The sequence below is a fragment of the Vulpes vulpes genome, chromosome 4 (assembly GCF_048418805.1).
Source record: "Vulpes vulpes isolate BD-2025 chromosome 4, VulVul3, whole genome shotgun sequence".
NCBI classification, from domain to species: domain Eukaryota; kingdom Metazoa; phylum Chordata; class Mammalia; order Carnivora; family Canidae; genus Vulpes; species Vulpes vulpes.
The window spans coordinates 81290583-81431787 of NC_132783.1; the positions used below are offsets into that span (position 1 = coordinate 81290583).

The 141205-nt window shown below is 50.6% G+C and overlaps 3 protein-coding genes across 6 annotated transcripts in view; 1 reads left to right on the forward strand and 2 right to left on the reverse strand.

The window, feature by feature from the left end:
* The window catches only part of TBATA (thymus, brain and testes associated), a 13824-nt gene extending 13789 nt beyond the window's left edge, over positions 1-35 (reverse strand). Inside the window, exon 1 of the mRNA XM_026010003.2 lies at positions 1-35. This exon is cut by the window's left edge and continues 38 nt beyond it. Coding sequence (XP_025865788.1) covers positions 1-9 — 9 coding nt within the window. The 5' untranslated portion in view covers positions 10-35.
* A 12741-nt stretch (positions 36-12776) lies between these two features.
* SGPL1 (sphingosine-1-phosphate lyase 1) lies at positions 12777-69977 on the forward strand. 2 transcript variants are annotated; one of them, XM_072756233.1, is made up of 15 exons: positions 12777-12889; positions 19541-19602; positions 39877-40042; positions 45301-45368; positions 48521-48668; positions 50992-51068; positions 52492-52620; positions 58719-58807; positions 60215-60320; positions 61709-61807; positions 62441-62590; positions 64195-64433; positions 65567-65713; positions 66783-66903; positions 67392-69977. In XM_072756233.1, exons 2-15 carry the CDS (start codon positions 19576-19578, stop codon positions 67530-67532), a joined length of 1707 nt encoding a protein of 568 aa, XP_072612334.1. In that variant the 5' UTR covers positions 12777-12889; positions 19541-19575; the 3' UTR covers positions 67533-69977. The 2 variants fall into 2 exon arrangements, with proteins under 2 accessions (XP_072612334.1, XP_072612333.1); XM_072756232.1 differs by lacking the exon at positions 12777-12889 and adding an exon at positions 16744-16873.
* A 2373-nt stretch (positions 69978-72350) lies between these two features.
* On the reverse strand, positions 72351-76849 carry PCBD1 (pterin-4 alpha-carbinolamine dehydratase 1). 3 transcript variants are annotated; one of them, XM_072756234.1, is made up of 4 exons: positions 76759-76849; positions 73959-74090; positions 73407-73487; positions 72351-72865 (listed from the first exon to the last, which is right to left on the reverse strand). In XM_072756234.1, exons 1-4 carry the CDS (start codon positions 76759-76761, stop codon positions 72767-72769), a joined length of 315 nt encoding a protein of 104 aa, XP_072612335.1. In that variant the 5' UTR covers positions 76762-76849; the 3' UTR covers positions 72351-72766. The 3 variants fall into 3 exon arrangements, with proteins under 3 accessions (XP_072612335.1, XP_072612336.1, XP_025859796.1); XM_072756235.1 differs by lacking the exon at positions 76759-76849 and adding an exon at positions 74476-74560; XM_026004011.2 differs by lacking the exon at positions 76759-76849 and adding an exon at positions 74460-74560.
* Between the last annotated feature and the right edge of the window lie 64356 nt (positions 76850-141205).

Sequence of the window (141205 nt, forward strand, 5' to 3'; positions counted from 1 at the left end):
TGTGGCCATCGTCGACTTTCTAGCAGAATAAGGACTAGTGCACTTAACACTGGTGTTGAAGATGGATAACAGGAAATCTCATACGCTGGCAGTGGGAATGTAAACCGGAACAGACACTTAAGGGGAAAAATTGGCAATGTGTGGTAAAATTGAACATTTGCAAGCTGTAGCGCTCAGCAATTCGTCTCCCAGACATATACCCAAGAGAAGCTCTTGCAATCGTATGACTGGGGCTGTTTGTAATATATTCAGACTAACATTGTTCGAATTAGCAAACACCTGGCAACTTCCCAAGTGTCCAATGGCAGAAAGAAGGGGTGAGTGAGCGGTGCTACATGTGGGCAATTGAACATTGTATTGCAATGAAAATGAACCAGAGCTACCCAGAACCACATAGATGAACCTTACAAATATTATGTGAGGTCAAGTAAAGCAAGGCCCAGAGGGCCACATAGCCTGAGATTCCTTCTTAAAAGTGAAGCTCAAAGGAAAGCAAAATTATCATAAATGTGATAAGGGAGGGGGAAAAAAAGGCAAGAAAATGCTAAACACAAAATTCAGCTAGTGGCTCTTTTTGAGGGAAGTCAGGGATGGGGGATGGGAGGGAGGGGAGCACAAGTGTTAGTGGTGCTATTCTAACTCTTGGTTTGAGAGGCGCGTTTGCTGGTGCTCATTATAATATGAAATAGTTCTGATTCAGTGAAGTGGATGCAAACTGATAGGTGTTAAAGTCAAGAATTGTGATTGGTCTGAATCGATGGACCTGAAAGTAGCTGGATATATAGATACGCATAAACAGACACATATACATACACATGCATATATAGATCTATCAATCTACCCGTCTATATCTCTCCAAAGTGCAGGGCTTGCAGGTGCTAGGGATGGGTTTGGGACCGGGAGTCAGTGCATTCTGAAAATGAACCCTTGAGTTTACAAAATCTGCAAAGGACCCCAGACATGCCCAGGGTCAGCTGCTGTCAGGTTCAGGTGGAAGTGAGAGGCAGCACTCCTTGAGATGGGGGAAGGGGAGACCTGAGGTCACACGAGGACCCCAGGCATCCTGATTCCAAGTCTCCCCCGATCTTTTCCTTAAAGAGAAAAACAGTTGGTAGAACTTCCTTTGAAGGAAGCTTTGGACATCCTGGATGACGGGGGCTGGGCTCTAGAGCACTTACATGCTGCAGGCTTGCGGACAGGCCATTTGGAAGCCCAAACCCATCTGCCTACAGGAAAAAGTACTTGTTAGAACACAGACTTTCAAATGCTTTTGACTGTGATCATCCTAAGAGACTCATTCGTGGATCAGATCATGATCTACACACGTGTGTGCACACACCGGTGTGTATGTGAAACTGGGGCAGGAACATCCTAAAGCAATACCTATCCTATGATGCACAGTGCTATTTTCATCCTACTTTTGGTTTTCATTTTGTAAATCTTAGATATGACCCATTAAATTGATTTTATAAGCCACAACTGGGTCACAACCCGTAGCTGCAGTAGAGGTCAACAAGGACTGGGTCAGGCCAGCCTTTTCCAGAGTGGGCCAGGCTGGGCTCCACTGTGTCCACCTCTGTCCTCACTTCCCTCTCTGCCTGGTCCCCAACCAGCTGGACAGAAGGGGTCTGAACGCTCACATCAATCCTGAGACAGAACTTTCCTTGCCCCATCTTGACCTCTGTAGGTGCCTCCCAGCCCCCAGTCCAGCTCTAGTGTCCGTTTCCCTCCACAGGAGATTGATGTCTCCATGGATCTCGACTCACCGAGGCAAATGCCTGCTACAGTCTGTGTGTGAGAAGTCCCTGCTGCCTGAGCAGAGGAGCAAGGGGAGCTACATCAACAGGAAGGCTCGCTGGTTCTGTGGGCAAGCCTGCTGGCTTTGTGACCATGTAAGCCAGTGGTTGCTAGGTTACCCCTTCCCCACAACTCCAGAACCGCTCTCCAGCACCCCTCTCCTCACCCCCACGCAGCTCCTCTGATCCCTCCAGGTTTCTTCCAAGTTCCCACTCCACCTGGCAGTCAGCATTTTCAGTGGGGGCCAAGGGAGACGATGAGAGTCCGGGGCCGATTTGGGCCACAAGCAGCGTGCAGGGAGACAAAAACTGGCAAAGAGGGTTGATGGAGCTGGGTCCCAGCTCTGTCAGCCTGCCTGGGCCTGATGCCACCATAGAGGGCTCTTGCCCCCACACATCCTGTTTCTGGGGATGGATTTGCAGACAGCTGTCCCTTAGCTGGGGAGGAGGGAGGCTGCCCAAGTGACCCAGACCGTCCAGCCCTACTCTAGGCAGGATAGTTGGGTGGGAAGACCCTGGTTTTCAGTTGGGCAGAGGTTTCAATCTGATTCTGACACTTCCTAGATGTGCCACCTTGTGCTAAGCCACTCGTCCTGCCAGAGACACAGAACAGTGGTAAGAAGGCTCGGTTTGAATACCAGTGCTGCCACTTCTGAGCTGTGTGGCCTCCAGTGGATTACCTGATGTCTCTGACCTTCAGTTCCCATATCTCTGAAACAGATGTGTGACTTACACTTACTCTCACGGGACTGCTGGGAAGACTGAGTGACTTCGTGCATATTGAAGTGTTTAGGACAGTGCCAGGTGCTAAGTAGGAGTGCCTACCATTCTTGCCTTCTCAGAGCCTGTAAGACAGGGCAGCCGCCCCTACTCCTGGTGTCCTTCTGAAGGACAAGTGAGCTCAGGGAAGCCAGGTACCTGGCTTTTACCTGGCACCCCCGAGATGCTCAAAAATGGTAATAATAATGCTCATTAATATTGGTGTCTTGGGGGATCCCTGGGTGGCTCAGCGGTTTAGCACCTGCCTTTGGCCCAGGGCATGACCCTGGAGTCCCGGGATCGAGTCCCACATTGGGCTCCCTGTATGGAGCCTGCTTCTCCCTCTGCCTGTGTCTCTGCCTCTGTGTGTGTGTGTCTCATGAATAAATAAATAAAATCTTAAAAAATATATTGGTGTCTTGATGGAGTAGGATTTTATACTATATATAGGTATATAGGTGGGATGAGTCCTTAGTCCGAGAACTGCCTTGGGTAATTCACCTGATGGCTCTGAGACTCCACTGGGACACCAGTAAAATGAAGTGAGGATATCCCTCAGCCATGGTGTGTGATGAGATCAGGTGCTGTGAGGGGTGTAAACAGGTTCTGTAAACTAAGGGAAAGTGCTTGATGCATTGTCTTCTGCTAGGAAGGAAGAACAGGAAGGAGGAAAGCTAGAGGCAAACCTACCTCCTTCAAAAGTTCTGCTTCTCCCAGCTGAGGGTGGGGATTCAAAGGACGGTGGCGTCCTATTGTGGGGTCGTCCCTGATCTTGGCCTTGGCCCAGATGTCCCTCCATCCGTGCAGGTCAGAATGGTCTCTTTGTAAGTGTAGCTTTTCCTGGGCCTGTCTCTGCAAGAATGAGGTGACCCCGTTGAAACCATTCTGCAAGCCCCCTCTTCCTTGCTTCTGGGAATCCTGGCTGCTATTATGGTAAACAATACCGTGTTTGAAAGAAGAGAAAGCTTTCTTTCTTTCTGCCCTGTCCCTTCCTGCTGCTTCCAGCAAACTCTTGGGGGGTTTCCCATCATGTGAGCTGTTGCCACTGAAACTAAAGTCCATCTTACCCTTCTGATTGTACCTCTTATCCCTTCCATTGTATTCTTCAGAACCCAGCATGGGCACTGCATACAGGTTGCAGCTGTGAGGGTGAAGGGAGTACCTTAGGGAATGTCTTCAATACTGGTTTGTAAGGTTGATAACCTAATTGCTAAGCAAACCCTTCTGACATCTTCCTTACGGAGTGTCCAAGGCAGGAGGGTCTGTCTGCCTGGAAATGCATCAGAGTTTGGTCCTCCTGCTTGGATGCCTCTGTTACAAGAGCAGCAATATAAAATTTTATGGAGCACTTGCTATGTGGCAGGCACTGTGCCAATCCTTTTAGATATGTTATCTCATTTAACCCTAGAGACAGGGAAATTAATGATCAGAGAAATCCTAAATTACAAGTGTTGCAAATATTTCTAAAATTTCCATTTTGTTCTTTTTAGTTTCTATATCTTTGCTAAAGCTTTCTATTTTTTCCCTCACTTATCTCAAGTGTGTTCCTAATTGCTCATTGAAACATTTTTTTTTATCATGACTGCTATAAAATCTTCATCAGATAATTCTAACATTACTGTCATTTTGGTGTTGGAATCTATGGTGTTTTTAGAGGAATTTCTCCAGAACATTGACATTTTCAAGTTTATAGTGTGGGTCGTATCTTTGTATTGTCTCTGGGAACTATGGTGATACTCTCGTTTCATTCCAGAGATTGGACTGGATTTGTTCTCTCTCTCTCTCTTCCTTGATCAATCCTGTCAAGGGTTATTATTTTTATCAGTTTTTTTTTCTCAAAGAACAAATTTTTTAGATTTGGCCCTCTTTAATTTCTTCTACTTTCTTTGGGTCTAATTTGTGTTCTTTTTATAATTTCTTGATAGGGTACTTAAGTCATTGACTTTCTGTTTCCTTCTTTTCAAATATATTCTACCTTTAAGGCCATAATAGCTGCATCCCACACGTTCTTCAAGTTTGTGGGAGACCCATGCTACCTTCATTTGGCTTTAATTTGCATTTCTTTTTTTAAAAATATTTTACTTATTTATTCACGAGAGACACACAGAGGCAGAGACGTCGGCAGAGGGAGAAGCAGGCTCCCTATGTGATCCCAGGACCCCAGGATCACGACCTGAGCTGAAGGCAGCTGCTCAACCACTGAGCCACCCAGGTACCCCAATTTGCATTTCTTCAGTCAGGTGGAGCATCTTTTCCTATGCTTAAGTGCAATTTGAGTATGTTTCTTGCAATTCCTGTTCATATCTTTTATCCACGTTTCCTGTTTGTTAATTCTTCTTAATTGAATATATGCATTTACATATTAGAGAGGTTATCCCTTTGTAACATGAGTAAGAAGACCTTTTCTTCTGGTTTGTTATTTTTCTTTGACTTTGTATATGCTGTGAACTCAGTTTTAGATCTTTCTTCTGCTAAACTTCTACTCTGCTGAGGGCTTACTCACCTACTTTTGGACTTCAAACAAGAGAGCTCATTTTGATCCATTCTGCTTTGTTGGGCTTTCATTTATCTCCACGCAAGGTCAACACAACAGAGGCCAGAAGCATAGGCTCTGTAGACCCTTGGACCTGCCATTCCCTAGCTATGTGATCTCAGATAAGTTTTAACAACTTCTTGGCCTCAGTTTCCTCTTCTGTAAAGTAAAGATAATAATAATTCTGCCCCTTATGGGGCTGTCTGATGCTTAAGTAAGATAATACGTATATAATCACCCAGCAGGGTGCCTGGCCCATTGCATAGCTTGAGGCATGATATTTTTATTACTATTATTATTTGCCCAAATCATGTGAACATTTCATGAATAGCTGCTATGTTATCCTAGTGCTATCCCCCAATAGTGCAGGAGAAAATCCTGTGATCACATGCCTCTTGGCTCACCTGCTATGTCTTTTCTTCTTTGTACACAGAGTTCAGGATTGTGGCCAGGACTACTGGGTGCTTTGATGGCTGCCCTGAAAGTGGAGAGCCTGCCAGGCTCCGGGGGTTCACCTGTCATGGCATGGCCAGTGCCTCTATTGTCCCAAAGTCTGTGTGCCTAGCTTTCTGGTGGTCTTTTAGAAAAGAGAGAACGAAAGAAAGGGCATGACTAAAGACCACACGTGGCTCCCCTGGGATGATCAAAGTTACCTGGTTACCTGTCAGCTGAGCAGAACTCTGAGCTCTGGAACTGACGGGTATAGACTGGTCTAAGCCAGCACTCAGGAAGGTCACCCAACTGGAAGAGCAGGCATCACAGAAGAGGGAAGAAGCCTGAGCTCTCTAGAAAAGTCTAAGGTCATGGAACCACACAAACTTCCTCCCATTCATCCTTGCTCAAGTTAAATATCTCTCTGACCCCCAGAGAGCCCCAGTTGTCCCCTCATGCTCTCTTTTGACACCCCATAATTCACACGATTGCGTGTCTCTCTTCTGCAAAGCTCTGACAGGTGAGAGGTGGAATCTGCCTTGTGCATCAGCTAGCATAGGCTCTGCTCTCACTCTGCATGGTGGTTATGTGGGTGTGTTTGTTCTGTGCTAATTCATTGAGCTCCTGGTGCAATGCCAGGTGCCCAGTAAATACTCATGAATGAATGGATGCATGAATCAGAGTATAAGGTAGTTATCCAGGCCATTCACTCACTACACACCCGAATCCTTACCTCAAAATTCCTACCAAGTATATACTAGTATCTGTCAACAAAACAGTCCTAGTGGCAGGGAACTCTCTACTGTTCAAAGCTGCCTGTTGATTTTGTGTAGGACTATTGGCTAGAAAGTTCTTCTTAATATTGAGCTGAAATATATTTCCTTGAGGCTGTCAGTATTCTTGTCCTTCCCTCATGGTCTCATAAGTCAAGTCTAGGTCCTCTTTGTAATCACAACCCTTTAGACAATTGAAGTTGGTGGACACATCAACCTCTCCTCCAGGCTTATTACAAAAATCATTGATTAGACACATATTGTGTACCTACAACATGGAATAGAAAACACAAAGGTGAAAATATATAATACCTGTCCTCAAGAGGCTACAGGTCTTGTGGGGAGCCAGGGAAAGAAAGACAGAATGTGATACATCCTGGGGACAGTGAAGACACAGGGGAAGGAGAGCCCAAGCCCACCTAGGAGTCTTGCAGAAGGCTCCGCAGAAGAGTGGGTTATGGAATGTGCTCCAAGTAGACCAGAAGAGGAGAGCATGTGCAAAACTCTGGGGATTCAAGAGTGCATGGCAGGTTACGGGAACTCTAGTTTCACGTGGCTAAGGAGACCAGAAGTCCGAGATGGGGTAAAACAGTCCAGTTTGTACCTATGTTTCAGAAAACTTAATATGTTGTCCATCTCAGAAGTATCTCATATTGGATAACAGACAATATGGTCACTCTATGCCTGGGAAATAAGGTCTCAGTGTGAGGCGGAAATGGGGGAGATGAAGGCAGAGAGAGGCAGAGGCTGATGATAATAAGGGACCCTTGTGGGGTCAAGTTGAAGAAAAGTATTCTGTTAACTGAACTTTGTATGGCGTCTTCCCTCGGAGGTCATCTTATCCAGATGTTATCTAATTCAAAGATACATCAGTACATCTATTGAAAGATGATTATTGCTATGGGTTGCCATTTATGGAAGACTTACCAGGTAAGTGGTTTCCACATGGTCTGGGATATAACCCAGGCAAACTCTGCTGACCCTTGTTCCTGCATATCCTTTAACTGATTCTCTGCCAGTAGGCTTCAGTGTTGACTTGTTTTTATGGTTTTAAGGTTGTGTCCTGAGACAACATTGGGCAATACCCTCAGGGCCTTCTGTTCCCAACTAGAAACTTTGTAAGGCTTCCCTGGAGGGGGACAGCTCAGGTGGGGAGTAGGTCTACTAGCTATAAATAACTTGCTTTAAGGGAGGGGGATGGTTTGTAGAGACTTGCAAGAATAGTCAAATGAAATGAGTTTAATTGGGTCTACGATGATGTGATAACCAAGGAGCCTTGAGTTAGATATTTGAATGTGCAGCCAACGGAAATAGTTTCAATATTTGCAATTCTAGAAATACATGAAAAAATGGATAGAAAGGGTGGGCATTTGAACTATGTCCCTGTGAGTGGTTTCCTTTTGTAGTGGCTCCTAAGGAAATGTATTCCAAAGTAGCAGGTATTGGTTTGTGCTCCAAAATTAAATATAGCAGTCACCTCAAGGATCAGCTTCAGGATTAGCCCTGGTCTCCAGGGCCACTGGGAGCTTCCCCACTCTAATCACTGCTTTGACACTTGGCTCAGAGGGGGCATGAGGCTACTAGGAATGGACAGGTAACCCTGCCCTTCCCATTCCTCCTGTGTCAACCTACTGAAGGTTAGAATGAGTTTGGGAATCTCAGTGTATTAATTTGCAGGGGCTGCTATAACAAAGGACCATAACCTGGGTGGCTTGTCAACAGAAATGTATTGTTTCACAGTCCTGGAGACTAGAAACCTGAGATCAAGCTGTCTGCAGGACTGACTCCTTCTGAATACTGTGAGGAAGAATCTGTCCCATGCCTCTCCCCTAGACTGGTACTTTGCTGGCAATCCCTGGCATTGTTTGGCTTGGAAAAGCATCATCTCAACCTCTGTCTTTATCTTCTAGGGCATTCTCCCCATACATGTCTGTGTCCAAACTCCGAAATCAGGAGTCACATACTTCATCGACTGAGGCAGCTATGCACCTCAGCAATGCTCTGTGTTTTAATATGAGTGCTGAACACTGATGTTCACTCCCTGAAGATTCATCAAAACTTAGTCTTTGATTTGTGGACTTATCTGTAGATAGGATATATTTCAATTAAGAGACAAAACTTCAAAACAATTGAATAAGTTGCTCAAAGTTCTGGAAGTTCCTTGGTCATATTCCCCTTTATGTCCTTTTAGGTCTCTTGACAATCACCGTACAACTGCAGATTTTTTTCTCTCTCTCTTGGGGGCATGGGGTTGGCGGAGATGGAATTAACACACAGCAGCCATTCAGAAGGTTACATCATGGTCACAAGATGAATTATGGAAATTGGTGTAAGAAAACAACATAGTCCTACAAGATTTTTGAGCTCTTTCTGTCCAGAATTCATGCTGGCTTGCTATTTCCTGTTCCTAACTGAGGATAAAGAGTGATCTAGTGAGACTGAGTTGCATTTGTCTCCTAGCACCTAGAGGAGATCAAGAGTGTGCTTGAGTGTTAGCACAGCACATCATTCCCCTCTGGATTGACAGTCTCCCCAACAGAGCTTGGGCAAGAGGCAGGCTGTGGGCACCTCCTGTGTCTTCCCTAAGAAACAGGGAGATCAGAATAGCTTGGGCATCTGAAAAAAAGGAAAAGCTCATGGGTAGTCTCTGAATGTTGCTTCTTTGGGGGCAGTGACAAGCCCTTTGAGTGGGCTCCATCTCTTGGGGCACTGAAACTATTTGCATTGTTTGACATAAAGCACTAAAGGAGTCCTAGCAAAGAGAAGAAAGTAATCACTGATTCCAGCAGGCCTTTAGGACATCACAATTTTAATATTGAGAGATTTTACCAAAAAGTCTGGATTTATAACTTTCCTTGAAAAATTGAAACGTTGGGCCTACTCTACCATTCTATCTACAATGTAACACCCATGACACCTTACCCCATGCCCCACACTTTCTGTTTCCCAGACTGCCTTTTTCCCTTAGTCCTTGGCACTTTCTAGTGTACATTGTAGTTTATTTATTGTGTTTGTTTGTCTGACTCCTTCTGCTAGAATGCAAGTTGTTTTAGGGAAGGGATCTTTGTTTTGTTCAATGCTACATCTCCCACGTGGGATATAGCAACCTAGTATTGAATGAATGAATGAATGAATGAATGATATAATGAATGAGCCTGAGGCAGTCACATCACCTACTTGGGCCCCTGAAGGCATATACATCTGTGCACCTGTGCTGCACAATGGTCCCTATGGACCTGCACCCCTTTCTGCTCGTGCCACTGGGCCTTGGCACATACAGCACCCTCAGCTAGAACACTCTCGGCCTGGTTAACTCCTCTGCACTCAGCTCAAGCTGTCCTTGATCCTTCAGCCAGCTCAACTCCCCTGACCATGGAGAATGACTGCCCTTGGTTTTTATAAAACCTCCTAGAGAAAAGTAATTCCATTTTTAAAGACCAAGGTTTTCATTTGCTTGTGGAGATGCGTGTTTTCTCTTCATCCCCTGACCCCTGAGCTCAGGATATATACAAAGCTCCCTGGAGTGAGTCAGCCTGGGAACTGGTTCTGCAGGGCCAGGCAAGAAGTAACCACAGGCCAAGGTTCATAATTACCCCCTTGGTCCTCTGTTTACACGGGACTTATATTACCTGGGCCTCTTCATTGCATTGCATCTGTGTCAACACTGGTGGGGGAGGCCTGGCCACCCTGGGCATTCTGGCCACACTGCTCACCCTCCATACAGGACTCAGATGAACACCCTCCCTAACCAAATAACTGCGTGATCGAGGGCCTTTCCTGGGAACCTGGGGAAAGAGAGGTGGAGTTTACAAAACAAAGGCCTCTGGGAAGTATCACCCAAATGAGGCATAGAGAATTCTAGACTGACAGAGTTGGAGAGCGGCTTCGCCTTCCTATCCAATTTTGAGGTGTGGATATTGAGACCCAGAGGGGGTAAATGGTTTACCTGAGGCCACACAGTGCGTGAGTAACAAAGTTGGCACAAGAACCCATAGATTTCACTATAATTCCTGAACCTGGGCTTCTGGAGCTGAGATGTCAGGAACTCTAGGTTCAGTCTCCACTAGCTGTGGGACCAATGCATAGAAACTGATGAGAATGGATAGAACTTGGCAACTCTTACCTGTGTTTGAAATACAGATATCTGGGCCCCACCCCTCATCCACTGGGTCTGCAGGAAAGCCCTGACATGCAGATTCTGCAAAGGTTCTTGGAGATGCTGATATGCAGGGCTACCTGGGAAGGCTGGGCCTGGTTGGTGCTCAGATCCCTTCCAGTTTGCAGATACTCAGCTGTAGATACTAAAATGAGGCCCACACTCATGTGCATTCTTGTTATCAAGCCACAGCAGCAGGTCTTAGTGGGATGGCTCCGCTCCCAAGGGCGCATCCCAAAAATTTTTTTAAAATTTTGGTTTTCACATGATGAGGTTAATTCCCCTGGCATTTGCCAATCTTGCCCTGCAGACATTGCAAGGCCAGCCCCTCACAGTGAAGAATTGCCCCTGAGTCCTGCACAACTTTTTAATAACATCTTGCTAGAACATTCATGTAGGTAGAAAACCAGATCATGGTCACATGAGCCAAAATTTTGACTGACTTTCTTTCTTTCTTTCTTTCTTTCTTTCTTTCTTTCTTTCTTTCTTTCTTTCTTTCCTCTTTCTTTCTTTCTTTCTTTCTTTCTTTTTTTTAAGACGTATTGATTTATTTGAGAGAGTGGGAAGGGGAGGGGTAGAGGGAGAGAGAGAGAGTCTCAAGCAGACTCCATGCTGAGTGTGGAGCCTGCTGTGGGTCACCATCTCATGACACTGAGATCACAACCCTGAGATCATGACCTGAGCCAAAACCAAGTAGATACTTACCCAACTGTATCAGTCAGGCACCCCTCAATTTGACTTTCCTTTTTTAAAAAGATTTTATTTATTTATTCATGAGAGACACAGAGAGAGAGGCAGAAGGAGAAGCAGGCTCCTTGTGGGGAGCCCAATGTGGGACTTGATCCCAGGACCCCAGGATCATGCCCTGAGCCAAGGCAGATGTTCAACCACTGAGCTAGCCAGGCATCCCTCAAGTTGACTTTCATATAACAAGTTCATTTCTTTAAAAACATGGTTTTATTATACATGCTTCCTGGAGTGCAATCACCATATGGAAAGTTGCATGTAAGTTGACTTACTTTGTTTGAAACTTTACAACTCTTACTCTACCATTGCGGAAAAATCATATAACCAGGACAATGCTGCTTACGTAGTAATTGAGTCACCAAGGTGACACCTCCATACTGGTCTGCGTTTGTAACTTTTCAGTTTGTAATGATTGTACATAATTATATCAAGATCCTAATTTAGCCCCCCCTTTTTTTTCAAATGTCAGTTAGAAAAAAAGTGACAGCAATATTCAAATAATTATCGTTTCCTCTTAAAAACATAGTTACCCATTGTAAGTTCATGCATCTTCCGACGTCTGTATGATTTTATTGCCCTGGATTTCACTTTTAAGGTTAGAACACTGTGCTGTTTTGCAAAAGAATTATATGTACAGGTAGGTATATCCCCTGTTTATAACAAATACATTTTGTAACTCCCATAAATAGGGAGTCTTGGGTCTGGTTGGTTTGGAATGTACTGATCTATAAACAACAAAACCTGCAGGAGGACCATAGTAGATCTGAGGTTCTTGGACAAGCCTTGAAAAGGCTCAGAGTGCCCTATGGGGCAAGGGACATGTTAGAAAGACTGACCAACTGTCAGGATCAGGTCCTGATGAGGAATGAAGCCAGACCAAGGCAGGAGGCTGGGCTTGGTTGAGCCAGTCACAGAGCGCTGATTGGAAACTTCCCTGAACTCATCCTAGACATGCGTGGAACACATTAGACTCATGTTCTGGAGTGCCTCCTGTAGGCCTGGCCCTGTGCTGGGTACATGTGTCTGCCTCCTGAGGGACACCGCAGCCCTACGGTAGATGCTAGCCACCTTTGTTTTATAACCAAGGAAGCCCAGGCTCAGGCCATCAGGCTGACTTGTCCAGAGCCATGCAGTGACCTCTGAGTAGAGGCCAGTGGGTCTGTCTGCCTTCAAAGTTGTTCTGGTCACCACAGGCCGCAGCTGGTTTCCTTCTGCAAGGAAGTGTGTATTTATTTGGCTTCTGCTAAGCAGTCACTCTGGTTTTGATGCTTTGCTAGCAGTGATTGTGCTGTCTGGCCTGCAATGGGTGGCTTCCTCAGGAAAAAGTGGGCTTCCTTAGGAAATGACCCTTGTTTCTCAGAGTTCGGCCACTCTGACTTTTGGCTGAATTGGCACCTGGGACACATACCTCACTGAGCCAGTGCACCTTGCTGTCTATCCTGGGTGGCAATCTCTGGGCACATGCTCCCTGGCTCAGGTGCTCCCACGTCTGGCTGGCCCTTAGCTCGCCTTATCAAGGCCAGTCCTGTTGCGTCATCCCAACCTGCTGCTGTTGGCTGGTTTCCTGCCTCTCCGTGGGGAAGGCATTTTAGGCTCTATGAACAGAGTTCCTGCAGGGGGCTTTCCTGTGGGCCTTTCCATTCCAGGAGGGGCTCAGAGCTGCAAGAACATCTGCCCACAGCCCTGTCTCGAGGTGAGATTCCACAGACAGTCCTCAGTTGGGTGGGGAGGGGTCAGAGACAGGAAAGGAGGTGTGGGTAGCACGTTCCTGATTTTAGAGTGGGGCGTGTATGCTCGTGGATGGAGGGAGGGGTGTTGCTGACTTGGCCATGGACAGCTGCCATTTTAAGCAGAACCAGATTTGCTGGCATGAATTGTAAAAGAAATCATGTAGGGATAAAAAAAATCCCGGACCATATTCCTTCTCACCCTGCCCCCTGCCACCCCAAGCCCTCTGTCATCAGCGCAAATTGCAGTCCCTCACCGGTTCCCTATAGATATTTCCAGTCCTTCCCAGTGTTTTGTTATCCTGGAAGGCAGCAGAGGCCAACCTGGGGAACATTAGTTTTCTTCACCTCCCCAAAGAGTCATCAACCTCCCTAAACCATCCCAAGCAAACACATAATCCTAATAAAAACACTGTGTTCTCTCTGTAAGCAGGGTGTCCAGGGAAGCACTTCTCAAACTTTATCACACACGTACATCACCCGGGGACCTTGTGGAAATGTAGATTCAGATTCATCATCTGGAGTGGGGCTCCAAGAACCTGCATTTCTAGCAAGCTTCTGGGTGATGCCAGTGCTGCCCCTGGGGAGGCCACACTCTGGGTATGGAAGCCCCAGGCAACCCCACCTCGACCTCCCACCAGCCAGCTCAGCCCCTCCTTTTTTTTTTTTTTTAATTTTATTTATTTATTCATGAGAGACACACAGAGAGAGGCAGAGACATAGGCAGAGGGAGAAGCAGGCTCCCCATGGGGAGCCCGACACTGAACCCCAGAATCACGACCTGAGCCAAAGGCAGATGCTCAACCACTGAGCCACCCAGGTGCCCTCAGCCTCTCCTTCTGAAGCCCCTACTGCGGGAGTGTCTGAGGTGGGGAGAGGGGAAGGAGGTTGGCTTATGTCCCCTCCTTAGCCAATGCTTCTTGCTTTTTCATATCTCTCTTCCCTCTGCAGTATAATTCTTTTATTTCTAGCTCCTTTGTTCTCAGCTCTAGCTTTCTCCCAAGGGACCACCAATATAGCTATAGGACTCCTAAGACCAAGAGGCTATGGGGATTTTGTTCCATGTTGGTAAAATGTGATTCCCCTGTGAAGGCTGAAATTATCTCCCTGAATCCCCATCCATCTTTTATCACTGTCCACTTTCTACTTGATGCTTCTCATGTAAATTCCTGATCTTACTCTGTCGTTAGGGAGGGGGGAGTGGGCCAAGAAGCAGGGGGCCTGAAGTGTCTCTCTGTCTTTCTGTATCTCTCTTTCTCTCTCTCTCTCTCTCTCTCTCTCTCACACACACACACACACACACACACACACACACACACACACACACACAACCTCTGGGCTTTGCCAGGAACTGCCAAGAATCATGTTCCTTTCTGGGCCTCAATTTCTTTATGCATATACTATGGGGTTCAGCTGGCAAATAATAGAAGCCTTCTCTACCTCTAACATTCTTTGAGTTTAATAAATCAACCAGCATACTTTAGGTTCTCCCTACAAAATCTGAAGCCTTCACTTTTTAAAAAAGATTATTCATTTGAGAGAGAGAGAGAGAGAGAGTGTGCTCAAGAGTGAGCATGAGCACGGACGAGAGGGAGAAAAAGTCTCCCTGCTGAGCAGGGAGCCCGATGTGGGGCTGGATCCCAAGACCCCTGGATCATGACCTGAGCTGAAGGCAGATGTCTAGCTGACCAAGCCACCCAGGTGTCCCAAACCTTAATTTTCTATTCAAACTCCACCTCAATCTTCTGTGCGTCTTTAGAATGATCTTCACTTTCTCTGGGCCTTGGTGCCCTGATTTATAAGTTAGGGGGTAATGAGAATCACCTGATCTGGGCAAGTTAGGACCTAAAGAGAGCTTTGGATGTAAAGGTACCTCGTGTCGTTCTTGGCAAAGAAAGTTTCTTAGTCAGCTTGGGCTGTTATAACAAAACACAAGATAAAGCTGCTGGCAGGTTCAGGTTTTAAGGAAGATTCTTCTTTCCAGCTTGCAAACTGTTGCCACTTCATGGTGTGCTCACATGACCTCCTCTTTGTGTGTGAGTGGAGAGAGAGAGAGAGCAAGCGAGCTCTGGTCTCTTCCTTTTCTTAAAAAGACACTTATCCTATTATGGGATCTCTGTCCTCATGCTCTCATCTAAACCTAATGACTTTCCAGAGGCCCTACCATCACACTGGGGGGTAGGGCTTCAACATACAAATTTGGCGGGGGTGAGGGGGGGACACACATTTAGTCCACTGCAATAAGGATTAGTCAATATAGTTGAATTGGTCGGTCCACCTGGGAAAAATGAACAGACTGCCTGGTGAGCATGAGGAGCAGTGAAGTTGTACCACAGAAGTGTAGGCAAGAATCAGAGATGGACCCTGTCCTGCGATCAGCTGGCACAGAGATTTAACTTGAAAGGATGGGAGGTGGTAGCTAAGAACGAGACGTCAGACCCTAGGATCTGAAGAAGAAATAAAGCAGAGGGGGTGGAAGTGGGAAGAGCAGAGTGGAGGAGATCATTCCTGGAATTCTGAAGTAACTCTTGATGAGTGGACATTGGCTGGAAGCCCGAGAACATCTTCTGACCCTTCAACACTGAGAATGGATGCCTGCTGGGGGATAGGCGCAAGAGGGGTCAGGGTCTGGGGGTGTCCGCGCCTGATTCAGGAGCTCTGAGTGGCAGAGATGTCTGGGGCCAGTGGGGTGGGGCTGAGGGTGGGGAAGCCCAGACACAACCTGCTTGACTCTTTCAGGGTCTTTGCCATCCTGGCTGGGAGGTCAGGAAGTGCTGAGGGGGTGTGCAGAGGAGGGCCATTGTGCTTACAAGGGATTTCATCCTGAAAGCACTGGTTGGGGGTAATGATGGCAGCGATGACACTCTGAGTTAGTGTCCTGACAACGTTTGCAAGGGGATGGAACTGGGTACCGTCATTAGGGTCATTTTTGTTAAGATTTCAAGATTCCATCTGGGTGTCATTTTTAAATCTGTTGAAAAAAAGAATACCGTGTGCTGATCACTGATCAGTTCCGTGTAACTATGCTCCGGGGAACTTTGCTTCTGCTGAATTAGTATCCCGGGCAAGTCATGAAAAACGTTATTTGAGGTTTAACTATTTCATCTGGAAATAAAGGGTGACATCTGTGGTCCTGGTGGGCATTTTCCCTCGAATATTAGATGCTTCCCAACATTGCTCATGAGAATAAAGTAATATGGGTAACAATTTTTTTTTGCCCAACACCTGGGTCCTGTTCATCATGTTGGAGGGGGGAAGGGGAGGATGGGGAGGGTGAATTCCATTTAGGGGGTTTTCATGTAGATTTTCTTTGGCATTATTGACCTCGAGGAAATCTCCAGGAAAGGGAGAAGGGGCAAGTCTCGAGTCACCTGTTAAAATCTCAAAGGTCTCTCTAGAGAAGACCCGTCTTGAGCGGCCACTTTGGCTCAGTGTGTGCGGTGCTCCGCAGCCTGACTCCCTCAAGGACTCCAAGGGACCGAATGTGACCCTAAGTTGGTTTTTATAAAGTGCAAACCTGAAGGAGAAGCTAGGGACTACCTGACAGGGAGGGGGCGGTTCCACCTTCCCAGGAGGGCTGCCCAGGTGCCGGCCCCCGCCCGGCCAGCAGGCGGCGCGCACGCGCGGTGGGGCCCGGAGGGAAGGCCCCGCCCCCTCCCCGCCCCGCCTCGCCTCGGGCCGGAGCGTGCGCGCGCTCGACGCCGGGGCCGCGCACGCCGGGGCCGGGGAGCCATTTCCGGGAGGGGCGGGGCGGGGCGGGCCCGGGCGGTGGGACCTCCAATCTCGGCGGCGGCGGCTGCAGGGGGAGCCCGCGCTCCGCCGCCCGCGAGTCGGTCTCGTGGAGAGGAGGAGCCGGGCCGGCGACGGGGAGAGGCTGCGGGAGAAGGAGCGGGGCGGCGGACTCGGGGCCGGGCAGTGGCGGGGGCCGCCGCGGCTCCGGAAGGGGGAAGGTCGGGCTGGGGCGGAGGGCTCCGGGGTGGGCAGGGGAGCGGGGCGGGCGGGCGGCGGGGGGCGCGGCTGGGGTGGGCGCGGGAGGGGAGGGCGGCGCGGGGGAGGGGCGGGAGCCCGCGACCGGTGCGGGAGGGCGCCGGGGCCACTCCGCGCGGTGGGAGCGGACGGGGGCCGCCGGGATCCGCGGATGCCTGCGGAGGGAGGAAGGGCTGCGGGGTGGGGGCGATGGGGCGGGCCCGGGCCGCCCGGGGCGTCAGGTCCTCCTTCCGGCTGCGCTGCGGGGCCGGGCTCCTCGGGGCGTCGGATGCTCCGCCGGGCTGCGCTGCGGGGCCGGGCTCCCGGGGCGTCGGATGCGGGGCCGGGCTCCCGGGGCGTCGGATGCTCCGCGGGGCTGCGCTGCTGCGGGGCCGGGCTCCCGGGGCGTCGGATGCTCCGCGGGGCTGCGCTGCTGCGGGGCCGGGCTCCCGGGGCGTCGGATGCTCCGCGGGGCTGCGCTGCGGGGCCGGGCTCCTTAGGGCGTCGGATGCTCCGCCGGGCTGCGCTGCGGGGCCGGGCTCCTTAGGGCGTCGGATGCTCCGCCGGGCTGCGCTGCGGGGCCGGGCTCCTCGGGGCGTCGGATGCTCCGCCGGGCTGCGCTGCGGGGCCGGGCTCCCGGGGCGTCGGATGCGGGGCCGGGCTGCGTTGCGGGGCCGGGCTCCTTAGGGCGTCGGATGCTCCGCCGGGCTGCGCTGCGGGGCCGGGCTCCCGGGGCGTCGGATGCTCCGCCGGGCTGCGCTGCGGGGCCGGGCTCCTTAGGGCGTCGGATGCTCCGCCGGGCTGCGCTGCGGGGCCGGGCTCCTCGGGGCGTCGGATGCTCCGCCGGGCTGCGCTGCGGGGCCGGGCTCCCGGGGCGTCGGATGCGGGGCCGGGCTCCCGGGGCGTCGGATGCTCCGCGGGGCTGCGCTGCTGCGGGGCCGGGCTCCCGGGGCGTCGGATGCTCCGCGGGGCTGCGCTGCTGCGGGGCCGGGCTCCCGGGGCGTCGGATGCTCCGCGGGGCTGCGCTGCGGGGCCGGGCTCCTTAGGGCGTCGGATGCTCCGCCGGGCTGCGCTGCGGGGCCGGGCTCCTCGGGGCGTCGGATGCTCCGCCGGGCTGCGCTGCGGGGCCGGGCTCCCGGGGCGTCGGATGCGGGGCCGGGCTGCGTTGCGGGGCCGGGCTCCTTAGGGCGTCGGATGCTCCGCCGGGCTGCGCTGCGGGGCCGGGCTCCCGGGGCGTCGGATGCTCCGCCGGGCTGCGCTGCGGGGCCGGGCTCCTTAGGGCGTCGGATGCTCCGCCGGGCTGCGCTGCGGGGCCGGGCTCCCGGGGCGTCGGATGCTCCGCCGGGCTGCGCTGCGGGGCCGGGCTCCTCGGGGCGTCGGATGCTCCGCCGGGCTGCGCTGCGGGGCCGGGCTCCTTAGGGCGTCGGATGCTCCGCGGGGCTGCGCTGCGGGGCCGGGCTCCTCGGGGCGTCGGATGCTCCGCCGGGCTGCGCTGCGGGGCCGGGCTCCCGGGGCGTCGGATGCGGGGCCGGGCTGCGTTGCGGGGCCGGGCTCCTTAGGGCGTCGGATGCTCCGCCGGGCTGCGCTGCGGGGCCGGGCTCCTTAGGGCGTCGGATGCTCCGCGGGGCTGCGCTGCGGGGCCGGGCTCCTCGGGGCGTCGGATGCTCCGCCGGGCTGCGCTGCGGGGCCGGGCTCCCGGGGCGTCGGATGCGGGGCCGGGCTGCGTTGCGGGGCCGGGCTCCTTAGGGCGTCGGATGCTCCGCCGGGCTGCGCTGCGGGGCCGGGCTCCTTAGGGCGTCGGATGCTCCGCCGGGCTGCGCTGCGGGGCCGGGCTCCTTAGGGCGTCGGATGCTCCGCCGGGCTGCGCTGCGGGGCCGGGCTCCTCGGGGCGTCGGATGCTCCGCCGGGCTGCGCTGCGGGGCCGGGCTCCTTAGGGCGTCGGATGCTCCGCCGGGCTGCGCTGCGGGGCCGGGCTCCTTAGGGCGTCGGATGCTCCGCGGGGCTGCGCTGCTGCGGGGCCGGGCTCCTCGGGGCGTCGGATGCTCCGCCGGGCTGCGCTGCTGCGGGGCCGGGCTCCTCGGGGCGTCGGATGCTCCGCCGGGCTGCGCTGCGGGGCCGGGCTCCTCGGGGGTCGGATGCTCCGCCGGGCTGCGCTGCGGGGCCGGGCTCCCGGGGCGTCGGATGCTCCGCCGGGCTGCGCTGCGGGGCCGGGCTCCTCGGGGCGTCGGATGCTCCGCCGGGCTGCGCTGCGGGGCCGGGCTCCTCGGGGCGTCGGATGCTCCGCGGGGCTGCGCTGCGGGGCCGGGCTCCTTAGGGCGTCGGATGCTCCGCCGGGCTGCGCTGCGGGGCCGGGCTCCCGGGCTGCGGGCGGAGGTGGCGGCGGGCGGGGCGCTTCCCCGGGCGTCCACCTGGGGGGCTCGCTCGGCGGGAGGCTGGGTCCGGATTCGTCGGGTCAGCCGTGGGAGGGGAGCAGGGTGCAGCAGGGCCCTGATTGGCCGGCTCGGGCGCTGGGGGCGGGGCGCCCTAGCTGGGAGTGAAATCGGAGCTCTCAAAGGAGGAGAGAACCATTTCTAGACCGCTGCCGGGACTCCAGGCGGGCCGGGAGACGGTTTAAAGCTTTGGAAGTAAACAAACCCGGTTCCCTTTTGCAGAGGGGAGGCGCCGCGAGCACGGCCGAGGGAGGACGATGCCCGGTACGGACCTTCTGATGTTGGTGAGTCTTTCCCAAACAACCCCCCCCCCCCCCAAGATGAGGAGCTCGTCTCTTGAGTTTTATTTTTAGTTCAAAGGATCTGAGCTTGTAGATCTCACTTCTGATGCTTGCTTCTGGTCGCTGAGCATTTCTGCTGCCTTTTAATTTCGGGGTTACTGGTTGGGATGGCTAAATGACTGTACTAAATACATGAGTGTATTTATATTGAATGGATATGAAGAACCTTTTACAGAATTCTTGCAGTTGATTTTAGTCTTTCCCTTCCCATACTTCCAGAACAGTTTAAAAACTTCTATTAAATTTTGCCTGGGGCTGCCATTTATTCGTTTATAAGTGTTTGCCTCCCAGACTAGAGTTACGATTCCTCAGAAAGCAGTCATCATGTCCTCATTTGTTGAAAGATGAATAAACAACTGTCATGGTGCTCTGTGTATAGTAAGTGCTTAGCAAATGCTTGTGGAGTTAAATTCATTTGAATTTAAGTTCTTTGGTTACGCTGAAGAATACGCCTGCTTTGGAAGACACTGTTTTTCCTCTCCAGATCTTTTTGTGCAGTTTATTATTATTATTATTATTATTATTATTATTATTATTATCTGAGCAAGGAGAATAGCATTGCCAAATGAGTGTTTACCAAAATGAGGTTTTATTCTTGGAGCATTTATGATTCCATAGAGGCTCTTTATTGTGAGTGTTGCAGGGAGCTCATGGCTTTCCAATAGCTATCTTGAAAAAGAGCATTTTGTTTTTAATAAGCTGATTCTGAGTCTCATGTCTCTTTGTACAAAAACATTGATTTCAGAACAGTTTTTGTCCCTCTCTTTATCTCACTACCCCAGAGAGCTGGTAGTGGTCACTGGGAAACTGAAAAACAAAACAAAACAAAACCCAAAAAACCAACCTAGTAAAAAAAAAAACCTGGGGGTTTCTTATACCCAGTGCTGACTTTCTGTGGTGGCAAAACCTATAAGGTGTGTGGGAGGGATAAAGAAGGAAACTAAGTTGTGATTAGTTCTGTTCCGAGGCAGAGAGCAAGGATGACTTTAGAGACTTAGGTAAATTCTTAGCTTATTCACAGATCCTGATAAAGAGTTCGCTTAAAATAGCCTCTTGCCTCAAATTTCATGGATTGTCAGTAGAGATGATAAATAGCCTTATGTGATTTTAAATTCTTATTTCAGGAACCATGTGTTAGAAAAATTGGGAACTATACATAAGCAAAAGGAAACAACCCCCAATAATTACACTACTCAGAAATAACCACCTAAGTGGGCCAATGCAGAATGATTTGTAACAATTGGCAATTTGTTTTTGCTCTTACAGATCAGTATGTTTATGTAAGTTAAGGTTTCCGTCTTGTGTGTAAGTAGGCTACACCTTCATGCCCAGAGATGTGCTTGGGACTTCTTGGGCCTGTGGGCTCTCTTGAACAGTCTGACCAGTCAGTGCTTTTTTTTATTCAGAATATTACCTTGGGTATCCGTTTTGTTTTGAAGTATTTCTGTAGCCACTACCATTACTTTTCATTTCTTCATTTGATGATCTAGAATATTTAGGGTGTTGATTTGCTTGTTGGTGTAAGGAATTAATTCACAGATAATGACTGGCTCTCAAGAATACTCAGGATCTGAGGATACTGCACATATTTCTTGAGGAGCTTTTCTGGAGAAGTTGTCATCCCTTCTGTGCCCGTGCTGTGCTCTTTGAGGCCAAATGGTAAAGAACTAGTGGCCAGGCCCAGGTTGTCTCCGGGGTGGGCGGGCAGTAAACCATAATTATCTGCATTCTTTAGCTACTTTGTATGAAGTGTGAGACATATTCTGGGCCCTCTAACTGGGAAGAAAGGACTTCAGTTAATAAAAACTATCTCCATGCAAGGCAGTGTATTGTAGAGCCTCAGAAGTAGAAGCAATCTTAGCGGCTGTATGATGCAACTTCTTACTTGTGTTGTATGTGAATCCTTTTTAGAGCATCTCTGATGAGTGGATATTCTGTCATCCATCCTTTCTGCTGGGGGAATACAATGGGCATAAGCTAGGACACAATCCAAGGTGGATCCAAGAATAATAATATAAGTCTAATAGCTAACATTCATTGAGCAGATTTCACATGTTAGGTGCAAGAAATAGATATGCTACATGTTCATTTAATTTTCACAAAAACCCTTTGAAAAATATGCTGGCATCCTCCTTTTGTGGGTGAAAAACCAGGCTTAGGGAGGGTACCACAGCTATGAGGTGGTGGAGCCGAGTTTTTACTATGACTGTTCTGACTTCAAATCCCTCCTTCTTACCTGCTCTGTGATGCTGTCTCTGGGCCACATTGTCCTTAAGAGACAGAGGTTGCTGAGCTTTGTGACTGATGGGAGAGGGTTTGTGTGGAGTGGGGCGGTGGGGGTAGGGGGTGGAATAGTTCTGCCCTCTGAGGGGCCACTTTGGAAGCACGGCTGTGGGGGTGCTTTTGTTTTCTAGTATGGTCTTGCCTGAAAATATGTTTTATTTTCCGGTCTTTTCATTTATTTTCTCTTACTTAGAAATTAGGGCATCATATTTAAATTTTAAAAATTATGCTCATAGAGGTAGTCTTTGAGTTCTGTTTCAGAATGATAAAGGGGTATATAAAATATTTGTTCTAAAAAGAGGTCATTGAGTTTGATAGGGTTGGAAACTACTTGTGTGGACAGGGTACTGTGACACTAATGCATGAAGATGAACTGGAGTCTGTACATAACAAGCCTCAAATTCCAGACCACAGAGCTTGGGCTCTCTGTCTTCAGTGCCATCCAGCCCTTAGCTTTGCCCTCGTTTGATAAGGGTGGTTTGCCTGGCTTTTTCCATTTGCTCACTCATGTCATGAACTGTAATACTGTCCACCTGTGTCTCGAGAATAAAAAAGGTAAGAGTGTTAGTTGGAGACTTGCGATGCTTTCAGAAGGATTTCAAGTCTGAAAATTTTTTTTTAGCAGTTACTCTCCACTTTGGCAACCATTCACTTTGCTAGGGAATGGTGTCACTTTGCAAGTTGTCAAAGACAGCTTTTAAGAGCAGAGTACTTTATAAAGCTAAGTCTACTGCTTTGGGTGGCTTTTCTCTTTTCCCACCTGGTGAATCATACACTCCATGGTAGTGCTGGGTGGGGTTTGAGTGATAGTTTATCTAGGGTCAAGGTTCTCAACTGTGATTTTGCTCCCCAGGAACATTTGGTAATGTCTGGAGACATTTTTGGTTGTCATACTTGAGTGCTAGAGGTCAGGAATGCTGCAACTCAGTGTCCTACTATGCACACAGCCCTCCACCACCAAGAATTATGTGGCCTAAAAGTCAGTAGTGCTTGGGTTGAGAAACCCTGGTCTAGGATTCCTTAAAATAGGTCATAGCATCTGGGTAGCCCTTGCTTTCATATGGGTGGGAGAATGAGCCTTTTTTTTTTTTTTTTTTAGTTTAGTGGGTCTGTTACAGTATTACTTGGGGTTATTTTGCCCATGGATCAAGTCCTGCTGCTTTGGAATGTATATATTGGACGGTATGCAGCATAATCTTCTGTAACACAGTAGAAGCTTAAGAAGTGCTTTCCTTTGCAATATTTCTGCAGCACTCTTGATTTGGAAACAGTAAGCCTGTCTCAGTTTTGTCTTTTAGGTTCAAAATGGAATCTTTCCAGATCTTAGAGCTTTATCTTTGAGCCTCAAATCTTTATCAGGCATGCTTTCTTTCTGAATGTCAGCTGGGATTTGAGCAATAAACCAAAAGATGGACACTAAAAGCTCATTTCTAGTATTTGAATCTGGTGTCTTATTTGTAAGATTGTCTAGAAGGAAGGGAAAATTCATGGGAACTGGTAGGACCTTTAAAATTTTATTGACCATTTGAATGGCCCTTGTGAGATGAGCACTATATTTGGCACTGTTCCAGTCTTACTAGTAAAACAAAATGATAATAACCAGTTTAATAATTTCTCTAGCCATCAGTCTAAAGGAAGGAGGGGTTATAAATAGATAAACCTCAAATCCCAGTATTTGGCTTGGCTTTGTAGTCTGTGTGTCAGGAAATTTTTAGTAACATTTGCTTTCTTAATTAGGCTTTGCCCAATATACTGTTATATACACTTTGTACACATTGGTGGCAGAACTGGGAATCGTTTTGGGATTAAGAATTTTCCTTAGGGAATTGATTTTTAGTGAATCAGTCTGTATATAGAAACATACAGAACACAATTACTGAGAGAAAAACCATGCTAGGGGGTGAGGGGAAATAGGCATCTGGGAAGATGGAATAGTGCAGGCTGAAGAGTTGGTTGGACCTATCAGATATCTCCTGGCACCCACCAGTAGTGTGATTGAGAAGATAAAAGACTATTTACAAAGCTGGGCAGAGTTAAGAGACCTGTAAGGGTGGTGAGACACCTCAGGGCTAAGAGCTATTATCATTCTTAGGCCTGAAGGGGCAAAGAGTGAGTAGCTTATGGAACCTTGGAAGTTTAGCTGGAGGAGAGAGTAACCTATAGAAATGCTGCCACTGCTAACTGGAAGCCTAGCAGGAAGGGAATCAAGGGGAATACATAGCTCAGACTCTTTCTTTTCCCACCCTCTGATCTAATGCTGGAGCCTTTCATCCGCCAAACCCGACTGGAAACCAGAGGATAAGTAAGGGCCTGGGTGATTTAATTCATAGAACGCAGGCCTGTGAGGCACAGAGAAGTGGAGAAGGTTGGGTGGAGGATCTGGAGGAGCCAAGGGAGCATAGCCAGCATGCTAAAGTTGAGGTCAGGTTGGTTCTGAAAGGCACAAAGGAAAAGGTAGCTTGTTAGCAGAATCTTGAAGAACAGATAGAACATGGAATGTTCTAGAAAAGGAATGTTCTCACTGATAACAGAAGGATAGATTCAGAGGCAAAGTGTTGCCACTGCTTTGGCAAGGCTGGATGGAGCTGCTTTTTTCCAGGAGTAGCCTTAGAATCTTAATTGCCTGAAGGGCTTTTAGAAATCCTGCAGCCCAACTTCCCTTGCTGTGTGGAAATCCTTTCCACCGTGCTCTGCCAGGGGTGGGTGCAGAATGCTTTCTCAGGGAGTTCTTTCCATTGTTGGACAGCTTTAATTGTAGGAAGTGTTTCATTTGTCCAGATCACCGAACATATCCAATAGGGTTAGGTTTGGCTGTAAAGAAGAGAAAAACTAAAGTAATAGAGACTTTTAAAAGGTAGAAATGAATTTCTCTAAAGTAAGAGAAACCCAGAGTAGACCCTTCCTGGCTGATATGGCCATTCCTAGGCTCCACACACATGGTGCATCCCCTTCTGGTCCAGGGATAGCTGCTCTGAGCTTGAGCTGTTAGGTTCATAGTTTTATTTGGTAGGAAGAGGAAAAGCAAGGAGAAGGAATTGTCCTCCTTTGTAATTAATAATGTTTTCATATGAAATTCATTAATACCTATAGAGAGCTATTATAAGGCACATACCTACATTTTTAAGAATAACAATAAAACAGTCATACATCTATCCCCCAGGTTAAGAAATAGAATATTTACCCCTAGTCTCATGTGCCTCACCCTGATTATATCTCCTTTCCTCCCCTCTAGGTGTAACGGTTCTGATTTTTGGAACGCTCTCTTGCTGTGTTAAAAAAAAGTGTTACCATCTATGTATATGCCCTTAAGTTTAATTTTGTTCATTTTTTAGCTTCTTCTAAATCAGTTTCTATGTATTTTTTGTGAGTTTGCTATATTGCTCAATATTTGTGAGATTCATCCATGTTATGTGTAGTTCATGAATTTTAGCTCATTCATTTTCATTGTTGCATAATATTTTACTGTATTACTAACACAATTATCCAATCCATGGTGATGGACACTTGGGTGGTTTCCAGTTCGAGGCTTTTTTGAACATTACTGTAATGAACTTTCTTGTATATGACATGTGATCAAAAGTCAGTTTTTCTGGGATTTATTCCTGGGAATACAATTGCTGCATTGTGACTTCACTAAATAATGCCAGACTTTTCAGAAGAAGTTGATACAGTTTATACTCATAGCAACAGTGTTGTATAAGACTTCTTGTTCCTACACAGTTTGACAAACTTGGTATATACAAGGCTTTTTATTTTTTTGCCTATCCAGTAGAGTGAGAGCTAATTGATTCCCATATCCATTTCCCTGATTACTGATGAAGTTAAGTGTCCTTTTCATTGTATATTGACTATTTGGATTTCCTGTTTTGTGGATGCCTCTTCTAGTCCTACGCTTTCTCAATTATGTATTTCTGTGTAGCTCTATTAGATCTTATTGTACGTATTTTGAGATTTTGTTGCTAGGTGCATACAGACTTAAAATTGTTACATCTTACCTAGTAAGTTGCACTTTTAATCTCAGTGCTTTTTGACTTAACATACCTATGTGAGCTTTTTGTCATGAAATGGGCAACCTGTAAATGTTTGATGAATGAATGACTTGCCTGTTGCACAGGGAGAAACTGCAGAACAGTCTTCCTCCTGGTCTGTTCTTCTGGCACACTATTATTTATGTGGCCTATTATCCCATAAAGTGGATAAATCACTTTTGAATTAAAAAAAAAGTAGAGTTTTCTTTTTTGAGGTATAACTTGCATTAACAGTAAAGGGCACAAGTCTTAATTGTATAGGCTGATAATATTTGCACGTGGATAAACTACTTGTTGCCCAGATACCAAAAATGTCCAGCATCTGGGCAAGTTCCTCCTATCCCTCCCATTTGGTACCCACAAAAGGTTATCCTTCTCACTACAGATTTGTTTTGCTGATTTTTGAACCTTATACAAATGGAAACATACAGTATATTTTCTTTTGCGAGCGTCCTTTTTGCCGAATCTGTGACATTCAGCCATGCTCTTATGTAGCAGTAGTTTTAAAAATTGGGGCTGTGTAGTTTTACCTGTATAAAATACCGCAGTTTATTCATTCTATAGTTGTTGAGCATTTGTGTTTCTAATTGTTGGCCGTTTTGAATAACACTGCTACATTCTTGGACATGCCTTTGGGTAAACATAACATTGCCAGGTCCTGAGTCCTACTGTCTGACAGGTTTCCCAAGTGGCTGTACCGATTTATACTCCCACAGGGTTTTCTTAATGCATAACTTGCGCTTTTAGCTTTTGGGGAGCAAACCTTGTATTTCTGTTATCTAGACGTGGGAGATAGCATTGAGAACTCTTTCCTGAAGGTAGGGTAGGCACTTTTAAAGTGTGGAGTGCCCTTCCTTTTTTTCTGTGATTTCCCTGGAGAGTGAATGCCTACCGAGTCCTTATTTATCACGTCTCTAACTATTAATAGACATTTGAGGGAAAGAGAGCAACCACGGTTCTCTATTAGGGGCAGAATTTAGATTTGTAAATCACCATTTGTAGCAGTTAATTCAAAGGTAAAACCATAGTCCTCTGGAACTCTTTGAGACCTATGCAGCTGTTGTGGTATATTTACACTTTGGACTCCTTATTACGGAGACCTTTTTTCCTGGAGGTTTTTCTGAAAGCATTTAAATGTATTCCTTTGAAATGCATTTTGGGAGATAGGACTGATGTATTCCCTCTTAGAATCATCTTGAATTCTAGTCTTACTAGTGCTGAGACAGTTGAGGCAAGTAGAAAATTCTCTTTTCAGACCCTAGTAGGAAGGTCTGGAGGATGAACACAAGCATGCTGTGGGGGGTGGGGGTGGGAGGACTGCTCCTTGTCTAGCTGCATTGCAACCAGGGCAGACAGCGGCCTAAGGGTATGTGTGCAACCCAGCCCTTTTTGATAAACTTATGATTTCAGATGCTTTCCCAAGAGTCATAACTATAGCAGTCAACAGCAGTCTATCCAGATGCCTGAAATCAGGCTTATGATCTGTAAACATGAGTAGGTAACCAATGTAATCCTGCTTTGTAGGTAAGAGAGCACTTGCAACCTTCTGATTGAATTAGCTAGTTGAAGGCTGAGAGTTGATTTAATATCTGTCTCATTAAACTGAGGAGCAGCTTGTGATGAGCATTACGATCATCTCTAAGAAAACACAAGTAGGCATGGGCAACAAACCACTTAAAGCCTCTTCAGGCTCTGCCTGTGGGACTTTGCTTGAGGTATTACAAAGCTTACTTTTCCTCGTTGCTTACTGAAGAGGAAAGGAAAAATGTTTATCATCAGAGATTCAGGTCATTAAATATTTAGTAGTTATTATCTGCAGTCGATCTGTTATTACCTTACTGCATTGGATATTCACAGCAAACCTGTAGGTTGATTGAAGGGAGTATCTCTTTTTTGCCTTATGAACTTTTTGTTGAATTATAACAATGGCATCTGTTTTTGCAGATGAGCAAAATCCAGCTGCACAGAGGCTCATGTGCCAGAGGTCACACAGAACTAAAATTAGAGTAGAAGCCTCTGATTACCAGTCCAGACTTTCGAGGGCACCACAGCTGCCTATAGAACACCAGTAACAGGATGCTCAGAGTCCACAGGAGTAGTGATGAGTGTCAGTTCAGAACAACACTCAGAGCTGGCTGTCCTTTTCTGATATCCTGTGTAGTGGCTGGAGTGGAGTGCATGTTTGTGAGCTGCCAAGGAAGTTTTTAAAAAATTTCATCATTTTAGCACTTAGTAATTCTGTTTATAGACTCTTAAAAATGTATACCTTAGACAATAATGACCTACATTGTCTAGTTTATATATAATTGCTCTACAATTTCTTAAGTTATTTTTAGATACTTAGGATTGCTTTCATTTGGAGTCCAAAGCTTTACTCTCTGTTCCTGGAATTGCAGAGTTTCTGCTGGTTTTGGCCCATATGGAAACTTTTTTCAGAAAGGCCTTTGGGTTTTGGTTTTTGGTTTTTTTTGTTTGTTTGTTTGTTTTTGGTTTTTTGGTTTTGTTTTCTTTAAAGAAAGCCAATGAATCTTGGTGGGTGGTTGGTCTTAGTTGAGAAAACATTTGGTAGACATAATGGAACTGCTGGGTCATAATGCCTTTTTTTTTTTTTTTTTTTTTTTTTTTTAAGCATACAGCTCATTGGTGTTTACTATGTTTGCAGAATTGTGCAACCATCACCACAGTTTTAGAACATTTTCAGAAGAGACCCCAAACCCTAGCAGTCCCTTCCTTGTGTCCTCCCGGTCCACTAGCTCTCGGTGACCCCCAAACTACTTTTGTCTGTAGATTTCCTTATTCAGAACACTTCAAATAAGTGGAATCCTATGATGTCTGGTCTTTTGTGATTAGCTTTTTTCACTTAGCATGATGTTTTGAAGGTTCATCCTTATTGTAGCTTGGATCAGAATTTCATTTTTTGTTATAGTCATAAGGCTCTTCCTGGAGAATTTTAAGTAATGGGTAATAGTTCTCATCTATAGGCAACATATTCCCTCTTAGAATCATCTTGAATTCTAGTCTAGAGGGCTTGGGTTTGCTCTACATATAATAGGATACTTTGTCATATTACAGCTACTTTATGATTCATTTTAAAGAGGGGGTATTGGGATGCCTGGGTGGCTCAGCGGTTGAGCATCTGCCTTTGGCTCAGGGCGTGATCCCGGGGTTCTGGGATCGAGTCCCGCATCAAGCTCTCTGCAAGGAGCCTGCTTCTCCCTCTGCCTGTGTCTCTGCCTTCTCTCTGTCTCTCATAAGTAAATAAATAAAAATCTTAAAAAAAATAAAGAGGGTGACATTAACCTGGGGAATATGGGCCCCAATGACTGGCCTTCAGGATGCCCTGAACCCTTTGTAATTATTTGCATGTTTCATGTTCCCATTTTTTTGGTGGGGGAGTTTGGGGACCTAGAGATTTTAGCTTTTATTAAAAGATGATTTTCAAAAAAAGGTAAAATCATGATGCTGATACAAATATAAAATGAACATGTGAAAATTTTTATCTTGCTTATAATGAGGAAACCAGGCAGATGTTGTAACCAGGTCAAAGGAAAAATGCAAAGAACAGACACATTTATAGATCAGGGATATTAAAATGAATATGAAAACAGTACCCAAACTGGTTTCTTCCCTCATGGAGAGGGAAGTCACTTGAACCTTTATCAGACTTGGCAGATTTTACATGTTTATAGATGAAGAATAGTTTGAATTGCTGTAATTATTTAGAACTTCCAGGGTTGTAAAATTACTTCCTTAGAATCAGGTAACTTAGGGGGACGGCCTCCATCATGTATAGTTTTCCATTGGAAGAACACATCTTCTGCACTTTCAACAGATTATCAAAAAAGTCAGAAACTTCCAAATGTTAATGTTAAATTTAGAGTCTTACTTCAGTTTTAAAAAGTAGCTCTTTTGTTACTAGATTTTGAAGGTAGATTTTCCAGAGGGTGTTTCTATCAGTTGAGGGCCAGTCGGAGGCCCAGGGATAGGTCTCTGGTTTGTGCTTTTGAATAAGATTACATGTTAGAAATCTCCAGGGAAATAGCCTTTGCAGCTTAATTTAGGTTACACTTCCCAGCATATACTCAGTGTGTCTTATCTCTGATAGCAGCATGACTGTTGAAATGGATATTTCTATAAATATAATTTGGAAAGTCTAGATGACAAAGGTAGAAATACTATTAGGAAGGAGAAAAACCCCATATGACTTCTTCCCCAGCTGCGGTATGCTCAGGGAAGCCAAGACTTCTCCTTTCTGTGTGAAGCCTATGGGATTATTTCTGTTGGTCCTTGCTTATAATCTAAGGAGTTCCCATTAACCGCCCATAGGATAGTGAACTCCTTTTGTACTTTGAAAGGTAACTTCTGTATATGCGCACAGTCATTTAGCTACTTACCGTAAGAGGCTCTGGGAGTGCAAGGCATCAAGTTTGAATAGACCTTTCCCCCCACATCTTCCCTCCCTGCCCCTGGGTGACAATGTATTTAGCAAGGAAACCTGTAATTGCTCTTATCTCAGCATCCCTCAGCCTGTTCCTCTGCTTACTGAGCTTGGTTTCCCGCATGTCAGCATTCTCTCCTAGCTGAAGCTCCCTTTCTCTCCAAGAAAGATGCCTTTCTTGATGCATTACAGGAGAAGGGCTCCAAGTCTTCAGTGACAGAATCAGCATCAGTTTTCACTTGATGCCTTGCCCTGCCCACAAGTAAATAAATACAGAATTTACAGACCCATTTGGCAATGTTTAGGGCTGTCAGTGTTTATGAGCTCAGAAGCTTTGATTTTTTTCCAAGAGTACACTTCTAATAACTTGAGAATCTTGAACGTCTGTCCCCTTTCTGAGGCCAAGATTGTGTCTCAGTGATGGGCAGGTGCTTTGCCTGAAGGCTCTGGTGCTAAGCATAGAGCAATCAGACTTTTTAAGTGTTTGTGGAGTAGTACTGAGTATGTACCTCGGACTCGAGACGTGGCTAGAAGGGGAAACGTGGCCTGTTAAGCTCATTGAGATGAACTTGATTCACATAGTGGAATTTTGGAGGAGGTACGTGGTTTGCTCTTTACCATCTAAGAAATGATGATTCAGGCCCTTTGAACATTTCTGTAATGCAGTCAGATGGCTGTTTGGTTTTGTTGCTCAGTTCTTAACTTCTTTAATGACCCAAGGGAGTTTTTCCTTTGGGCTTGTGATCTGGTTTTGCTGATAAACTTTAATGCCTTTTAAGGCTCTAAAAACAATAGTGTTTTCTTACCTTTTTACTTTGCACTTTGAAGTTCTCTGGAATGTGATATGAAAGAGAACCAGATTTAATTTGCTTCGTTTTTTTTGTGTTTTTAGGGCAGAAGTGAAGTAAGAAGGACTATATTAACTCTTTGGGGTCTTCTGTGTTTTTAACTCCACTCCTTAACCTGAGTCCTAGGCTTTAGATACCATCTGATCTTAAGACATTAAGGCAGTGGGTGAACTTGGGCGGGTTTTCTTTTCCTCACTAGCCCATTCCTGCTTTTAAGCTCGGATTTCTGGCTCTCCTGGAAAAACTGTTGCGTGGTAACATGTGTAGTTGTATTAGATGTCAAGTGAAAGGAAAACAAATTCCCTTTTCTCTGCAGCATTGGAGGGTGGGAGATTTTGATTTTCATAGTATTTGGCTTAGGAATAAATACTAGCCAGGAGCAGTGAGTTGGTCTTGTGGACTGACGTGGCTGGGCCCTCACTAACACTTTTCAGCATGTTTGGGAATGCCTTTACCACTCATCTAAAAGATGGATAGCCTCTAAGTTTGGTGATTGAATCTCAGCAATATGTTAAGTCAATTATTGGGTGATTCCTCTAAAAAAGAAGTGGATGGGGAAGCTGCGTGATCTTTGGACCTCAGTGTGTTCATCTGTGAGGGATGGAGAGTGGTCATGTACTGGTCTTTAACCTCCCTGTTGGCTCTGGTGACCAATGACATGATGTATCTTGTGAGTTCATCTAAACGGTGCCTGTGTGTGCAGTCTGGTTCCAAATACCAGCCCTTGTCCTCTGCGAGTTTGAGCCACTGCCACCAGGAGAGATGTGGGAGAGGTGAGGTGGACTCTTCCTGAGGATCCTACAAAGCAGTCCTAAGTGTATGCAGTATTATAATTATTTCACTGTAGTTGAATAAATAAATGTTGTGTTCCTGCCATGTTGAAGGTGGTGTAGGAGATTGAAAAATTACCCTTTGCTGTTGTTTGCATTCTTCTCAGCACTTGGTACCAGAAGAGAGATCAGGTATGGAACAATTATTTGGTTATTCTTCCCCAACCTGGGTTGAGTGCTTTGCCTCTGGGACGCATTAACTCACAGTGCTGCAGTTGGCTAATGCAGTTTGGCCCTGGTTGACTCTTGAGAAATAACCTGCAGTGAGGCATACTGGATATTTGGCATAGTAGAAATGCAAAGAAGTCATTGTGCTGTGATAGGGAGGTGAACCTTTTGTAGAAAAGTAACTTTCCCAGAATCCCAGTTTCACAGTGAATCTGTAGTGATATTGTTAGGAATCAGTGTTCTGAATCTTTCCTCCTGTGAATGACAGGCTTACACTTGAACCCAGGTCTGTGTTGTGGCCAGCAGTCCTCTCGGATGAGCAAGCATTTTGAGAAGCCCAAGTTATTGTTACTGGAGCCGAAGAGAACTAGGGAAGCTAGTCCATGGGCACTTTAGTTTTGCCCAGAAAACCTTAGTAGACTTTGTGCTGGGTAATAATCAACTGAGCAAAATTGCTACATTTTCTTTGGCGAGGAATCCATGTCTCTGTTCAGAAATTATTAGTATAGTCAATCATTCTGACAGTGGGAATGTTTTTCTTTGATCTTTAGCCTGATTTTCTTTGATGTGGGAGGATCAGGAAAGAGGACGCACATTGGAATAACTTGCTGGTTCCTCTGCTTGGCCTCACAGCATTTTGGTTTCTTTGAGTGTACTCTTCTTTGAGTTCATATTCCTCTGGTTAATGTTTAGATGTATATAATGTGGAACCCAGAGAGATGTTCTCAGACATCTTAGAATTCAACTCTGAGTGTGAAGTCCTGTGTTTTAGTCCTGACTTTGCTATAGAGCAAAGCTAATCTTTCTTGATTCCACTCTTTACTATACACGAAGTGAAACCATTCTATTTTTTTTTAAAGGTTTTACTTATTTATTACAGTGTGAGAGAGCACAAGCGGGGAGGGGCAGAGGGAGAAGCAGAGTCCCCGCTGAGCAGGGAGCCTGATGCAGGGCGCCATCCCAGGACCCTGAGATCATGACCTGAGCTGAAGGCAAATGCTTAACCTCCTGAGCCATCCAGGTGCCCCATGAAACTGTTCATTCTTCACCTGAGAACCTTGTGAGGTTATGAAGCACACAGAAAATAACATGAAAGCTAGTGAAGATTTTAAGTTATATAAATATCACTGTGTATTCTCTACAGATGAGTTAATGCTTTTAAGTGCTTCGCCCTTTCCTGTGCGTGTTTGTCATGGCACCTTTGGCCTTTTTTTCTTCGTTCTGTTCTCTCTGTGATCAGGTGTGATTAGGTGGTCACCTAATCTTTGAGTTTTGAAGGGAAGAGAAAGTTTTAAGTGAAATAAACTGGTGATCTCTGATTCCTATAAAATAGCACCATGTGTATAGTAGGTGCTCAGGAAATAATCTTGGCCTCACAAAAATGTTAAGAGAATAAATCATAAGTGTAAAAAGCATGGGTTGCGTGAAGTACAAAATACCTCCATATTAATACCCTTCATTGCATTACACAACTGCATTCTAAATTTAAAGAAGCCAGGAGTAGGATCACAGTAATGCACCACTTTAAACCTGAAGGTGGTGATCCATTTAGAGGGATGCAGAATCGGTTTAGTGTTTCAAACATTTTAAAAAAGAGGAAATAGGGGATCTCTGGGTGGCTCAGCAGTTTGGCGACAGCAGTTTGGCCCCTTTGGCCCGGGGCGTGATCCTCAAGTCTCGGGATTGAGTCCCGCGTCAGGCTTCCTGCATGGAGCATGCTTTTCCGTCTGCCTGTGTCTCTGGCTCTTTCTGTGTGTGTCTCTCATGAATAAATGAATAAAAATCTTAAAAAAAAAAAAAGAGGAAATAGAAAAAGATGAAAATGCATTACAAGTGATCTGGGATCCCTGGGTGGCGCAGCGGTTTGGCGCCTGCCTTTGGCCCAGGGCGCGATCCTGGAGACCCGGGATCGAATCCCACGTCGGGCTCCCGGGGCATGGAGCCTGCTTTTCCCTCTGCCTATGTCTCTGCCTCTCTCTCTCTCTCTGTGACTATCATAAATTAAAAAAAAACAAAAAAACAAAAAAACAAACAAAAAAAACAAGTGATCAGGTGTTAGTTTTTATTTTGGAAACCTTTGTTTTGGTTTCATATCTTTCTGTTACTGTGTGTACTAGATGATTAACATATACCTGTGGGCCTATATTAGAACAGTATGAAACCTCATGGTCTAAAAAGTTAACATGCAGGAATGCCTGAGTGGCTCAGTTGGTTAAGTGTCTGACTCTTGATTTTGGCTCAAGTCATGATCTCAGGGTTGTGAGATGAAGCCCCTGTCAGGCTCTACACTGGGTATGGAGCCTGCTTGGGATTTTCTCTCTCCCTCTCCCTCTGTGCCTTCCCAACTCCTCTAACCTCTCTAAAAAAATTTTTTTTAAATACATGAAAAAATAAAAAGTAAGATGCCCAAATTTACAAAATTTGTAGACCTCTGTTATTGTGTTACTTTTTTTTTTCCTTAAATATTTTCTTTTTATTTATTTGACAGAGAGAGCACAGTCAGGGGAATGGCAGAGGGAGAGGGAGAAGCAGACTCCCCACTGAGCAGGGACCCCCCAATGTGGGGCTCAGTCCCAGGACCCTGGGTTCATGACCTGAGCCAAAGACAGATGTTTAACCAACTGAGCCACCCAGGCACCCCTATTGCGTTACTTTTTTGAAAGTGTCTTGGTCCCTTGAAGTGATTCAGGAGTTGAAAGAGTTCAGTGTGATTGGGACTAGGAGGGCCATTAAATTCCCATAAATCCCAGCAGCTGCCTTTTGTCTGATAATGATTAGGATTATTGAGTACTATTTTGATGTCTTGTAGGCGTCAGCTAAACCCTAATCATTAGATGGGGAATGGAATAAGTAAGAAGAGAAAGGCCAGTTAGTTTACTCATCTTTATTTGACATAAGCTCCTTAAAGCACTTAACATTTTGAATCTTCATCCTACTGAGGTTTATCTTTTCCATTTTAATACTGTACTTTAAAAAGATTTATGATATCCTTTGTCATCATTTTATATACATTCAGTGGGCAAAATGTTTTGTTTTGGTTTTCCTCCAGAGGAATACATTTTCAGTCTGATAATAAACCCTAGAAGAAGGACTGCTTTACTTGTGGAAATTTTACCAAAACTGTTAAGGGTTGGAGATAGACACCCACACACACCCGCAGATACACATTTTACACAGACACAATTTATTTGTTCTGTGACAGTTATTCTGTGTCCCTTCTTCTAGATGCACAGATGCAGTCTAGAAGAGTGGATGCGCAGGTGGGGGAAATATTTGTCTGGAGGGGCACAACAAGCTAGTGGCCTTCATAGACGACTGTTCATGGTTCTTCTATTTCCTGAGACATTATGTAGATTAAATTGAAATAAATAAAAGCCTAAGTATTGTAACTATTAATACATATGCAGGTATATATAGACCAAAAAATGTATTTCTGTAAGTAAGAAAACATGGTGGGAAATAGCAATTATAATTATATTACGTTCTTGTGCTGTTTCTGTCTAGATGTGTTTATATCGGTAGTCACATAGTTTGTTAAAGTTTGTTCTGATCTGTACATGTATCCAGGACAGATTCTGCCAAGAACATAAATTGTGAGAAGGAAACTCAGGATGACACCGAATGGTGATGTGTTAAGTGATCCTCTAACTGTGGACACTTAGAATGAAGAATGGAAAAAACACGGAACCCTGGGTCTTGGCTGGGCTTAGGAGCACTGTCTCACCGTGGGCCTTTGTTTGTGAAGTGAGAATATGGACTTGATCTCTAGGGTTCCCTTCAGCATTGGGATCATATGCTTCTCTGGGGTTGCAGTGTTGCGTCAGGCTCCAGCCTGGGGCTCGTGCCCTGTGCAAGGCCCCAAGGAGCTGCCTCCTTCTTTTTTCCAAGGAGACAATGTGGATTAGCCCACAGAGCCCTATAAAGCAGTGAGTGTTAGTGCCGTGAGGTGCTTATTCATTGGGGACAGAGCCTAGGTTGTTTGTAGTAACCAGAAGGGCCTTGGGCTGAGGCCAGGACATGTAATTTCTGTGACCAGCTAGTTGTCTATTTAAACAGTTTGCTAGGACCTATCCAAGGACAACGTCATTCTGTCTTTGGAGAAGGAGAATACAGACATAGATCTCTTCCTAAGGAGATACACTTAAGGGCTTGGAATTTAAGGACTCCCATTATCATCTTAGAGCAATTACCAAGAAAATATATTCTTGCTGAAAGTAAATTTTATAAATGTTAGCAAGAAATGCCTTTATGTCATAATAGGCTGTGTAAAAATTGACATAGTTTGCATTTAGCTGATTCTTTGCTCTTTCCTGGATGCTAATTATATTACTTTTTATCCCGTGTACGAAAGGTTGATAATATTTACAGACATCTTTTGAACTAGGTAACCTTTATTTTCTGGGTGAATTAGGAATTAGTATCACCAGAGGAAAAGCTAATCTGCATGATTATTTCTTCTGTCATCCCATTCATATGCGCTATTTATTTATTTATTTATTTATTAATTATTTTTTTAAAGCAGGCTTCATTCCCAGTGTGGGGCTCGAACTCACTACCCTGAGATCAAGAGTCACATGCTCTGCTGACTGAGCCAGCCAGGCACCCTATATATGCAATTTAACCATTTGGTTTGATCATAGTCTTAACACTACAAGATTTTTTATAATGATGGCAATCATGATGTAACATGTCTGATGATGGGTAGACTCCTCTGGTCTTCCCTGGGTTCTGACCAGCACTGTCACTCCCATGCAGGATTGAGGTTGTTGGTAGCAACAGTGGGCTCTGGGGAATGGCCAAGAACCTTGAGGGGTGGCAATAAGCTGTGTTTCCATGGATAGCCCTCTAGGGAACCCAGTACTTGCCTGATGTTAATGACCTTATACTGCAGCCTAATTGCTAAAGTTAGAAAAGTATTTTCAGTAGACATTTGTTCAGTACCTGTCCTCCTAAGCTTTCACACTCCTGCTGGAACACCGCAGGTAGATATCTAACAGCAGCATAACTCAAACCAGTATCATCTATATCTCAAAATCTCCTTTACCTTCTTCAGCTTCCCTTTCTCTTCTAGTCTACCGTGGTTAGTGGTGACACCACTCACCCACTCTCTCAAATTTGAACTTGAACATTTGGAATTACCTATCCTCTTCCTACTCTATGCTTCCTGTATCTGAAGTTAGCAAACCCCGTTTGTGCTGCTTCCAAAAAGGGTTTTTAATCTGTACTGCTTTTCAGTCCCCATGTCATCCTGCCAAACCTAGTTTGTTTCTCCTCTGGACTGTTTCAGCAGTCCTCTTAACTGAAATTTATGTTTCTGACCTCTGTCTTCCTTCCCTTTATCTCCCATGTAGTTATCTTAAAAAAAGAAAAAAAAAGTACTCTCCTGATTAACAACTCATGCCTTTTGTTTGCTGCTGTTGTTTTTGCCTTTTCTTTTTCTTTCTTTTTTCTTTTCTTTCTTTTTTTTTTTTTTTTTTACACTCAACATTATGTTCTGGAAATTTGTCTATGTAGTTCATTTAGATTTATTTATTTATTTATTTATATTTTTAAATGCTACGTAGTATGAATACATAAAGCGGGTGTATTATAGACTAATCATTTCTCCATGAGTGGGCATTTATGATATTTATATTTCACTGTTACAAAGAATACTGAAGTGAATGTCCTTGAGCCTATACACATTGAAGCATGTAGATACCAAAAAGTGGAATATGTGGGTCCAAATGAATGTACATTTAAAAAATGTAATAGACACTGACAAATTGCTTTACAAAAAGTGCCTATCAATTTATATTCCCACTCTCCATGTTTTTTTTAAGACCATTTTTAATCTGGACCTAGTGTATTTCTGCCAGCCTCCGTTCTTTGACTTGTGTTCACACCTGCGCTTGGTCACGCTTGTACTGCTGGCCACGGTTCAAATGTTCATGGAGTGCTCTCTGTGTGCTGGGGATCTAGCACTGATGACATGGAAAGGTCCCAGTTGTCATCGCTGCTCTTAACTACACAGAACATTATTGCCATTTCTAGACTTTCTTATGCATTTGCAGCTACTTTTCTCTCTTCCTGGTATGACTTTTTTTTTCTTTTAACTTCTGCCAAGAGAATTTTCTTCAATAGTTCCTTTACCCTTTTAACTGTATCTTCCCTTTCTTCTGTCAGGTTAGAATTAAATAGGCCTCCCTTAGTGGTCTGTCAGCATTTTACTTAAATCCTTTTTTTTAAAGACTTTGAGAGAGAGAGAGAGAGCATGAGCAGGGGCCGGGGGTGGGGATGGAGGACAGAGGGAGAGGGATAAAGCAGGCTCCCCACAGAGCAGGGAACCTGATGCGGAACTTGATCCCAGGACCCTAAGGTAATGACCTGAGCCAAAGGCAGACCCTTAACTGAGCCACCCAGGTGTGCACATAGGCACACACACATACACACACACTCCTGCCCCTTTCCTATAAGATTGTAAGCTCAGTGAAGGCAAAAACTTGTGATGTTTATCGTAAGGCTCCCCCAGGCTAATGCCTTAACCACTGGTGACGCTTAGTAAACATTGAAGAAGTGAGTGAAGAACAGACTACCATCAGATGAACTTGTTTTGTACTGGCCACTGTGGGGGCTTGAAATGATGACTAAGGTCTGATCAGTGTTCAAGGACTCAACCACGTAGTGCAGAAGATAAAAACAGATGAGTAGGCTGACTGGTGATAGGCTCTGTGTGGTGGCACAAGGAGATACTTGAGGCGAGTTTAATGGGAGAGATGAATTCTCATGAGTGGGGTAGTCGGGTAGATTTTCCGATGAGAGGACTTTTTTCTTCCTTGTGCCAGATACTGTGTGATACAGAGAGATAAGATATAATCTGTGGCTCTCAGAGATTTTTAGTCAAGTTGGGCACGAGAACGGAGATTGGCAGACTGGTGCATGGACCAAATCTGGCCTGCTGCCTGTTTTGGTACAGCCCATCGGCTAAGAATGATATTTTATGTTTTTAAAATTATTTTTATAAAAAGAATATTTTGTGATGTATGAAATTATATGCAGTTCAAATTTTAGCATCTGTAATTCACTTTGGCTGGAACACTGCTGTAGTCATTGGTTTCCCGTTGTCTGTGGCAGCGTTTGTGCCCTAGCAGCAGAGTTGAGTAGTTGTAACAGAGACTAGCTGGCCTGTAATACCTGGACTGTTTCCTCTCTGGCCTTCTACAGAAACAATCTGCTGACCCCTGAGTTAGAGGATGGGAAAGATTCAAATAAAGTAGAGAAGGAGGAAAAGATGGACTCGCTTGAGTTAAGAGAGTGGGGTGATGAGTACTGTATACTCATGGTGAAGCTTCAAGGCTGAAATGATGAACCAACTGAACCTTCTATTTTATAGACTTGCCAGAAGATCAAAAACCTTGTCAAAGTCCACCTGACTTGCAAGGGGCAGTGCACACCGGGGTGACTGGAGCAGAAGCTTTGAGGACTGTAGAGGATGATAAGATTATTGCTGCTGAGGTGGGGCCAGATCATGAATGGCCTTGCCCTTGAAAAATGAGAGCTGAGGAACAAATGAAGAACAGATTTCTCTCTCTCTGAATATAATGTTTTTCTTTCTTTTTTTCCCCCCCCTCTTGTATTTCTAGAAGGCTTTTGAGCCCTACTTTGAGATTTTGGAAGTGTATTCTACAAAGGCCAAGAATTATGTAAATGGACATTGCACCAAGTATGAGCCCTGGCAGCTGATTGCCTGGAGTGTCCTCTGCACCCTGCTGATAGTCTGGGTGTACGATTTTGTCTTCCAGCCAGAGAGTAAGTATACTGCCTCCTTTCCTCTGGACAGGTATAGTGGAGTCTCACCAGCTTTAGAACGTATGGCTGATGGATTGGACTAATAACTTCTTGCCTTCTGGTTTGGTTCTGATTTTTAGAATCTATTTAAATGGGAAGTGGAATAGTTGTCTTCTGACTGTAAAATTATAGTGGGACTCTCTACATAAAGTTATAATAACAACTTTAATGTAACTATTATTACTTCTTGATTTTTCTGGATTTCCAGCTTGCATAAAAACTCCTGAGAAATTCATCATTGTAAGGGTCCACTGGTATTTCAGAGTATAGCTTAAAACCTTTCTCATTTTTCATTTCTTGCCTGGAACATAATTGTATCTCCTGGAGTTCCCCAAGCAAGAATTTATTACTTTCATTTTAGGCCATCCTTTTGATACAGATTATGTGAAATTGGAACAGCACTCATGCAGTGACTGTGTGGATATCTTCTGTGTGCCAAGCACTGTGCTGGGCTCTGGAGATATCTACACAAGTCATCTAGGGTCCCTGTCCTCTTGGAATTGTACTTCTGATGTTGGGAGACAGCATTTTGCACATCCTGGGTAGTGACTCGGAGAGCCAAATTGATGTGGGTGGCAGGGAAGGCCACCTCTCATGGAGTGCAGAGGAAGGTGAGAAGTCTCTTGGTGGTGAGTTTATAAATCCTCCATCCTTCCTAAGGTCCTGTCCACCCTTCCTCCCCTGCCAAACCTCCTTGTGAGTTGTGTTCCCCTGCAAGTTGTGCTTCCTAAGTAAAGGAGGACAGTGGGTGTTTTATAATACTGCTCTGCATTCCTTCGCCACCCTTAGTGGAGGGAACTGGAGTTAACTTCCTTGGGATAAAAAACCAGTAACATTGAAGAGAATTGCTTGTCCTGTCTCATTTGTTTAAAATGTCCATGACTGGTTGCTTCCCTGGTAATATCTGTTGGAAGGGGCTCTTTACCTGTATTGTTTCTGTTTTTCTTCTCCCCCAAGGAATGTTAACTTAGGAGCCAGATTCAGTTTTATCTATTTACCCTGCAGATAGGCCCTGAGCTGGTCCAGGAACTGTGCAGTTATGGCACAGTAAACATTGCACTTAATGAAACTGGAAATGAGACCTGATTGCCCTGTGTAAATTTGAGTCTACTCCAGCTGTAAAAATCCTCAGTTCTGCTCCTAGTCCTCATAAGATTTTCCTCATAAACTCTGGTGACTAACTCTTCTGCTGCATCTGCTTCATGGTTTGGAAAGGGACACAACCCATAGCTTTCTGCTCAGGCTTGTCCTTTCCTGGGAAGCCCACCATGTTGTCCTTCCAGGTGAGTCCTCTTACTCCAGAGGACTCTAAGGAATAGTGATAAATAGACTTTTCTTTCTCTTTATTTTTTATTGTGATAAAAATACATGTACATAAAATTGACTCTCTTATCCCTTTTTTCAGTACATTCACATTGCTGCACAGCCATCCCTACCATCCACCTCTAGAACTTTGTCAGCATTGTACACTGCAACTCTGTATCCATTGAATGATAACTCTCCATTAGCCCCTCCCACCAGTGCTTCTTCTGTGTACTTTTTCTTTTAAGGTTGTGCATTTGTAAAAACCCACATGGTTACAGATCTTGAGATTTTTATTTCCTTGCTATGATTAATAATAGCTTTAAGTATCAACTTCCATCTTTAATTCTACAGGCCAGGGTGCCTGTGTGCACTTTGCCCACCTGGTAGTAGAAGCACAACCACCTTAGGCCCTGGTATGTACTACCTGCTTTTAGTGTTCCAAACAGAATATGCTGGCCTCTGAGTATTCCATGAGAAAATTACTAGTAGCAGTGTGTGTTATAAGTATGCGCCATGTAAATTGTTGTAAGCCCAACTCCGAGCTATTTAAGACCTTTTTAATAACATTTTTTCTTATTACAAATATAGTACATGTTCATTACAAAAAATTAGGCAATACAGGTAACCCATAAGAACTAAATGAAACTCTTGCTGCCTACAGCCAACCACTATTTACATATATGTATTCTTTTCTATATCTGAAACCAGTCTCAAACCATACAGAGTGTTTTTGAAGGTGAAAATTTTTGAATATCAGCAATTTCCTACAGTTTAACACACATACACACAACACTTTTTTTGTAACTTCTAACTGGAATTTTAGACACAGATCAAAATGTCATCCATGTAGAGATTGGAGATAACTTTGATAGCATTGCTGTTTTTTCACTACCTTTCTCAGAGAGAAGTATTATACTTATCACTCAACAATTGAGTTATTTTTAGCAAATTGCCCCAGGAGTCTCAAAGTCTGGGCTAGTGGTAAATTTTGCTGATCTTCAAACTCTGAATACACTTCTACGAGGAGAGGATAATTCGAGAACACAGGATGGACACTGGGACAGATAAAAACTGGAAGGGGCAGGAAGATGAGGGTGGGAGCATGGGCAGGGGTCAGCAGCTGTCCGCCACGTTATCTCTTCCTTAATTCCAATCTGCGATTATCAGCACATGTCATTACTTCTCAACGTTGATTCAACTGTGGGACTGTTCATAGTTCATGAACAGAAATCAGCATTATGTGGTGGGAGGAGGTGATACATTCTCCCAGTTTCTAGCTGTGGCACTTTGAGCAACACCCTTAAGCTCTCTTGGCCTGTGTCCTAATAGTAAGATGGGTAGAAGTGTCACCCGCCTTACTTAGTCATAGGGTAATACAAGTATCGAGAGGTATTGTTTGTGCGAAAGGAATTTGTAAACTGTAGAGAGCCATATATTGTCCTCACGCTGCATTTCCTATTTTATTACCTCAAAACACTATCAGTAACATTGTAATTTCTTTTCTTTCTGTACCTCTAGGGACTTTTGACTTTTGAGATCATCTTTTTAGTTCATGACCACATGATCTTTTCATTTCTAATTTCTCTATCTCTGATTTTGGATTTTCTTCTTTTTCCCTGTCTTGTTTAATCTCGCAGCTTGTACACTGTCCATTCTATCCTCCTCCACCTAGCCACATTATTGTACTTCTGAACAAGTGACTCCATTTACTGAGTTTTCAACCTCTTTCTGCCTCATTAGTTAATTACTTCATCTCTTATGAAGTTGTTCTGAATCTTTACAGCTTTAACATTGTTAGAAATGGTCAAATAATAAGGAGCTTGAATATTTAGCACTATGTTATACTCATTTGATGGACTATTATGGTAATATTTAAAACTCTGTTTAGGAAGAAATTTTAACATAGAAAAATGCTGTGACGAGAAGACAGCATTGTACGTAATACAAGATTGTAGCTGTGTGATTCAGTGTGTGGAACATAGGACTGAAAGGAAATACTTCAAAATTTAAACCAAAAAGTTCTACAAACAAATGATTTTAATCCCTTTGTCTTCTTACTCAGTCCGGGTCTCAGTCACCTGGTCCTATCCCAGACATTATGGAGTGTTGACTCTAGGTAGGCACTATGGGTGAGGTGGAAAGGCAGGGTTGGAGCCCAAGCAAGAACAACTAATAAAGATGCAAGACATCATGTAATCAGTGCTGACGAGGCACAGACAGTCTGTGCTTGTTGAAGAGTGCTCCACTGGCCAGGGAAGTTAGAATGCCCACATCTTCTAGAAATGTAGTAGAAGATCATAATCATTTCCTGCCTGTGCAGAAGTTAAGTCTAGATTTCTTATAGACTCATTTGAGATAACATAATTCTTGTTGTGCATTTGAGGCAGCGTAGAGTCCCGGGGGTCTAGGACTAGGAAAATTAAGACTTCAGTGAAATCCCTGCTGTGACACTGATGTGTTGTGTGGCCTTCTGCAAGTTACTGATGCTTGATCTTTAGTTGCCTCTGGATGGTTGGTGGTGCCTTCTGTATAGAATGTGAATTCATTAAATGTTATGATGGTCTATTTAGATGCCATGTATTTATAATTAGTGCAATAGACAGGATTCCATATTTGTCCTGTGCACTGCCTGACAGAAAGGAGTCTGATTGGTGTCCATGATACTGAAAGCCTTTTGAAGTCCAAAAGATGTTGAAATGTTGTCAGGGTGTGTGTTGAATGAGAGACTAGAGCATAGATCCTGAAGGAAAGCATGGCTTGGTCATTTGTTTTGTGGGAAGGAAGAGAGGTGTTGGGCATCTGAAACCTTGGGAAGGTCACCAGCTCTGAAATACATGTCATTTGACCCAGCATTCTGTTTCTGGGAATTCATGCTGTAGGTACACGCTCAGGTGTGTGGTAGATGCTGCAGGGTTATTGATTCACTGCTGTTGGTAATAGGAATTACTAGAAATAACCGAAGCGTCCATCAGGAAGGGGCAGGTTAAATCAGTTATGATATATCCATATAATAGACTACTTAAGAGCTATAAAGATGAATGAGGGGGCACCTGTGTGGCTCAGTCAATTAAATATCTGCCTTTGGCTCAGGTCATGATCCCAGAGTCAGGATCCAATCCCACATTGGGCTCCTTGCTCAGTGGGGAGTCTGCTTCTTCCTCTCCCTCTGCCCTTCCTCTCACTTGTGCTCCCTGTGTCTCTCAAATAAATAAACTCTTAAAAAATGAATGAGGAAGCCCTGAGCTTTAAGAGAATATGCCTAAGTAGAAAGTCAAGATCTAGTATAGTGTTAGAATATGCTACCTTTTATTTAAAAGGTGGGACAAGTAAGTTTATCTTCATTATTGCTTGTATAAGCATAAAGAAATTCTAGATAGGTATTCTAGAAGTGAATAGTAGTAGTGTTTACCTGAGGGTAGGATGAAAATCTGGGGAATAGATGAGAGAGAAACTTATAACTCTGTGTGTTTGTTAATTAAAATTTTTTTTTCAAAGATTCTATTTATTTTAGACAGCATGAGCAGGGGGAGAAACAGAGGAGGAGGGAGAGAAAATCTGAAGCAGACTCTGTGCTGAGTGTGGAGTGACATGGGGCTCGATCTCAACCCTGAAATCTTGATCAGAGCCAAACCAGGAATCAGATGCCTAACTGACTGAACCACCCAGGGGCACCAATTTTTAAACATTTTTGAGCCGTGTAAATATATTCCTTACTTGACAATTTAAATTTCAAGTTTGTTTGTTGTTTTGTTTTGTTTTGTTTTGTTTTGTTTTGTTTTTATCAGTAAGAAACTACCTTTGCCATTAGAAGGCAGGTGAGATTGCAGAAGGCACATTGAGTAGTTCTTACATTATGGTAGTAGCTCATATCCATGGGAATTTATTTGGATAACAGAACTCTTTATTTCTTTTAGGTTTATGGTCTAGGTTTAAAAAGAGATGTTTTAAGCTCATCAGGAAGATGCCTATTATTGGTCGCAAGGTAAGTGGAATCCGTAGATCTTCCTTCCTTACCACCATCCCCATGATCATGACCTCTTTCTTTTTATTAAACCTAGCGCAAATTCCTAAGGGCAAGGGTGATTTTTGTTCCTCACTTCCCAGGAACATCTGACAGTGTTTGAGGACACTTTTGGTTATCACAACTGGAGGGGGGTGCTTTTGGCATTTAGTGGATTGAGGATGGGGTGCTACTAAACATCCTACAGGGCCCGGCTAAGAATGATCTGGTTCAAAATGTAGAAAGTGCCAAGATTAAGAAACTCAAACCTATCTCCAACATATTTGACCAAAGAAGAAAGGTGACAGTCTGTTAAGGAAGAAGTTGAGATTAGAAAACCTGATTGAAGTGGCATGATTCTTCAGAGCAACATTTGTCTGCATTGACTCGAGATATGTGTCTGGGGATTGGGCACTTAATGTGGTTGGCAGACTTTCTCTGTGAAGGACCAGATAGGAAACATTCTAGGCTTTGCAAGCCATCCTCTGTCTGTCAGAAGTCTTCAAGTCTGCCCCCTGGAGCGGGAAAACAGCACAGGGCGATAGATAGGTAAAGGGATGAGCCTGGCTGTGTTCCATTGAAATCTCCTTTACAAAACAGGCAGTGGCCAGATTTTGGCTGTAGTTTTAGGATCCCGTGTTTAGAAACACAGTGAGCACTGTTCTCTTGCTCTTTGTACCTGTCTGCAGCATGCTGTGTTCCCTTCACTGTGTCCTCTGTCCCCTCACCCATGCTGAGGACAAGACAGTCACCTCTGTACCCTTCCCATCGGTCCTTTATCACAGATGAAGATAACCAGGGCAGGTCCCATGCAAGCTCTAAGGAAGGTGCAAGAGTCCTGATGTCCTCATCTCCCTCAGTGCCCTGCCTGCCCCTCAGTTGTCCTTCAAGCGTTCTTTCACTTTTGGCTTTCAATTCCCTTTCCCTTTTCCCCTTTCCTGCCCAGACCAGAAGAGATGTCAGTCATCTTTAGCCTTTGATCAAAATCCATTCAGACTCCTGGGCTAACTCTCCCATAACTATGGATTTCTTTTTAGGTTCATTTCCCGTAGGGAAGTAGAAGTAGTTATTGGGTTATAAAAGGGGAATGGGAATAGATAGGCTTTGATTTGACCCTCAATCATCTTAAGCCCTAAAATGGAATCTCCTTGAGTCATTCTAGAGTTAAGGGGTAGGGAGAGGGCAGGTGTAGATGGTGGACTGGGTCTCAGAGGATACTAGTATTTCCCCTTCTCATGCACTGTATTTTTCTGCTCTTTTTCTTCACACATTTCCCCTTCAGTTTCAGATTTTGAGACAAATAAATGCCAGGGTTCCGGAACCCATTCTTAAATTTATAAAATAACAGAATTAGAAGGCACTTAGGAACTATATAACCACCTTTCATTTTTTAGAAGCAGATTTTGAGGCTCAGAGACAAGTTCTTTGTGTTGAGTGAGTGCGTATGCCTCTGTGTCATCTGTTTCCTTACATACACTTACTCAGCACATGGTTTAGTGGGCATGCACTTGGCGTCAGGTATGCTCACCGAGTGAGTCCCTGCTCTGTGGAGCTTACATTTCACAGGAAAAACAGAAAATAGATAAGTGAACAAATACGTAAGAATTTCATTTTGCAGAAGTTGCTGTGAAGAAATTAAAATGTGATAGAGGCTCTGAGGCAGGAATTAGGGGAAAGGTACCTGCTGTGCTTTCTAATACGGCTCATTATCATTTGGTGTCTTTTTTATTTATTGCAGCATCACAGTCTTTGCATGGAAGCTCGGCTTCCATGGTTTGTTCCCATGGCGAGCTCACCATTTGTGCAGCATAGCCCTTCCTGTACAACCTTAAAAATACTTTCATGCCCATCACATGCCTCAGCCCGGCCCTGGGAGTGCGGCCTGTGCTGCCTGCCACTGCCTGCCCGTTGGACTGTCGCGGGCATGTTTCGCAGGCGCGGCTTGCCCTGCCGTTTCGCTGAGGGCCGCATCTGGGAGGGCCCTCTTGTGTTCTCATCCTCCACAGCTAGAGATGGGAAAGTCGAAATGTCTGGGGTCAGATTGGGCCTCAAACTTTTCACACGGGTCGCTGACACCGTCTCGCTGTAATGCACACAGATTGTGACCTGTAGCCAACTCTTCCGCACCTACCCCACCGCCCCTGGCACTGCCTGAGCAGGGATCGCAGCCCCTCCTCGGGTCTGTTGTGTTTTTAAACTCTACTCTGTACCTCCAGCACTCTCCATTACCTGACTTTCATTTTCTGTCTCTGCTGCTAAAAATATGCATCATGAGAATAGGAGTTGTTCTCACTCAAACTGCCCAGGGAGACAGGTGACAAGTCCTGCCACCCTTGCCAGTACCACAGAGCACTGTCTAGTGTGTTTTGTTTGCTGTGTGTCCCTGGCCCACGGGGGTAGTTCAGCAACTAGGGAGGGAAGGCACGCGGCCCAGATGCTGCAACAGTGAGGATGAGGGTGAAGTACAAATGGCCAAAGTTGATAAACTGTAGCAGAAACAACCATTGCTCCCCTTGGCACTTAAAGGTCAAGGAGTATAGGCAGGGGACACCCTGAGGAGGTAGCATGTGGTGTCCCCGGCACCCCCGGGATGTCTCATGCTCGCAGGTGGAGAGTTGTGCAGGGCGTCCACATTCTGGGAGTGCTCTGTGCATGTCTGGTGATGGAGCTTATCACCTGTATCCCTCCTACTGCTGCTTGGCCTGTTTTCTGGCTATGACTCCTGGCTCCACCTGTGTTTCTTTAGCACACCATCTGTGGCTGCTGCCAGGACAGGAACAAGGTCCAAATACTGTGCTCAGAGAGGTGCTGACACTTGGTACCTGCAGACCCAGTACAGCAGGGGCAATGTCAGCATGGCAGGGGAAAGGGAGGGGGGAAATTGAACACATCTTCGACTTTCAGAGAGAGTGTTGACTTTTCAGACTTCTAAGAGATTGCTGCCCGTGCCAAAAAATAGCTGAGCGGCCAAAACGTCACCCCATCTCTTTAAAGAAAAACTACCATCTGCTCTCTGTAGCACGGGTGTGGCGCCCAGCCTTGAGCACTTGACTTGGAGTCGTACCTAGTTCTTCTGCTCCCTGGTCTGTGTTCTTCCATCTCCTGTTAATGTTTTAACGTTCTTACCTTTGCAGATCCAAGATAAGGTGAACAAGACCAAGGATGATATTAGCAAGAACATGTCATTCCTGAAAGTGGACAAAGAGTATGTGAAAGCTCTGCCCTCTCAAGGTCTGAGTGCATCTGCAGTTCTGGAGAAGCTCAAGGAATACAGCTCTATGGGTATGATTCTAGGCAAACACAGGCTGCTTGCTTTCTTGACGTGGCTGGTTTGGTCATCGTTGAATGTTGTTAGGTTAAGAATGCTTCATCCATGGAACTTCTATATTCATCCTCTTTCAGAGACTGAATTTCTTAATATAAAAATGATATTTAAGTCAGAATTTTAATAGTGTTTTTTTTGTGTCATAAACACACACATGTACACACACATACATATGCATGAACACTTAAGGGAAGGTAAATATACCAGCCAGTTTAATGTTTAAGAGTGTAGCCCTGGCTGGCTCAGTCGGAGGAACATGTGACTCTTGATCTCAGGGTTGTAAATTCAGGTCCTACATTGGGTATGGAGATTACTTAAAAATAAAAAAATAAATCTTTTATTATTTTTATTTTTATTTTTTATTTTTATTTTTATTTTTTTAAGATTCCACCCATTTATTCATGAGAGACATTGAGAGAGAGAGGGACAGAGACACAGGCAGAGGGAGAAGCAGGCTCCATGCAGGGAGCCTGACGTGGGACTCGGTCTCGGGACTCCAGGATCACGCCCTGGGCCGAAGGTGATGCTAAACCACTGAGCCACCCAGGCTGCCCCCAAAAATAAATCTTTAAAAAAGAATGTAGCCCATGGAATCAGACTGGATTCACATCCTGGTTGCACCACTTAAAGTGTGACCTTGGGGTGAATTACTTAAGCTATGTCTCGGTTTCTGTCTTTCTACGATGGGGGGGATAATGATATAACTTAATTGAAAAGATTACAGAGATTAAATTAGGTTGTACATATAAATGTATAATACCTGGCATATAGTAAGTGCTCGGATAAGTGCTGACTATTTAGAAAAACACAGGTTTGTTACAGATTAAAATCATATTGCAAATACTTTTAGGAAATAGGCTTTTTAGTTTGTCATAATTTTAGATTTATAGAGAATTTGTAGAGAATTTATGGCTTCTCCTGATGTTAACATCTAAAGTGATGATGATGCATTTGTTGAAACAGTACTTGACTAAACTACAAATTCTATTCCTATTTCACCAGTTTTTCCACTACTGTCCTTTTTTCTGTTCCAGGCTTCAGTCCAGGATACCACATTGCATTTCAACAAATACACTTAAAAATTTCTAATTGATGAGTGTTGAGATTTTGACATTGGATGGTACAAAATTAGCCGCAGTCCAGGATTTTGGGGGATATAAAGCAGGGATCAGCCCTCTGACACTTGGATGTTAAAGATTTCCATGATTGTGAGGGCACATTGCCGCCACCATATTCCCTTCCTTTTTCAAGTCATTGTCAATAGCACCAGTAAAAGAACAGGAAATGAAACCATGTATTCTGTTTTTTGAGAGGCTGGGGGCCTCTTGTCCAAAGAAATGCCTGTTACAGTTCAGTGTCCTCTAAGGAAAGGAAGTCCTACTGGAAAAAAAAAAAAAGAAAGTCCTACTGGCCGCAAGCCAGACCTTGGCAGATTGCTGGAGGATGAGGGGCCTGTCTGGATGTTCACTACTCAGTCCTCTGCTCTCTTGTTGGAGCTGAAGATCTTGCCTTTGTAGAGCCCGTGGCCACAGTTTCCTGTTAATATATCTGTAATAGCTTTGTCACTGCCCACTCTCAGGAGGGCACAGCCATGTTGTGGCAAAAGGACCTGAGATACCTGATCAGATGTGTTGATACAACGTAGACTGTCTTTGGAGAAGCACCTCAGATAGGAAATTATGGTTGGGTTTCTAGGGTCCTGTGTGGGGGCAGGTCCGCTGAAACCAGGGTGCTGATGGTACTTACATCATTGTGGTTTGGTCAGGGATTCAGTTCCCTGGTTCCAACTCTGATGATAGTGTACTGAAATTTCACACTTGGCCTTGCTCTTCCCTGCCAACTCTGCTCATAACAGTTCACACACTTCCTTTGACTAGATAGGAAAGGGAGAAGAAGGAAGCTGTTGCAAAAAAAAAAAAAAAAAAAATCAAGTTAGCTCTACAGAGACCAGAAAATGAGTATAGGTAAAGGAACAATTTTCTACTGGTAGAAGGCAGTTGGGGATGATGACATCCCCAGTTGGGGATGATGACAACATCATTATTGAATTTTATTATACCTGGATGCTGTTAATATCTTTTTACACTGTTGTTGATAGTAATAGAAGATCTTTCATCTTTATTTTGCTATGGTAGGTCTTTATTGGAATTCTTTTTTTAATTTAATATAAAAAGACCTTTGGGTTTCCACTCAATTTTTTTTCTTTTGTACCCAGAAGTGTTTCCTCGTACTTTGGGAAGTTCCTGCTTACTGACTCAATGGTCTTAACTTTCTCTACAGACATCTTCTGGCAGGAAGGCAAAGCGTCTGGAGCAGTATACAGTGGGGCGGAGGAGCTCACCGAACTCCTTGTGAAGGTGAGTGCCAGCACTCCAAGGGAGTGTATGTGGTCTCTGACATTTATGCTGCCTCATTTTTTTCTCCTCACATTTGTAATTAAAAAAATTACTTAAGGAAAGTTTACTGTGAAAAAGAAGTTTAGAAAGTTTTTCTTTACCTACATGTAGATAAATATGTAGAGACATCTGTGGTCTGTAAAAAAGTACAATATTACTTATGTTTCAGACTTCACCCAGGTGCTCTGGGTATAAGGCAGATTACTAGGGAAGGCAGTCAGTCCCCCATCATTTGAGGCTTTTTTTTTTCATTTGAGGTTATTAATGACAAGACATACTTTGTTTGATGAGAAATGATGAGGAACAGATCCTTGGTCATCATTTCCTGTACTACCCGAGTCTCAGGTCAAATGATCTGAGATGAGCAGTTGGCTCACTTACAATTGAAATAATTCTTGTGTTTTGTTGGCTTTATTTTTTTTATCATTATTTTTTGTTGTTGACTTTAGAGTTGCCTATAGCTTCTTCCTTTGCTAATCAAATTTATTTCTTAAACCCCACTTTGTCATATAAAATTGGCACTAGACTTACAGTCTCCAAGGTCTCTGTGTAACTATAAAACTGCTCATACCTTATTAATGTTACAGGTTTGGCTCAGCTATATCTTCATATAATGCTCTGATCATACTTTGCTGCTTAAAAATCTTTCAGTGGCTTCCCACTGTCTACAGGATAAAACCCACGCTGCTTAGCACAAGATGCAAGCTCAATCATGAGCCAGCTCCCACCTGTGTTTTTCAACCACCTCTGTTACTTTCCCATGTAAACACTTCCACCTTTTCTCTTCACTGAGTGTACCTCTCTCTTGCCACGTTTTTTCCTCCTCCTTCATTCCAGATCTTCTAAATGACCAATTCTTATTGCTCTCTCAACGTTTAGCTGTGCAGACATCTCAGAGCACTTGGGTGTTTGTTCAGTTGTGTACTTCTGATATCGCACTTAGAACAATAGCTGCTTTGTGCCAGATGCTCCCCTAAGGGCTTTGCATGCCTTCTGTTATTTACTTAGGGCTAGAACCCTATCAGGTAAGTACCCTGATTATCCTTTGAGCACACGAGGACACTGAACCTCAGAGAGGTTATTTGACCTGAGATTACACAGTGAGAAGTAATAGTCAAAGCTAAGATTGCAAACTGGGTCCATTTGGTGTTTTTGTATGTGCTTGTAACCACATTTATACTTCCTCTCTTACCACACTGTAAAATAACTTATTTGTGTGTCCTTCTCCACTGTAATTTGATCTTCTTTACAGTGGGAACCATATCTTACCATTTTTCCGGTTTCTAGTGTTGTGCCTGATACCTAGAAACTTTTGTCTCATGCATGATTATTTGTCCCTACTATGTATTCATCCTACTTCGTATCTGCTTGCATTTCATTGCAGGCTTATGGAGATTTTGCCTGGAGCAATCCATTGCACCCAGATATCTTCCCAGGACTGCGCAAGATTGAGGCAGAGATCGTGAGGATAGCTTGTTCCCTGTTTAATGGGGGGCCGGACTCCTGTGGGTGTGTAAGTATATGCAGGTGGCCTCCAATAACCTCATATCTTTATCTTAAAATAGAAGAGTTTGTTGAAAACAATTTGTTATACAAGTAATATGTGATTATTGCTAAGAAGGTTTAGATTAAGAGAATATAAAAATGTTAACTGTTGTCATTTTTAAGTTATTTTATTTTTTAAGGTTTTCTTTATTTATTTGAAAGAAGGAGCATGAGCTGGGAGGGAGAGGGAGGAGCAGAGGGAGAGGGAGAAGTAGACTCCCCACTGAGCAGGGAGCCTGATGCGGGGCTCCATCCCAGGATTCTGAGATCATGACCTGAGCTGAAGGCAGTCGCTTAACCAACTGAGCCACACAAGTGCCACCTTTTGTCATTTTTACAGCATCAATATTTTACCGTATATTTTTTAAGATCTTTTTTCTTGTCAGTTTTGTATTTTGAAAAACTTTCAACATGAAGTTGCTAGAATACAGAACACCCTGGATTCAGTAACTGTAAATATTTTGTACATCTACTGTGTCTGCTCCTTTCTTTCTCCCCCTCCCTCTTTGATGCATCCAGTAGACTTAGAGTATGTAGGTATTCTCCTATGCCATAGACTCTGAGCTTTTAAGAGACCATCAGTTAAGCAATCCCAGAACAGTTTGGTCTCATCTAGTGAAGTTGAAGTTATATATGTATCTCATGACCCTGAAATTTCACTACTCAGGGTATACCCTAGAAAAACTGGTGTGTGTGTGTATTAGGATAGATGGATATTCATAGCAGCATTGCCCATGATGTTGAAAACTGGAAGTAATTCAAATGTCAGTCAACAGTGAGGTGGAAAATTCCAGAATATTCCACGTGCTTCAATCCATTGTAGCTGCTACTCTGTTGCTCAAATTAGCACCTACCTCAGGTTCCCTGCATGGAGCCTGCTTCTCCCTCTGTCTGTGTCTCTGCCTCTCTCTCTCTGTCTCTCGTGAATAAATAAATAAAATCTTAAAAAAAAAAAAAAAAGAAAAAAAGCTGGTATTCTCAGTAGCAGTGGCATCCAGAGCATTTGTGGGTAGAGGAAAGATGGGCTGTGAGGTGATCATTATTGGAGCTGAGAGATAAGTACAGGGGTTTCATGGATTCCCTCTTTAGCTTTGTCGCCTCTGTACTTCAGTTGCTCCATCGGGTTTTTAAATTTTATTTACTGTATTCTTCATTTTTGAGAATTTTGTTTTAATCTGCATAGTGGTTCTTTTTTTTTTTTTTTAGACTAGGCTTTTGCTCAAGTTATTATTTTATTATTATGAATAATAATAATATTCTTATTAAAGTAAGGTTTATGCCTAACATGGGGCTTATGGACTGAGCCAGCCAGGTGTCACTGCATGGTGGTTCATTGTTCCTTTCTTTGGCTTATGTTTTGCTTATTTAAATATATTGCATGTAATTATTTTATATTGTGTGTCGGATAATTCCATTACTCATGAGCCTTGTGTGTCTGTATCTGCTGGTTTCTCTCCTGTTGTCTCGTGTCCTTATATTTGACTTTTTTTTTTTTTTTTTTTACTGTGAGCCACTTATCTTCCTGGGACTTATCTTTGAGGCCAAGATGGAAGTTAAGTTCTTGCAGAGATGTTAATGACTTCTGCCAGTTGCCAAAGACTTGCTGGGAGGTGCTGTCATGCTGGAACCTATTTGAGTCTGATGCTCAGCTTGCTGTTTCTCGTACTACAGAGGTAGTAGGAGTTCAGCGCAGACCTGTGTGAAAGCTGTCTTGTGATCTATTCTTGAGAGATTCTTATTTTTCTTTATCTGAACATCTGGATTGAGAAAGCAGTTTTTCTTGCTGTCTTCTTCTACACCAGTAGTTTATTTCTTGTTCCCCTGAGAATAGGGTGTAGATCCCAAGTTCTCCAGCTGTCTCCTATTAGACTCCTTACCTTAGGAAGACCCTAAATTTACCTCCTGTTCATTTGTCACAATGGGAGTTGGTATTCCCTAGAGGTTGGCAGCAACCCTCAAAGTTGAAACCAGCTTTGGCTCTCAGTTATATGGTAAGATTCTTGATTTAGCTTTGTTTGGGTTCAGTATATTCCTTTAGTTCACTCAGTGGTAGATGTAAAAAAAAAAAAATGTTTTATGAGGCTTTTTAGTTTCCCATGGGAGGGCAGGCTGCCCAAGCTGTATAATCTATATTGCTGGAAATAGGAGTTCTGTGATTTTTTTTTCCATGTGACCTTTGTCCACTTTATTCTTCTTTCCTTCTGGATCTTCTCTTCCTCACTTTTTTCGTAGGCTACTCAGCTATTCTTAGAGAATATGATTTCACAGATTTGCAACCATGCCCGTCCTTCTTTGAACACTGTTTGGTTTTCTGTGTCTAGCCAGATGGACACAGCTCTCCAGGTATGGAGTGGCAGTCCCCTTTCAGTTTTTTTAATCTGGGTTCGCTAAACTTTTTTAAAAAAGATTTTATTTATTTATTCATGAGAGACACAGAGAAAGAGGCAGAGACACAGGCAGAGGGAGGAGCAGGCTGCCTGCGTAATGTGGGACTTGATCCCAGGACCCCGGGATCATGACCTGAGCTGAAGGCAGACACTCAACCATGGAGCCACCCAGTTGCCCTTGGATTCACTAAACTTGCCTGAAACCTCTCCTCTAAGTCCTGATCTTTATTCTTGGCAGTGTTTATTCTGTTCCTTGTGTCCTTACTAATCCTGTGTTAGGGTCATTGGGTACTCTGTTTAAGGCCTGCGGTGTCATTCTTTTGTTTTGGTGTCCAGTCTCTCAGCCCTTGTTTTCTTGAATTCGTGGTCTTATCATGTTGTCCTGTAGTGACAAACAGCAGTGAGGAGTTCCCTTCCCCTCCTCAGACTCTTGTCTTTTGAGTTAGGCTTTTATTTTGCATGCTGCTTTTTTCTTTTCTTTCTCTGTGTTTGCGCAGTTACCATGCCATTTTCTTTCATTATGGCTCATGCCATCAGAAAATCCTGTTTTGTTCTGACACGTGCTGGCTGATTTCTCATCAGGGCATTTGGTTGAGGGCCACTTGGTTCCACCTACACTAGAACATCTGGGTCTCTTCTGGGATTTTGTTAAAGATTGTCTCTGAGGGTTCACTCCGCCTTATTGGAAGATAGTAATACCCTTTGGGCTTTAGGTCTTTAATCCATCCTGTATCCCTGAAGCCTTCACTTTGAAGGGGTCCATCCCAATGTTCTCTCTCCCCGTTTTGCTTGTTTCTCCCTAGCCGCCTTGCCTCCCATTCACTGATTGGAAGATAAGGAACCTCCTCCACTAGCTTCTCTGAAGATTTGGGGCATATTAATGAGAATCCTCAGGGTTTTGCTGGCTCGCCAGACAATTTTCAGGGCTTAAAGGAGGGATTAGAACCTGTGTTTTGCTCTCCACTGCTTTAGAAACTTGTCTCTTTTTTTATTGCCAGTATTTGAGGTTTGCTGCATCAGATTTTCTCTGTTCACTTGTTTGGTGGCTATTACTGCAGGTTTCTGCAATTGTGTTTCTTCCTTTTTTTAAGCATGGGGGGAGAGAAGGTAGCTGCAAGGTAGGTTCAGTTTCCCATCTTAATGCCAAAGTCCAACCTAGGGGTGTTTTTGCATTGCTACAGTTAAACAGTGCCTCTCCCGGTACAATTTCTCTTAGTAGTTGTGTCAGGGGTCGGGAGAAGGATGGAGTGTGAGTTCCCTAGTCTTTAGTAATACTTTGACTTTCACAAGAGATTTAATTACCTCTGGATAATTTGTGTTTCTGTTTCTCTCACTCTTCTCAGTCTTTCTCTCTTCCATCTCTCTCTCTCTGTCTTGATGTGCTGCTTCTGGTGAAAAATGTTCAGAGTTCAGAGGTGGGAAATAGGACAGAGCCACATGGCTGGGTGGGCTGCAGCATATTCCTAGCTAAGGTCTTGTACTCTTGGGTTCTTTGTTCTAAACTTTCTTTCCTGCTACTAACTTCAGTTGCCTCAGAATGGATGAGAGGTGATTTCATATACTGAAAGAACTTCTCTTGTCACGGGGAACAGTCTTGGCTTGTACAAAGGGTCCAAACAGCATCTGAAAGAAAATTCTCCAAACAGCCGTGTTCTACTCTTGTTCTCTGACATACTTATATTATAGCAAGAGTTTTTTCTAAATGTCAGAAGAAGCTGACTAATGTACCAAGTACATACTGAAGCTCTCACCTTCTGATTTATTTCCATTTTTCTCTGGGCTCAGAAGGTGGAGGGCCATGGGGTAGGTTAGCAGCACGTCTAAACACAGAATTTGGGGATCGGAAATAAAAATAAAAATTGAGGTATTCCTGCTTTTACAGTCAAAAGTACACTGCTGTTTACCTAACAAATAATGATGTGGATTTGATTAGTTATTGGACTAGAAATAGGGCGTGTGTGCTGAGTGACTAGGGGTTTGGAAATCCTTTTGCTTAGGTCATTACTGGACCTAGAGGCTGACGCACTGGAGACTTGGACGTTGCTGGTCCTCTTCTGACTTGCTTCACACTTGTTTGGCTCCTCATGTGACAGTCTGAGGTTTTATGCTAGACCACAGGGCAAGCTGCTGATTCTCAGAGCTGACCTCCACTATAAGCATTTTCATCTTCTCCAGCATAAAAGTGCAGAGACTACAAACAGGCGTCCTGTGCCCAAGTTCAGAGTATTAACTTGTGGGTGATGGTCATGTGTTTCCTGAAGACTTCCTGAATCACAGCATGACTAACTTCTCTCAGTAATCTTCCGTGTAACTCCTGACCTCTGGGATTTTGTAGCCAATGGTGTTTGTCCTCTATGTGGTTATCATAGGAAATTCCAGAAATCCCCCTCTCTCATTCCATCTCATGTTAAGCTCCACTAAATACACAAATGTAGAGAGTTTTGCTTTTTACCAACAGATGCTAAGGGATGGCATTGGGTGAATTATTTTAGTCTTCTTAGGGGCTCAGTTTTCTCACCTGTACAATGAGAATGTTATCTAAACTCACATGAATCTTCGGAGATGAGAAATCTCAGAAAATGGCTACCTAGCTCAGTGCTGTGGCTTTTTTGGTTTGTTCTGAAATGATGTCTTCTTTTTTTTTTTTTTTTTTTTTTAAGATTTATTTTTTCACTTGAGAGAGACAATCTCAAGGAGACTCATGCTGAGCTCAGAGCCCAATGCAGGCTCAATCTCACAACCCTGAGATCATGACCTGAGCTGAGGTCAAGTTGGTTGCTTAACCGACTGAGCCACCCAGGTGCCCCTAAAAGGATTCATTATTAGATGTCATCAAAAGGTAGCCCAATGGGTATGATGTGCCTGTGTTGGTCATGGTTTACGGAGAGTCAAATCAGGCTTTGAGAAATGTTAGCTGAGGTTCTGTTAGGTGTCAACCTTTAGGCTAATGCTTGGAATATTGTCATGAACGGATTGGTCCCCACTTTCATGGGTTTGTAGTCCAGTGAAGGAAGTCAGGCATATGAAATGACCTTTGGGTATTTAGGTTTCAACCCTGATAAAGAAATTCACCTATAACAGGGGCTAGGCCTAGCTTTAGGAAGACATTTTACTCCATTTAAAAATGCTAGGATTTTTGTTTTGATTTCAGTTAAGTAAGGTAACAGACTTCTAAGTAGAGGCTTCTGCTTTTCTCATTCAAACTTGTCAAAACCACAGTTCACTTTGGAATGTTCTCTTCTTGGTCTTCTGAGCTATCGTGTAGTTTACTAGAATTGTGACTTTGCAACTTCATTCTGCAGTGAGCATTGGAAATTTAAATCAAAGTCTGTAATCCTGATGCTGTTGGGTGGTGTAAAATGCTCTATCCTACCTGCAACTGGACGAGTAGCAGAAGTGTAAACCGACCATGCACTGCTGACATCTGGGGAGATGGTGCATTTTTCCATATGGTGTTATGATTCTGCTCAGTCTTATTTTGTAGTTTTTACTCTTCCGAACCAAGATTGGGCTTAGCCGATAAAGCCACATTTCCTTCCGGAAAACACAGCAGTGTCTGCTCTTCAGAGGGCATCCCAGACCTTATCTGCTGCATCAGACATCAAGATGAAGGTGGGACATGCATGCTGATAGCTGCTCCTCACTCCACTCCAAGAATGGCATCTCTTCTTTCTTACAGGTGACCTCTGGGGGGACAGAAAGCATACTGATGGCCTGCAAAGCTTACCGGGACCTGGCTTTTGAGAATGGGATCAAAACTCCAGAAATGTACGTATGTGTGGCTTTCGGGTTTATGTGTTTGGAGGACTGCAGTTGGAAACAACCTGACCATCTGTTTTCTACTATGTCTTTCTTCCCTCTTCCTCTGGCTCATTCATCCTGTCCTGTGCGCTCAACCCTTATCCCTTCACATTCCACAGAATCCTCAGTGGATCAGCCAGTTAATTTTAAAGGTCATGCCCTTTCCCAACCCCCAAGTTTATATGTGGTATGTACTGAAAGCAAGAATGAGATCCTTTTTCTAAAAGTGACAGAATAACAGGACTACATCTTTGAATTCTGTGGAGTTTATTATAAATAATCTAGAGCCTGCAGAAAACTCTCTCATTGCTTTAAGTTCAGTGAAAGTTACTTAAATAAAATAGGCTGCCTCAGAGTGCTCCCTAATAAGAAAATTTGAATCTGAGGGCTATTTTCTGGGAGGAAAAATTTTTTAAATCCTTTTGAGATTTATCTGTCATGCCACCCTGTGGACATAACTTTGATATTTGGCTGCATTTTTTTCTCTGGGCCCTCTCTTTGCCCAGAGTATTTATACTATATCCTCTGGGTTACTATTTGCCCACAGGTGTCAGTAACTGAGGGTTGCATGTCATCTCATGCTGGGCTTCATAATTAGCCTAAGAGAAAAAGTCAGGCTACCATCTTTCTCCATACAAAAATCTTAGTGCTTGGTGCTTAGTGATAGAGTCTTTCCTTCCTTAAAGGGAACATTGATTTTGAGAGTGCAGTAATTGAGAGAAGTCTGAAAGCAAATACTTAACAATGACTCTGTCTCCTTTTTAGTGCTGTTTTTGTTTTTGTTTTTGTTTTTTTCCCCAAGTAATCTCTATGCCCAGGTGTAGGGCTTGAACTCACAAAAGGGAGTTGCATTTTCTACTGACTGAGCCAACCGGGCACCCTCATTTCAGTGCTATTTGAAGTGCTGCTTCCAAGTGTGTAGGAACAATGGGAATTACAGTTTCTCACAGGCTTGTGGGCTTTCCAAGATGGAAGGAACCACTGACGTGATATAAACAGCCTTAGGTTCCTGCTTGGCCATGTGTCGTGTGAGACCTCGTGCTCCCAACGTCTCCCTGGCTTTGGATGGCCAGCATGATAAGGCTCTGCCTGATGCTGATCTGATCCCAATTCCCGGTCCCTAGTGTCCTACATGTCAGCCCTAATTTATGCTTTGGATTTCCTAAATCATAGGGGGAATATTTCTATAGAAAAGCAGTTGGCTTCTTATTTGTTTTTAAAGAGAAAAGTAAAACAATATAAACACTTGTAAAAATGTGAGGAAAAATAATTAGAAGTTTACTGCTTGTGGTTTAGATGAGCTGCTAACTAGACTGTCTCTTGAATCCTATTTTTTATCTGAATGTCCTTTTCCTCCTCTTCTCTGTCATTTAGTGTGGCCCCCCAGAGTGCCCATGCTGCATTTGACAAAGCAGCCAATTATTTCGGGATGAAGATTATACGGGTTCCACTGAACAAAATGATGGAGGTGGATGTTCGGGTGAGTTGCCATGAAGGGCCTCTCTGTGCTGTGGACTGTGAGGAGCAGGGATGCACCTGGCTGACTGGCTTTTTCCAGCGTCACACACAGACAGACCCCAAAGGCCTTTGACTGTAGGCACCAGAGCCGACAAGCTGCCACCAGTGCTGATTGAGTACGGCTCTGTGTTTTCCTAAATTCATGAACTGTGATAGCAGGATGATTCAGTCCCTGACTTGGGACTTTGCACACCTGGGTTCTGCTTCAGCAACATCTCTTTCTCCTCTCTGTAAAATGAGCATGGACTGACTTGCCCCAGGGCTCTCCCTATGGTTTTCATTGGCCCAAAACAATATCTGAATTTCAATGCTGAAATAATAGTAATTGTATTTTTTCAGAAGTAAGCTACCCAGTTTATTAGCACTAGCATTATTTCTGCCCGCCATCTTTATTGACATATTAATTGACAAATTGACAAAAAAAAAAAAAACTGTATATATCTAAGGTGCCATCTTGATGTTCTGATATGTATATGCATTGCAGACTCATCACCACAGTCATGCTATTGAGCATGCATTCCATCTTCTCAAATAGTTACCATTTTCTTTCTTTTTTTCTTTTTTCTGGGCTAGAATACGTAAGACTACTCTCTTGACCTCTAGCTGATTTCAGGCACACAGTGCTGTATTGTTAGGCTTGGTCACACGGCCATCCATGAGCGGGGCAGAACTTCCTGTCAGGCATCACTGAAACTTGGTGCCCCTCATCTTCAGCCCCCAGCAACTGCCATTCTACTCTCTGCTCTCAGTTTGGCTGTCGTAGCTGACGTATGTGTGAGGACATGCAGCATTTGTCACTCTGTGCCTGGCTTACTTCACTGAATCCTCCAGATTCATCCACATCCTCACAAATGGCAAGCTTTCTTTTCTAAGACTGAATAGAAGTCCTTTAGTCATTATTTTTTATATTGTGCCTGTGTGGAGAACTTGCTGGAAGAATGGCATCTGAGTCTTAGGACAGCCCAGGAAGGCTGTAGAAGCCATCAGTAGTTTGGCAGTACACAGGGTGAGGAAGCAGTCTACGGGGAGTTCAGTAGTCTGCCCCAAGTTTCTACACTAGTAAGTGGGGCTGGGACTTGCACAGACTCCTCAGCCTCTTACCCCAATGCTCTTTTTCCTCCCACCATGATTTGCTGTGTTGTGGCTTCAGACTGTTTTCCCCAGATAGACGCCCCTCTGGCCGTGTTTGCGTCCTGCCACCGTGGTGGTGGTGCTGGTGCTGGTGGTCTTCTCCCGGGTTGCGCTACAGGAGTGCAAACCCTAAGCTGGTAGTCTGGGGTGCTCTTGGCAGCAGCATGAAGAGTAATTCTGACGTGGCTTCTTGTTTTCCTTTCAACTTTAAACCCCTAGGCAATGAGGAGAGCCATCTCCAGGAACACGGCCATGCTTGTCTGTTCTACCCCCCAGTTTCCTCATGGTGTCATAGATCCCGTCCCTGAAGTGGCCAAGGTACGCCAGAGAAATGGGTTGCTAGGCAGTCAAGTTGAGATTTAAAAATAGAATCTAATGGTGTGGTACTCAGCAAGAAGAAGCGAGTTTGAGTTTAGATTTGTGCACAAATTTCCTGATCCCCATAGGAAGCCTGACAGCTCTATTTGGAGCCTCAGGAAGTTCCTAGCTGGGGGGAGGGGCAGCACGAGGAAGACAGCTGTGGAAACTGGATATTCTGAAAGCCTATTGACATTTCTTGAGCCGCATGGAGAAGCCTACCTACCAGAGGGTGGTATCCAGCAGTGCTGCCCCCATTGTGCGCTCTCCTCGTCACCCACAGTTATTAAGGCAGGACCCTCCCCACCCCTACATCAGAGGCTTGCTGTTTCCAGCTCCATTTTATAGGGAGCTTGAGGTCCTGGGTATTTAAATATAAAATACTACATTTCATATGAACTATTTTGAAGCTTAAATACATTTGGAAGATGAGCTTTATGAGGAATGCCAAAACTAGCCAATTTTTTAAAATATGAAAGATGCAGTATACAGGGGCCTTGTGGTTACAGTACATTTTTCCACCTGTGTCTTGCAAAGTTTTTGTTATGTGGCTGTAAATGAAATTCTCTTGTGGTCTTTGTTTTTTGGAACTAGCTGGCTGTCCGATATAAAATACCTCTTCATGTAGACGCTTGTCTGGGGGGCTTCCTCATCGTCTTTATGGAGAAAGCAGGATACCCACTGGAGCAACCATTTGATTTCCGGGTGAAAGGTGTGACCAGCATTTCAGCTGATACCCACAAGGTGAGACAGGGAAGGGACCAAATGTTAATCAAAGTGGACAGTTGATTATTTAGACTACTATCAACAAGATAAATTCAAGCATTAAATTCTGCCCAAAATGTAAAATTAAATCTGGCTCTTTGGGGGATCCCTGGGTGGCTCAGCAGTTTGGCGCCTGCCTTTGGCCCAGGGCGTGATCCTGGAGTCCTGGGATCGAGTCCCACGTCGGGCTCCCGGCATGGAGCCTGCTTTTCCCTCCTCCTGTGTCTGACTCTCTCTCTCTCTCTCTCTATGTCTATCATAAATAAATAAATAAATAAATAAATAAATAAATAAATAAGTAGGAGGGAGGGAGGAAGGGAGGAAGGAAGGAAGGAAGGAAGGAAGGAAGGAAAGAAAGAAAGAAAGAAAGAAAGAAAGAAAGAAAGAAAGAAAGAAAGAAAGAAAGAAAGAAAAGAAGAAAAACAAAGAAAAGAAAAGAAAGAAAAAATAAATCTGGCTCTTTGCTCTCACCAGCGTAGCTAATTCAGGGGACAAAGTATGGTGTTATAGGTGACAGGTGATATTGAAAAGGGACCTGTTATTTTTGTGGCATATGGCTTTCCGTATTCATTGACTGTATGTAGCTGGGACATGTTAGTACAGTGGCCCGTAGAAAAATGTTCCCTGAAGCTTTGAGATTCTTTAGGGTGGAGGGTAATGAGTAGTGAAGTTAATAGTGGAATTCCTAAGAGGACGTATGCTAGTGCTGTGGCTTCCACGCTATGGAGGCTCTTGCCCCATGTGACAGGAGCTGGCCAAGGGAGGAGTCCTTTGGAAAAGGGGTAGAACTTTGTGCTCAGGAATGTTCCGATGCCACCACCCCTGGTGGACCTGAAGAGAGTCTAGGTTGGTCAGGAACTCTTTGAAACTACACACAGATGTGGGAGAAGGAGTAGCAGCCTGAGGAATGTGTGCTTTGTTCTGATTATGCAGAACTTGTTTTAATCTCAAGTATGGTTGGAGACCTGTTTTTCAGACTAAGTGATGCACGCAAATCTTCCATCAGGATCTGATCTGATTTCACCATGGTACCCGGGCAACCCCTGTGCCCTCGTCCTTACTACACCTCTCCTGGTGTGGGTCAGGGGGTAAAGTTAGTTCCATGTTTGCAGCAGTGAGAGTTCATTAGGAGGGCACATTTCTATAAGGAAACCAAGCACGTAGGTTATTTTTAAGCTTGATTCAGTAGCTTGTAGATTCTGAACGCCATGATGTTCCTAAAAAGGAAGTACAATACTAAGCAAAAGAGTTAGGAAGGGAGTGAGATCATTATTTTAATTGCTGCAAGTGATGTGAATTCCACCCTTTTCCTGGTTTCCAGTGGAAATTTATCTTTGCTTCCATCCTGACGTACCACCCTGGAGTCATGTGCTGGGTGAGGGGGGCCTCAGACACCTCATCCCTCAGAGAGAGAGTTTAAACCCCATTCCTTCAGTTCCCTCCACACTTAACATTCTGAGTTTGAATTCTTCACGTGAGTGGGAAGCAGTGAGAAACGGGCACAAGGAGGAGTTTGCATGAGGAGTGTGGGGCAGGCCCGCCCTGCAGAACTGTGCTCTCACCTGTGTGCTTCTCCCCCTCAGTATGGCTACGCCCCCAAAGGCTCTTCCGTGCTGTTATACAGTGACAAGAAGTACAGGAGCCATCAGTTCTTCGTGGCGACTGACTGGCAGGGCGGCATCTACGCTTCCCCGACCATCGCGGGCTCACGGCCCGGAGGCATTAGCGCGGCCTGTTGGGCTGCCTTGATGCACTTCGGTGAGAGCGGCTATGTTGAAGCCACCAAACAGATCATCAAAACTACTCGCTTCCTCAAGTCAGAGTATGTGTGGAGGACTGGTTCAGCCTCGTCTTTGGCTTTGTCTGCTCGTGGGCTTGAGCTGTCGCCTGGCCAAGCACCCCTATGCCTAGCCCACTCCCCATCCCCTAGGGACCAAGGGCTTAGGACAGCAGCTTAGGCGTGTGGTATGTGATAGTGGCCTGGGAGGAGAAGCTTCCTTGCTCTGCTGTGCCCTGGAGGGTCAGATCTAGGCTTCATCTGTAGGCCATCGTGTCCAAAGGATGTCTTTACAACTGGCAGCTCTTACCAGATGCTGATACAATGTGCAGTTTAATGCTTAAGACAGCGTTTCTCAAACTCGAACATGCCTTCTAAGCATCTGGAGGACCTGTTATGACACAGGTTGCTGGGCCCCACTCTTAGAATTCTCATTCAGTTCATCTGGAATGGGAATGTGGGGACTCGCACTTCTGGGAAGCACCCAGTCAATTCTGAAGCTGCTGGTCTAGGGCCCACCCTCGGAGAGTCTCTGATGTAAAAGCACCAGAGATGAGGCAGAGGGAACGGGGAGGGCGAGGGGGGAAACGCAGGGTTGAGATGAGGCTGGAATGAGGCTGTGTGTTTGTCTGACCCACCTGTTCATGTGTCCCCTGCCTGTCTCTGTGGCTCACCTGGACTGGGGAGGCTTTTTCAGAATCTGGAGGGCAAATGAAAGTGACTAGTAGGCATATGTCATTAGAAAGAAGCCCGCATATACCCAGCTGATACACCCATCTGTTGAGAACTGCTCTACCATTTCTTGCTTTAGAGATTACACATACGACTTTTTAAATTGCAGCAATGGAGGGGTTATTTTGCCAGGATTTTTTCTTGAGTGCATCTTTTATGCCTCAGATGCCCGTGGGGCATATCATAATTTGGGAACTGGGCAGACAGGGTACGAGCCGGTGATTGTGTCTCATTGGAGCTCAGTGGGGTCTGGGCCTTTGAACATCTGTCATGTTTAGGAACTAGGAACCACTGATTTCCATCTCACCGCCTGGTTTTAAAAGGTGAACGAGCTGAAGCCCTTAAAAGATGAGGTAGTGTCATAGGAGAGACGTTGCATGATTAAAGAGATGATGACCTGAGCAGCATCCATGGCTGAATTTCCTTTCTGTCTTTTTTTGTTTAAGACTGGAAACTATCAAAGGCATCTTTGTTTTTGGGAATCCTCAGTTGTCAGTCATTGCTCTGGGCTCCCGAGACTTTGACATCTACCGACTGTTCAACCTGATGACGGCTAAGGGGTGGAACTTGAACCAGCTGCAGTTCCCGCCCAGGTAAGCAAGAGGAGCCTCCTATCCTTCCTGGGCCCCAGGACTTCCCGAGCGCTTGGGTAGCAGGCTGACCTGCAGCCTAGAGACTGCTGGTGAGGTGCCATTTCCTCTCGCCCCCTGCCCCACCCCCCTCAGAATTCCTCAGTGTCAGAAGGAAACAGCTTTATGGCTCTACAGCTACCCTCTGGCCCTGCCCCCGCCCTCTTCCCTGCCCCACCTTGTACACCGCCATCTGATTGCTCTTGCACATGGACTTGTTCCCTGAATCATACTTAGTCCAGAACTTTCCACAGGGCCTCTCACTGTTCAGGCCCACTGCTCTCTTCTATAATATTTTGTAATTAATCTTCCATGATGCCTGTAAAGAAACACCTCACCGGATGGCAGAGGTCTGTCCAGTGTCCTTTCACTTGTGGCGCCATTGCCAGGCCCATCTGGACTCTGCTGCTTCCTCTTCACAGTCCTTTTTTTTTTTTTTTTTTTTAAGATTTTATTTATTTATTAGAGAGAGAGAGAGAGACAGGCAGAGGGAGAAGCAGGTTCCATGCAGGGAGCCTGACATGGGACTCGATCCCCGGTCTCCAGGATCACGCCCTGGGCGAGAGGCGGCGCTAAACCGCTAAGCTAATGAGGCTGCCCTTCACCGTCCTTCTGTACCTCAGCATCCCTCTGGGGGAGGGAGAGCTGCTGCCTTGCCTTGGAGTCCTTCAAAACCCCTGTGGCCCTACACCCTTAAGGGTCTATCGTCTACAAGGAAATACAAGGGAAGCATCCCCTTGGTGGTCACGTGACTGAAGGCATAGCCATTGGCAGTCTTGGGAGGGGGGAGCGGGACAGAACAGGAAGCTGTGTTCCTCCTGTCAGGATGTTCTTGCTCATGCTGAGGCCTAAGCCCTCGTGCCTGCCCATGCTTGACAGCCCATGTATCTGAGAGCCCTGATTCCCAGGATTGGGAACGCTTGTCACAGATAACACAAAGCAGTGAGTGCTAAGCTCCAGTGTGGGAGGGCTACTTTCTTTTAGAACTTTGTTTTCTTCCCCGAGGTTCATCTGTCTGTCTCTTTGCCCATAGTATTCATTTCTGCATCACGCTGGTGCACACCCGGAAGCGAGTAGCCATACAGTTCCTAAAGGACATCCGGGAGTCGGTCACTCAAATCATGAAGAATCCGAAAGCAAAGACCACAGGAATGGTAGGGACACTTCAGATATTTTTCTTGTGGAAGTTTAGGTGCCATGGGGGGTTTGGAAGAACGAAGTGGCCTCTAGTCTGTTCCTGCCTCTGTCCCATCTCCACAAACCTTCTTCTTTTGAGCAGATGACCTCTGCCTCACCCACTCCCAAGCCGTTTGGTCTTGAGTGAGGTGTGCTGTATAGAAAAGCATCTTGTAACTTGAAAGTGCTATACAAAGGCAGGTGTGGTCATGCCTTTTGAGAAGAAAATTATGACACAGGAAGGACAATAAGCCTGTTTTCTCTGGAATCTTTGACATAGGCCAGTTCCTTTGGGCAGAAAGCAGACTGGCACTTACCTGTGAAGAACTGCCTGGGGTGGGCATGGAGCTTGGGAGGGGAGGGACACAGAAGATGGAGACGGTGTGAAGGGGGAGATGGGAGCCACAGCTTCATGTCTGCCCCAGTACCCGTCATCGCCAGTAACAACCTCTCACTGGATTTGTAGGGTGCGATCTATGGCATGGCCCAGACGACAGTTGACAGGAACCTGGTCGCAGAATTGTCCTCAGTCTTCTTGGACAGCCTCTTCAGCACGGACACTGTGACTCCAAGCAGCCAGATGAATGGTTCTCCGAAACCCCGCTGAGCCTGGACGCTCTGTGACCCCGAGGGGCTCCTGGCCTGCAGAGGTTCCCGGGGTGTGGAACAGGCCACACACAGGTTCAGCATTTGGTCTTGCTCCGTAGAGCACGACGAGACAGACCATGAGACGGCTTGATCCTCAGGATTCTTGTTCCTCCTCTCATCCTTTGTGGTTTTTTAATATGGAGACCCCGAAGGAGTCCAATACCTAATTATTTTGCCCTGTTCCCAGATGTTACCCTAGGAATTGTTTTAGCCATTTCCTTTTCTAACCTTCTCGCTTTCAACTTGACTTAATCCTTGTGTGGCAGCTGTGACCTGTCCTGAGTCCTTAGGGAGGCTGGAGTATCGTTTTTGTGCTAAAGAAGGTTTTCTTTCTTCTCACAGGCAGATTGGTGAAGCTGATTGGACAGGAAGCATCCTTGTAACAGGGTGGGAGTTAGGTACCCTCTAAGCACGAGGCCTCCTCAGCCTCCTCTCTGAGTAGGTGAGTTGTCTCATAGAGTCATGTTTAGTGCAACTCAGTTTCTCTTTCTGAGACATGGATGGATAGGCCACTGTTCCTGTTTTGCAGGATTGGAATGGCCAAGTATATGTATGTGCTCAGTGTCTTAAGGCAGGCTTTGGTGCGGCCCTCTTCTGTGGTTCCCCCTTGGATATTTGGTTGCCACCGTCTTTGGAGATTTGTGTGCGAAATTGTCCTCACATTGGTGTGCTGTTCCCCTGGATCAGGAAGGGAAAGTGGTTTCCAGAGAGCACAGGACCTTTGGGCCCTGGTCCCGCTCTGTGTCGGCCGTGTTTAGAGCACACCAGAGCCCTGTCCTGGGCTGCTGCTGACCAGAAACCAGAGCCTTTACTAAAGTTCTCTGAGTGTCACATTCAAATAGATGTCTCCACCCCGGAGTGGTCCTCCACTCCCCCACTGCCATGAGCCATCATGCATGAGAATAGGTCTGCTTGAAGGAACCGCTCAGAGCACCTTCACAAGTTGCCTTGACTTACCTGAGGTGGGTGCGAGGAGGGTGTGAGAGAGCCTTCCAGGCCAGGAACCTTCTCTCCCCATTCGTGCGTCCCTCCTGCCTCTTTCCGTATGTTCAGCTCCCAAAGGTACTGTGGCAGTTTACCCTCAGGTACTGGGCAGTTCTCAGCCCCGGCTAGCATGAGACAAACTTTGGAATAGGAAAGCATGATGGCAACTGTCAGTGGGGCCTGGGCCTGGGATTCCTCCATCAGACTAGTCGCTCAGGGTGGTGCAGGGATGGACCAATCCCTGCACCCACTCCCTCCCCTCTTTGCTCCTGTTCAGGGGCCTTGATCTAGGTGGAGCCACTGTCTTCCCCTGAAGATGACATACTGTGTGCCTTTTCCCTCAGCAGTGGGCAGTGCTGGGCTCCTCCTGACCCAGGCCCCAGGGGAAATGGGGCTGTCTGGAGATTTTTATTTGGGTGGGGGAGGCCTTTAGGGTAAGTCAGGAGAAAATCTCCTGTGTTCCATTCCCCTTCTCAGGGACTCCTGAACCATTCAACCTCTTCAGACTGCTGGCCTCTGGCCTCCCTCACTGGGGATGCTGCCGGGAGGGCCGAGATGACCAGACTCCCCCAGGCTCCCTAGTGGGTTTGTCTGAAGTGGTCTTTAGCACTGTACTTCGTCCACAATAACTGTGAGTCGCTGGCCGGGTCACTGCAGGGCTGATGTGTGCGTGTGTGTGTGTGTGTGTGTGTGTGCGCCTCCTGGGGTGGTCGGTTCCAGGAAAGGTTGTGTGTGTGTGTGTGTGTCTAAGATCCTTTGGATACAGGAGCTATGACCTTCCAGTCATTCAACTGGTGGGCACCTCCCGAGAGAGGAGCTGTGGCCAGAGCCGTGTGTGAATGCCCTTGGGTCTCTGGCACATTGATGGTGTTGGAGGAAGACCAGGGATCGAGAACCACCCAGCAGGCCCCACTGTGGCTTGCTGGCTGCTAAAATGGAGAAGCATGTGCCCCCTAGAACATGCTGTTGCTTCCAGTGTCTGCAGACCCTTCCTCTGCTGTGACAGCACTGCTGGCCCCGGGGACAGTGGTGTTTTTCAAAGGGACCTACTGTAGCCACTATGATCACAAGCCTTAGTTTGACTCAACACTTGTGGGCTTTCCACTCTATGTGTATCTGTGCATAGGAACACCTAGTCTGGCAGAGGCAGGCCGAATGTCTCCACGAGGTCATATGCTAGCAGATGTCGCATTGGCCTCTGCAGAAGCTGTACTGTCTGGTTTCTATGTTGAGTAAGTAGTTGTGACTGTACTGCCTTGTCACTTTTAATATTACCAGTTTTATACTTGGAAAATGGTACTTGCCTCTTTTAAATCTTTTCTGTATTTAACCTCCTTCTTCCCAGCTCAGTGCTCCCTTCCTAATTGCAGCAATAATATCTTTAAAAAGCAATTCAGTAATTAAACGACTGAAATCTTAACTGGCTGGATTCATTTGCTTATTTGGGGGCAGGTGGGAGATCCCAGGTGGGGCGGTGGCCGCTGGTGGGAGAGCGCCCCCTCGTGGTGAAATGGTTGTGTGCGGCCACGGATATTAGGCGCCTTCACAGGGGTGTCACCAGGGGCGGTGGGCATACCTGCTTGGAGGAGGGCTTTAGTTCCCCAGGGCATGGGCCCTGCCTTGTGTTTTCTTCCCTCTTCACCATCTGCTTCTGCATATACCTTAGTGATGGATTGAGCCCTCCTGGGTGGGCTCTAGCCAGCCGGGCACTGGCTTCAAGCCTGCATCTGGTGTGGGAGCCAATGGAACCCTCCAAATCTCTCTGCACATGAAACTTCTGGGCATCTTGTTCCATTCCAAGTAAGAAGTCTTTCCAAAGGTCCCGGAGGCTGTCACTCAGGTAACCCAGCTTTTCAACCCATTTGTGGACTTTGCCAGAACCAAGGGATGCCATCTCTGCTAGTTTTCTGCTACATGACTCGAGTTTCCTGAGCACCTACTTGCTTTGGGGTTAATGCTAGAGGATGAAGCCAGGATATGCTTGGTTAGGAGGCCTGGTCCCCCCATCCAAGAATTGGTGTTTGGATGCTTATTCCTGCTACTTACAGCCTTGAACCCTCTTGCCTCCTCTGTGGGTTCTTGGTAGCAATGAGTCACCTGTAGCCAGACCCAGCAATGGCAGAAGTATTGACAGAGGCCTGACTTGACAGCCACAACTACACCTGGGGTGAGCAAAAGTCAGCTGTTTGAGAGCCTTTTCTTGAGTTGGAGTCTTTTTATTATGTTTTTTTTTTTTTTTTTTAAGATTTTATTTATTTGACAGAGTGCAGCTGTGAGCACAAGCAGGGGGAGTGGCAGGCAAAGGGAGAGGGAGAAGCAGGGAGCCCAATGCAGGACTCGATCCCAGGACCCCGGGATCATGATCTGAGCTGTAAGCAGATGCTTAACCGACTAAGCCACCCAGGTGCCTCCCAGTTGGAGTCTTAATTGCCATCCTTTTCCTTGGGCTTTTTTTTTTTTGTCCACAATCTCCCCATAACATCTTCTCTATAGCTTCAGTTATTTGCATGAATTGTAGAACAAACATTTCTGAAAAAGTATTGCTTGTGTCTTTGGCCCACAGAAAAGTCCTTCATAGAACTGTAGCATCCTCTAGGTTGGTGTCTCTCAACCCCTGATCCAGGGTAAGCAGAGGCAGGAAGGTGACCTAACACGTGCTCCATAATTGCATGTCTGGTGGCTTCTGTCCCCTAATCCGCAGTCATCAGATCCAAGCTCAATTAGGAAAAGTGAAGTCAGAAGTGGAGCAGTGGGAGGGAGATCACCATCCGAATCTCCCTGGTTTTGATAGTAAGTTTTCTGAGAACCTGCCGTTGACATAAGTGTTGTTAATCCTTAGATCCTGCTGGTACCTCTTACCAACCATATGCTTGTTTCTCAGACACCTCTGCCTCTTTTCTGGCCCTAGTTGTAGGACCAACTCATCCAGGGTGACTGGGTTGTGATGTTGCTAAATGTCTGCTTCAAGAGATCCTGGCATTTGCAAGTCAGCTTAGAATGCAGTCAGCTTCAGGTTAGAGGATCATAGATGAGAAGCCATCGGGAGAAGGGCTTCCCCAAATCTTGCATAATGGCATATGCGGAATGCCACCCATGTGGCGTGCACTGGAGAGAGAGGAGACTGTGCTCTCTGCCCCCCACTCCTCCCAGTTACAGCATATTAGTGGGAACAGTCTATCCTGGAGGTGGAGTCATCTAGCCTAGGTTGGAGGACTGATCTGTAGGAATCTGCTCTTTAACTGCTCAGATGGTAAATAACCTGTCACCTCCTAAGCTAGGATTTTTGTCCTCTCCCTTACACAGTAGGGGCAAGCAAACCTGAAGACTCTGGCCAAGTCTCTAAAAAACCGTAAGAAACTATCAGGATTAGAAGTCTCCCCATGGGATGTTGTGGACCAGGAAGGGCATAATGCAACCTCAGACCGCCACACATACATACAGGTGTCCTTTACTTTTATTCATGGCGCCCCTTCAGCCATCCCTGCCTCAAGAATCCCATTCTGATCTTCAAGACACAAGTCATTGAAGCCTCCAGACACCCCTGTCAATCACCTCATGTTCCTTTAGCTCATTTCTTACCTTTGCCTCTAGCATCGACATCATTCATCCTGCCTAGTGGTAGTTAACCGCGTCCTGCATAATTCCCCTACATGACCATGAACTCCATGAAGACAGGGTAGTCAGGTCCCACTTTCCCCTCCAGTGCCTCAAACAGTGCCTTCCACAGAGTAAGGGCTTTAAATGCCTGTTGACTCCAATTTGGACTGACCTGTGGAAAAGAAGGTTCTAGAGCCCGAGGCCAAGTGACAGTTTTATTTGAGGCATAAAAGCACAGGTGTGTTTCTGTCACACACAAAGGGGTTGACTTTAGGTTCTGGTTTCTAAGATAAGACAGTGTGCATCTCAGACACCGCTTCCTGGGAAATGTGCTAGAAAGGGAGCAGGACATGGCCTGGCAAGGAGACCGTTACTGTGCCGGGAAGTCTTGCGGCAAGGGAAGATGGTGCTGAGCGAGCATGTGACAAAGCGCCGGGGATGAAGAGGGGTGTGGGGAAGAAAGGTCGGTGCTGGCGCTGGCATCTCCTTCCACAGCAGGGTCCACTCGGCAGTTCTAGCTGCAGCGACATCTCAGGGCTCCCCGATTCCCTCCCTGGGTTCCCAGTTCAGTCACCCCCTTCGCCTGAAGCGTTCAGAGAGGAAGGCAGGGGCCTAGGTCATGGACACCGCTACTTGTTCGATGAAGCTGGCCAGGTTTATGTCCCGTTCTGAAAGGCCGGCACACTCGTGGGTGCTCAGGGTGATGTGGACCTGGAATCAAACCAGAGATACAGGCCCTGGCACCCCTCTCTCCCCTGGGGGCTCCTCCCACGAGTCACTAGCAGCAGTGCAAACCCTCCCGTCTTGGCACGCAGTGGCTGTTGAATGGCCGCGCTCATTCGCCCGCAGTCAGTCCTGTCTGCTTGTCGAGCGTGGTTCCTACTTTTTGATTCTTAGCTCAGGTTCCTACTTCTTCATTCCCCCGCACCTCCAGGAGGATCTAACCCATTGGGAGCTATCAGCAGGGACCGTGGCCCCTCCCCACAGCCTTGCCTTCTGTGGGCTCCGCCTTCTTAACATCTACTTATTGTCTACCCCGCCCGCAAGTCCTCTCAGAGTGTTTCCACGTGCAATTCTTTAATTTGTAGTGAGCCTGACTGTTTGGCAGGGGTGTTCCTGATGATTCTAGGAAAGAGCCCAAAGGACCAGGAGGGGCAGACAGGCAAACTTTGGTTGGGAGGCCCTGAGGGAAGCCCAAGGAAGGGCCCTCAGAACTCAGCCGGGCTGGCCACGGCAGGCACGCACCGCTCACCTTGTTGTACACGTTAAACCATTCAGGATGGTGGTCCAGTTTCTCAGCCTGCAGGGCCACCCTCGTCATGAAGCCAAAAGCCTGCGGTGGTGAAGTGAGACGCAGGTTAGCACTCTGAGAGGGAGGCCGGTGGTGCAGAGCCTACGTGCGGGAGCCGGACTGGCTCCCCACAAGACCCTTCCAGCTTCAGTCACCCCCTAGCACCCCATGGCTGGTTCTGCACTGCAGTTCAAGGTGGCCCTTCAGTAGGAGGAATGTCTTGTTCTAGGACCCTGCCTTACGGTGGAAACACCACAGAGGTGTTGAGTCTTGGCCAGTTTTTGGTTATCTGCTAAAATGTACCTCAGTATCCTACTTGACCCATCTCCTCTGAGGATCATTTCTAAGAGTTCCAGGTATATGGAGAACCCAGGTCCCAGCTCCCCAGTCCCCAGGGGTGACACTCCAAGTCAACCTGACTAGGGTAGTGTCTGAGGGTCTTGGGTAGCAGGGCTTTGAGGGAGAGAACCCCGTCCGCCCCAGTCTCAGACACTGTCCCATCCGCTGACATACCCGATTGAAGTCTTTGAAATGGAACTGCTTGAAGATGGCGTCTCGGCCTTCCACCTCGTTCCACCCCACAGCCCTCAGGTTTGGCAGCAGCTGGTCCCTCTCCTCAGCACTTAGCCTGTGCGCTTTGCCAGCCTAGGAGAGGCAACAGAGGCCCACGGGCATTCTTTCTACAGCACCCAGGGGAGGGCCCTGGTCACGAGGGGCATTCAGGCAACCTCCGCGGGTGCTCTGGGGGGGCACAGCCTAAAGCAACCACAGGGAGTTGTTGACGGTGGCACCCGGCCCTGGAGGTGGGGCCCTGGCTCACATACTGATAGGTTCTTAGGTTTTGACACTTTGCTCAGAGGTCAGAAAATCCTGAGGTGTGATGTAAGTCACTGGGGCTCAGCAACCCCCCAACCCCTGCCCCCAAAGCCCGACAGAGCCCCGCCCCATAGGTTTCTTTCGATAATGAGAGTAAAAGCAAAACCAAGCCCAGATGCGAATGTGTTACTACCCAACTTTTCAGAAAGAGTACCCGCGACTGTCTAAGCCTCCTTTTCCTGCTGTGGACTGTATCCGGTTCACCTCCATGGCCACCCTGCTACTCAAGGAATCTAGGCCTGGAAAGGGAAAAAGAGCACGGTTCCCCCCACACAAACACACACACATGCACATCCCCCTCAGCCCGTGAGCACAGGCATCATTCTCAAAGCGGGTCTGAGTCTGCATCCCGGGCCCCCCAGGGAAAGGAGCCAGCACTGACCACACCTTCCAGCTGATTCTTGGCCACACCACCTCTGACACTCCCTGGAACTACCTCCCAGCGGATGTTCATCATGCCCCCATGCAGCCTCAGTACTAGCTGCCAGGCCTAGGGGTTCCAGATCCCCACCTTCTCTTCTACTCCGTCAGCCTGGGGAGCCTGAGCCAGAGCTCAGACCCAAGGTGGAAGTTAACCTGGCCGAGGGCGACTGGCAAACCTAGTGCCTCAGCCTGTTGACCTACTGTGTGTGCAAAGTGCCCTCGAGGCAGCCCAGACCTGCAGGGTACGGGCCAAGAGTGGAACCCTCAGGCACAGAAGGAGGCAAAGGCCGGTTCTGTTCCTGGGGGGGTGGATCCAGACCTAGGCACTGCATCAGGGATCCCAGCACTGAAACTGCTGAAACAGAAACTCCAGAGCGCTGAGGGAAAGCGAGCCACTAAGTGGGGTGGAGGGTGGGAGGGAGGTTAATTTAGCTTCACAAGCAGCCCTGGGGGGAGTTGGCAGGACCAGTTCAGGCCCCAGATCTGCCATTCTCCAGCGAGGTGGCCCTGGGGCACTCACCTCCCTGGGCTCCAGAGCCAGAAGGGACCCAGAACTTCCACTTTCAGATCAGCAAGAGGAGCCAATGGGACACTTCAGTAAATTCCCCTGTTACTAAGGGGGTGCCATCTGCATCCGTTAAAGGAGACTCCCTGGGGCCGGCTGGCTTGATAGGCCTTGCAGGCCTGGGGTCCAACTGGAAAGCATTGCAGCCTCCTCTAAGTCAATCTTTCCCTCCCTCCTGAAAACACTTGTTTTCTCCCGACTGATCTGGCTTGAGCTTGGCTCTGCGAGATCTGCATCCTGTGCCCAACCCCTGCTCCATTCCAGAGCCAGCCCTTTCTCAGTGGCTGATAAGCCTGGTCAGTGTATCCAGGCAACCTGATGAATGATGTCAGCCCAGGCATCAGAACCCACTGCTTATTAGTTCTCTGGCCCAGAAAGAAGTAGGTGGGTACCGGTGAGCTCCTAGGAGGCACCCCTTGCCCTTGAGAGTCCTCCAGGATCCCCCCAAGTTTCACAGCCCGGGGTGGACATGCCCAGCCCCGCTGAGAGCTGGAATCCCAGCGGGGGAAGGGGCAGTGTTTGCTTAGTAAATCACAGATCAGGCCTGGCCCAGGCCATCTGGGGGAGTGTGCACTCGCTCGGGTTACTGATTACCCACCCTGCCCTGCATCTTTGGGGCCTCTGCACACCACACAACCGGCCTCTCTCCCCACCTCCCCTCCCTCCAAGCCACAGCTTTCCAAGTGCCTTCTCAGCTGTCACCGCAGTCCTGACTGCTCCTGAGGCTTCGGGACCAGAGACAGGCTGTTTAGAAGAGCCGTCCTGGGTCTAGAGGCTCCTCTCCTCCCCTGCCAGGGCTCCCCTTCACCTCTCCGAGGGTAAGGGTGTTGAAGTAGGGCCCGAGCAGAGGGCCAGAGCCCTCCTGGGGGACACCCAGCCTGCAGGAGCGCTGACCCCGTGTAATCAGGCCCCCTTGGCCGGGCACAGGCCTCAAGCGAGGCACAGGGGCAGGCCCTGAGGCCCTGGAGCAGCACCGGGTGCACGGAGTGCGGGCCTGGAGGGCAGAGGAGCACAGAACCGACCCCCCCGCTACTCACACTCAGACACACAGACGCCCCCCTCCCCTCAACGTGCAAGAGAACCGGCCTCGGCGGTTAGGGGGTGGGGGTGTGTGTCTCCGGGCTCACGGCTGCCTCTCCACCCCCACCCAAAGCCACGCCCCGCGTGCAGCAGCGGGGCGCCCCGGGACGCGGGCGGGAGCAGGGCCAGGCCCGGGCTGCGGCTCCCTGTCACCCGGCCGCGCCACCGCCGCTCTCCCGGGCTCAGCTCGCGCTGGGCCACCGCCGGGGGCGCGGGTGGCAGCGGGGCGGGGAAACGGCTCCCGGAGCCCGGGGGCGGGCGAGGGGCTCGCAGGGACGGGACCCGCGGTCCGGCCCCGCGATCCGGCCCCGCGATCCGGCCCGCGGTCCGCCCTTCCTCCCCGGGACCCCGCGCGCCCCGAACCCTCACCATGGCGGGCGGGCGCAGGTGCCGACCAGGCGCAGGTGCGGACGCGGCCGAGCGGCAGGTGGCGGCGGGCGGGCGCGGGGGGCGGGGCAGGCCTCGGGGTGGGCGGGGTATCGGGGGCGGGGCCGCGGGGTGGGCGGGGCGGGCCTCGGGGGCGGGGCCGCGGGGTGGGCGGGCGGGCCGGGCCGCGGGGGCGGGGCCGCGGGGTGGGCGGGGTCTCGGGGGCGGGGCCGCGGGGTGGGCGGGGCGGGGCCGGCCGCGAGGTCCCGCCCACCGGCAATCGCTAACTCGGCCTCTGCCCCTTCCAGCACTTTCTTCCGGGCTCGGGTTCCCGGGAGCTCGGGGTCCAGGGACGCGGCCCCGGGGCGCGGACTTCTGCGTCTGCACTGCGCTCTGCCGCTCACGGGGCCGTGTCCCCCCGGACGCGACATTACCTCTTTCTTTTTTAAAAGCAGCAGGTTCACGTAGTGACCTAACCAAAGTGTACAGTTTGATGCCTTCGGCAGTTGTGAGCTCTCGTGCAAGCACCGCTGCGGTCACGCTCTTACACACCCCGCGTCCCGCGTCCCTGCAAGTTCCCTTCCCTCCCTGACCACGCTTCCTCTGCTTCCGGTCACCACGCGTTAGGTTGCATTTCCTAGGATTTTATGTAAATGCAAACCGTGCAATGTATGCTCTTGTGCCTGGCTTCTTAGGACTCAACATAATTACTTTGAGGTTCGCCCCTGTGGTTGCATGTATCAATAGTTTCTTCCTTTCTACGGCTAAGTAAGATTTATTCTATAGTGTTACATTGTATCGATATACCACAATTTGTTGATCTGTTCACTTGTTGATGGACATTTTGGGTTGTTTGCAGTTTTTCACTATTACACATAAAGCTGCTGTGCACCTTCCCGTCCAAGTCCATTTAGATGCTTTCCTTTTTCTTGGGTAAATGTCTAGGAGTGGAATGGCTAGGTCATAGGGCAGAGCGTATGTATAACTTGTTTTATTTTTTAAAGATTTTATTTATTTATCCATGATAGACATAGACAGAGAGAGAGAGAGAGAGAGAGAGAGAGAGAGAGAGGCGGAGAAGCAGGCTCCACGCCGGGAGCCCGACGCGGGACTCGATCCCAGGACTCCAGGATCGTGCCCTGGGCCGAAGGCAGGCGCTAAACCTCTGAGCCACCCAGGCTGCCCCGAGTATGTATAACTTGTAAGGAAACTGCCAGGCTGCTTCCCAAAGTGGCTGCACCATTTCATGTCCCCACCAGCAGTGTCTGAGAGTTCCAGGTTCCCTACACACCTCACAGGAGCACCAATATTTGTTATGGTCGGTCTCTTTCACTTCAGTCATTCTAACTGGTTATCTGATTGTAGTTTTCCTTTGAGTTTCCTTAATGCCTAATGATATTGAGCACTTGTTCTGGTGTTTATTTGTCATTGGTAAATCTGATGATTTGCCTTCAAATTTCCTGCCCTCCCCCCCACCTTTTTGAGTTGTTTGTGTTCTTCCTGGGTTTTGACAGTTCTTTATTCTGGATGTGAGCACTTCATGAAAGATATAGTTTGCCAGTTTTTTTTTTTTTTAATTCGGTCTTTCAAAGAGCAAATAAATGCCCTTAATTTTAATAAAATCCAATTTATCAATTGTTGCTTCTATGGATTAGTATTTTGGTGTTGCTGCTAAGACATCTTTGCCTAACCTAATGTCACAAAGATTTTTGTTATGTTTTGTGATGTTTTCTCTTGTGTTTTTTAGTTTTTGGTTTTGCATTTAGGTCTATGATCATTTTTCAGCTAGTTTTCCCTATGCTTGGAGTTATGGATCCAAATTCGCTTTCTGTGTGTGAGTGTTCAATTCTTCCCTTCTCCACTGAATTGCTTTTATACCTTTGTAAAAACTCTGTGGAAGGTATACATGTGGTTTATTTATAATTGGCCTTAATATGTAGACTCTATCCTGTTCCATTGATCTATTTGTCCATCTTGATGGTAACGCCATACATCTTGATTACTGTAGCTGTGTAAGTCTTGGAGTCATGTAATACAAGTCCTCTAATGTTCAAAAACATTTTTCCCCATTAACCTTCATCCCTATACTACACTTTTACTCCTCTCCTCCCAATGTGTTACTCTGTGAACTCTAATGTGTTAATATATATTGTTTTATGTTTTTTACATGTGCTATTGTTTCATCTGTATGTATTTTTATCTTTTGTAAATGGATCTGTGTGCCCTGTCTCATTCTGTTTCTTTCACCCATTTTTGCTATACGTATCTTTAATCGATAGCTTCCAACTGCTGCTCAGTATTCCATGGTGAGCACCCAGAATGGGTAATCATTCCTCCAGTGTTGGACTCAGGTAGCGTCCAACAACCTGCCACCACCACCACCACTACCCACCCCCTAGCATGTGAGTGTGTAACACACAGCAGAGAACAGAACAACAAAGATGATTTTGCAGTGAGTATCTCTTCCAGCTTAGTAGGTCTCTGGCTTGTGGGCAGTTTCTTAGGCAACTGAAATCTAAATCTATATAAATATGTAAATATAAATATCTATCTATCTACCTATCTATTATCTATCTATCTCTTCTATAAACCCAGTAATTCCCTCATGGGTATATATCCCAAATAGTTTCAGGTGCTGTGGATAGTGGCTGTGTTGGTCCTTATGTCACGTGCATCATGTGAGGAAGGGTTCCTGTTCCCCTACATTACTTGCACATAATACTCACACTTGGCATTATCTAGCTTTTTAATTTTTGCCAAGTTAACAGGCATAATGATAGCTCACTGTTTTACTTTGCATTTTCGGATTACTAATGATTCTGAGCACCTCTTCATATTGCTTATTAGCACTTGGGGCTTATTGCTTGTAAAGTGCCTTCTAATCCCCCCCCCCCTTTTTTTTAAGAATTCACAGTATTCTCTTTTTTAGTTGATTTGCAGGAGTTTATATCTAGATGTTAATTGCTTGTCCATTTTTGATATCGCAAATATATTCTCCCATTTGGCCATCTGTAAACTAACTTCACATAAAAGGAGAGCTTTCACATTTAGGTCTTACATTTATCTAACCATAAAGTTAACTGAAGAAAAGGAAGAATATTGTCATGGCAAGGAAATTATCAGATAAATCTTCAAAAGCACAAAGTTATAAGGCAGAGAAAAAAAGAGATAAGCCAGTATCCCAACATATAAAATTTCTACCAACAAAGGACCCTGTGGAAGAAATGAGTACACATTCAGGGCAGTGGATGAATCCCAAACGTGTTACACTAAGTGACAGCAGCTCAAATGTCTACTTTCTATAATATTATCCCATTTATATAACATTCTGAAAAATACACTAGGCAAAGATTCATGGTTGACTGTGAGGGGCTGCGGGGGGGGGGGTAGGATCAGACTACTGAGGGGCACAAGGAAACTTTTTTGGGAGGTAATTAAGATATTTTATATTTTGATTGTGGTGTGATCAAATGACTGGATGCCTTTGCCAAAAAGTATGAATAGGTAAATTATATCTCAGTAAACTTAGATTTAAAAAAATGGATCTAGAGTGTGAAATGTCAGGACAATCATTTCCCAATGAAGTTAGTGTCAGAAAAATTGTAAGTGGGCTTCTGGTAATGTTTTCTTTCTGACTGTGTATTGGGTATGTGGGTATGTCAGCCAGGGAAAATTCTTCAAGCTCTACCTCTATGAGTTATGAACTATTTTATATATGTTTTATATTTTAATTTTAAAAATTTTAAAAAAAGCAACAGTGAAGAAATTATTGGAAAAAAAGAGGACTAAGGAAGATTGTCTCTTGAAGTCACCTGGAAGAGAGAAGGAGTACCTATTGAGCATGTGCTGAGCTTGCTAGCGCCTTGTGATAACACTGAAAAAAAGAGGGAATAGTGAGCTGATTGGTTCTTTTTTTTTTTTTTTTAAGCAATCTCTCTACCCACTGTGGGGCTTGAACTCATGATTCCAAGATCAAGAGTTGCATGCACTACCAAATGAGCCAGCCAGGTGCTCTGACCTGTTTGGTTTTTGAGCAGAGTTTAGAGAAAACAGAGAGGGCCCAGCACAGCTTTTCCAGCTAGCCAAAGATTCTCAAAGTAAGAAATGACTTCACTGTAAAAATCAAGTCAGGGGTGCAGTTGTAAGACTCTTTGTCACAACCTTAGAGAGATTTAAGGCTGTGTGTCATACTTTCAGATAGACAACAGGTCTTCTAGAATAATCTTTAGGATATCACTCTTAGACCAACTTTTCCAATCAGGAAGGCTGTTAAAAATCCTGAGGACATGGTTCTGCAGTGCCCTGACTCACAACCCAAGGTAGAGCAGGGCCTGTCTGAAGGAGATTTGTGGCTGGAAGTTTTGTCTACTACAATAAACCTCCATAAGATTCATAAGAACCTCACACAATTTTTTAGAGTATTGTATTGGTAATAGCACTACCTACTCAGACTGAAAAAGATAGAGACAATTGAAAAGGAAAAGTCCTCGAGGAGTGGGATTCAGACTGAAAAAGCTACTGTATTTCAAATAGGAGCATTTCTTATGAGAACTTAGTGTCCTAAGCCGAGAGCTATGGAAGATTGACTCCCTGGGGCAGGACTGGGCTGCCTGGGGACAGGACGATCCAGGATCTTATGATGATCATGCCCTGCTGGATTTCAGAATTGCTAAGGCCCACTGACTACTGCATGCCTCCTTCTCCTTCCCCTTTTTTGAGCAGGAATGTTTATCCAGCCGTCCACATGTTGAGTGTGGGAGGGTTAAGAGCAATGTCCTGGTAAAAGTGAAAATGCCTTGTCATCTTCCTGTTGGAAGTGTCACACATCCCTTGCAGCCCCTTTTGCCCCAGCAGGGTATGCTTTGACTCATGAGCCATGCTCTCTGGGGGTAGAATATGAACAGACACCCTAACAAGTAGTCTGAGGGCCTCACTAAGCAGTCTGAGCTCCTCCATTTAACACCTCTGTCAGGATGAGGTGAGTTATGCTGCAGTAACGGATAAGCCCCCAAATCTCAGTGGCTCAACATAAGAAAAGCTTCTTTCTTTCACAATACCCAATGTAGGTTAGCTCCACCCAATGGAGTCTATCCATTGTAATCACAGAGGGACCTAGGCCAGTGGAGGTTTCTTGTCTTCTATATTTCCACAATTACTAATCACTAGAGAGGTGGGATGGGGATGTGATGGATTAGCATTGGATCTTAAGTTTTAGCTCATGTGGCTGTGCCCAGCTTCAGATGGAATGGAGAAGTGCAGTTCTACCCTCTGCCTGGGAAGTGATGCTGGAAATACCTTGAGTTGCTTGAAGGACCATTGAGTTCACCACCTCCATGATGGAGCACCTAGAGAAGTTGGATGCTGGCTCATGTGAAAAGGGATGCCACATCATGTGGGACAGTGGGTCAGGCATATGGAGGCTCCAGGGGCATGGTCTGTCCCAGGGAAACTTTTGAGCCCCCCTTATTGAGTCTAGATATTCATAATGTCTGGATTTTTTGGGGCTGTCTTCTGATCCTCCCATTCTACTCCTAGAATTTCATCCCTCCATTAATATGACTTAATAAATTACCTCTTCCAAGAAGTAGGGGCAGATCCAGAATTTTTGTATAAGTCTAATGTGTATGTAATTGTGGAGGCCCTCTTTAGGCAAAATAACACAAAGTCTGGAAAAAAATCTCCCCACATGAATTTAAGCTCAAATATGAATTTTTATTCAAAAGGAGAAAGGCAGTCACAAAACAAATTGCAAATTTAAAAGAACTACCATAAACATCACAGAGTTCATAGAAATAATGTAATATTTTAATTAGGTGCCTGACACACATCTCTAATAGTTTTTATTTCCTACAATTTCATCTACATTTTGATTGCTTCATACGATGATAGTTTTCATTAGCATTTTAAAAAAGAGAATAGGAAGGTAAATTGTGGCAATTATGTTAGCTGATTATTTTGTTCATAGTTTAGATGTGTAAACTGACCTCACACATGTACAGACTTGCTAGCTGGATCTGACCAACAATGAAATTTTGATATATTCTATTTGTGCAATACAAAAAAAATAACCATGTATTTATAACTGAATATGTTAAATTATTGAGATTTTGCTAATATGAAGGGAGAAGATGTCTTTTTTTAAAGATTTATTTATTTATTTGAGAGGGAGTGAGAGAGAGAGAGAGAAGGGGGCAGAGGGAGAGAGAATCTTTTTTTTTTTTTTTGAGGCAGAGAGAATCTTAAGCAGATTCCATGCCCAGTGTGGAGCCCAATGTGGGCTCGATCTCAGGACCCTGAGATCATGACCTGAGCCAAAACCAAGAGTCAGATGCTTAACTGAATCAGCCACCCAGGAGCTCTGAGAAGATGTCTCTTTGGACCAGAAGTCAAGGAAAATGAAAATGCTTGAAAATGAAAATATTCTACAACTGACAACTGCAAGAATGTTCTAGAGGTTAGATGCTGGCTGTGTACATAAGGAGCCTTTTTCTCCCGCATTAGCCACATGCCCCTTGCCAGGGGCCAAGGGATGCATTCGTGTCATGGTGTCTGACCCTGCATCATTTTGTCTTCACCTGATGAGTCAATCCAGCAGGAGGTAGGACTATTTCTGGAAGGTGTTCCTACAACCAGAATGGCCAGCAATAGATGATCTAGATGGAAGTCACTGAGAATCACATATGTGTACCTATCCTCCTGAACCCAAATTAAGCATTTTCCCCAACTCAGCTTGCCCTTCACCAGGTCCCCAAGCCCACGGGGCATCTAGTCTAACACAACCCAACTTGAGATGAGCAACATCAGGGGACTCCACTGAGAGACAAAAGACTAGGGCCTTAGCCCATTGTGTCTAAAATATCAAAACATCTTTCTCTTGCAAATTTCATAAACACACAGGACCAGATTGGTTCCTGGATGGATCCCATTCAGGTGAAGGGCCCTGAGGCTCAGAATCTGTTTTCTTCAGTAAATCCACTTCTACCAGGTGCCTTTCCCATGGACCCCACCCACTTCCTGACCAAGCCTTATCGGGTCTATTTCCTCACTACGTCTTTCCCTTGCTCTGAGAGATGAAGTATGGCATCTCTGAAATCCCCCATGGTGTCTGGCACTCTGCCCTGCACTTAAATTGCTCTCAACAAATGCTTCCCAAATCCGTATTCATGCCTGTTTATTTGCTGGTTGGGATGGCTACCAAGACACATACAAACCGTATTCAAGAAGTAATGTCTACAAGTGACACCACTCAGACAAACATTTCTGTACCACTAATTTTTTTCCCCCAGATCTTAGGCTAAGGATCTAAAAAGTTAGAAAAACACAAAACAAAAAACACACAACCTTTGAAAAAAATAGTTTTCAAAATTTTAAAAAAGACTTTATTTATTTATTCATGAGAGACACAGAGAGAGAGAGAGAGGCAGAGACACAGGCAAAGGGAGAAGCAGGCTCCATGCAGGGCCTGATGTGGGACTGGATCCCGGGACTCTAGGATCACACCCGGAGCTGAAGGCAGGCGCTAAACCACTGAGCCACCCAGGCATCCCAATATCTTTCAATTTTATTGAAGTATAGTTGATATACAACGATATATTAATTTCAGGTTTACACATTGTGATTGGACAAGTCACACAACCTTTTTTTAAGTTATAGAAGGAACACATGCTTAGAGTAAAAACAGAACAAAGCAACGCAACACGAAAATAACAAAAAGAGCCTTGGTAATACGGCTGGGCATAAAGAGAAAGGTAAGGGGCACCTTTCCACGCTGCTCTGTGCCCTCCGAGGGTCGCTACGCAGAGGCAACCACAGGAACTGGAGCAGCACCTGCCCTGAGGTCTCGCTCCTCCACTGGCCTAACTGTGGGATCTTGGGCAAATTCACTCAACCTTTTGGAGCTTCGGTTTACTCAACCGTGCAATGGGAGTAATAGTAATAATAGTTGCCTTTTAGGGTTTTTGCAATGACTAAATGAGATATTCCGTGGCAAGTGCCTGGCACCCTGCCTGTGTCCTCTCAACTACAGGAAGGTCCCCTGCGCAGTCTGCCCACTGTTATTCTCTGCTCCCTCTGCCTGAGGACGTTCTCACTCCTTAGAACAAGCTCTGTCTAGACAGATGGAGTAGGAGGGTAATACCCGGCTCTCTACCAATGTGGACCAGGGCTTACTGGGTGAAATCCGCCTCCTTGCCCCCTGGGCGAGCAATCCTGGTGTGTTCTACATGGTCTCTCAGGGGTCCCCGGTGGATTCAGCCCATGGCTCTCGGTGACCTCCTCTTCAGCACACATGCCCTAGACTTTCCTCCCTTTGCCACCAACCTGCCTGCAATCTTTTTTTTTTCTCTTAATTCAAGATAGTCCTTTCTTATTGATTTGTAGGACAATAGCCCCTCATTTATTACAGATGTTGTAAATATTTCTCTGAATCTCATTTGCTTTTTAGCTTAGTGACATCGCGAAATGTTACACTGGCGGCGGGTGGGGTGGGTTGGGGATGAGTGGGTGGGTGGGAGGGGAGCAAGGGGAGAGGCAGAGGGAGAGGAAGAGAGAAAATCCCAAGCAGGCTCCATGCCTAGTCCAGAGCCTGACCTGGGGCTCGATCTCACAACCCGAGATCATGACCTGAGCCAAAGTCAAGTGTCGGATGCTTAACCAATTGAGCCACCCAGGTCCCTGAAGCATTAAATTTTTAGATAGTTGGATCTGTCTGACTTTTCCTTTGTGGTTTCTGGATTTCATGTCTAGCTTAGAAAGAACTTCCTTACAGCGAGATGAACAAATATCGGACAGATGGTAAAAAGTGTTCAGGTTATTGATCTCTCTAGAATGGACTTTTGGGCATCATGTGAGATATAGTAATGCTAATAGCAACAACAACAACAACAGCAATACTTACTGTTCCGTTTTCCAAGGGGGTAAGGAAAATTCTCACACTATTTGTTGGTATCCCAACTAGCCCATCATGTCCTCCCGCCTGAATGCTGCTCCTGCATACTGCCCAATTCCCATATTCCCCATCGCATGGCTTCTGGAGTCTTTGTTCTGTTCCTTTGATGCGTCAACTCTGCCCCATTTTAATTACTCTAGCTTTACAGCATGTTTTGATATCTGGTAGGTCAAGTCTCATCTCATTTTTCTTCTTTTCTCAAAAATGTTCTTGGTGATTCTTCCTTGTTTATTCTTTCCAGTGAGCTTTAAAACCAGCCTGTCAAGTTCTATAAAAATCCCTTTAGGGTTCTGATTGGAAACGCATTGAATTTATAGATTTAATTTGGGAAGAATTGACATCTTCCTATTATCGAGTCTTCCCATCTGGAGCATGATATATCACTCCATTTATTCAGGCCTTCTTTATGTCCTTCAGTAAAGTTTTATTGTGTTCCTTGCATAGGACTTGGACATTTCTCATTAAGTTTACTCTTAGGCTTTTTATAGTCTTGGTTGGCCATTGTGCATAGGATATTTTTCCCATTACATTTCTAATTGGCTATTGTTGGGTGTGTATGTGCGGCATGAATTTTGTACCTTGTCTGCAGTCACACCAATGCTCTGTCTATTCAGTTCTAATGTTTTTCTGTGGGTTAGCAGAACTCTAACCGGCCATGCCTGTCCCACATGGGATGGGCTTCCATCAAGAGCAGAGGGCTCTGTTGACCCTGCATGGCAGCAGCTGAGTGCACCGACCCCATTAGGGCTGATGGAGGGACAGCTGCATGGGGCAGAGCTCTCCACTTGTGGCCCTAGATCCCTTCCAGCTCTAAGCTTCTCTGAGTTCATAATTCTGGTGGCTGTGTCTGTTTTCAGGCACCATCTTCCCAGCTGCATGATAATCAAGGACGAGTTTCCTTCCCTCCCTCCTTCCTTTCCTTCCTCACCTATTCTTGTTTGATTTCTCCATGCTGAGCACTCTGACCAGTGGCAGGAAGGAGGGGAAAGGGATACTGAGATGATAGTTGCAGGTATAAAGGCTTCACACCCTTGGGATGCACAGGTAGTGTCACCTAAAATATTCTCAAGTTAGAGTGTGATAGAGACCCACCCCTGAAAATGGCTGGAAGTGCATTACATATTCTGGGGGCTCCCCCTCCACCCTGTGTCCCTGCGTGGACACGAACCCTAGGGGCTTACAGCATCCCAAAGGAAAGCCTCCATTCTCCAGGAGCCTAGAGTCTTGCTTCCTTTTCCAGGTTGCCCGCCTCAACGTCTGCCACAGGGGGCGCTGCTCTCCGGGCTTGGGTCACTGCTCTGTTGCCAAGCTTCTGTTCTAGCAACACGTCTTTTCTGAGGCCAAAGTGGGGGTGTCCTGTCCCCCAGCAACTGGGGCTGCTCCCCGGGGACCCTCTCAGCAATTCTCCAGGGGCGCACAGCCTCAGAGCCGGTGGGCAAGGACAGAGGAATCTGCCCGGTGGAAATCCTGAAACCAGCCACCTGCAGGGGGACCGCTCCCTTCCTTTACCCCCAACACAAATGCCTCTTTGCCACCCATCTCTCCCAGGGACCATGCTTACCTAGCAGAAGGGGCTGGGACAGTGGTTCTCAATCAGGGTGGTGGCGACAGTGATGGTTTTTGTCCCCCAGAGATCAAATGGTCCCTCCCCATTATATTGCTGGTGCTCAGCTTAGCATTTGGCTCAGACAGGCACTCACGAAATGTTGTTGAATGGCATGAGGGCTGAAGGACAGCTTAGGAGTCACCCAAGAGTCCTGAGCACACTTGGAGGTGGCCGCTGATTTTTAGGAGGTGTCCCCAGGGTGCACTGAATGCCCCCAGTTATAGGGTGCTCACTGCCTTAAGTACTCTATTCTGGGGTGGCTCCAGCCATCTGAGCAGAAGTTCTTGCTAATGAGGGAGGGGGCAGGTCAGCTACCTTCAGCTGTCTGAGGGCCACATGGGACTGGTGGCCGCCATACTGGACAGGACAGTTCTAGACATTAGAAATAGGAAGTCTTGGTTTCTTCCTAAGGGAGATAAAAATTGCCACCTCCTCCTGTCTGATGAGTCAGCCTTCCTCCCCAAGGGCAGCAGGGAGCTTTGGCAATAGTGGTAGAAACCAAACCCACGAGTTCAGTTCTTAATGGGTCTCTGCCACACTGAGACCAAGTATCCTCTCTCAAGGACCCTGTGGTCCGGGCAAGGAGGTGGTTACCCCAGTAACACAGGCGACAAGTGCTACCCTTGAGGGATGTGGTTGGGCTGTAGTAGAGTGACACAGTAACTCTGCACATGGGCGACAGTGAGGTGTCCACATGGAGGGATGTTCAGGATATGCCTTGAAGACTCGCCAGGTGCTGGCCAGGTCCAGGGAGAGACAAGGTATGCGCTTGAGGGGCCAAGCAAAAGTCAGGTGGCCTGAGGGAGCGTATGTTCCTAAGGAAGGTCTTCAGTGGGTTGACATGGAAGGCCCGAGGGGTGGGAAGAAGAGGCTGACGGTATTGGGCTCTGCGTGTTTCTCTGGCGGGCTTCCCCCATGTCTGAGCCTAGTCAGAGCTCTGCTGCATGACCTACGGGCTTTGAGGGTGCCCGGAATCCAGTTTTGCTTCCACCCATCCCTGCAAAGCTGCTTTCCACCAATAGGGGGCAGGGTGACCTCAGGAAATGATCCCAGTTCTTTGGGATTTGGGCAGCTAGATGATCTCTGGGGTTACATGGGACCTCTCAATAGATACTCCATGGACAATAACTGAGCTTCAGGCTTGGTGCTAGGCTCTGGGTGCACGAAGACAGAGATAAACCCTGCCCCTTGCAGCCTGGGTCCCTGGCCGCGTGGATGGTAGGAACTGCAAGGAAGCCGCGAGGAGTTCCATCCGGGTGGAGGCCAGAGGAGAAATTGGGCCTGTTCCTTAGAGAAGGCCATTTTGGGGCTCAACTAAGACCCCTTGGCCGATGGGGCTTCGAGGTGTGCCATCAAAGGGACAGAGCATGGTGCATGGGGACAGGACATGGGCCGGAGTGTCTGGCTGCTGACTGCAGTTCCCGATCCCAGAGCATGAGGTACAGGCAGGAACTGGGGGCAGGGAGCTGGGACAGTGACGAGTGTGGTGGGGCTGTAGGCACAGGTCCTGGAGGACCCGGGAGCCGTGCTAAGGAGCTCCATCCTGGGGCAGCAAGGAGGGGCACACAGAATTGCCTTTAGGAACACAATAGCGAAACAACTTTTCATTGTGAAAATGTACAAATATACCCCAAAGTATGTGGTATAATGACTCCCTTGTGCCCACCAACAATGATCACATTCTGGCATGTTTTCATCCATTCTCCCTCCACGTTTTGAAAACTTCTTATTATAGGAAATTTCAAACACACACAAAAGCAGGGAGCTGGTATAATGGTCCTCATAGACACACCACCTGGTTGGCTCGACAATGAACGAATTGCCAGGCTCCTTTCAGCTCTCCCCCAACCCTCAGATTATTTTGAGGCAAATCACATATCATTTCTAAAAGCTAGGGACTCTTTTTTTTTTTTTTTAAACATAATTGTGACCACATCTGAACGAAGTTCAAAATCATTCTTTAGTTTATCCCACATCAAGCACTGATTTTTTAAGCCCAGAAATGGCCGGACTTGGGTGAGCATTTTTTTTTAAAGCATTTAAAAAAAAATTTCATGTATTTATTCATGAGAGACAGAGACAGAGAGAGGCGCAGAGACACAGGCAGAGGGAGAAGCAAGCTCCATGCAGGGAGCCCGATGTGGGACTCGATCCCCGGTCTCCAGGATCACGCCCTGGGCCGAAGGTGGCGCTAAACCGCTGCGCCACCCTGGGCTGCCCTGGGTGAGCATTTCAGGAAGCTCACCATGGCAGGGTGTACAGGAGACAAATGGGGGGAGGGGTCAAGGGCTGGCATCAGGCCATCAGCCAGGAGACCCTTAATGGGAGCCTGGGGTAAAGCAATGAGGACATGACCTTGGCTAAGGCCCGGCCGTACAGGTAGGAGCAGTGGAGAGTTTAGCAGGTGCCAGACACTTCACATGCTGTCCTAATCTCAGGAAGCCCACGAGGGAGGTCTCGTCTCTCATTCACAGGTCAGGAGACCATGGCTCAGAGGCACTGAATTGCAGAACAGCATTCCCGAAGCCCTGAAGTCCCTGTCCTGCACCGCGGAGGCACTGCCTCCCTGCAGTCCTCCCCGCAGGGCGCCACAGAATGGGGTGGGGGCAGTGGGCTCAGGTGCAGGGGTGTTGGGGGGAGCCTCTGGCCTGTGTTGGGTGGAGGAGGGAGCTGTCTCTTTCCCAGTTCCCACGGGTGCCCAGGGAGGGTGGAGGTGGTGGTGGTGGGAGGGGCATCCCCTTTGGCTAACCTGTCCCAACAACACGCCAAGCCCAAGCCTTCTGGCCAATTCTGCCCTTTCCCTGCTTTCCTGTCCCTGTGCCCCAGGGGGACTGTCTAGCCCCATTTTCCGTGTGAAGGAATCAGGGGCCACTGGGCTGCTGGCATCTCTTGGAATCCAACTTACACCGCTTTGACTTGGTCCATGGGGGGCGGACACAGTCCCCTTCGGTTGACCTTGTAATATGTCCTTAGGAGAAGATATGTTCCCCCCCTTCCTCACCTTCCTCCCCCACCCCACGGAAGGGCCCGTCTGTCTGTTATCAACATGGGGGCCGGAGGGCCGGTTCTCTCCGGCCTTGAGGCCTTGAGGGAGCATCCCTCCTCCCAGGGCCTCCTGCTCACTCAGGTTACAGACTGGGAGCCAGGGGTGGGGGCAGCCAGCAAGTCCGTGGCCAAGCTCAGGCCCATCCCGGGTGATGGGGTAAGAGTCTCCAGCCCTTTCCGGGCCTCAGTTTCTCCAGCTGTGAAATGAAGTGGGAGGACTGGTCTCACGGAGACTCCAGGGAGATGGTCTGGGGAGATCCTGACAAACTGTAGCGCTGTGCCCGGTGATGGGGAGTCAGGGCTAGCTTCCTTCCCCCAACTCTTCTGGGCCATTGGGCTGAGATCAGACCTGCTGGTCCTTCCCTAAGGTCAGAAGGGAGGGGATGGGGCTGTACCCACTCCGAGAGCCTATGAGGCGGCAGTCCTGGGTGCCCTGAAGGCAGCTTCTTGGGAGGAGGCCTGGGGACCATCGTCCCTCTCCTCATCATTGTCCCCTTCCAGCAGCACCCCCTCCATCTGACTGATCCCCCAGCTCCAGTCCTACTCACCTCCTACCTCCCCTGCAGCCCAGGGGAGCCCATCTGTCTTCCTTAACCAGGGATTTGGGCTGCTAGTGTTGTTTGGAGCTGGCCACCCTGGGCCAGAGCTCTGGGGACAGTGGCTTTGCAAGAAGATGAACAGGGCCTCCTTGGTGTCTCTCTGTAGCCTGGTGGCCCGGAGAGGCTGGGGGGCCCATGTTCCTTCATGTCTGGGTGCCCAAGCCAGCCAAGCGTGAGCTGCTCCCCGGGGAGCATCTGTCATGATTCCCCGGGGTCAGAAGGGACACCTAGGTGGTCCCATATGCGATAGATGAGGAGCAGATGAGTGGAAGGTAAGGGACTGGCCCAAGATCACTGCCGGCCGTGATACAAGGTCGGGGCTCTGGCTTTCTGGCTGGGTTCTCCCCTCTGCAGTAGGTGGACCCCCCAGACATGTCGGGGCCGCAGGGCTTGCCCCACCCTCACCCCAACGTGCTGGGGGGGGGGGGCTCCAGTGGGCCTGACTCAGGGGCCAGACCTCAGCGGCCTCAGATCCAGAGGGAACCCCAGGGCTGATGCCCAGCCCCATCCCTCTGCAGCAGCTATAGAAAAAGAGGCATAAAGAGGGGAGCTGGCCGCCTTCAGTCAGCCCCTGGGGGTCTCTTCGCCAGCTGGGCCACCTTGTTCCTCCTGGTTTTCCTCCTGCCCACCGGATGGGGAGTCCAGACACCTGGATTCCAGGGCTCTCCCTGCCATTGCTGTGTGATCTTTAGGAAGGGGTTTCACTTCTGTGAGCCTCGCCTGCATTATGGGAGCAATAATCCCACAGCCCTGCCCGAACCCGGGGATCAAAACTGATAGAAAACACGAGACAAGTATCAGGGGTGGGCTTGTCCTGAGATGGCTGGAGAGAGACCTAGAGAATTGGCGAGGACACAGAAGGTGGGTCCCCCCGCCCCAGGGCCTCAGCAGACTGTGAACACGGACTCCCGCCCTGTCGCTGACTTGCTGTGCAGCCCTGGGCGAGAGGCCTCCCCTCTCTGTGCCTCAGGAGAGCGTGGAGGGCCACGCTTCTCCCTGCCGTGGTGTTGACTCCTGGCTACGGGGAAGCTCTCAGAGCCTTGGAAGAAAGGCTGTTTACAAACCTACGAGATTATTCCAGCATCCAATAGTCACGCTGTCTGCTAACACAGGTAATGATGCCCTCAAGTTGGGCAGAGAAGCCCGCCCCGATGTCTCGGCTGAGGCTGATCACCTCCGTGTTCCAGGGGCTTTGCCTCTGCAAACCCACCACTAATTAGTTCCTCCACGCACGCCCAGGAGAGAGGCAGGAAGGGCACGGGGTTAGGAGGGAGTTAGGCCCGGGGAAGGGGCATCTAACCAGGCCACCAGCTGCTTAGGGGCAGGCCGGGCTGGGAACAGAAAGAGCTCCTGGTTCTCAGCGCCCCTGTCTGCCTCTTGCGGAGCACTGGGCCGAGAGCTCGCACCCCCACCCCACCCCTGGGCTCAGGTGCCCCCACCAGAGCTGCCAACGCAGGAAGGCGGAGGCCACCCGCCCGCCCGTGTGGCCCGATCTCCTGTGACTCGTGCCCCCACCCTCTCCTCTGCCGTCCTTGATGCTGGGTGCCAGCCTGCGAGGGCCCTCGGAGGTGGGTGGTGTGGTGGTGAGGGTGGCGGTGGGGCTGCACCTTTACTTCTGAGCCCCAGGAATCCCACTGGCCTCAGTTTTCCCTTCTGAGCAGTGGGGTTGTAATCCACCCTGCCGGGTCTGGGTGCCCAGAGCCAGCCTGCAGGGGTGCGTCCTTCCCATGGTAGGAGCAGGTCCTCAGCCCCGGGTGGGGGCCTGGGCGGGAGAGACCAGCGCCAGGCGTCCTGGCTGAGGCCTGCGGGTGCTCACCCTGGTCCAGCTCCCCTGCCTCTCGCCTCAGATGCCTGCTCTCATTCTGTCTCTCTTTCACCAGCAACCTATTTTTAACTTTCGGCATTGGTGGGGGGGGGGGGGGGCAGGGAGGGCTCTGTGGCAGCAGTTTTTCCATCTCCTTCCCTTTGTCATTTCCTCCTGGGTCTTCCCTGCTCTGTCCCCTGCTCCCCTGCTGCACTCATCCCCTCCCTGCCTCCTGCTCCCTATCAGGGTCCCCTCCCCGCTCTCCCCCCACAGCTGTCTCCTCCCAGGACCCCCCAGCCTCATCCTCTCCCTGCCTCCTCCCTTCCATCAGGGTCCCCACTCCCCCCCCAACACTCTCTCTCCTCCCAGGATCCCCCCCCAGCCCCACCCCTGGATGGTGTCCCCTTAGTGGCAGCAGATCATGTAGTGTCCAATGGCTTTTTTTTTTTTTAAGATTTTATTTATTTCTTCATGAGAGACACAGAAAGGCAGAGACACAGGCAGAGGGAGAAGTAGGCTCCATGCCGGAGCCCGATGTGGGACTCGATCTCGGGACTCCAGGATCACACCCTGGGCTGAAGGCGGCACTAAACCTCTGAGCCCCCCGGGCTGCCCTGTAGTGTCCATTCTTGCTACAGTCGCTTGCGACCATTGGTGCCCAATCTAGTGGATGCTTTGTGGCCGCAGCTGACGTGACCATGCCTTCTTTCTAGAAACCTGATCTTTCCTTGGCCTCTGAGACGTTGACCTTTTCTGGTCTCTGCCCACTTTGCCAGACAAGCCTGGGGGTGCCACTCTGTCCCTGCCTGTGACTGCGGGTGTTGGCCAGGGAATCGGGCTGCTGCCAGGATGACTTCCCACGGCCCCTCCACCTTCTTTAGCTTCCAACATGTGGATTTTCCTTGGTTCCCCTCCTCACCCACCTCATCTCAGTCCCTGTTTTTTTTTTTTTTTTAAAGATTTTATCCACTTATTCATGAGAGACAGAGAGAGAGAGAGAGAGAGAGAGAGAGAGAGGCAGAGTCACAGGCAGAGGGAGAAGCAGGCTCCATGCAGGGAGCCTGATGCGGGACTCGATCCCAGGACTCCAGGATCAGGTCCTGGGCCAAAGGCAGGCGCCAAGCCGCTGAGCCACCCAGAGATCCCCAGGCCCTGTTGTTCTTGTGGGCCCCTTCCACCTCCAGGCCTCAGGCCCGGCCAGTGGAAGCCCAGCCTGGGTTTTCACTGGATTAGGAAAGAGGGTGTTTCCTCTTGGTGGGATGCTGCTGGGATGCAGCCTGGAGCTGCCGGGGCCTGTTGCCCACCTCAGGGAAAGCCTGCCTGAGGAAGGGGTCAGCAGGGAAGAAAACAGAACCTACAATAGGAGGAGAAGAGAATTTCCAAGCCCTCAGCACCTGCATCCAGCTGGGGGTGCCTCTGTGCCTGGCCTCACCCCCGCCCCAGGTGGCTGTCCCCCAGGTAAGAGGCTGTCTGCAGGTGCGCCATGGGAAGCCCCACCTGGGGTGGCCAGGGACCAGGACCCACCTAGTGGTGACAGTGATGAGTCTCTGGGCCTCTGGTAGGTCGGGGGCTCCTGCCAGGACCTGTGGGAACAGAGCCAGAGGCACGGGCCGGCCTCAGAAGGTGGGGCCCTGCTCTGAGGCCCCGCTATCCCTGCCCCAGCCAGGAGCACTGCTTTGGGGCCAAATCTACTGTCCTGTCCCCCCAGGTGGGGGAGTGGGGGAGATGAGGTGCTGAGCACTGCTGGCGCTGCCCCAGGAGGGGCTGGGGTGAGGGAGAGGGACCCCTTCGTCTGTGTGAGGTGGAGCTACCAACACCTGCAAGGACTCTGCCCCAGGAAGTCAGTGTGGCAGCTTTGGAGGGGTGCCCTTCCCGCCTCTCTTCAAGAGAAGCTGCCCCAAGAGATGGTTGGCTGTCCTCGCCCAGCCGCTGCCCCTTAGGACTTATAGCCCTTTCCCCTGCCAGGCTGCCCCTGGCCACTGGCTGAGCACTGGGGGTAACAGAGCCGGGGAAGGCGGTGTGACCAGCACCCCAGCCCACAGCCCCAGGCTTCCCTGTCTGACACTGTTGGGGATTCCCCAGCCCAGCACCAGCAGGTGCTGCCTGGCTCCCCCGGCTCATCTCCAGCCTCTACTGGCTGCCCTCCTCCTGCGGGGCTCCCTCCCCCTCCTGCAGCCCAGGGAACCTCAGCCTTGACTTTCTGTTTGGGGCCTGGCACTGGGCGACCCCAGCGGTGGGCCCGATGGTGCCTTACACCTTCGTGAGCACCTCCTGGCTCAGACCCCCAAGGGCTGCAGGTTCAAGCCCTGGCTGGCCATCAGCCCAGCTGTCTGGCTTGCTGAAGTGGAGATAAGAAAGGCCCTGGGCTTTGGAGGCGGGCAGACCTGGGTTTAGGCCGCAGCTGGGCCGGGTGGTCTCTTCATGTCTCTGGGCCTCTGTTTCCTTGTAGGTAAAACGGGGAAAGTAAAACCCACCTTGGATGTTTGAGGGAAGTGCCTGGGCCTGGAGTGTGGCTTCCTCTCCCCTCTCTTGCCTGCCTTCGGGCCTGCAGGGCTGGGCACCCAGAGACAGATGAGGTGAGAGGAGGGGATGGAGTGGATAAGGCCCGGTGGGCTCCACTGGGGAGCACTGAGAGTTACCCTCATCACACCATCCAGCAGGTCTGGAAGCTCCCACAGGGCTGGGGCTGGCGCAGGGGGACAGGAGGGGGCAGGTGAAGGGAGTGAGGGGCAGAAGGAGAGGAGGTGGGACACAGGGCATGAAGCAGAGGCACGAAGGTGGGGAGCCAAGTGGACACATGGGAGCCGAGGCCAGGCACGTGGGAGGCTGCCCGGGGAGGGAGGACCTGGCTGTCCTTTTCCAGATCACAGGTCACGGCTCCTTGTGCCCCCGTGAGTGCTGACGAGGGGTCCCGCCACCAGGATGGGCAGAGGCCTGATCGGCGGGGGCTCAGGGGCCCTGGAGCTCTGAGGAAGGGGGCTATCAGCCCCTGCGAGGGGCCACCCCCCTGCCCCGGCCACTCAGCACCCTCGAAGGCTGGGGCCCCGGTAGCAGGCCAGAGGAGCAGTAGGGAGGACACGATGGACTTGCACTCAGGCCAGCTCGTGGGGGAGGAGGAGTAGGACGGGGAGTGGCCCAGTGTCCTGGTCTCTCAGGGATGGACAAGTCCCCTCCTCATTCCACCGCTTCAGCTTGGGCGCCCCCAGGGTCATGCAGCTCCCCACCCCTGAGAAAGCCTGCTCTGGTCCTGAGAAGGTTTCTGCTAGGCTGGTGCTTTCACTCTGGCCTTGGCCATGAGACGTGTGTGTATGTGTATGTGTGTGTGTGTGTGTATGTATGTGTGTGTGCGTATGTGTGTCTGTCTGTCTGTGCTGGGGCAAGCTGTCAACCAGCATATGAGGCCACAGGGCTGCCCATGGGGAGAGAATTCTAGAAGCTTTTGTCTGCATCCCAAGAGGAAGTAGGGATCTTTCTCCTTGGATCCTTTCTTTGATCTTGGGCCCCTGTTGCCCCAAGAATTTGTCAGAAGAACTTCTGACAAATTCATTTATACTGAGATGCTAGGAAATTATTTTGTAACTTCCTCTATAAAGAGGGCAGTTTTTAATCCAAAGGGACACTTCATTTATGGTGGAATTGACAGCAGTGGGGAGCTGACAGGAGCACCTTAGGTGGGCGAGTACACTCCCTGGCTCCTGTTTCCCACTAGAATCTCCTCCTCTTGTCTTGACTGCAGGTGCTTGGCAGGCGGGGGCTATTTCTTCTGTTTCTCTTGTGGGCCCCACCCACCAGGGCCCAGTGACCCTCCCTTCACCCCAGGGACTCCCTGTGAGTGGCACAGATGGGACAGTACGAACAGCCTTTGTACCCATGAGCCACATCTCCAAGATCTCAACTGAGGTTCAAGTCCTGGCGGTGGGGGGCTTGCTGTGCCGCCTTGGGCAAGTCAATGCCTTCTCTGGGCCTCCGTTATCCATCTGGGAAAGGCAGAGTTTGGACCGTAGGGTCTTTGAAGGCCCCTCCAGCTATGGAAGCCCAAGGTTCTGGGCCTTTGACCCTTCTCAGGTTGCGGTCAGCCCCTGGGCTAGGCTCTGAGTGCACCAGGACAGGGTACGGACTCCAGATGATTCCATAGCCCTGTGCCAGCCAGGCAGCTGGCCTCCTCCAGACAGAAGTGATGGGAGAGTTATTGCTGGAGGCTCAGAGGCTCTCTTGTCTGACTCCTTTGGTGACAGATGGAGAAACTGAGTCCTGAGTAGAGGGATGGCTTGCCCAAGTCCCTTAGCGTATCAGCATTGGGTGGGACCTCTAAACAGGTCTCCTGCCATCTGATGCAGTTGGTTAGGTCTTTCGGATAAATCCTGGTGACTCCCTGTTAGAGGTGGAAACCAAGATAGATTCTGAAGGAAAGCATGGGTGGAGAATTGTCTCCTGGGGATGGGCCCCAGGGGTAGGGAAAGGAGTGGCATCGTGCACCTGTCCTTGACCCCTTGCATCCTAGGACCTTAGAAGCCCCGGCGTCTGAGCCCGCCGTCCTGCACTTGGTCTCCAGTAGGCAGTGATGGAGGGCACCTCTCCCTGTGGTGTGGCTGTCCCTGGACCAGTGGCTGGACCGGACTGGACGTGGCTGTAAATCACCCTTGCCGCGGGGCTGGAGGAGATGGCTTATGCATCCCAGGCATCTACCCTGCAACTCAGGGTGGGTACTGACATGTCATTCTAATGAGGTCGCAAATTTCCTTGGCACCCAGCACCCCTTGCTCACCCCAGGCTCCCCCAGCACCGCTCCAGGCTGGGGAGTGGGTTCAGAAGGCGATGGGGCTCCAGGTTCCACCAGACAGCGTGGGGAGAGGGGAGGCACCGGCTGGCTTTGGGCGCCCCGCCCCACCTGCCCCTCCGCCGGACGTCTCTCCGCTCTGGCGCCTGACCTCACTGTCCTTGAATACACTGTGCAGGCTTTTCTCTCCAGATCTCGACTTACGCTGCTCCTGCCACCTGGAACATCCTCTCTGTTCCCTCCAACTACCCGGGTTCTTCTTCCAAGGCCTAGGTGAAGACGTCTCCCTCCAGGAAGCCTCCTGTAGCCAGCTCAGCTGTAACCCTCAGGCCTCTGGGGACACGTGAACCCCGTTTCACTTGCTGACTCCAGTGATCAGGCTGGGGGCTGCCCGGAGCAGCAGAAAGGAAGAAGCAGGGCGGCTGCCTCCAGGCTCAGCTGGAAAGAGTTGTGGGGTCTATGAGACTTGTCTGCCAAGGTCAGGAACTAGAGGACGGCAGGGTTCTGGGTCTGCTTTCCCTGCTGAGGCATCTGGGCCATGGGGCCATTTATTTTAACATCCTCATGCGTGTTGACATTAAACCTCTCTCATTTCTTTACTTTCTGTCTACCCAGGGGGGGACGCAGCCTCCTGACGGCTGGCACTTCCCCATGTATCCCGTGTCCCTCATAGTCGTTGGTAGGCATGTGTGAAGACTCAACAAACCCCAGTGAGAGAGAGGGGCGGGAGGAAAATGCTGTCACGGTCCCTAGAGTTGGCTCATAGGGCTTCAGAGCCACTTACAGGGGAGGGCTGCGGGGACATGCCATGGGGAAGCTCTTCCTCAAGGTCCCAGGGGAAGTGAATGCTGGGAAAATCTCTCCAGCAGACCAGAGGTTGCTGGGTTGCTGGGTTGCTGGTGTTTCTTGGACCAGCGGGGCAGGGCCCAGCATCCACCCTGGCATCAGGGGCCCCCAGGTTGTTGCCTATGTCCCCTGGTCCCCGCAGAGGCTCCCCCTTTCCTCTTCTGAGGCTCTGGAAGCACTCATTAGCGCAGAACCTCCCACATGTGAGATCCACACCTGCTATTTCTCTGTTTTATAGGTGGGAAAATGAAGGGTTCTCGGGGTTCATGGTGGAACCCCAGGGCCCATCCAGAAGTTTGGTGGTGGCTAAAGTGGCTCTGGCTCCAAACATAAGCCCTCTGTTCAGGCCAGACCCCAGGCTTGTCAAAGATGCAGTTCTCCCCTCACAGACTCTGATGAAGAGAGTGTCTGAGCTAGAGAGTCACTTACAGATTGTCAGTTCTGAGTCCCCTGTGAGCAGAGAAAATGAGGCCCAGAAGAGACCAGGCTGGCCCCAGGCCACACAGCCTCCCCTAAGAGACAGGCTTCCTGACAACCAGGTCCCCTGAGAATCCAGAATAGAAGGTGAGCAGGGCTGCTTGCCTGGGGCTTTGCCAGGGCCCCACACTGCCCAGACCCAAGGACCCTGAAGAAGGGGACCCTGCAGGACTCCTGCTCTGGTAGCCAGCCTTGGCCAGCACTAGTATATATGCCTTTATTCTCCACCAAGTTAGACACTTTGACTCTCCACCAAAGCAAGACCTTGGCATGAGGAGGTTGTGTAGCACAAAGACCATGGTATAGGCCTAGTGCTCAGAAATTTTCAGCTTGGCCATGGATGCCTAGGGGCATTTAGCTCTCCTAGCCTCAGCTGCTGATCCTCACCCAAATGACATGGGATCAGGGCATCTCTGCAGTCTGGTCCAGCTTCAAATTCTTACTATAGTGTAAATGACTGATAGAGGACTTTGCTTGAAGCCATATTGACAGGAAGTGGGAAAGAGAGGCTGAAGGCGATAACGGGATCCCAGGGGATGCTGCAGATATGGGTCATGATGTGGTCCAGAGAGGAGGTCTGGAGGCCAGGACATGCTGCCTGCTTCCAAGCCCCCTGGCTGGCCTTTCTCTTCCTTCTTTTCCTCCTCTGTCTCTCCTCCCTTCTGCCGCAGTGGTTCGTGCAGTCCTCCCCTCAGCACGGAGCACTGTGAAGAGCTGGCCCTTGGCCAGATTGGCATTGGTGGTTTATCGATTTAATCCATCAGGGGCTGTAAAGTGTCCCCTCCCCCGTGTGAGGTTGGGCAGGCTGAGCATCCACCGCGCAGCTGGCTGGCATTAGAGACCCAAGAAGGCCGTTGACCTCAGGTTCAGCCTGTTTCAGGGACCTGTGGTTCCTGTAGCCTTTGTCCCTTTTGGACTCTATTTGAAGTGACATTGCAAGTGGCCGTGACAGCTTAATCAAGCCTGGAGTCTCTGCCAGGGAATGGGGGGCCTGATGGTCAGCAGGCAGGAGAAGCAGGGCCCCCGGAGCCTGGGTCCCACCTCGGCCGCACCTTCTCAGGCAGGTGCCCCACTTGGGGCCCGGGCCAAGCTGATATTTCACCCTCAACAACACAGCGGTGGTTCCAGAGCCCCGTGAAGCGCTTTCCCGCACCCACTCGAGCAGGCATTTGTCGCATCTGCAGGGGAGATAAGAGTGACTTTGGGGGACCAGGGAGCATTGGCCTGGGAGCTAGAAGCGTGGGCTCCCTGCCGTCTTAGCCCTCAGGGCTGTGTGGTCTGCTTTCCAGCTGCCCTCCGTAGGTGGACGTGAGGGGCAGGGGCAGCCCTGTCTGTGGTCCCTTCAGCTATGTGGTTGTCATTGGACCATGGAGTGCTGGGCTCCAGGTGGGGGTCCCGCAGCTGCAGGGTCACCTTGGACCACAGAGTTCTGGGTTCCAGGTGGGGAGTCACCTGCAGGGTCACCTTGGACCACGGGTGGGGGCCCCGCAGCTGCAGGGTCAGCCAGTTCTTGCCCCAGCTCTGGAAAGTGGGTGAGCTCGTCTGCACCTTACTGATGAGCAACTCAGAGGGGTTGGGTTACCTGCCTCGGGCCACACAGCTGTGAAGTGGCAAAGCTGGGTTGGAGGCCAGAAAGTTCTGGGGCTGGTGGGGTGTGTGTGTGACAATCTGTTGATGGGTCCCCTGGCATCCTCCCCACCCTACTGTCACGCCGCGAGGCACCGACCGCGCTCCAGGACAAGCAGCGAGGGTCTGCCCGGGGACAACCGAGAGGCTGCAGGCCATCTCTGGTCTCGCCTTTTGGTTTTATTTCTGTGCTTTTAAACTATGGACTACTTCAAGACTTTGCGTCTCATCCCCGCGCAGGGGCCACGCTAATCTCCTCCTCCGGGAAGGAAGCTGGAGGTCCCAGGAGGGTGGCGGCGAGTGGGCTGCACCTCCCATGGGGAGCCGGGAGAGGGGGCCGGGCGGGTGGGCGGCTGTGGCTGGGTGCGGGGGAGATGCCTTGGTGGCTCAGAGCCTGACAGTGCTGGCAGGTGTGTGAGGCCCATTGCCCAGATGAGAACACTGAGACCCGGGGCGCACGGTCTGGGTGGGGGTCTCTCTGGGAGTCTGGCCCAGCCTGCTGCTGATCCTCCCCCAGTGGACCAGGGTGGTGACCGCGCAGGTGCAGGGGACAGTTGGCAGCGTCCGTCTCGGGAGTTCACAGCTGCTGGGAACATCTGCTCCGTCTCCCGCCTCGGCGCCACCTGCTTCCCTGCCCGCCCGCTCCGTCTGCGGCATTTCTCACTTCCTTGGCGTCTCTGTTCATCCCTGCTCCCGCCTCATTCTCTTCTGTCTCTCAGCAGTGGCCACTTCTGCCCCATCCACTGGGTGCCCAGGACCCAGGGGGACGTGTGACAGGTGAGCATGACAGGCTGGACTTGGGGACCTCTGTGGTTGGTTCCCTGGCTGCCCGCTCCTGGCTTCCGGCTCCTCCTCTGTGAGTCGGGGACAACAGCACGCACCGGGAGGGCCATCGTGAGGGGAGGACTGTGCCCGATGCCTTCCCAGGCCCCCTCTGCTCCACGCCCCTGCTCAGAGTTAGTGCCGTTGTCACACGACCCATCCATTCCCAAACCTGGACGTGCCCAGGACCCCTGGGCGGTCTGAGGAGCCGCAGATTCCCAGGCCCATTGCCCCGGCTTGCTTCTGCCTGGTGGCCCCCCCCCACCGATGCCAAGCTGTCCCTGCCACCAGGTCATCTGCATTGAGTGTGTCATGGTTGTTAGCAAGGTGGCCTAACAGATTGGGGTGCTGGTGCCACTGCTCAGCCCTCCGAGCCTCAGTGTGCACGTCCGTGAAATAGGAAGACTAAGGCCTCCTTCCCGGGGCGTGAGGAGAGAGCTCCAGTAAAGCTCCCGCCACAGGGCATTACAGACGTCAGAAAGGCCCAGCAAATGGGCCTGACCATTCTTGTTGAGCCTGCCGGTGTTGGGGGCTCACCCCCTCTGAGGCGGGTAGCACGGAGCCTGTTCCAGATGACACCTGGGCGTGCTGACATGTTCAAGTGCCTCAAGGAGTCCTCACCTCTGCCTCTGGTCGAGGCCTTCCTTCTCTTTCCAGAAGTCTCTGCCAGCCGCCCACACTGCTGACATCTCCCTCTGGCCTCCTGCAGCGAGACTGGCTGAGCCTATGCCTGGCACCTGTTTGCTGCTGGCTTACTCATTCTCTCGCACCTGGGCTGTTGCAAAAGCCTCCCAAGTGCTCGCCCTGCCCTCTCCATTCCACTCTTGAACTTCATCTAGAGGGATTAAAAAAATCCACTTTAGGGCAGCCCCGATGGACCAGCGGTTTGGTGCCGCCTTTGGCCTGGGATATGATCCTGGAGACCTGGGATCTAGTCCCACATCGGGCTCCCTGCATGGGGCCTGCTTCTCCCTCTGCCTGTGTCTCTGCCTCTCTCTCTCTCTCTCTGTGTCTGTCATGAATAAATAAATAAAATCTTTTAAAAAATCCACTTTATTGGGGGGGTATTTCTTAGGATAAAGTGCTCAAATCTTAAGTGTGCATAGCTCCATGGACTTCTACATGGGTAAATGGCTCATCGATCAAGGTACAGAGAGTTCCAACAGCCCAGGAGGTTCCCCTGGGTCCCTTGCCAGTCAATAATCTCCCAGAGGTGACCCCTCTTCAGACCTCAATCCCCCAAATTAGTTTCTCTGTCCGCCTTCTGTTCCGCGTTATGTCTGAGATCCACCCCACGCCTACGTGCATCACAACTGGTTGTTCTTCTTCATCGCTGCGTAGTATTTCGTTGAAGGTTGGGTGCCCTCACTTACTCATCCGCCCCACGGCCGATGGGCATTAGAGTGGCCCTCAGCTCTGGGCTCTCATGGTGGAAGCTGCGATGACCGCTTGTGTCACCACCACCTTCGATGGTCACCCACTTTCATTTCTCTTGGGCGAATGCCTGTGAGTGGCACCGCCAGGTCAGGACACAGGTGTGTGTTTTAGTTTCCGTCAATCCCGCCAAGCAGTTTCCCAAGTGGTTCCTGCTGGCGGCGAATGTTAAGAACCACTTGGGAAACTGCTGGTAGCTGCACGTTCTCGTCAACTCCGGGAGCCAGATTCCTTTTTAACCTCAGCCATCGTGGTGGGAGTGTAATGGGATCTCATTGTGGTTTTAACTTGTATTTCCCCAAGGAGTGATGGGGTTGGGAACTTCCCACGTGCTCGCTGGACAGTTGGACATGTGTTCACTGAACAGCGCTGTTCATGTCAAGTTTAATTGGGCTGGTTGTTGGTTTTTTCCCCCTGATTTGGACTTTTTTTTTTTTTTTAATATTCTGGATTTGATTCATCCGTGGGTATGTGTATAGGCTATGTACTTCTCTAGCTTCATCATTCACTTTCCTGTTCTCACAAACCCCTTGCTTTGCCTCCTTGGCGGGTGGGGTGCAGGTTCCCACCACTGAGTGTTCGTTCGTATGTGGGGGGCCCTCTGCCAGCTGGGATCTCCCTCCTCCTCTCCGCCTCAGCAGGCATGCTGCCCAAGACCTAAATCAAACCCCTTCCTCTAGAAAATCAGCGCCTTCCTGCTGCTTGGTTGACATCTCCGTATTTGGTCCGCACAGAGAGCACACCATCATGGAAATCGCCAAATGCTCCGAGCCAGAGCTATTCCCTGGCCTCCGAGGGTTGCCCGTTTCCCAGCATGCCATTGCATGCCCCCCCACCCCCCACCCCTCCAACCCCAACCACAGCAGCTCTGCTTTGTTGGTTTTATACTTTGGGCTCTGGGCGAGATTTTATTTGAAGAGGAATTCTACTGCTTTAAAAAGTTTTGAAAAATTCTTTAAAAAAAAAAAGAATTTATTTATTTATTTATTTATTTATTTATTTATTTATTTGAGAAAGAGAGAGCATGAATGGGGTGGGGTGGTGGGGGAACAGAGGGAGAAGCAGATTCTCTGCTGAGCGGGGAGCCTGATGTGGGGCTGGATCCCAGGACCCTGGGATCATGAGCTGAACCGAAGGCAGCCGCTTAGCTGACTGAGCCACCCAGGCGCCCCTGAAAAACTATTTTTCTGGACCAATTTATTTGTTGTCATCCATCCTGGATGTGCCAAGGAAACCTATGTGTCAGAGGCTAACCTGGCCTCACTTGTGTGCTCTGAACTGACCTCTGAGTTCTGAGCCAGCCTGGGACTGACAGGTGTTCCAAACTAACCCAAATGTTCTAGGGTGTCATGTGTCTCTGGACTACCGTGTGTGTGAGTTCTGGGTTCCTGTGTGGCACTGGGCTGACCTGGGCGCTAGCTCTGGGCGAGCCTGGGCTAAGCCACATGTCCAGGGAGAAGTCGTAGGCTCTGGGCTACCCTAGGCACCTCTTCACGCTCATCTACAAGAGCTGGGGGCACTCCCACTTCCTCCCCTAGAGACAAGGACCAGGAACAGACTAGGCTCCAGTCCTAGTGCCCTCTTAGATCTTCGATGATGGGAAAGATGTCCTTGGTCTTCCTTCTGCTGAGCACAACCGGCACCAAGGGTTTCCTTGGAGTTCCTTCAGGAGCAGACACCTGGGAAGGCCTCAGGAGTCCAGAGCCAGCCTCCTCCTGAGTTCGTGTAGGTGGAGAAATACACAACCAGCTCTTGCCTGGGTCGGGCAGGCCTGGGCTGGGCAGGTGAGAGACAAAGGGGTCATTGTGGGTTCCGGGGAGGAGGCCAGACAAAGGAAGGCTCCCTGTCCTTCTTGATCCTTCCTGTAGAAGGAAGGCAGGGACCTCAAATAAGTCTTGGCTTCACCCCTAGCCTCATCAAGAGCCCCCTCAAGACGGCCTGGCATTCATGCCCAGGGCTGTGTCTGCCACTGTCACCCCCCCACTCATGGCTCTCTCGGGTTGGCAGGTGGGGCCACTGAGGCCCTGAGGGGCACAGAGGCAGGATGGAATCCCAGGCACCCCTATCTCTGAGCCAGTGCTGCCGAGACCTCATGTCACCTGTTGGAACCCCCGTCCTGGAGCCTACCCTCTGCCTTGGTCCATCATCTGCTCCTCCCTGGGAGGCACCGTGACAAGAGCTACTGTCTCCCCCACTGCTCCCGGCCCCTGGTAACACCCACTCTTCCCCGGATGGGGAGCCTGGGTTCTTGGGATCTGCTGGGCCTGCTGGGGAGAGAGTTTTCCCTTCACGTGTGCCCCATGGGTGCAGCCACACCATGCTAGACAGAGGCAATGACAAGGGCGTCACTGCCCCCATCCCCAACTGCTACCCACACCCTGAATTAGGTATGTGCTTCAGCCATCATCCCCATCTGGCCACATCTGTCCTTCCCACCTCCCTCCACCTCTGAGAGTCAAACCCGACTCAATCCAACCATCTTCCCACACCAAGTACCTGAGCCCACCCTGAGGGCGGGTGCTGCGCACCCCAGGGAGATGCAGGCCCTGCTCGAAACTTGCCGGCTTTGTTCCTGCCACTTCCTCTACTCTCTCCCGTCCCCTCCTCCAGGGAGCCTTCCCTGACCCCACATAGCACCTGTAAGTCAGCCTGCGACCCCTGGGGGAACCCCCAGGCCCCTTGAAAAGGGCTCCCTTACTCCCTGGGCATCTTGTGGCAACCCCAGATCCCTCCTCTGTGTGGGTGGGCCTGGGAATACCTTCAATCCAGCCCCTGCCTCTGGAAAGGCCAGCCTGGCCCTCACATTCCCTTGTGTTAGGCCGCGTGGGGCTGGCACAGGGGCCTCTACCCTCACCAAGTGTGTGGGACAGGGAGGCCCCTGGGGACCCCGGAGAGGCAGGCTCTCTGAGCCTGGGGTTTCCAGGAGGACTTTGGTCTCCAGCCTGATGTAATGCTTCTGTCTCTGGTGTCTCACTAACTCCTCACTGCCCCTGTGTGGCCAGAATCAGGGGCAGGTGGGCAATCAGGTATGGAGGGGTCCGGGACCCTGAATGATGGGTCTGGAGCCCCCCACACTGAGGGGTGCTCCTGGTAGCCCTCAGAGTAAAACAGTAAGTGCCTCCAGGGCCCACAGGGCCAGAAGGGTCTTAGCCTGCCTGGCCTCCGGTCTCAGCACACACCACACCCTCCTTCTCTGGGCCCCCTTCCTCCCACCTCTGTCTCCCTCCTAGTGCATCTTTACCCCCCACCTCCCCGCCCTCCTTCTCTTTGTCCACGTGACACAGACCCATTTCTGAGAACACAGATTCAATGCCCTTCCTCAGGGAAACCTTTTCCATGCCTCGGACCACCTGGGTTCCACTGTCTTTGCTGTGTGACTCCCTCCATCTCTGCTCTGGCGCAGCGATCTTGATGGCAGTGAAGTAATAGCCGTGTCTCACTGGCTGCTTACTACCTGCCTTCTGCACCACCATCCCATCCCCTGCCCTTGCCCCATGGAAGCTTCCCAATGGTGGGGCCTTGCCCAACCTTCAATGAATGAATGCGTGAATAGGAGCGGGGACTCCCGGGAACAATGAGTGAGGAAGTGAGGGGCCTGTGCAGTGGCCCAGGTGGGCACAGGAGGCTGCCCTTGGCTGTGGGCCCCTGCAAAGTAGGCCTCCTCGGGGGCGGGGGGTGGCAGCAGAGGGGGTGAGAAGTGGTCAGACTTCCCTGGATACTGGAAGCAGCGCCAACAACATGGAGTGGGTGAGTGGATGTGGGGCGTATGCAAAAGAGATCGGCCTAATTAGAGAGACAGAGGTGCCACTGGGATGGGAAAGGCCGAGGGTGAGCGGGTTTCGGAGGGAGGCCTGGGGTGCTGATTGTTTCAGTGTGAGCGGCCTATTGGGGTCCCGGGGGAGGACTTCCAGGAGGTGGACAGTGCACAGTGTGAGTCTGGAGTTCAGGGGAGAGGCTTGGGCCCCGGGAATGCATGTTGGAGTTGCTGGTGGATGGAACTCGCAGGTATGGGATAGATGAGCTCATTAAGGGCATGAGGGGCCCCTCTGCGGCTTTGGGAGGTCGGGGCCCAGCGCGTGGAGACCGGAAACAGCCTCAGGGCAGACAAAGGACGGGGGCACAGCAGCCTCAGAGATGAGGAGCCTGGTGAGAAGGAGCCAGAGGAGGGCTGGGAAGTTTCCAGGAGGTGGAACACAGGAGGATTTTAGAAGGCGAGAAAAAGTCAGGGAAATGAAGTTCGGGCTGGTTGAGGAGGCTCTGAACATCAGTGCAGAGAGGCCTCGCTTTATGGCCTCGAAAACAGGGGGCTACTGATGAAGGCTGATGGGTGGGAGATGCACGTGACGGGGTGGGCCTTGGGGACCCACGCAGTGGCTGTGAACAGGACAGGGGGTGCCTGGAGGTGGAGACCCGGCTATGCCCATGCTAGGGTCCGGGTATGGGTTTAGGTGACCTGACACTTCAGTTTCCTTTCCTGCCAAGTGCATGAGGACCCTAACCGTGCACAAGGAGGCTGTTTTGGGGGGGCCACTTACCTGCCCATCTTCCCCGGGGCGCCGCAGCCTGCCATCCTGACACTGGCCGCTAGGTGGCAGCCAGCCCCCGGCAGCCCCACCTGTAGCCCCGACCTGGGCCCCGAGGACTTTCTGGGGTGCCGGCCTTGGCACCGCCACATCTCAGCCTGCAGTTTCTCTCTGAAATCTTCTCTCCTTAGACACTCACTAGTCAGGGGCTCCCGGGGCCTCGGGGCCCAGCCTGTGGGGGGGCCTCTCTCTGGAGCAGGCCTTTGCCAGGCACAGGGCCCAGGGGCCACTCCGTGGAGGGTTGCGCTATGGAGCAACTAAATACAGTCTTTGGGACAAAGTTTTGCTAAACATTATTCATAATTAATCTAAAATTCAAATTTCTCCGGCACCCCTGACACTGCGGCATTGGCCCTGATGGGTGACATGGCGGCTCACTCACACGTCTGCACCGAGCGCGGGGCACTGGCCCAGGCTGCCAAGGCTGAGGGCTTCAGACGGGGAGCTGGCACCAGGGCACGAGACCCAGCTTCGGCTCACAGTCACCTCCCCTGGATGCTGTCCATCTGTCCATGCAGCCATTGGCTCATCCGTCCCCTACCTGTCTATCCACCCATCCAGCCACGCACTCACCCGCGCAGCTTTCACCCCGAGGGGGTACAGACCACTGGCCACTGTTGTCACGTTCTCACGGGCTCTATCCTGTCCTTCCAAGTCCACTTGGCTTCTCTCTGGAGCCTTCACAGAGCCTAGAGGCAGAGCTGGGAAGACTCCACGGCTCTTGCCTGCTTTGGGGGCCCTACCTTCCATGGCGTATTCGGGCTGGACCCATACGCTCCACTCGCCCCCTCACTGGACCAGCAGTGTGTCCCAATAGTGTGTTCCCAAGAGTGTGTCCCCAAGAGTGTTGGCAACTACACTTTTACCAGGTAATTGTGTGTGGGAGTGGGACCAGGAAGGACGGAGAGGGAGGGGGAACCAGGCTGGGGGAGGCTGGCGCTGTGGGCAGGGTCCAGAGAAAGAGGCCTCCCCAGTGGAGATACCACCCATTTCTCCTCACCTCCTCAGGAAATGTGGGGCTTAGGACCCTGCAGGGCAGCTCGAAGTGCCTCTCAGACACCAGCTGGACTCATCTCCTGCACCCTGGGTGATAGTTTGGAAACTGAGTTCCAGAAAGGGCCAGCGAGGGACCTAAGGACACACAGTGTCCTACTCTCTGAGCTTACGACCTTGTGTCCTCCAGGCTCCGATCTGCTCTAGCTCTTGGGCTCCATGAGCCACCTCCTATTCCCCAGGGGTCCCTTGCAGCCCGACACAGGGCCCTCCGCAGTGATGCAGCCCTGGTCCGGAAGACACGGCCCCCTCATCGGTCCCCTCCACTGGGAAGAGGATTCACGAGGAAGTGAGTTAAAGTAACCTGCAGTCTTTTTATCACCTTGATGGCTACAATGGATTTTGTTTCAGGGAGTCTCCATGAGACTTTAATTAAATCAGGAACTCGGGCCTTGCCAGTTTCCCTGCTTATCAGCTTCTTAAGGCTGTGATTCATTACCCAGGATTATTTTTTTTCATCCCTGAAATAATCTTTAAAGGCCTTCTATCAGAGAGATTAAAGCCATAAGTCATACATGCCCACGTGGACGCTTTGTTTGCTCGGCACATGGGTGGCGTAGAGCCCAGAGGACTGGGCCCTGGCCTGGCTCCCCGGCCCGGTGGAGGGCGGCTGTGGTTGTGGGCGTTGGGCTAGCCAGGGAGGCTGGGGAGGGTGAGCAAGGAGCTCAGCGTCTGGCTTCCCTTTTGCCACAGCCACCTCATGTCCTGGGTAGAAGGGTCAGGCCTGCCACATAGTCAGCCTCTCCTGTCACAAAAAATATACAGACATGATGGGACGGAGAGAGGGACTCAGCAACTCTCTCCACCTGCTACTCTGCTATTGGCCTTTTCTTCTCATTCTTTTTTCTCTGCTTTATGATCCTTCTCCTTCCTTCATTTAAAATATTCATTGGCCCCTGGTCTGGGTCCCTGTGTTCTGGTGCTAGGCAGGGCAAGACAGACGGGATGCCTAGTAAGGGACACAGAGAAGCAGTGTGCCATGATTCCACATTTATCTCCCCCTCTGCCTCCACGTCTCTCTATCTCTTCGTCCTCACTGCCACCGCACCCCTTGTCTTTCTACGTCTCTCTCAAATTAAAGAAGCAAGAGGCTAGGCTGCTTATTGGGGGTAATGGCCTTTGAGCTCATTTTGAATTGTTCACTGGGACTCTCCCCCAGACTGCGGGGCAGGGCAGTCTCAGTCTAGGTCTGCAGACCCTTGAGGATCAATGAAGTTCATGGTTCAGACTTTAAAATGCAGACACAAGAAAAAAAAAATAAATGCAGACACAGGCAACCAGGGCCATGGAGAGAGGAGGGCAGCCTACTTGCCGGAGGTGGTGATGGAGGCTCAGGACAGGCTGCAGAGAGCTTGGCTTCCGGAAGGAGCTGGAGTGGATCCAAAACCACAGGCCTCAAGTGCCTGCCTTGTCTCTTTTCTGGGGTGAAATGCAAGGTGCTAAGGTTTAGCTCTTGATGACTGCCCTCAACCTTGTCCTTGTCCACTGCCAAGTTCAGTAAGTTGCTGGTGACAGCAGTGTCTGTGTATTTGTGCAGTGTTGCTTTGAGGTAGGTAGGTAGGAGCCATAGGTGCTGGCTCCTGACTGAGGCTGCTCTGTGTATGTGGGGGCTGTCAGGGAGTGGAACCAGGACAGGGTCATGTGGAGGTCCCGGGTGGAGTCTAAATGGGGAACTCCGGGTCCTGCCGCACCTGCTGGATGAGCATGAGTTGATCTGCAAGGGGAAGGTGTGTGTGAAAGAAACCCCACGTGTGGTTGTGGGTGGTCAGAGATGGGGTGAGGGGAGCCAGGAACCTGGGATGAGGTTCAGCCCCTGCCCCCAGCATGGGGCCTGCAGTGACTCTGCACCCCAGCATGTGGCTTGCTTGCTTGCTTTCTTTCTTTCTTTTCTTTCTTTCCTTTTTCTTTCTTCTCTTTCTTTCTTTTTGATTCTGTCTTATTCTCTTCCACTTCCAGGCCTTTGCCCAGGTGGTTTCTCTGCCTCCCTCCACCTCCACGTCACATGGACTCACCTGTCTCAGCCATGCCACGCCACCTAATGAGGCCAGGTCCCTATTCGAGGCCCTTCTAGTGCCAGGACTCCACTGGGGCCCTGGGTACAACCGGAACCGGTTCCTGCGGTGACCCAGTGGGGCAGGCTCCCCTTTGGGGCAGGGCTGCAGGCATGGCTGGGCCCCTGTGCCTGGCACGGGGCAGGTGGCGGGCCACCCTGAAAAGGACTCTGGGGACGTGGAGCTCCATGGGGAGATGCCTCAAGTGACCCAGTACGGCGCAGACCTGGAGCAAGAGGCATCCCTCGGCCCATTTCTGCCCAGAAAGAACGGAGGGTGTCCGTGATGCAGAGAACCAGCCGGGGCAGCCCCGGGAGGGGATCAGACTGGTCACCCCAGCGCCTTCCTCACGAGGCCACAGGAGGGGACTGGGCATGAGCATGCTGGGGACCCCCACCCCTTCGCCGGCTTCCCGGATCTTCCTGGGGAGGGACAGCGGCTGCAGTCACGCAGGAGGCTGACACCACTGTCACCTCCCTCACACCGTAGGCTGGCCAGGCCCCCGGACATTGATATTTATATTGATTTGTGTCACGCCCAATCACTTCAGCTTCTGAGACAAAACTCAGAAATACATGCAGAGCCTTTCAAATCCAGGCCACCTCGATTTTCTAAAACATCTGCTCCCGATGTGTGTGCGTGTGCGTGTGCGTGTGCATGGAGGGGCAGGCATGCAACTACACAAAAGCCCTGGACTTTATCAGACAGTGATTGAGTTTCTGGGGCTGTGGGCTGACCTGTGGTTCATCCAGGAGTGGGGGGGTTAAGGCGGACGAGGGAGAGGCGATTAACTTGTGATCTCCGAGAGGGTAAAGGTCTTTCCCAGAAATAATAGCTCCTGTTGATGGAGCGCACTCGGTGTGCTGTCCGTGGGAAGCACTTGGACGGGCTCCCCAGCAGCCTGGGGGGGAGTGGTCGTGATCCCCAATTCCAGAGGAGGGAGCAGAGGGGACAGGTGCTGCCTCCTTCCTTCAGCCATTGGGTCATCGGACCCCGTGTCCATCAGACTCTCCGGGGGGCCCACCGTGTGCTGTGCGCAACTGGGCTGACACTCAGCATGGCAGCAGCAAAAGGATGACAGAGTAGTGATGCTCTTATTTGTCCTCCTGCCCACAGACTTTACTCGGGGACACCCAGAGGGAAATGTCTAATCCCCACCCCCTTCCGGCTGGTGACTGTCTCTGTCCCAAGAACGTTCCTGTGCCAAGATTTGGCCCCGACAGGACCTTCCTTGCCTTGAGACGGGCGGTGGGCCAGGGGAGGCAGCAGGCTTAGGGCCGAGAGAGCACATTTTTTTCTTTCCTTTTTGAAGCATGGACCGCAACAGGTGTGGCGTGCCATCCTCGGGCGGCCCTGCTTCTCAGCGCCGCCCCCCACACTGGCGGGTGCACAGGGCTTTGGAGTCGCCGTGCTGGTGTTGACGCCCCAACTGCTCTGAGCCTCAGTTTCCTCATCTGTGCAGTGGGGCTGATGAGAGCTCCCCCTGCACGGGCTTTTGTGAGGGTTAGAGGTGGTGCATGGAAAGCCCTGGACACAATAAGAGTCGGGGTGAGAGGTATGGGGAGGAGGAGGAAGGCGGGGGCACGATGCCCTTCCTCCAGAAGGTAAGCTAAGAAGCTTGGGAACACGTCCCTGACGCGGTGGCACCACGAGTTGGAGGTGTAGGTAGGTCCCATCGCCTCCCATCACCTCCCTCCCTCCTCGATGAGCTGGGGCAGGCCAAGCCACCGACGCCCTGCACAGGGCCTCTCAGCAGCTCCGACAAAGTCGCACACATGAAAGCCCCCTGAAAAGTTCCCGGTGTGGCTCAAATTGGAGGATGATTGGCTTTTCCAGAACTACTAACAATTTGCTCTGTTGTACCTCTCAAGTGCTAAATAAGAAACTCCTGCCAGGGGAAGCTTCTCCCCTTGACGATTCATCCCCTCTCTGTGAGGTGCCCGTGGCCTCCTCCTGTGCCATTCCATCCGCACACGGCACATCCGGGCTCCTCCGCTCCAAGGATCTTCTCGGTTGTCCTGTGTCCTTTGACACCCTGGAATCCGGTGCGATGGCTCCTGGGAGCCACAGCTTGCTGGGTGACTGCTCTAACCTCAGAGCTTTTGTCAAACGGTTGGGGTTGTCGGGAGGGGATAGTGTATGGACGTGGTGGCCGGCATGTTAACACACAGTGGGTGCTCAGGGAACATCACCCCCTTTCTTAACTCCCCATGCACCTTCTTGACTATCAGCTACGGGGGTTGGAAGTGGAAAGGATGGCAAAGCATGGGGCCATACTTGGGGCCACCTCACGCCAGCCAAGGCCAATGGCATACATCACTCATCAACTGGAAGCAGCCTCAGAATCCTTCTTAACCCAGGATCTAGGGAAGCTCAACCAATCAGTTCACGGAGTGCTTGAACTTCTAAGATGCACTTCTAAGGGCTAGAACAGTCTTGATGTGGGAAGGCTCAGAGAAGATGGGGGGACAGGTTCTAAAGCTTGCTGTGTAAGAGGAGGAAGGGGAGGAGGAAGAGGAGGAGGAGGATCCCCTTTGTGCATAAGCCTGGTTGTTTTCAGGCCTCCTCACCCACAGAGGCCCAGTGATGCAAGAGGCCTGCCTGGCAGAGAGATAACAGTCAGGGGTTAGAAACCCCAGGCCTTGGGTTCTGACCCCCGTCGCTTGTCCCCAAGCTGCGGCCTCACACAGGCCTCCATGCACATCCTCGCCACCGTCCTTTCCTAGGGACCTGCTCCGAGCCGGCCCCCACGTGGGATACCATCGAGCCACACAGCCACCTGCACCCCCACCTTACAGACAAGGAGGCGAGGCTGAGACACCGTGACTCAAGGTGGCACAGCCAGGCGGGAGCCGAGCGGGAGGGGCCCATCTGTTCCTGCTGGATTTGCCCAGGCCATTAGCCAGGGCCCTGACATCAAATGAGTTCTGTAATTTGTAAACGCAGCCGAGTGGCTTTTACCGAGGAATGTCGGGAAGGGATAGAAAGTGTCTTTGATAGATTTACCGAGCAGCGAGCAGCGGGTGCCAGCCTCCTGCCCCCTCCTGCTTTCTCCAGGAGCCACGCGCGACCAGAGAAGGCCCGGGAAGGCTTTTGTGGCTGACGGCCAGGCCTTCCACCGGCTTTTACAAGACAGGTTTATGGTGTGGAGGTGACGGGGGATGCAGGGCAGGAGGGAGAGGCTGCCTCAGTCTAGATCTCAGGCAGGAACGTGACACGCCAGCGGGTGAAGCCTGGGGGAGGACGGGCCTGTCGCCTCCCCTAGGGGCTGCATGCCTACCCTGCCGGTGCCTGGGCCTCCGGGGCTGGGGGCCCCTGGGGACAGGGTCGGATGGATGACAGCACCAGTCCCCACTATCCTGCCTCATTCCTGCTTCCCAATATCACCTGCGGTGGCCAGAGCGAGCATCTTCCCACAAACCAGGTCCTGCTGCTCCCAATGGCTCCTGCTGCACTTAGGGTGCCCTGCTCTCCAAGCTGTGGATTTGCACCCCTCTTTAGAGCCCTCTCTTCCCCCTTCACCTGGTTCAGAGTGACCTGGAGCCCGGAGACGGCTCAGGTGCCCATCCCTGAGACAGCCTCACAGCCCCCCAGACCTCCCCTCATCTCTTAAACCCCAACTGGGGCTGGTACACAGTAGGTGCTCCACTAATGTGTGTGAAATTGCAGGGGGGTGCAGCCAGGGCCCAATGGATTTTGCAGATGGGGAGGTTGGAAGTGGGGGCCCTGGGAGGGCATGAGGCAGGGGAAGGGCACCGGGACAGCATGGTGGGAGTGGGGCCATGAGATGGGCCCCAGGGGCTGCTGTCTGTCCATCAGCAGCACACCCAGGCTGGATGAAGGGAGAAGGCCTGGAAATCACTCACTGGAGAAGACAGGCCCAAGATGCCCCGGGCGGTGTGATCACAGCTTTCAAGTGTCTGAAGGGCAAGGACCTGGAAGGAGGCACATGTCTTCTGGGTGTTCTCGGGAGTGGGAGAAAGGCGGGTGACGGGAGGGGGAGAAGCCACAGGAAGGCAGCTGTGAGCCTTCTGTAAGAAGAACATTCTCGCATGTGGAGATGCTCCATAACAAAGTAGGGTTCCTAATGTGGTGGTGAGCTCCCGGGAGCTGGGGGCATTCAAGCAAGCAGAGGCTGGTAGGAACAAGCTCAGAGGAGAGAGGTTAAGCTGGTGGCCTCTGAGACTCTTCCCCGTCCTCTGTGACTCCGGTCTGGCCCCAAAGTACATGGAAGTCACTGGGCGATGTCCCCTGTTGGTTGGAGTAGGGTGACCAACTGCCCTGGTTTGCCTGGGACTACAGGGTTCCCAGGGATGTGGGACCGTCAGTGCTAAAACCTGGGAAGTCGTGGACAAACTGGGACAAGGATGTGTTGGGGGGATCACCCCTCCCAAGCTAGCACGGCTCTGGTCCTCACAAGGACCTTGGAGGCCAGCAGGAATGTTCTGGAACACCTCCTTCCCTGGCACTGTAGCCCGACTAGCTGGGAAGGACAGACAATGGAGCCCTCTCGACCAGGAATTCTTCACGATGATAGGCCAGGCCAGCTAGAGGCCCTGCCCCCTTGCTTCCCTTCCCTGAGCCCTCTTTTTCTTTCTGTAACATGGGGACGGGGGTGGCTAGGTGGCTGAAGAGATTGCACCCATCGTTACCCACCACCCTCTGACTAGGAGCATCAGCCTCTGCTTTCTCCTCCTGGCCAGGGATTAACTTCTAGACTTTTAGTCTCCTTCTGGGTCCACATGGGGACAGTGCAAGGAGGGGGTACCCTGGGGTGGGGAGGGTGGTACAGAGGGGCAGGGAGCAAGAGCCTCCCTCTTTCTCAGGCGGGGAGAGGGATGCGAGGCCTGCCCCAGCTGTCTGTCCGCTGTCCCCTGCCAGGGCCCTGGCTGTGCTCCACCTCCCCCTGCTTCCTCCGGCCCTAGCTTCCTGCCGTGGAAGGAGGAGGTGGGGGGGGGGGGGGTTGGTGGGGGGGCAGGTGGGAGCCTCAGTCTGTGTGAGGCGGCTCTTCACAGTGAGAGGGGCAGGCTGAGGGGGCTGTCGGGGGTGCAGAGCGCTCCTTTTAGACCTCAGTCCTCAGAGGGGCAGAGCCGGGGGCCCGGGCTCCCCGTAGTGGGCCCAGGCTGCTGCCCGCCACTCAGCAGACTCGGGGGACATGGAGCAGATGGTCTAAGGAAGGGGACCCCCACCCAGGAGCTGGGCAGCTCAGGCCCATGCCGACCTTGACACGAACCTCGGAAGATCACAGCCTTGGCGTCCTCCTTGCCGCTCTGCCCTCCTGCCACTCACTGGGTGGCTCAGACCCCTTGGGAGGGCACAGGGGCCGCAGGACTAGTTCCTGCCTGGCTCGCTGGGGGCTGGATCCCCCAGCCTTGCTCCTTTGCCGGGCACACCCTGAGCGATAGCCATGCTCCCTTGTGACTGCCACCCCAGGTATGCAGCCCCCCCATTCAGACACTCACACCTACCTGCATCCCCCAAACACACATCTTTGTGCATGCACACAGATGCACAGCTGCAGACACCCACACTCACCTCCATCCACACACCCACACCCCTCCATCCACACACACACCTCCACGCACACCCACTTTCATCAATGCACATGCATGCACAGCTGCACACACCCACACTCACCTCCATCCACACACCCACACCCCTCCATCCACACACACACCTCCACCCACACCCACTTTCATCAATGCACATGCATACACAGCTGCACACACCCACACCCACTTCCATCCACACACACACTTTCACCCACACCCACTTTCATCAATGCACACATATGCACAGCTGCACACACCCACACTTATCTCCATCTACACACACACACACACACACCTTCACACACCCACCCCCACCTTCAGACCCCCATGCTTTCACACTATCATGCACACACACATACACCCGTACCCCCGGAACCAGGATGGAGCAACAGAGACGATAGGCCGGGATGAAAAGCTGCCAGAGAGGCTTGTTCTGGAGCACCAGGGATCTGATGCCTCGGAGAGCAGGGTGCTGGGGAGGTGATCAGCTGGGCACAGGTGCCCTGGAGGTGACGAGTCTGAGTGGACACCTCCGGCCAAGGCCCCTGGTGCCCTCTTGTCTGAGCAACCTGGCAGGGGTGCAGGGGGTGCTGGCTCTGGAAGGTCACCCAGCCCTGCTCCCGCTGCAACAGCCTGGTTCCAGGCAGTGGCTGGACACTTCCGAGTCCACATCTCTGATGCTGAGCTTCAGGCCTCTTTAAGATGCAGGAGGAGACCAGATGGGGGGAGTGGAGGTGACCGGCCCAAGGTCGTGCAGAAGCCAGGGAGGAAACCAAATCTCCCCAGAGAGGCTGCGAGATGTGCTGGAAACATCGAGCCTCCATTGGGAGCCAGCGTTTGTGCCTGCTCTGCCTGGCCATCTCACCCTTGGCCTCAGCAACGCTCCCTGGGCCTTGGTATCCTCCTTAGTCAACAATGGAGTCTGGTCAGGCCATGCTTCTCAGTTTTCTTCCTGCCTCAACATCCCCCAGAGATCCTCAGCCTCACCCCCAGTTATGACAGGGTCCCAGCTGCTAGGACTCCTGAGGACATGGGGCCTGAATTCAGGGCCACAACAGGTATTCCTGATGGGCCCCTGAGGGAGCACAACTCTGTGACAGTCCCTGTACTGAATGGTCCCCCTCCATGCCCGGCCTCGTGTTCTCAGGTTGCCTGGTTCCTCAGCTCTTTTCTCCACAAAGGGGCCAAGGGATGGCTTAGATGGCCCCCGGTCAGTAGAAGGAATCCACTGAACACTTAGTCTGTGGGCCCCAAGTTCATTCTAGGGGCCATGAGATACAGGGGTCCCCTGGCAGGGACGTCAGGTGGCCGGGGGCCAGCCGCTCTGGGCCGCTTCTCTCAGGGGTCTCTCTGTCCTCCTCCCTTTCCCCATTTCCCGGGACAGCTTCCCCCCGTTTGCCTGTTCATCCTTCTTGCTATGCACTCTTGCTCTAGTTCACCATATCCTCAGCCCAAATCCCGAGGAGCCCCGTCTGATGGCCTTCACCCCACTGGGCCCTGGGTGCCCGGCCACATGATCTGCTCCGGGCTGCCCATGGAGGGTTGTGTCTTCATCCCTGTCTGAGCAGTGCCATCTGGAGGGTGTGGGCAAGGTCACTGTAGCTATAAGGGGACACGGCTGTGCAGGCACCTGAGTGACATAGGGACATGGTACGATGCTTTCTAGAAGACAAGAGTTGGGGCTTGATCTTGAAGGAGGAGTTGGGCTTCAAAGAGTGGCGAAAGCCCTATTCACAGCTCAGCAGGTGCTATTAGGTAGACTGGGGGACAGCCCGGCCAGAAGGTCTTTGCAACCAGGCGTGAGTCAGGGCCAGTGCAGAGTGAGGAAGGGTGGGCTGAGGGTGCAAACCCACTGAAGGAAGGTCTGCACAGCAGGGGTAGAGTGGGAGCCGGAGCAGCCCGCTGGGGCAAGAGTGCCTTGAGAGTCGGAGGGTTGGAGTGGGGCTGTGCATCATAAAAGCAAGAGAGGTGGCCGGCAGCCTTGGCTGGGTGAGAGTCGGGAGGCTGGAGAGCCTGCTCAGAGTGCACCCACGGTGTACGTGGGCACGGCCCCATAGCGGGGGTGGGGAGCGAGAGGAAAGTGAGGTGTGGAGATGCCAGGTGTAGACCTCTTGGGGGTTTATGGGTGAGAAGGTGTCCCTATGTGCTTTGTTCTCTTGGGAGGGAGAGTGGGTGAGGCTGCTCAGCGCCTGGCTCTCCTGAGGGAGACAGGAGCACGAGAGGCAGCGGCATGAGCAGCTCCAGGGCGTCCGCTGGCTCTGCTCAGACCATGGCCAGAGGGCCCACACCCATGGACAGAGACGGACACCGGTAAACTGCCATGGGTCCCCTGGAAGGGAGTGGGTGGTTCCTGGGCCACAAAGCCTAGGCCAGAGGCTGGATGACTGGAGGCGATCCGGCATCGCACCTGGAGGGAATGTGATGGTTGCTCTGAAACATCTGAAGGGCTGTCCCACGGAAAAGGCATTCTCCTTGCTCCAGGGACTCCTGAAGGCAGAATCAGCTCCAGGAATGGGGAAGGGCAAGAGGCAATTCTCAACTGAAACGAGGAAAAAGTTTCCAGGTCAGCACCGACCCCAGTGGCTGCCAGAGGCATGGGAACAGGTGCACGAGCCCTACCACCGGCGGGACTGCAAGCCAAGGACGTGTCCTGCACATCCAAGGTGCCCAGCGAACATGTGGCCCGAGGGACACCCAAGAAACACATGCCATGGGCCCTGCTCTTGGAGGCTGATGGTAGGGTGCAGACGAAACACTCTGAGAGAACCACAGCAAGGAGCCTCGGGTGGGTTCCTCCTTTCTGGAAGCGCCCGGGCCCGCTGAGAGCTGCCCTGCAGCAGCAAGGCCGTCTGGGGGACGGTAGGCAGCCTGTCCTTGGAGGAATGCAGTTGGGCCCGGATAACCTTGGGCAGGGATGCTGGGAAAGGGATTCCAGTTTCGGGCGTGAGGAGGGGGTGGGAGGTGAACAGATGACCTCTGCGGTCCCTGCGAGTCCAGAGTTCCTTGGCAGGGACAAACAGCCGCAGAACTGAGAGCAGCGCACAAGGTTATTGAGGACAGAACAGAGATCCCAATATAGCTGGCGGGAGGAAGGCTGCAGCGGGCGAGGGGAAAGTAGGTCCCCCGAACAAATGAGGTGGGGCACGAAGTTAACGAGGCTGGAAAGGGCTGAGCTCGGGGACTCATTTTTAAAAACTGTCTCTTAGCAAGAAAAATGAGGGAAAGAAATGTGGGTGATGGAGCTGTGATGGGGGTTGTGAATGCCTCTATCGACTGCCAGCCAACTGGCCCGAGAGGGGGGCCTCCTGCACAGAAAGGAAGAGATGCAGATTGGTGGGTCTGGGGTGACCCCTGCACGGGTGCAGGCCAGAGAGGAGCTGGTGACGGAATGTGGGTGATAGCGGAGGGGGCAGCCCCATCCTGTCCACCCCTGCAAGACCCCCTGCACGGCAGTTCTTTAGCTGGGCAGTTCTGACCCCCATCCCGCCCTCAGGCACTGTACTCCGACTTGCTTATCCTCCTCCTGACCCCCACTCACCCTATCCTCTTCACCGGGCCTGCTGCTTTTCTCCTGTCCAATGGAGGGCTTGTTCTAGGTGATATCTTCTCGGCTATGCTTGAGTGGTGGGTATTGGTGACTGGTTGACTTTATCCTTATCTCTTTGGGAAGAGTAGATGCTGGTGCCTGGGTGCAGTGGGGCCTTGCCCAGGGTGCTCTGCCCCAGGGTAGTTGGCCTGGAGTTTCCTGGGGGTGGAGGCAGTTGGATTCCTTTTTGGTCTGCCTGGCCCATGGTCCGACACTATTGGCAGAGGGCACGCTGGATGGATGGGTGGTTGGTTGGATGGATGGAAGGATGGATGGATGGAAAGATGGACGGATGGATGGATGGATGGATGGATAAGTGGATGGATGGGTTGATGGGTGGGTCAATGGATGGGTGGATGGACGGATAGATGAGTGAATGGATGGGTGGACAGGTGGACAGATAGATGAGTGGATGGATGCATGGATGGGTGCATGGGTGGATGGATGGGTAGGTGGGTGGATGGATGGGTGATGTGTAGGTAGGTGGATGGATCTCTTCTGACCACCTGTGTGCCATCTGGCAAAGGGCATAGTTAGCTGCATTAGAATGATTCTATCTTTCACTAGGTGGGCAGGGAGGAGGGAGAGGAGGAGGAGGAGACAAGAAAGAGATTAAGGGACGAGAGGAGGAGTCAGATGTTTCTGGTTTACACCTAAGCTACTGGGTCTTTAAAGAAGAAGAAGGGGGTGCCTGGGTGGTGCAGTTGGTTAAACCTCTGCCTTTGACTCAGGTCATGATAACAGACTCCTGGAATTGAGCCTCACATCGGGCTCCCTGCTCAGTGGGGAGTCTGCTTCTCCCTCTGCTTGCTCCTGCTGCTTGTGTGCACGCGCTCTCTCTCTCACTCTCTGATAAATAAATAAATAAATAAATAAATAAATAAATAAATAAATAAATAAAAATAATCTTTAGAAGAAGAAGGCACCCTTCCTGCCTCCTCCCAGAGCAAGTCCCCTTGGTGCTTATCTTTGGCCTCCGCCAGGAGGTGACTAAGCTCTAGAATCAGGGTTCAGGAAGGGGAATCAGCAGGTGAGGGTCTAGCCTGGTCTTCCTCAGATCATGTTTTGGGGGGTGGGGGTAACTCAAGGGATCCATCTGGGGTCAGGAGAGGCGGTGGAGGCCTGTGATTTGAATTTCTGGGCCCCTGGGCTCCTGCTTATGGGTGGAGACCGCTGCCACCAGCCCCACGGAGTGGCCCTTGAAGCCCTTAGGAGACAGAGTACTCTCAAGGCCCATCTACTCTGCTCTGGAGGCCCCAGAGCCCCATCGCCCCTCACCGTGGTGGCCCTGAGCCCCAGCATGCAGCAGCTCAGGGTTGGCTGAGCTCTTCTAGGTGCTGTCCTCCTCCCCCAGCCCAGGCTCAGGAGAGAGGGCAGAGAGCTGGAGCCCAGGATCTGGGGTGCATGACCTCAAATGAATCCTCACCTATGGGGGGACCTGGCTGTCACCAGCCTACTTTTTCTGGGGCCTGTGGGATGCTAAACTTGATAAAGCCCACCGCCCGCTGCCCACTCTGGAAAGCCCTAGTGTCAGGGCCTAAGCCCTGGAAGTTCCCGCCGCTGCCCCACCCACCCGACCAGATCCTCTGCTCCAACCCTCCTGATGCAGGTGGGGCCTGGAGGCTCAGAGAGGGGAGGGGAATCACCCAGGTTCACACAGCACAGGAGAGGGACGTTATCCTGAGCTTTTTCAAGGCAGTGCCGTGGCTCTCGAGGGACAGTCCCCACGTCTCCACCCCATCCCTTCCCCCTTTAGGCAGTCCTGACAAGCTGCTCTGTTTTCTAGGTGCGAGAGGGCTGGAGGTGGCTGGTGGGATGCTGAGCTGAATTGCCAGCCACCCCCAGGCTTGGTCAGAAGGGCAGGTGGAGGACATGGGACAGACAGCTCTCTGCAACCCCTGAATTGGCCCTCAGCAAATTCCATCCAAGGAACCCCTGTTATATCTTCCTCCCTACCTAGGACGTGGATGTAGAGGTGGTGATGCCGGAAAGGGCCCTGGAGGTTGCTCTGATGTGGCCAGCGTGATGCTCGGGAGCCCAGGCTGCCCAACCTCTGTGGTGGAGGCCTGGGTTGGGGGGGTCCCCTGCTCCCTCACCTCACCCAGCCAGATGAGCCTCCTCCCCTCAGCCCACCATAGAGCCCTGCATAGGTGACAGTGCCCCGAAAGAGGTACAACCAGCCAGAGTCCTCAGCAGCTTTGACCAGGGCCCTGGGAGGCAGGGAGCAGAGGCAGCAGAGCCTCCCCTTCAGGAAAGGAGAGGAACCTGGGGGTGGGGGGTAGGGGGTGGAGGAGCCTGAAATCCAGCAGCCACTTCACACCTGGCCTATTAATTGCCAGATTGATTTCAGATCCCAGTCTCCAAGAGGACCCAAAAATCAATCCCCTCCGCTCCTCCCTCCTGCAGGCTCCCGAGTTATTCTTAAAGCCGCAGCTGTCCCAGCTGCTTTGGCTAAGCCCTCCCGCTGAAGAGCAGGCTTCAGGTTCCAAAGAATGCCCACCGCTCTGTGTGTGGGAAAAATCTCACCCCGAAGGGAAGCATAGCAGCCCTCAGGCTGGGATGACTGGGGGGTGGCATTAAGAAGGCTCTTGTCAGGCCACCTGGGTGCCTCAGTTGGTTGAGCATCTGACTCTTGGTTTCAGCTCAGGTCATGATCTCAGGGTCGTGAGATTGAGCCCTGGGTTGGGCTCCATGCTCGGTGCAGAGTCTGCTTAGGACTCTCTCCTTCTCCCTCTGCCACTCTCCTCACTTATGCTCTCTCTCTCTCAAAGCAAATAAATAAAATCTAAAAAAAAAAAAAAATGAAGAAGAAGAAGAAGAAGAAGGCTCTTATCTGCAAATCCCACCAAGCTGCCCTGACATCCATAATGCCACCATTAGGAATCATTCTTTTGGGTGAATTAGATCAACAGTCCCGGCTTCCAAAATGGAAGCACAGAAGGGACACTGGTTAGGGCTGTAATGCTCTGGTTTCATGTGAGTGGAGGCCCTGGGGCATCAGGAGAGCTCAGCGTGACTACTGGGGACAAGAGGGGGAAGATAGAGGGGTGAGGGGAAGGGGAGTAACTCCCTCGGTTGTCTTGTCCTCGGATTGACTTTCTCCAAGGCACCCTGATTGAAAGGCCAGAGAAGCTGAACTCGGAGGCATGGACTCTGGTGATGGCCGCAGGTGGCTCTGGGGGTCACCAGGAGCGGGGCAGGTACGGGCTCCTTTAGGACATGGGCTTGTTCCAAGGAGTCACGTTCCAGCCTAGTAGGAGACCCACCCCTCACGCCGAGCTCCCTCGCAGGTCTGCCTTGGACAGTGAGTGCTCCATCCCTTGGGGCATACAAGCTGAAGCCAAGGACCCCCTGAAGGGAGGCTATGGAGGGGTTTGGGGCAAAGGCACATCGGGCACCCCCGAGGCCACTTCCCACTCTGGGAGGTTGTATCCCTGGGGCTCTGGGGCCAGAAGGCTGGCTTTGTGGCAGGCAAGGGATGGAAAGATGGGGTAACTCCCAAAGGCTAGGCACTCACTATGTCCCCAGCCCTGAGCCAAGAACAGTGACCGTCCCTAATGCCACCACAGCCTTTTGAGAAGGGCATGATTAGCCACATTTCTTAGATGGGGACACTGAAGTGCACCAAGTTAGGTGACTTGACCGATGTCACACAGCTGCTCCCATGCAACAGGGACTCGTGCTAGGCTCTGCTGCTTCCCAGAGAGAAGGGTCCAGACTCTGATTGTGTCAAGTTTGAGGAGGCCTCCAGGAAGTAAGGAGAATGGAGTCGGGGGTGGGGGATGCTCCGTGAGGCCAAGAAGCCCGGGCAGTACGGTTCTGCATCCGCAAGCCTGGCATGTCCAGCCCTGGGCCCTGGCCTCCACCTCTCGACGCCACCCGGCTCAGAGGCCCCCCCGCGGGAGGGCCTGGTGGCCGCTCTTCTGTAGCCCTGGCCCTGCTTCTGCTCCCGGCTACTCCTCCTCTGGGCCGGGTCACCGAGGGTCAGCCCTGGGCCCGGAGATGCGAGAGCATCGTGGCTCGTTCCCTCCCCACATGGGCCCAATCACCAGCGCAGCACTCCGTGTTCCCACAGCCAGCGAGGGCCTCTTTCCTGGTGGCATCACTGACGGAGAGAGAGCCTGCGACCTCCCCTGACCCCTGTGCCCATCGCAGCGGCTGGAGGAGCTCCCTGAGCTCAGCTTCCCTCACATGCTTCTTTGAAGGCGCGTCCTCACTTTGCCTGCCTAAGTGTGCGTGTGTGTGTATGTGTGTGTTGTATGTGTGTTGGGAGGAAGAGAAGTAGCATCTGTAAAACATTTGGTGCAGTTTCCAGGAAACAAGCCTTATCTTTGCGCAGCCTGTGAGCCCCGGGGAAGCAGGGGCCGTGTCTGCTGTGACCACCTTGCCCTCTGCGCCGTGCGCCGCGTGTGTGGCGGGTACTCAGTAAACGGTTGAGGGAGTGAATGAATGAAAGAGTGAATGAGAACCCCTGTCCTCCAGGCTCAGGGAAGCGAGGACAGTGACCTCTGCCTCCTTCTCAGAGACAGACAGGAATTCTCTAGGTGACTGCCTGGGCCCTTGCTCCGCCACAACCATGCTGTGTGGCCCTTGGTGAATTGCTTGTCGTCTCTGTCCTCAGATCCCTGGGAATGGCGCTCCCTGGGGAGAGTGGCTAATGACATGCAAGTGTTGGAGGGACACGATGGGCAGGAGGGTGGAAGGTGCCAGCGGTGTGAACCACGGGAAGGGGGGCCCTCTCTGCTACCCCCAGGGCGAGCTGGTGTGGGTGGGAGCACAGTATGGGCCTGAGGGGCTGGGGCGGACAGTGTCCGGGCCTGGCATGCAGCCAGGGCATGGGCTGGCAGAGGGGCTGAGGGACATTAGGGTGGGCTGGACGGGGGGCTTGGCCAGGGGGTAGCTCCAACAGCTGGAGCCCCATGCTGGGGCCTAAGTGAGGAACTCAGTCAGGGCCTGGGCAGAGTAGGGGCTGAGTTCTCAGGGTCAGGGTTGAAGTCAGAGCCTGGGGCTGATTCGGGCCCTTAGCCCAGGGCTGGATCTGAGGCTCCCTCAGGTGCGGGCAGGTCAGCCTGGGGTCAGGGCAGATTGTCTGTCTGCTGGGAGTCAGCGAGGAGAGCGTGCCACCCTGGCCCCGTTGGCTCTAAGCACTAGCCGAGCGGGTGGGCACTGGAGGCTTTTGGGGGGCGTTGTTCTGGGCCGTGTCCTCCTTGTTCCGGGGCGTCCTCGGGAGGCTCAGGGCTCCTGGGGAGCATTATCTTCCTGTGTGGGGGTGCGGGGAAGCAGAACTTTCCTGCTGGCACTAACTCCCCGGCAGTGCAAGGGGGTGTTATCCTGCCTCACATGCGCACAGCTCTTCATAGTTTGTGGAACCCCTTTCTACCCACCACCTTTTGGTCTTCTCCATGGTCCCGAGAAAGAGGCATGAAGAGAGAGGATGCCCATTTTACAGATGAGGAAATCAGACCCAGAGGAGCTAAGCAGCTTGCCAAGGCCACTTGGGGGAGAGGAAGCTGGAAAGGTCCTTCCCATCTGCTGCAAGGCCACCAGCTCGCCTGACCGCTGCCTGGTCCTGGGGTCCCCGGCCAGCAGGCCAGGCGCTCACCCCTTGGACCTGCTGCCCCCCTGACACTCATGGAGGTTAACACGCGGCTCCTGCCCTGCAGCCCTTGCCAAGTCTCTCCAAGTCGCCTCTGTCATCAGCAAGTCACATCGCTGACATCATGACCGCATAAAATTAATTTATTTAGTTAAGGAAGGTGTTAATTAAGAGTTCTCATTTATTGTGTCTTTGCAGACAGCTCTTGGGGGCTTCTGAGTTGTCAGTGCTGGTGACAGCAAAAGCTAATGGTATCACAAGTTATTAATAGGACTCTCGAGAAGGGGAGGGGCAGGAGCGGGGCTGTGGGGGAGGGGAGGGGGAGGAAAAATGGGGGAGGGGAGCTGACGGTCCCCCAACCTCCTTCTCCATAAGTGGGCTCCTCTCTGCCAGTCCATCCAATCACAGATGTTCCCTAGGGGACCCAGAATTTGTTGTTCAGATCTGTTAGTGGGGCACTAACTAGTGAGACACCCAGATGGGAGTGGCCTGTGAGCCCTGGAGGGAGCTGCTGCCTGCACTCCCACGTGCCTGGGGTTCGCCTTGAGGGGCCTTTGCTCTCACTCAAGCAGGTCCTTCTTTGCCTGCTTGCTCCTCTGCCCTGACCCTGAGCATCGTGGGGTGCAGATAGTGACTGGGTTAGCTCTGGATCCCCCAAAGCCTCGCACAGAGCCTAGGACATTGTGGGAGGTCCGCAGATGTTGGCAGAATGAATATGGGGTCACCCCATCCCCCAGCCCGTCTGGTGTCTGGACTTCCTGCTGAGACAGCTTGCAGTCTTGGGAGGGGGATTCATGGGAGAGAGACTTCCCAGTCCTCCAGCCTCCTGCCCTCAGCCCCTTCAGGCCCCTCGGCCTCGCAGTCCCAATTCCACAACCTGGGGAGACCGTAAGTCTTGGCTGGTGAAGGTAGGGGTATATGAGCGGGTGTGGGCAGCCAGGGGTGGGGAAGACCTGGCAGGTTGGGGTACTAGATGAGGAGCCACTGGTAACTCTGGGCAGGGACCCCCTGTGCAGACAGATGGGAAAAGAAGACATTTCTAACTATTTTAGCTAAACGAGGATGGCTGCAAAGAAGCCACCTGGGGCAAAGGAAAGAGCACGGCCAAGGAGCTCAGAACTCCAGTTCTATCCCTGACAGGCTCTGTGACCTTGGGGGGGACGATCATTCTCTCTGGGCCTGAGTTTGCCGATCTGTGAAATGGAGCAGCCCGCAGACCTTGACAGAAATCTCCCATATCCTGTGCAGTCGCTGATGGAGAGCACCCCCACATTCCAAGAGATGTGCTGGGCCTTCTGTGAGTATCATCTTGAATGCTTACAGAGCTCCCAGAGGTCAGATGGTTGTATTATTCCCCTTGTTACAGTTGGGGAAACTGAGGCTCAGATGGGAACACAGAGGCCGAGTAACCTGCTGAAGGTCCCAGGTGAGCTTAAATCTAGGTCAGACTCTGAGGCCCTCTCCATTGATCACCTGGAATGCGGTGGGTACAGAACAGTTTAGAAGTTGGCTGAGGGGAAGGGGGACAGGGCCATGGGGCCGTATGACCAACTGGGCCCAGCTGTCAGGCTACTGGAGCAGGGACAGGTTCTGAGATGATCACAGTAGCAAACAAGCCTGCCAAGCTGCCTGCGCCCTCCCCTCCTCTCATCTCAGACAGACTGTCACTCATTTAACAGACGTCTAGTAGGGGCGGGCCTGACGACGAAAGATGAATGAGACCGGCCCCTGCCCTCGAGGAGTTCAGCATTTGGTGTGCAAGTCAGCCCCGTATACACAGATACGTCCCTCAAGGGATCATGGGGAGGCCCTGGGACAGAGGCAGGCTCAGGTCTGCTGGGGGCTCCCCAGCAGGAGGGATTGCTTCCCTGGGGCAGGCACGGCGCGGGGTGGGGGTGGGGGGGCGGGCGGTCAGGAGTGACTTCCCTGGAGGAAGTGACCCTTGAGCGGAGTCTTGAAAGAGGAGCAGGTGTTCACCAGGTGGAAAGGAGGGGCTCTGAGGAGGCCAGCCGAGGGAGCTGTGTGGGCAGCGCCCAGCAGGAGTGAGACTATGTCGTGGCTGGAGCCTCTTGGGAAGAGGTGCATCAAAGGTGAGGAGGGCAGGGGCCGGAGCAGGCGGGCTTAGAGACTCTGGACCCCATCCGGAGGGCACTGGGGAGCCATCAGGGGATTTGGGAAGGAAAATGGAATCTACACTCTAATCAGACTCCCCCCACCCCGCCCCAGCCCGTGCCGCTTTCCGGTACTGGGGACACTGCTGAGAGTAGGGAGGAAGGGGGTTAGTTTGGGTTCCTCCAGAAGCCCACCCCAAGACACGTATTTCAGGGCAGGGACACCGGTAGGGAAAGAAAGGCAGTGGGCCACTATCGAGCCAGTTACCACGGTGTGTGAGTGGCACCCAGTCCGTAGGGATGCTCTGAGACCCGGAATGGACCATGGCCCACTGTTGGACTGCCCAAGGAGCCAGGGAGCGGGGGCGTTTATGTCCTAACTCCCAGCAGCCATCGGTTGAAGGCCGCTCCCAGGGGGTGTTGATTCCCTGACATTTCTGGTCTTCCCTACACAGGCAGCCAAGAGGACCCCAGCAGTCAGAGAAAATCCTGGCCAAGAAATGAAGATGGTATCAGTTGGCGGCTGGGCCAGTGAGCTCTGAAATGGTAAGGGGGGTGCACGTGGGGCGAGCACCCACAGCATCTGCTTCAGTGGCCGAGCAGAGAATTCCCCACAGAGCAGGCCGGAGGTCAATTTGCACTAAGACTCAGTCATCGACCTCCTGGTTGAATGGACCCTGAGGTCAGCTGCCCAGGGAAGAACTGCCTCCACGGGCACCTTCACCCAACCCTCAGCCTCAGCCCTGGGCCTCAAGACAGGAGGGAGGGGAAAATTTGGTCCTCAGCTCTGGCTCTGGAGAAATACAGATCTGAGTTCAAGTGCTGATTGCCACTTACGGGCCGAGTCCTTGGGCGAATTAACACCCCTGAATGTCAGTCTCCTCTTCTAGAAAGGGGGAGATAATAGTGCCTGAACTATGAGGTTGTTGTGATCAACAAGCACAATAAGACGGGGGATGTATTTAGCCCACTGCCTTGAACATATTCTGTGGCCAATAAATGTTTATTGTCGTCATTATTTTATTATTATTCCGATGCTACTAAAAAAGAGGCGGCAAGGTAAAGGCTTGCGGAACGCAGGTTAGAGTGACTTTCAGTGGCTCACCATGTCCTTGGGATATGAAGACAGACACCCATAGCGTTTCTGGACTTTGTGAGCTCCAACTGAGCCACTGGCAAGTGACTTTATAAATCTGTTCACATAGATCCTGGCTGCGACAATCACTTCTATGTGTGTGACACCTGTCTCCCTAAGGATTCAAAGATCAACCTCGGATATCATGTGTCATCATGTAATCATCCTCACACCGAACCTGAAGACGTGGAGCAGAGGAAGGACCACAGGGCAAGGAGCGTGGATTCTAATTCAGGCTCAGAATGAATGACAGATTCCTCATCTGCATATGGGGATGAAACCACATCACCTCGTTCTCTTCCTCGAGAGAATTTGAGAATCAGATAAGATTGTGAGGGGGAAAAGATCACGAGTGTGGAACGGCTTTGAAAGTTACAGACCACCAGTCGGAGGCTTCGCCAGTGGCGGCGCACGGGGAATAAGGTCAGGTGGCTTGACCCATGACCCCCGGGGCTCTTGCAAAGGGTCTCAGGGATCATGGCTGTTGGAGAAGCCACAAATGTCATCATGACCCAGCATGCATGGCGCAGCTGGGCCTCTGGGGATGAAGAGCTCCAGGGGAACCCTTAGATGGGAGACCAAAGTTCTCTCTCAGAGACATCAGTAGGGGATGCTCTCAGCTGGCTCCTAGGGGGCAGGAAGAAGGCAGAAGAGGATGAGATTGGTGGTTATTAAACCAGGAGGTGGGGTGGTCACCTGAAGCCTTATGACCCACTGGGTCAGGTTTCCTCACTTCCTTACGGATGCAGGGGACACCTCAGGATATGGCTAAAGGGCCTCCTGTCCAACACAGAGGCTCAGGGAAGCTGGCTCTGGCCAGACTGACAATACCAGGGGTCTTCCGGGGGCCATGTGGCTTCCCCTTGTCCCCTGACCCGCCCTGGCATGGGCTGCAATCTAGCCCCTGGTCTCAGCCAGGGTAAACCCAGCCCTCATCCCCCGTCGGGGGGCAGTCTTGGTGTTCTGCAGTGTGAAATCATCCTGGGCCGGAGAGACTGTGGGGCTGGGGTGGAGGGATGTCTGCTTACGCCAGCAGCTCAGGACCCATTTCCAGAGAACCATTTAGGGAACGTTTTCACTCTTGTTCAGAGAGGAAACTATGGCTTCTAGCAAGGGTTGTGCCCCAGCTTGGGATGTCTGAGCAAGATGTATTCTCTAGAGGAGGGCAACAAGTTCCCACGATGCCAGTGAGAGGAGAACACCTTGGTTCCATCCACAATGGACAAGTCCTCACATCCTTCCTGGAATCCCTTTAGAGTGCAGGGCCCTTGTGGGGCTGGTGTCCACCCTGGGGACATTTCTCTGTGACTCCTTGATTGGAGAGATCCAAGATCTAGGAGGAGGACTCTCAGTGCTATTTAGAACTCCTTGGCCACCAGAGAGTCCTGTCCTGGGAGCCCCAGGTCTCAGACATGATTGGTTCAGGGCTGGGGGTGGTGGTGGGGTGCAGTATGGAGAAGTTTCTGCTTAGATTCGGGCACTAGTTTCAATTTTAATCTATTTTTCAGGGATTGAATCAAACTGATTCCCTGGGGTCTTATTTTAGTTTATCTCTCAAAGCAAAAACCTCTAAAAGTTTGGCTTACTCTGTAGTTGAAGTAAAAACCTTTGGATTTGTGGCCTTCACAGTTTTCCTTCAATGGCTTACATCCACTTACCCCTCTGAATCCAGAACAGGCTTTGTGAACCCCAATCACAAAGGAAGCTGTTGGGAAAGACCAGGGTCAGAGAAACCAAAGGTTCAGGGCAGGGGAAGCTGGAGAGGAGATTGAGGAACGTAGCGGAGGCGGCAGGCAGGCAGAGAGAGGGTAGTGACAAGCCAGAGACTGACAGGAGAGGTGGACGGTCCAGGGCGCTGGGGGAGGGCCGAGCGAGAGGTGAAGGCGAGAGAAGACAGAGACAAGCAAGAGGTAAGACACGAGGCCAAAACCAGAAGGGGAAGAGCGAGAGGGGCGAGAAGGTGAGGGAGGTGGAAGGCAAGGGGCAGCGGGATGGGGGTGGGTTCAGGCCCCCCTCCCCGCCGGGAGCCCTCTCCTCCACCGAGCATCTGCAGGGCAGATAAATACACTACAGCTGGGCTTTTTTCCCCTTCCTAATTGACATCTTTGAATCTGTCCCTGCTTGACAAATCAGGCCATTTATTATTAGTGATGACAGGGATAAATATCACAGGCATTCATTTTACATCTGGGCCCCCTGATAATAGCCCCTCTCCCCACTGTCCCTGCCTGCCCCAACCAGGGCTTCCTAGCAGGGAAACTGGGTGCTGGAGCCCAGATGGGAAGCTGGTGGGGGCGGGGGGGGGGCAGCCCCAAGGGGACAGAGATCCCAGGGCTGGAGTGGCGGGAGCGCTCCTCCTCTGCATGGAGCAGGGTTACCTTCTGTGCAGAACTGAACAGTGCAGGCCCCGGTTCTAGACACCCTGGGCGACTTTGTGCCAGGCCCTCGTCAGGCTTCCCACCTGTGACAGGAGGGCTGGGTCAGACGTCCTCCAGGGCCCTCCCAGCTCTGGCCCTTCCTGCCACCAAAAGCTTTTAATAGATTCCCTCTGCTTATAGGATCAAGTTTGAAAGTCCTTGACCAGGCCCTGAAGGCCCTCTCTGATCCCCTTCCACTCATTCCAGCCAGGAGAACCTCCTCACCGGTCCCAGACACACTCTCCTCTCTCACCCCTGAGCCTCTGCCATCCCCAGGGCCCGAGTCCTGCTAACGTCTGAGACAGTGGGCTGTCTGGGCCCCTCGCGGGGCAGGGGGCCTTACACGCGGTGAGACGCAGGTGCAGAGTCCCAGGGGCAGGCCTTCCTTGCTCCTCGGGGCCCACCCATCGGCGGCTCATCAGAGTTGCTCGAGGCTGCGAATGGGGCCTGGGTGCATCCTGGTGGTATTTTGATCCACCAAGTCTTTTCATGAAGCCACTATTGCTTTTTCCAGATTATGAGTGAGGAAGAGTCGCTCTGAGGGAGGACAGGTGTGGCTTGCGGTCCCTCACTGAGACCGAATCCTTCTGGGGCTCCCACTCCATGATGGAATGAGCGAGCAAGGTCACAGTCACGGAGACACAGGGCCCTGCCTCCTGCGCCCTGGGAAGGCCAAGCCATGCGGGGTCATGCACCCAGGCCTCCATCTGCCTGTTTGCTCAGAGCCTTTGGGGTTTGACCTGCTGGAGTGGTTCTCATTGTACAGCAATCATGGCCTTGTCTCAGCTTCAGTGTTAGGGACCCCATAGGGAGCTTCCCATTCACCTCCTGCCCCCACTAAAGCCCAGACTGCTCCATGAAGAGGTTCTCTTTGTGGGGCTCAACCTTGGAGGATCCAGTGTGATTTTATCAATGGAGATGGAAGACTTTCCTTGCACACTATACGGTACAGGGCAACCGCCGCTCCCTCCTCCCTCTGAAAACCAGGGGGGTTCCCTCCTTTGGGGCAAGCAGGCAGGTGGGGATGGGGTGATTCTTCTTTTCTCCATCGAACCTGTGGGCAACTCAAGATGGTCCAGAGGTGGGCATCATGCATCCCCTCCCTGTCTCACCAGGTGGGGCAGGATCTTTGGCTGCGGGTCTAGAAGGATCCTTGCGAAGAAACCACTCTCCTTCTGGGGCCTGTTATGAACCCAGATGCTAATGTAAGGCTTGGCTTCCACTCTGCCCACTGCCCCTGGGGCCATGGCTGGTAACTGGAAGTTCCAAAATGGGGACCATTTTCCAAGCAGTGGTTTGGAGGGAGAGAGCCATGTGGTTAACTGCTGTGCTGGGAAACTGAGCCGGGTACCTGGTGGCCTCAGTTCCTACAGACGGAGTGGGCTACAGAGCGCTTCCTTCCTCCACAAGCTCTGAACCCCAGAGACTCCCATGGAACCTCATACTATCGCAGATCAAAGGGCTTGATGATCTAGGTTCTAGATTAAGTCCTTCATTTCAAGATGGTGAAACTGAGGCCCAGGGTTGGGGGGGAACCAGGTGCCTGGAGCCCATAGCAGAGAAGGGAGCGCCTTTGACTCTTGGCTCCAGGCCTGCACCTGACCTCCCTATGCCAGGGCGTCTGCCTTGCTGTGGACTTGTGAGGACAGAAGTGCCTCAGTGGCCTCTCCTGGTGGGGCTCTGGGCATGGCGTCAGGTGGTGAGGGAGCTGCTGGGGACTCATCCCTGTGCCTTGGGAGAAGCCTATGGCCTCAGGTGGGAGAGCTGTACGGGGAGCAGAGAAGGCAGGGCGGCCCTTTAGAAACTGCCCTTCAGGTTCTGAGCCCTCCCAGGCTGAAGGGGGTGGGAGGGCTTCATTTGTCTCTGCACCAGGGGACGGATGGCTCAGGAGGAGCTAATGAAGCTGTCTTCCCACCGACACACCAAGACAGTGACAGATGACAGCGGGGAGAAGGCAGGTGTTGGCACACGGCCCATTGGGCAGGGGAGAGAAGAGCACGTCCCTCAATGTCACTGTGGGTCACAGTGACTGCTAGGTACCCAGGGAGGGGTCATGTGGACTCTGGGGTGCAGTGACAGGGATCCCAGGGAAAGCCAGTGCCTGATTTAGCCCCATTTGGTGATTGGCAGACAAAGGTCAGTTAAAGGGGACACAGCAACCCTACAGTCCAGCCTGCTCATGATCCGAGTGGAGAGGCACAGGCCCAGAGAGAGATGGCAAATTGGTCAAGGCTGCATAGCAAGTAGGGGCAGAGATTCCTGAAGAGGTCCTAGGTGGCCCAAGGGTGGGAGAAGAGAAAGACAGACCTCAGAGTATATCACTGTCCCCACTGGCGGGGGCCGGAGAGGAGGACGGGCAGAGGGTGTGGTCCCAACTTCTTGCGAGCATTCAAGGCCGTGACGATTGGTCTGTACCTTCTCTTCCTTCTCACTCTGCAGCCCCAGCCCTCTGTCCACCTTCCCCAACCCCTGAGCCTTTGCTCACGCCCGAAATGCAGGTGGTCTTCCAAGCCCCTCCCAGCCCTGTCTGATAATCTAAGGGAAGCATTAGCCCAAATGCCTCTTCTAGTTGCCTATTCTACTCGGCATTTTGAACTAATCCCTGCATGAGACCCCCACCTGGGTCACATAGTCAATGTTCCCCTGTTATTATTCAGGGGGAACCTTCCCAAGCTTTTCCTTCCGTGGCAGCCATTCCTGGGGTTGTTGGAAGAACCTGTGCCAGTGATCCTTGGGTGTGGAGAATATGTCAGGCCCAGAAGGGAGCGGGGGTTCGAAGGAGGGAACGGCCGGTGAGTCCTTGGCCTCCTCAAGCCTAGGGCAGTGTCACCTCAGTCCTGGCCACTGACACTTCACCTCCCACGGGCCCAGGGAGTTGGTCTGGCCTGGGGTAGGCATGCAGGATTCAGGCTCGGTGGCAGGAGAGAGAGCAGGCCCCAGAGGTGGTTGCCCCTTTCCTTCCGTTAGGGGCTCCTCATCATTCAGGGTGATCAGTGGTCCTCAGCACAGCCAACCGGGGCCTTCACAGGCCGGGCAGCTGAGCTGGGCCTTCAAGGGCCTTTCGGAGAACCCAGCTTCCTGCAGTGCTGGCCCTCCGCCTCTAGAGGGACAGGCATTGACAGGAGCACTGTCTGGAGAGTCTGTCCTTGAAACTCAGGTCTAGATTTCGTGCCTCAGAGCTCTTCCTCCTGCCACTGGGGCTTTCTCCCAAACTCATCTCCAGCATCCTCGGGGGCACCCCCTCCGGACGGTCTGCAATGTCCATCGACCCTCCCTGTGCCCCGTGTGCTCAGCTCCCCACCTGCCGTGCCTCCCCCTTGATCCATCATTCACCATCAGGTAGGCAACGCAATGGAAGGAAGAGGAAGACCTTGACCCCCACAGCCTCTTGGATGGGAGATGGGAAGTAAGGACTCCTCCCCTCCCTGCAAGTCCTGCTGCCTGGGGCAGATCAGCGCAGGCATCTGGCCAAGATAGGGTCCCGGCTTCCAAGGCTTTGAGAAGTGAAGGGGTCGTTGTCTGGATGCCACCGCAGCCTCCTCCCTCCCACCCCCACTTCGTGCTCTGCTCAGCCCACCAAGGCCAGATTTGTCTTGCAAAGTGGCATCATTATAAATGCATCAGCCTCCTCTGGACGTCTGTACCCGCTCCCGCCAGCCCATCCAGGCTCGATTACATCTAAGGCTGTCTGGGGTAATTAAGTGACATTAGGACGCATCCCCCACCGTAATGCAGTGTTCAAAGCCCTGGGCTCCTGCATTCTGGGAGCCGCTGCACCAAGGCCTTGTCTGCCTAATGCTCTGCGCTGTGATTGCGGCTAATTACTCCAAAGACAGGCCTCATTAGTGGTGGGTTTGGGCTGGAAGGTGGGAGCAGACTGCCTCCCCCACCTCCCCCGGCCCACCAGGTCACAGCCTGGCCTCCCCTCTCCCTCCACAAGCCCAGCTCATCTTGCTCTGTTCTGGTGGGATTAGAAGAGGGCCAGGGCAATCCCCAAAGAGCACTCTTTTGACTGAACAAGGTCACAGATAGAGTTCCAGAGCCTTCAGGAACTTTCTGACTGCTTTATTCAACTGGTGGGGGCCCAGAGGCGGGCACGGGCTTGCTCAAGGTCACAGAGCACAAGTGAAATAAACTTGCCATCGTTCCTCGCCTGCCAGGTGTGGAGCAGTGGGGATGGACTGAGTGGACCCACCTGGACCCAGAGCTAGTGGGAGGAAGCGCTCAGCAGTCCCAGGAGAAGAGCGGAGCAGCAGCATTCCCCCAGGGACCCTGTGTTCCTTCTCCTCTAGAATTTTGGGGCCCTTCCTCATGTCTTCTACTTGCCACCTCACACTGGCTGATTCTTTCATCCTCAGGTTTCACTTTCTCCAGGGAACCCCCCAACTCCTGAGGCTGGGTTAGTGTGCCTCTAACCGGCTCCTGGAATGCTCCGTCCTTCCCCATGTCAGCACACATCACTCTGAACTGTCACACCCAAGCACTTGTCCATACCCTACGGACTGTAAGCCCACCAAGGGCAAGAGCTGGGGCTTTCTTGTCCATGCGGGCCTCCCCAGGGCCCGGCATGTGGGTCTCATAGATGGCCTCTGATAAAAATCAGTAGCATGAAAGGCCAATAATCCATGCTCTGTGCCCCTTGCAGGGCATGGGCTCCTCAGGGAACATGATGAAAGCTTCTTCCTAGAGAAGCACATGTGTCTATGGAAGCATAGTGTCTTCTGCAAAATTTTAGGGCATCCTGAATCCCATCGTGTCCCTAGAGGGGTACACGAAATCCCAGTTAGTGAGCTCTGAACGAGAGTGCTGGTTACCCCTGCAGTCCGAATTCTCCAGCATGGACGCTTTGGGAGCCCTGCCTCTCCTTGCCCTGCCTCTGGCCTGGCTTCTCCTCCTGGTCCCCTGACAGCGTCCCACCTGGTGAACTTCTGTCCAGAGGGCTGTGACAGTCCTGCCAGCCCTGTGTTTGGCTCTGTTCACCACCACCCCCAACCAGGGATGCCCCATTCTCCGTACCCCTCCAGGTCCTACCACCTTACAGAGCCCAACCAACTCTTTATCTCTCTAGGAAGCCATCTGTGGTGGCAAGACACTAAAGATGTCCCCCAAGATTTCTGCCCCTGGCTACTCAATTACACACAGATCCAGTTACTGATGTGAAGGGACTTCGCAGATGGAATTAAAGTTACTATCTAGCTGGCCTTAGAATACGGGGATTATCCTGGATTACGGGGGTATGGCCAGTGCAATCATGGAAGCCTTTGAAAGCAGAAGAGTTGGTCAGAGATATGAGGTGGAAGAGGAAGGCGGCAGGCAGGTGAAGCGGAAGGGGAGGCGGAGATTCTGGACTTGGTCCTCCGTTGCTGGCCTCCAACGTAGAGGAAGGAGACCATGGGCCGAAGAGTGCAGATAGCCTCTAGAGGGTGAGAAGAGGTGGTGAGAAACCCGGGATCTCAATCCTACAACTATGCGGACCTGCAACTCTGCCCACAACCTGAATGAACTTCGAAGCACATTCATCCTCAGGACCCTGAGGAAGGAGCATGGCCCCGATGATGCCTTAGATTTGGTTCCTTGTATCTCAGAACAGACGACCAGCGGAGCTCTGCTGTGTCTGAACTTCTGACCCTCAAAATTGTGAGATAAGAAGTGGTTGTGATTTTAAGCCACTAAATTTCTGGGACTGTGTTACAGCAGCCTCGGAAAACATATATCATCTGTGGTGGATTAACTTGGGTCTGAAGCCTTTGACCCTCTCCCTACTGAGCAGTGGGTATGCCCCCTACCTTGGCTGGCCTGTGGCTGCTTCGATTGAGGGGGGGCAGCGGATATGACACTGTGCGGGATTTAGGCCCTGGGCCCTAAAGGCACTGGCAGTTCCCACCCTGGCTTCCTGGAGCCATGGGCTGCCGTATAAGAGGTTTTGACCATGCTGACATAGCCATGTTGTGAGGAAGCCCAAGCAAGCCAGGTGGTGAGGCTATACGCAGATAAAAAGATGCTGGGCCTGTTCCAGCTCCCAGCCATTTGGGTTATCTCAGGCCACAGACGTCAGGGAGCAAAGACCAGTCACCCCCACTATATCGTGTCTGACCCCCTGTATACTGAGATATAACAATAATGAATTGTTGTTCTGAAGCCTCAAGTTTTAGGGCAGATTATTATGCAGAAATGGGTAACTAGACCACCCTCCCTGATGGTTCCTAGTCCCGGAGGTCTCTCTCCCTTCAACACGTAGAGCTCGAGCACCACACATGCTGGATTCTAGAACCTGACGTCAGTATGACTGTAGAAGGAAGAGTCCGTGTCTGGTTGCCACTTGTCTCCTGCCCTAAGGGTCCACCCTGTTTGGCAAGTTTCGCCGCTCACCTGGAGGCTCGGGAGAGACAGGGAAGATCCACAAGGTTAACTCAATGTCCCACGTCCGCACCTGGGAGTCAGTAGCTGCTAAACCGGTGAAGCCTGTTCTGGGCTGGCCCAGCTGGCCCAGAGCCCTTCTGCAAATCGTGTGGGTTGACCTCGCTCTCCAGACCCCTGGTCCCACCAGAAGGAAAGCTGTCCCTGGTAAACAGCAGCTCCCCCAGAGGGAAGCCACGCATTCATCTCTCTGGACGCACCCAAGGACGGCTTTCCCACATCTGTGTAAGCAGATGGACGGGGGCCTTCTCTTCTCCCCTGGGGTCACTGCACCCACCCCAGAGAACAGAGAAAAAGACTGCCCCAGCCGCACCCCGACGCCCTGAGGCCAGCGACTCTCCTAGTCACAGCTCAGGGTGCTCCCTGGAGGCCAGTGGGACACTTAATGCAGACGAAGGGATGGATCCCCCAGACCAGGCTTGGACCTCTCTGTGTCCCTGTGGAGCCCAGGGTGAGGCATCAAGGGGCTCCTGAGGCTTAACTGGTGAAAGTCAGTCAGCATGTCTGAAATGAAATTGTGAGTCCAGACGCCAGAGCTCGGAGGGTGTCTTCAATCCTGTGTTCTGAGGTTTCAAGACCTGTCGCAGCAGGGGCCCTCGGTTGGGATGAGGTCTTGTTCAATGCTGCATACACACTGCTCTTGGATTTGCAGCGGGATCCAGAATGCTGTTCCTTTTGCCCTTATGTCACCCCTGTGGCATCTCTGAGGCAGCTCCAGGGAGCCACAGGGTCCCCAGAGCATGGTCTGAAGGCCATGTATTCATCTACTTGATGCTACAGCGGAGGAGCTGAGGCTCAGAGAGAGGGTCTGGGGCTTACCTGGGATCACACGGCTACTGAAATGTTGGGACTGGAAGCCCATGTCCTAGCTCCTGGCACTTTTCTTCCACAACCCACTGCCCCAGAATCACAGAGCCCTGATTGACCAGAGGGATCTCTAGGTCAATACCTCTGGGGTGCAGGAATCCTTTCCATTGGCCTTCTGACAAGTAGGACAGCATCAGCTTGCACACCTCCAGAGATGGGTTGCTCACTACTTCCAATGCAGTCCATTCAACAGTGGGACTTTTCCAATTCTTAGAATGAGCTCTCTTATGCAGAGCCCAAACACACCTCCCTATAACTTTTTGCCCTACTTTTTTAGGATCACCATTTATGATGTGTATGAGAGGGCAGGAATCCCATACCTGGGCCCAACTCCCTGGGAAGCTGGTCGGGTTGTTTGGAATGTGTGTGTGTGTGCATGTTTGTGCTTGGACATGCAGTGGTTACTCTCCCACATTCAGCCGTGCAGGGAAAGCTGGCTCTTCCTTGATAAGCTGAGCCTATTTCCTTGGCTGCATCTCTGAGCTGGTGGTCACACGGTTGCGATGGTGGGGTGAGGGTCTGCAGATACCAGGGCCTGAGGCCAGAGGCCTGGCTGCTCTGCAGACAGGGCCTGCCACCTGGTCCCTGAGGGGAGGCGGGGAGGCAGATGAAGAGAGGGCTCGCCAGCTCACCTGGCTACTGCTGCTTCTGATCTCACTCACCTTTATACCTTCCCTCCTCCCCGAGAGGGCGAGAGGGCAGTGAGGCAGACCTCAGGCTTGAGGAAGTAAAGGCATGGAGGGAGGGGGCGGGAGGCCAGCACCCAGCTCCGTGGATTGCAGAGGAACGAGAGCTCTGGCAACCTCTGGGGGAGAGCTCGGCATCACTCATCAGCTGGTATTTCCTAAGCCCTGGAGTGGCTGAGGAGTAGAGCCAGTGAGGCCAAGGAATTCATTACTAGAGATATAAGGCGTATCCTCCTCTTGGCAAGATAATAATCCCAGCAGGATGCAGCACCGTGCTAGCAAAGGAAGGGCATCTTGAGAATCTGAGCACTTTGGTGCAACTCTTGTTGCTGTGCGTCCTTGGGCAGGCTGCTCAACCTCTTTGAACCTCAGATGCCACAGTCCACAAAATGGATTTACTAGTAGCCGTCCTACTGCTGCGGACAGAGGGTGACACGTGGCTGTGGGGTGTATCGTGAGTAGCGACACAAGTGCTGGTCCTCCCGCAGCGCTAACGCTAGCTCTCGCTCTGTGGTGGGCACCAGGTGGGCGGTGGGACTTCCGAGGCTATTGGCCACAGGAGGAGCTGGAAAGATCGCCCGCTTGCTCCTTCCTTCTCTCTGCGCGTGGTGCAGATGAGGCAAGTGAGTCCTAGAGACAGGCAGTCTCACAACCTCAGTGTGGGCCTGGGGGCACATCCCCAAACTTGAAAGTAGCTTTCACTGAGGGGAGGTGGGGAATTTCCTTCACTTCGTGACTACCGGGTATCTAGGAGCCCTTGAATTTTCCAAATGTCACCCCCATCCCCAGACCACCACGGAGGAGAGATCCCCACAGGGCTCCTACTGGGGTTAGAGCACCGTGTCCCAAAGTCCCCAGTGAAAAAGCAAGCATCTTCATGAAAAGGGCCACATGGAGAGACCCTGAGCAGGAGCTACCTGATTGGATTACATAGACTCCTCCAAGGCTCAGGATGCTCGCCCTGGGACATGCACATTGTGCAGAGTGCAGCGGGGAGGATGCCCCCCACGTGTAATGGTCTTCACTCAGTGACGTGGCTTGCCGTTCCTCTCACCTGGCCCCTGACTCCTGCACGAGTCCGTGCGGTACCTCGGACCCTCCATCCTCGGAGACCCCTCTCCCATCGGTGCCTCGAGGTGCCGGGTGCGATCGATTGTCCAAGGGAGACCCCCCTCAGCAAGCAGGGGGAGCCTGTGAAGGGGGCCTGGCGAGAGGAGCCACGCCTGTGCAGTTGGAAGCGCCCGGCCCGGAGGATTTCCGAGAGCTTTCCCAAGGTGGTTGGATCAACACACATTTAATCACTTTCTGTTTTCCCTGGGGCTGAGCCCAGTGCTGCTGAAATAAGCGCTAAGTAAGGAACAGGGAGCCACATGCATGCGGTCCCCAAGGCTGCTATGCCTCCACAAACACAAACAGAACCCCGGAGACTTTCTCCAGGGCAAGCCCCCAACCCGAACCAGGCCAAGCCCAACCTAACCCCTTCATGCTGAACTCCCCCTACTTCTGTTCCTTGTCACTTGACTCCACCTTTTGCACTCCAGCTCACCCACTGCTGCCCAAACCCAACTAACTGAACCCAACTGGAAGTCATGGTGTCCACCCAGCCAGCGCACGGTGTACGGTGAAGCAGGTTGTGCCCTGAAGGTCTTGGCCCAGAGCCTTGGTGTAGGTCTGTGCCAAGAGGCTATTAAGCCCTTGTTGCCCTTGTGCTGGGTAAGTTCTGTCCCATAGGGGGTAGGGGAGGGGCACTAGGGGTTTCGTGACCCCCCCCCATAGGCACCCATGGACACAGTGCACCTCCTCAGGCCCTCTGCTTCCACGCGGGGTCTCGGGGGCAGGGGGTGGACGGGCAGGGGCCCTTGGCGGGTCTTGGCTCGGCCTGACTGGACGGTGGGCCACTACATGAGCGGCACACTTAGAGGATCCCCCACCTTCCATGTCCAGCCACTGGAGACGGTCCAAGGACCACAGAGAAGGAGAGAGAGGAAGAGGGAGCGTTAGAGACAGAACCACAGTGTCATATAGAGATGCAGAGACCGAGAGAGACAAGGAGAGACAGGAGGTGTGACAGGGCAGAGAGAGGAGGTGGGGAGAGAAGGGGAGGCGGGAGGGGGAGGAGAGGCCGGGGTGGTCGGGGTGGGAGGGAGGTGACCACAGGAGATCTAGTGTCTCCCCGCGGACTTGGGGTTGCTGTGTGGCCTGGGGCGGGTCACGGGGACTCTGGGGTGCTCCAATCACCTTCCTGAGGCGGCCCGGAGGGGAACGTCCCTGGTCCTCCCCAGCCCGCCAGGGATGGTGTCATCGTCAGGGAGTGGTGACCTCCCACCAGGGTTAGGCCATCTCCAGGACGCCAGGGAAGCTGCGGGGAGTAGGGGTAGGGGGCACCCCTCTTCCCCAGGCTCTCTCACCAAGC

What these genes read in the sequence shown, in the direction of transcription:
- PCBD1 (XM_072756234.1), bottom strand. An exon ending in ATTTCAAAGACTTCAATCGG is followed by an intron (nt 73,488 to 73,958) that starts GTATGTCAGCGG and finishes TCACCACCGCAG; the next exon opens with GCTTTTGGCTTCATGACGAG. An exon ending in GGTTTAACGTGTACAACAAG is followed by an intron (nt 72,866 to 73,406) that starts GTGAGCGGTGCG and finishes GTTTGATTCCAG; the next exon opens with GTCCACATCACCCTGAGCAC.
- SGPL1 (XM_072756233.1), top strand. Translation starts at nt 19,576, where the DNA reads ATGCCCGGTACGGACCTTCTGATGTTG. An exon ending in CCGTCCCTGAAGTGGCCAAG is followed by an intron (nt 61,808 to 62,440) that starts GTACGCCAGAGA and finishes TTTTGGAACTAG; the next exon opens with CTGGCTGTCCGATATAAAAT. An exon ending in TTTCAGCTGATACCCACAAG is followed by an intron (nt 62,591 to 64,194) that starts GTGAGACAGGGA and finishes TCTCCCCCTCAG; the next exon opens with TATGGCTACGCCCCCAAAGG.